We start from the raw sequence: 115136 nt of genomic DNA, 5'->3' as shown, positions 1-115136 counted from the left end.
TGGTTGGATAGAAAGTCTCACCAGGACACCCATTCACCAGGACTGCCATCGAAGATGTAGAAATGCAGTTGAAGATCATTTTTTTGCCAAAGATCAGAGTAACCCAGCTGTCTCATTATGTCTAAGATAAATTTTCACTATATTCTATCAAAGGCTTTTGACATGTCTAATTTGAGGCCAAAGTAGAGTGGATGATTTCTTGCCCAATGATGATATTATCAGATATTTGTCTGCCCGGGACATATGCCGCTTGGAACGGGGTGATGATGTTGTTTAGAGTGAGTTTGAACCTGTCAGCTAGAATTTTGGTGATAATTTTGTAAGTTATATTTAACAAACTGATGGGGTGGTAGTCCGCCGGCGTTTGAGGGGTTGTGGTTTTCGGAATAAGACAAATGTGTGTATGATTGTTTTCATTTGGAAGTGTTGCATTAGTGAAGAAACTTTGGACTAAAATATAAATGTCTTTATTTACAGTGTCCCAGTTGGATTGGAAGAAAAAAGGAGGGAATCCATCCGGACCCGGGGCCGCCTCTTTCTTTAAACATTGAATGGCTCTGTCGATCTCCCCTCTTTCCGGAATGATAGTAAGCGCCATGTTTTGAGTGTTAGTAATAGTGGGCTGGAAGAGATTTAATATTGTCAAGTTCGAAGTAGGGTTGGTGGTAGTACTAATGTTAAGTAAACGCGCAGAGAAGGTTTTTTGTATATCCGCTAGGTTTTCCTGCCACTCTTAATTATTATCTTTAATCGCCAGGATTCTATTCGTTCTGCTTCTTTGAATTGGCTGCAAATGGAAGTATTTAGTATTTCTGTCACCCAGTGAGATAAAGTTATTGCGCGATTTTTCCTTCCATAGCCCTTCTTGGAGTTTATATAAGTGCTCGAGTTGAGAATGCAGTCTATTATTCTCTTCATTACTTTGACTTTTGTGTATGGCCATAGTAATCTTACTAATATTATTCTCAATGTTGCCGAATACTGTTTTGTTCCAATGGGTAAGATGTTTACTGAGGTTTTTCAGATTGTTCTGGATTTGTTGATTGGGTGGGTCGTGATAATTATTATTCCACTTTCCTTCAATGAAATCATGGCACTCAGGGTGTGACATCCAGGTGCGGATGAACCTAAATGGTTTGGGTTGAGGTTGGTTATGGTCATAAGCCGAGTGAAGGATACGTAAGTGATCCGAACTCACAGAGTCTAAGTGATTGATACAAGAGCTAGCATAGTTTTGGAGCCAGGGTTGGTTAGCTAGAGCTCTATCCAATCTCTTTTGGATGAGATTACCGCCAAATTGTTTGTTGCTCCGAGTGTAAGGGTTACCCTGGTACCCCATGTCAACGAGCTCTAACTGATATTTTCAATTATTCTCACATTTTGCAAATCATTCACCATATGACTTTTTATTGGTCCTTACACCTTTCTCTAATTTCCAACAACTGTTTAGCTAGTTAGTTATGCATCTAAACCGAAAATTCGAAATTCACAGTCGATTCGTAGTGCAGGTAAAACCCATCACTTATTACCTTGTATTAAAAGGTATAAACAAAATAAAAGTAGGAATGACTTTCATGCCTCGCCGTAAGGTTTTTTTTATGACCTTTAGGGCCCATAGTGATAATAATCGGGCTGATACAATTCATGATAAGGTTCCGTACTTATGTATGATATGCCCATGGCATAATGACTGTTGGATCCATGTCAAAAAGTAAAAAAAAATAAATCCTACTAAATTTTGGAAACATTTCGTAAGAAAAATAAAAGAAGTAGATCTTAATAATAATAATAAAAAAAAAAATAGATCCTAATTGAGTAGTACGACGATAATCGTTACAAAAAACAAAACATTTAGAAACACGCAACCCGAGATAAATAAGCAAAATAGAAAAACAAAAGAGTAGATGAAGGACTCTAGAAATTGAATAAACAGTTCGGTTTGGCATTTTGGCTTGAAGAAAGGCCTTGGGATTTCATGATTTAGATATTTAAAAAAGCATTTTTGTTTCATAAGGCAAACAAATTGTTGGGCCCACCACTCATTTAAAGATCATCAAATTTGGTGACCCTTTTTACTTAACATTTGTTAAATGGGACTCTTACAATTTTCTTAGAGAGTTGAACTTCTTTTATATTTCTTAAAGAAATTAATGTTTTGGTGGCCCCTAAAAGTCGATTGCCCGAAGCGACGCTTTGTTCGTTTTGACCCAGACCACCCCTGGTGAAGGTATTGGAACCGAAGACGCTTTATGCCTCCACTAAAGTAGAATCCATTGAGCTACCACTCCTTTAGTGGTAGGATATTATATGTACATAATGTATGCGCATAAACTTTTTTGGTAGTACTTAGTAATACTATTTAAGAGAAATGGAAGAACCAGAGGGAACGGTCGCTCCCCTTCGCCCCCTCTCTCAACTCGTCCCTGCTTCCGATTGATATCACAAACTAAGTTTTTTTTTTTTTTTTGTTGAAAGATAATATATATTAGATAGGAATACGAGTTCTATTACAATACAACTTACAAAGAAAATAAGGTACTTGTTTCCAAACCTTCGATCTGTTTTTCTTTCTTGCCCATTTTGCCAATTTGTCCGCTGCTTGATTGAATTTCCTGCTTGTATGAGAGAATTTAACTATTTCCAATCTCCTTTTTATTTCTTGGATTCTTTTGATATGTATTAGGGATTGCCATTGAATATTATTCTTTCCTTTCTGAAGATATTTTATAATATTAATGTTGTCACTTTCGATAATGATTTTTTTGTATTCATGAGATTCTGCCCATTGTATTCCTTTGAGGATCGCAATTGCCTCACCTTCCTCTGCGTTTCTGCTTCTTGAGGTGTATGATGCCGCTTCGACCAATTTAGATTCATTGTCATGGACGATAAGACTGATACCTGTGATACTTTGTGTGTCTATAAAAGATGCATCAACATTGATCTTTAAAAAGGACGTTTCAGGGGGGATCCATTTTCCTTGTTCCGTTTTGGTTTTTGTTTCATTCACCATTTGAATTTGTGGGAAAGTCGTAATGATGGTAATAATTGTGTCTAGCGTGTTGATTTCGTGTTGAAAGCAATGGTCACATCTAATTTTCCATATGTTCCACATAATGGTAGCGTAATGAATGTTGTGAATTGTGTAAGCCTTTTGGTCATTTATTTCCCAGGAGAAAATCCAATCTCGAACAGATATAATATTTTCAGAAATTATGTTAAAATAGAACCAAATATTTTTTGCCAGAGGGCAGTGAAGGATAGCATGTTCTATGGATTCTATCTCATTACAATTCGGGCAGATTCTGTTGTTATCAATATATTTTCCTATCCTATCCCTAACTGGGAGTGCTTTAGTACAAATTTTCCATAAAAACATTTTTACCCTAGGAACAACCGGTAGGGACCAAAGGAAGTTCCAATTAGGGGATTGGGGTTGGGGTGTATTCATACTGATACATAGGTGTTGGTACATGGATTTGACACTAAATTTTCCTGATTTGGTAAGCGTCCATTTCCTTTGATCTTCACTCTCTATAGAGATCGGGATCGCTAGAATAAGATTTTTAGTCTCGTTATCGAATTCATTGTTAAGAATGTTTTCGTTCCAGTTACCTTGGTCAATGAGCTGAGATACCTTAGTTAGGTTAGAATTCTGGTTATAGGGAATGGATGGGAGCGTGGGAATCCAATTATCGGTCCAAATATTTATACTTTTTCCGTTGTGTACTTCCCACATCGTATAATTTCCTATTATATTGAGGTATTTATTAATATTCTTCCAAATCCATGAATGATAGGATTTCGCCGGGCCTGGGTTATCTGTATTATCAAAGTACTTGGCTTTCAAAAGCTGAACCCACATGGCCTCCGGCTCAGATTTAATTCTCCAAGCTAATTTACTCAACATAGCTTGGTTATCTAGCTCTGGGGAGTGGATTCCAAGACCACCCAGGTATTTTGGAAGACATATCGAAGACCAAGATTTGGTACATATGCCTTTGGACTTACCCCACCAGAACGACTTTTGCAAAGTCGTAATGCTCTTGCATATGCCCTTGGGAAGAGCGAAGCATTGCATTTGGTATCGGGGTACGGCCGCCGCTATAGTCGAGATGACTATAGTGCGACCCGCTTGAGAGAGAAAACTGTGATTCCATTTGTCTAATTTTATTTTTATTTTATTAAGAATATCATTAAAAATTTGCTTTTTATTAGCACCAATGAATAATTGTGTTCCTAGATATTTCTCCGACGTGGAGGCGTATTTTACTTTAAGTGAACGCATAATCATACGTTTGAATTTAGGATGAGAATTTTTAGAGTAAAAAATGTTAGATTTTGCGTAGTTGATCACTTCTAAATGCGTAATTTTCTAGCACTAAGTGCATAAAAGTCGTATTTGGATTGTTTTCCCTCTTTCCTGCGGAACTAGTTTGTGTTGTTGGATCTTTGTTATTTATGATGTTTTTCAACAACAAAAAAAAATGGACAAAAACAAAAGTCATGCATTACAAGTGCCAAGTGATATCACTTAGTAAGTGATAAGTGTTATATCGTTGATTTTCATCACTTTTAAGTGCACAAGTTTTTTTCTAGTAATTTGTCTATTTTAACTTTGAAGTATTTAAATGTTACTATTTCATACTATTAAGGTCACAATTTTAGTTAAAAAAGAACTACGGTTTATGATATCTTGTTTCGCAAATAAAAATCCAAAAAATTAAGAATTATGAGAGTGAAAATGATTATGTTGCATCATGGAGTTTAGGTGGTTCCATGATTAGTGAAGGAGGAGAGATGGGAAGAATCTAGGAGAAGGATTTTGGTGAAGGACGAGTGATGAAGAGAAGAGTCTTTGCTACAGTCATAAAGAAATTTCGTACTTATCATTTATTTAAGGTTTTGTTTTTAGTTACAAATTGTATTGGTCATTGTTACATTAGGTGAAGGATACGAATGTTTTTTTAATACTTATAAAATAAGTGAGAAAAAGAAGCACCAACTAATCATTAATTTCACTTCGTACGTTATTATCACTCTACCAACCGCCCTTGGTTGGAGTGTCAAGAGGTAGTATAGTCTTCCACTTTAGAGGTCCAGATACGAACCAAAAAAAAGTGATTATCACTCTACCTTGAATTTTTGTAGCAATAGCAACTCATCAGTGCTAGATTATCAATCCTCTAGTTTTTTTAGTCAATTGGGTCAAAACAAATTGACCACATTTTTTTGTAAAACAGCTAAACCTTCTGTGATCGGCCATGTTTTTTGAGTGTCCCCCTTGGCCATCACCTTGTCAACACACAAAAGCTCTACTCATTTGGTTGCTTGTAGGGCTCTGCTCCTTTTGCTTCATCTGTTGACCAGCAATTGGTAGAGTGGTGCCTGGTTACAACGAAAACTCAATCAACCATCTTTAGTTTAAAGAACATTTGCAGTAAAATGCAATGAATCCAATACCAAAGGATGATTAGTAATTTATGAGTAGCTAACAAAACGGCCTTCCACTTCGGAACAACTAAGCAACTAACTCTTCTGGCAGACTGTAGCTCCAACCCACTTAAGAAATATGACCGGGGATCTGGTGCCATAACATGTGTGTGGCTTCACACATTTCTTGTTAACCATTTGGTGATAACTCTTCGAATTCGTGAGAGCTTGTGGACTTGAGCAACATTAAAGTCAATCTTACAAGTTATAGGTATTTTCACTTTTTCATGTCAAAATCTCGTATAGGTTAGTTTGAGTCTTGGACAGATGTCCTTCCATTTGGACCATCATTCTTGGTTTACAGTTGAGTAATCAAAATCAACAAGACAATAACCCATGAAAAATTGCGTGCTGTATTTCAGCTTTTCACAAGAACGTAAAACAATCAAACAGAACGCAGGACGAATAACAAATATTTGAATCTTTCACTTGTGTGAGCACATAAGCGTATGCATACATCTATGCAAGATAGGAGGAACGGGGGTTTACCACATTTTACAATTACTTTACATTATCTTACTTGATTCATGCACTCGTGGAATGCCCTAGTTCGTTCAAGTTTCCCTGCAAACCCGTCTCTTTCATATGTCTTAGGAGAATCACCAATGACCAACCCTGTGAAGTGGCAATTTCTTTGCTCGTCCCAAACACAGGACACACTATTCGATTAGGCACATCTCTTTTTATGTTGGATGACCCATCTTCTTTTAATGGAATTGAAATGGACACATTCGTATGTAACACAGGAATTAACTCAAGTCTGCTACGACACTATTCTGACATTAGTTTAAGATTCCAACCCAAAAGACTAGCTATTAGGTGAAGTAGTTCAAACTTCAAACCCATATAAAGACACATAGTGTTCTGTGTTCCTGCCTTATCCAAATGGAATTATATACACAGAATCACAACTATGTGACACGAAAGAGTACCTTGTTAAGTTGTTATCAACCTATGACTGCATGCCCTCGGCTCTTCGAAGGAGTTAAGGATCAAATCACAGCCTTTTTGTATCAAACACTACAAATGTGGATTGATAACCGTAAACAAAAAAAAAATCAGAAGTTTAGAGTAGATGAACTTACAGTTACTTCCATTATTGAGCACTACACTTTTATATACAGTAGCTGTTTTGAAAGATGAAAATTTGATAAGAACCAGACAACTAGTTCACAATTCTCTTCCAGTGTCGTAGTATTTGCATGGGTATGTACCACGTAGAAATACGTAGTAACGTAATAGCATGTATAAGGACTATGTTTTGGGCATATTAATCTGAAATAGGAATAATACTAGTAGATAAAAGAGATCGTGGAAGAACAATAAGGGTGTACCTTATTTGATAGAAACAAGCGTTGATACTAAACGGTCAAAAAAACGGGCACCAAATTGGGGTGAATACGTCAATTCTCCTTCCTTTGTTCAACCAATAGCTAATATACATATTAAAATAGCATTACATGTTTTTTTATTCTACAGAATGATACTACTCAACCATGAAAAATACCTGATAATATGCTTCCTTCACGCACCATGTTAATTGCAATTTCAGACGCACCATGTTAATTGCAATTTCAGATGCAGAGCTGCTTGCAATACCTGTTCCTGCATTCTTATTTTCTCCTAAATGGCTGATTACGATACAAGTTCAAAGAGATGAATACACCCATTTTCATAGATGAAGAAGCTCTATCCAAAATAAAATATATTGCCATTCCCATGAACTAGGCCTGTATTAGACAAGAAAAAAAACTCACGACAACCCATGAAATGTGGTGCCTTTTTAATGAATCAGATGGAGATTGGTTCAAATAAACAGAAAGACATATATGGTACCACTACAAAGATTTCATTAGGATTTTCTGTACCTTTTTCAGTAAGGTTCTAGAATTGGATACACAACTACACAACACTATGAATGATTTAAATGATACTCTACCTATATACTACAGTCTATAATAGTTTAAGCACCAAAAAACAACTAACAAGAGGAAAAAATTCAGTTCTGGAGGAGTCAAAAATCTAGGATATCTCTACCAGAACCATTTAAGCACCTATTAAAACAAATGAAACAAGAAAAGAGGAAACAATCATATAGAATGACACAAATATGTAGATGAACACATAAATAAACTTTCATTCATTAAGCATATGATAAAAATATTACTATAGTGATACAGTGCGTCTATATAGAACTTCATCATCACTCTCATCTTCCTCATCGGACAAAATCTCACTCCCTGGTAATTCCAACTTCCCGCCCATGCAAAATGAAGGTCCTGCACTTTCTGTCTCGATATAATCAGCCTGCAACCTCTCTTCAAATCTCTGGTCACTACAGTTGAGGAACCAAGCCAAACTACAGTTGATACCCTTATTTGATAATCTCTGATATCTAGGTTTGATCCTTGATTCCAAGCTATATGTGAAATATTCAGGGAAATCAATAATCTCTTGTAATGGCCGCTTCATTTCGCTCTTGAAGAAATAAAATCCATTCTTCATTAGCTCAACTCGAAGGGCAACTAACTGAGGGCACTTGATAACCATTTTAGCTACATCTTCTGGAGCGATACCCCTCCCTCGGAGGAAATCAATGGGTTTCAAAATCACACTTTGATTAAGACTAACTATCTGAGGCATCCTCTCAATTACACGAGCAAACCCTTCTGGGTCGATCTTAAGCTTCAAGTTAAAGAAGTATTGCTGTGAGGACAATTTAGCCTTCAAAGGTAGCCCGAGGATTTGTGGGTACTGAGCAATAACCGATGCGAGCTCTTCCCTCCTAATCCCAAAACTAACCAAACAATCCACATTTGGTTTGATAGTCTCTTCTAAATCATACCCAAGAATATAAGCCCGTTTCTCGAACATTCGAGCCAAGATCTTCTTTGGAAGTCCCAAAGCAACCAAGTAATCGACAATCGGCTTAATTGTGGTTCCAACTCTCATTCCTAAAAAGTAAGGGTATTGAGTAACCATCGGTCCAATATCTCTAGGACCAACTCCAATACTGACCAAATAAGCAACAGAAGTACTCATTGTACCTTCAAGCTTAAACCCTAAAATCTCAGGGTACTTCATCAATACATACCCAATATCCTGTTTCTCAACATCAAGACCTCTAAGAAATCTCACCACAGGAACAAGCTCAACAACAACACTGGCATGAAGAACTTGAGGGTAATTCTTCAGAAACTCTCCAAGTTTCGATCTTTGAATTCCAATCTTCTCTAAATAACCCAAAACAGGAATTATATTCTTCCTAACACTACAACCTAACATCAATGGATACTCATTAATATCATCAATAGTTAACCCTATTTTTTGCAGAAATTCAACCCTTTCTTTCATTACATCGATTGTTGATGGCAACTCAAGATGTTCTAATTCATCTGGTATAATTCCTAAACCTTTCAAATAATCACAAATTATAACACGAGAAACAAGTTTCTCTTTTCGGCCTTGAACAACACCCCAAGTTACAGATGGCATCTCATACTCAGGAAATTTACTACTGGACTGTGTCGAAAACAAACGACTTAAAACCCTAAAACTCAAAATATAATTAGACCTTGTAGGTGGTAAAGCCCGAGGGTTTTCTAGGGTTTTAAAAGAGTCAATATGTTCTGATATTGAAGCATGATTAGTAACAGATATACTTGGATATAGATTTCGAAGGTGGAGAAGTGTATTAGGGTTTTTTCTGAAGATTAAAGTCATTATAGCAAAAACCCTTACCCGATATGGAGATCTTGAAGGGAAAGATTAATGGTTGGACATGAAAATGAAGCGCTAAGAAACTATGCGACCGTCAATGGAGAAACGGCGACATGGCAGTACGTAACATAGAGAGAGAGAGACTGAGAGAATAGAAAACAGGACTACTAAAAAATTTAAGACTAGGAAATGGTTACTGCATTTGAGTTACCAATTTTTTTTTTTTTTTTTTTTTTGAGTAAAGTTACCAATTTTAATTAATAAGAAAGAACACCTTAAGTTTGGGTTACTGGTTGGACACCCACTGTAGGTATCATACGTGTCAAGTTTGATTTCCATGAAAGTGAAAATACTAAAAAAAAAAAAACACAACTCTAATACAATAAATCGAAATTCTAATATTTACAACTCCCTACTATTTATTTTATAAACCTTCAACGGTGGTATTTTATAGTAACTTTGACTTTGACAAGTCAGCTTGCCAAAATTTTGTGTCAACATCTCTTTTCAGCTGGCCAAAATTTTGTGGGGTTTGCATGAAACACGAGCACAGGAGTACACCGTGCTTTTTAAGTTTAACAAATTGCACGATTTCAAGGGTTCTAAAATCCTAGATACCGAGCTAGGACTTTCTCCATAATCTAGATGTTTATTGTTTTTTTTTTGAATTGCCAATGTGTCTAGAACCCTTGACCTCTAGAGTAGAAGCTTAAATCTCTTACTACTCCTAAGATGTTAATTGTTATTCAACAAAAATCGAAATATGTTGATAAAGAAAAAATCTAGCATATTTTTTCGATAAAAATCATTTCTCTTTTTGAAGTTTTAGGTTTGAATAAAAATTCAGCTCGATTTCAGGATTTTAATTGTTATTCAATAGAAATCGAAATATGTCGATGAAGAAAAATCTAACAAATTAAAATTTTATGTTTGAATAAAAGATCAGCTAATTTCAAGGGTTCTAAAATCCTAGGAAGTGAACTCAAGTCTTTCCCTATAAACTAAGATTTTTATAGTGTTTCAACAGAAATCGAAGTATGTTGATGAAGAAAAAATCTAGGAGGAAGAGGAGAAGGAGAAGGAAGAGGAGAAGGAGAAGGATGAGGAGGAAATTCCAAGATTGCACCAAACACTTAAATTTGAATTTTAACTTGATAAATTAATTTTCTTTCCCACGTAGAAGAAAACGCTTTTCAGATCTACAAATTTTCCACGTAAAAAACGGACTCTAAACTCAAAATCAACTTTCCACCCTTTTCACTATTGATATACAGCAATAATCACAAGTTTTTTTTTAAAACAGTGAATGACATTAAATAACTAGAGTACTTTTACACTATCGATTACAATATTTATTAACTAGAAAATACGGGACATTCTTCCAAGTCTTGGATCGATCTTTCTTTCGAGCTCATTTGGCTAGCTTATCTGCTAGAGAGTTTAGATGTCTCTTGATGTGGCTGAATTTCACGCTTCCGAGCGTGTTACTGATGTCTTTGAGTTTTTTGATGTGTACCATTGATTGCACTGGATTTGATGCCTTGGGTTGTTTAGGTGTTGAATGACATTGATGTTATCACTTTCTATAATTATTGTATTATGATGATGAACCTCTGCCTATTCAATGCTATGAAGGATTGCCAATGCCTCACTTTCTTCACTGGTTCGTGCCCTAACTGTAGTAACTTTAGCTGCCCTAAAATTCGACTTTGCGTTGTGTACGATAAGACTTATACTAATGTTAGTGTCAATGGAAGTATAAGATGCATCTACATTAATTTTCACATAAGGATAAGCTGGAGGGAGCCATTTTTCTATGGGTTATTTCCCAAATGGCCCCCAACTTTGTGACCAGCTTCCTACCTGCTGGCCCCCTACTTTAGCAATGATTCCCGTATGGCTCCCTTTTTCCGTTATCTTTAACATTCCGTTACTCTCTCTCCTCCATCTCTTTTGCTCTCTCTACCACATCATCTGTTACGCCACCTCATCATCTTCTCCGGTGAAGGTCGCCGACCGGCCAAATTTCCGGTCGGCGACCTTCAAACTTTTTTTTTTTCTCTCTCTCTCTCTAAATTTTTTTTTTTTTTAAAATTCTCTCCTCTCTCTAAACGCTCCGGCGAAGGGTTTCCCTTCGCCGGAGTTCGATCTGTTCAAGAACAGACCGTGAAGGTTTGTTCTTGAAAAGATCGAGTTTGTTCAAGAACAGACGGATCTGTTCTTGGTCTGTTCTTGAACAGATCGAACTCCGGCAAAGGGAACCCTTCGCCGGAGTGTTGAGAAAGAGAAAAAAAAGAGAGTTTTTAAAAAAAACAAAAAAATTTAGAGAGAGAGATAGGAGAGAGAATTTTTTTTTCTTTTTTAATGTTTGAAGGTCGCCGACAGAAAATTGGCCGGCCTGCGATCTTCACCGGAGAAGATGATGTGGCAGAGAGAGAAAAAGAGATGGAGGAGAGAGAGTAACGGAAAGTTAAAGATAACTGAAAAAGGGGGCCATATGGGTATTTTTGCTAATCTAGGGGGCCAGGCGGGAAGCTGGTCACAAAGTTGGGGGCCATTTGGGAAGTAACCCTTTTTCTATTCCAGTTTGTTTTGCTATTTTTCCTGTTTTGTTAATTTTTGGAAATGCCATGATCATGTTAATGATGGATTCTGTATTGTTGATAGTGTGTTGGAAACAGTGATCACATCGAGATTTCCATATGTGCCATAATATAGTGACAAAATGTATATCATTCGCTGTGGAACTAACTTGAGTGTGGTCCTGCCACGATAAAATCCAGTTAGACAACGATGTAATATTAGAAGATATTATGTTAAAGTGAAACCATATATTTTTGGCTAGAGGGCAATGAAGTAACGCATGCTTTATTTCTATACAGTTCGGACAATAAATGTTGTGATCTATAAATTTTTCGATTCTATTCCTTACTGATAGAGCTTTCGTGCAAATTTTCCAAATGAAGAGTTGGGTACGGGGAACCGTCGGTATGAACCATATAAAGTTCCAGTTAATGGGTGAAGGCGTTTGAGGATGATTAATACTATTGAGATGTCTATACATAGATTTAACAGAGAAGTTACCTGATTCAGTGAGAGTCCATTTCATTTGATCCACTCCATCAGAATGGATAGGGATGGCTTTGATTCGATTCCGAGTTGGGCTGTCAAAGGTAACATCGAGAATATTATCGTCCCATTGTTTATTCGAAATGAGCTGAGACATATGAGTAAGATTAGATTGGTTGTTGTTCAAGATCTGGTCGGTTATTCCCGGAATCCAGTTATCTGACCATATATTGATTTTCTCTCCTGATTGGACCTCCCAGGTGGTCAAATTATTAATTTGATCTAACTGTTTTCGGAGTACCTTCCAGTTTCATGAGTGATGATTTTTCGTTTGTCCAGGCGAGTGTGAATTAGGGTAGTATTTAGCTTTCAGGAACTGCACCCAGATGGCTTGAGGGTTAGTTTTGAGCCGCCAAGCCAGCTTACTGAGGAGAGTTATGTTATCCGTATGAGGGTTATGGATACCCAGACCGCCTAAACTTTTTGGCTGGCAGATATACGACCAAGCTTTGGTGCATATACCTTTTGACTTTCCCCACTAGAATGACTTTTGTAAAGTCGCTATGCGTTTGCTTATGCCTTTGGGTATGGCAAAACATTGCATCTGGTATCGGGGAACGGCCGCAGCGACTGTTGAGACAAAAACCGTGCGACCTGCTTGAGAGAGAAAAAAGTGGTTCCCCTTAGTGAGCTTAGACTTAATTTGCTCGAGAATAACGTTGAAGATCTTAGTTTTCTGAGCACCCATGAAAAGTTGCGCTCCAAGGTATTTTTCAGAGGTAGAAGCATATTTAACCTTAAGGCTGCGCATAATGAGTCGCTTAAATTTCGGGTGAGAGTTTTTAGAGTAGAAGATGTTAGATTTCGAGTAGTTTATAGTTCGTTCTGACGCCGAGCAAAAGAGATTGAGGATATTTTTAAGATTGTGAATATTATCAATGGTATTCTTACCAAAGATGATACAATCGTCGGCAAATAGGAGATGTGAAATGGTGAGGTTATGATTGTTGGTGGAAAGCCCAGAAATTTGTCATTATTAAGATTAGAGTTTAGGAGTCGACTGAGGCCCTCCATAGCCAGAGTAAAGAGGAAAGGCGAGAGGGGATTTCCTTGCCTAATTCCTCGAGTGGGGAAGAACTTGGGGCCAGGTTACCATTGATAAGAACTGACATAGATGACGTGGACAAACAGTTGGTTATCATATTCAGCCAGGATCAGAGAATCCTATCTTCCTCATGATGTCAATGAGAAAGGACCATTCGATTCGGTCGAAAGCTTTGGACATGTCTAATTTAAGTCCAAAGCATCTAGCCGGTCCTTTCATGTGTTTATATGAGTGGATGAGTTCTTGACCTATAATGATGTCGTTCGAGATTTGTCGACCTGGAATATACGCTGCTTGGAATGGAGAAATGATCGGGTTTAGATGAAGTTTCAGACGCTCAGCCATGATCTTCATAATGATTTTGTAAGTGGTATTAAGAAGACTGATAAGACGATAGTCAGCTGGAGTTTGGGGTATCGGGGTTTTGGGGATTAAGCAGATATGAGTATGGTTGGTATCTGGAGGGAGAGTGGCAGAAAGAAAGAAGTTCTGGACAAGCTTATAGATATCTAGGCTGACTGTATCCCAGTTAGATTGAAAGAAAAAGGGCGGGAACCCATCGGGGCCAGGGGCAACATCTTTCTTGAGCCAATGGATAGATATCTCAATTTCGTCCCTGTCCGACATGGAAGTGAGACTTGCATTCTGATCAGGAGAAATGACAGGCTGAAAAAGATTAAGAACATTCGGGTCTGAGATGGGATTGGAGGTGGTATTAATCTCATGAAGGTGGGATGTGAAGATCTCCTGAATCTCCCGCATTTCTTCCTACCATTCTCCATTTTTGTCCTTAATCGCAAGAATCTGGTTGTTTAGGTTACGATGAATGGCTTGAGAGTGGAAGTATTAGGTATTCTTGTCGCCAAGCAAAATGAAATTATTGCGCGATTTTTCCTTCCACTAACCTTCTTGATATCTATACAGTTCTTCTAATCTAGTGCTAAGAAGAAGAATGTTACTTTTGTTTTCACTGTTCTGGAGTGCAGAGATAGTTTCCAAGATCTGATTATCAATGTTACCAAAGACATTCTTATTCCATTTTGAAAGGTGTCTGCTGAGCGAACGAAGGTTAGCCTGGATGTTATTGATCGTAGGAGAGTTTCCGTTACTAGCCCATTTAGTTGCAATATAGTCATGACATTCTGGATGGGACATCCAAGTGCGGATAAATTTAAAGGGTTTGGGCTGAGTATGATCAAGATTATGAGTATTAAGGTAGATCGGGTTATGATCAGAGCCCACCGCCTCCAAATGAGTGAGACAAGAATAGGGGAAGTGATTAAGCCAATATTCATTAGCAAGAGCCCTATCAAGCCATTCTTGAATCAGATTACCAGAGAATTGACGATTACTCCATGTAAAGGGGTTCCCCTTGAAACCTAAATCAACAAGGCCAAGTTGTTGAATATGGTTATTGATCTCTGGAAGGGTGGAGGTAGAGGAGCTCGCACCCCTTCTTCTCTTTCGGGACTGAAATGTTATTGAGATCTCCTACGACTATCGAAAGGGAGTTGGAATTAGGGCTATGATTTTTGAGGATCTTCCAAGGGTGCAGCTTATTTTTATGATAAGGGCATTCGCCCGTGATGTAAGTATAATGGTTGTGATTGGAATACGCCACCCTAGCGTGAATAAGGTTCAGGTCGGAATAAATGATAGAGAGATTAATATGATGCTTCTAATACATAACCAACCCTCCTGCTTTCCGGTTAGGTTCAAACGTAATGACTAGCATATTGCTTTCTTATCGGAATCTGTTTAGCTATGTTAAAAGATCTGTTTTTAGTCTCAGCCAGGAAGACAACGTCCGGGTTTCTCTTATTGATGAGATGCATGAGGTGCTTCTTAGAAAGGTATGAGGAGGTACCTCTGATATTCCAACTCAGAATGGAAATCCCAGGGGTAGGGCCAGTGGTCAACATGGCCCCTGGAAGAGCGAAACAAACGACCACTAAAAAGATAGCACAGAGTTCTGAAGGCACCACCCTAGAAGAGAGGGTACGGGCCAGCGCCAAGTCTAAAAAAACACCAGAAAGAAACCCAAGAATACTGGAGGCACCACCCTGACCCAAAAGAAAGAGGTCAGACTCAACCCAACAAATCTAAGGGCACTTCCTATCTCCAATTCTCTGATAAGCGTTTCAGCTATTAGCCCCCTTAAAAGAGAAGACTGAAGGCACCTCTAACAGAGAAGAATAATGGTCAATAGGAAAATTAACCAGTCACCACGAAAATGAGCAAAAAAGATCCACAAAAAAGCAATTACTAGAGTATATTCTAAAGCAATCAACAACTAAATCCTAAGGCTTATAACTAATACATCTTGATAGTCTATCACTGAAACAGAGCTTCTATTGCTAATAATATGCTTCCATACATACACCAAAAAAAACCTATTACAAGTAGAAGATAAACAGCAAATATGAAGACCAGGAAATAGATAGACTACTTATACTTGAAAGCCACCAAAATAAACTATAAAATAACTTACTCTGTATAAGAGTTAACTCGACTGAACATGCAGTAAAGCTAAGACTAACAAACTATAACAAAATCAACAACGAAACACGATAACAACATAAGCTAATCGACTTTTTCAGGCTGATCTAGACCCCCATCTTCCCTAGCATCAGAGGAATTGCTTGGGGACACAAGAAGGGAGTCAGCAAATTTGTGCATCCTCTTCTCATCAGGACTAGCAATGGATTCAGGAAGAGGGATTAACCAATCTATATGGGTGGGTGACAGATGATCAAAAGACTAAGATTGGAAGCCATCACACCATGCCACAGATTTACCACGAGATGACGAACTACTCCCTGTCACTAAATCTTTCTGCTTCTTGAGAGGGGAGGGAGAGACGTACCCAGCTTCTATCTTAACTTCTTTCAATGTTTCACAGTCTTTCCTTTTACCTTTCTGATTGAAGATTAAATGAGGAGGAATGCTCCTACTCGGGGCTGGAGAGGACTGTACCACAGAGAAGGATCAGGGGGGTTAAGATTTGAGTTGATCTCCATAGGAATAGCCTCTTTGGAAGATTGAGCTTTAACACAAGGTACTGAGAAATGCTCAACGATACGACATACATGACAAATAGCTTTTGGAAACTTCAAATAACTAAACTTGACCGGTCTACCACAATCAGTGAATAAGGAATTGAGAGTGGCCAACAGTGGGGTTCGAACATCGTACATGAACTGAATTCTTATATAGGAATTTGTAACCATGCTGAAGTTCCTCGGCTAGATTTGCATGATGTACCCTGCAAGAGAAAATGATATCTAGATCATACCTATTTTGAATGGACGAAGGAAGACCTACAAAACTGCACCACATTGGCTCATACATCAGTTCTGGGATGTCCTCATGAATGGGTAGATCAACTTCATGCATGGCTATCATCATTCCTCTAATAATCCAGGGTTTACCTTGATTGATCTCATTGAACACTATTAGATTTCTAGGCTTAATGAGAAAGTGATTAAGATCATAAGGAGCTGATACAATGTTACACTCTCTAAAGAACCTAGATTGAGCAAATAGATGTTTTCTGATGAAGGCTATACCCAAGTCATAAGAGCAGCATAATCTGGCAACAAAACCCGAATCGATCTCTTGGAGCTCCTTATTCTCGGATGGTTTAGGGTAAGAAATAGTCAGGGTACCATAGTCAGAAAGATTAAGCTGAATCGCCATCTGATTAATGAGGGAGTCGATCTCTTGATTAGACGAAAAGGTCGACATTAACAGAGTAGATGGAAGAAAAGGAAAGGAGGAGTGATTCTCCAATAACACCATCCAACATATAAAGGAAGGGAGGAGAAGGGTTGCCATCATGATTACGCCTCGAAAGAATCACATGCAGAAAAGATGTGCACGCCTAGCAAGACATCAAGATTGAGGAGGAACCTCCTAGAGATGATGAAACGAGGCAAAACACGTTAACCACTTGTACAAAACTCGGATTACAGCAGTCCTGAAAGTCCAAGCGTAAAGCAAGAGAGAGTCGACGGCGCGTGCTAGGGTTAGATGGGAAGATCAGCCTTTAAAGTCGGGATTAGCTATTACACTTGTTCATGAAAGAGAATATTAAGTAAGTAGTAATTATTAGTAGTCTAAAAGTTAGTGGAAACTTCCCTGATTTCAAGAGTCGCTCCTTCCCTACGTTCTGCCTCTCCAAAATCTGCACTTGTTTGTTGTCCTTGTTTGTCTTGAGCAGATGTCGATAGGTATGATTGTAGCCTTCTTGAGTGATTGATGATCTAATTTGGACTATTACGCAGTTAGTGGAGTGAATATTATTAGTATCGATTGTTGCATGTGTGGATTGGGTAGTAGAAGAAGTGGATTTAGAGGTGTTTGCAGGCAGTTTAGGGTTTCGTTTTGGGAAAAAAAAGGAGATAGAGACGATCGCCTGATGACGTCAGGATAGCCTCTCTCTCTCCTCAAAAATCCGCAATAATCACAAGTTTGATGTCAAAATGTTCATATTTTTATCTAGGATGACTAATTCAGGCTGACTTTAGGTCTCCATAAGTCCAGAGTCCATAATACATAAAATGACAATGACCTAACAACTCATACTCAAGCGAGGTAGGTACAAAGACTCGAGATAAATGAACACCACCCTGGTCTATATCTCTCAATTCGAAGGCGTATCAGCTGCAATATCGTCCAATAACAAAGATGTCACTTTGGATTTTAAAATAAGACAATAAGCTGTTAGTAAATCTTACATACACATCTCTCTTTTGCTTGTTTTCTCCTCTTACTATTCGGCAACTCGTATTAAGAACACAACAATATGCCGAATCTGCAGTTACAGAAAACACATTCGACACCTCCCTGGTGGCTGGTGCTCCTCCGGTCCTCCCACATGGCATCTGCCCTCATCTTTGCTTGCTTATCTTTACCTCAGAACCTGGATGACGACTATGCTTTGCACTTTCCTTCCTCTTCTCACCCCCCAACAAGAAGCTTCAATTTCGAACATGTCCAAACTTATTAATATTTACACCAGTCACCAAGCAAACCACGATTCCCAGCACTGTAACTGATGATACAAATAATTCTATTTGCACAAATATTCGTATCCACATATCGGATACACAAAAAAGAAAGATCGGAAAATCAAGTCATAAGAAAAAAATATGGCGGAAACGATGTATGAATAGTTTCAGACGGTGTATGAATAGTTCCCTTCTTTTACGAGAGGAAGATATAAACTTATCTTGGGCCAGATAATTCAACGGCATGAAGGTTATCAGTAGAATCGAGAATCCATTCAGGGTTATGGTGAGGAGCAAGTTCGACTTCTTGCCTAACTACTTCCTCTTTCTGCCATTCTTCCCATCTCTCGGCTAATCCATCTCCTTCCAGCATTCTTACCACCTCGGACATCTTTGGCCTCTCCATTGGAGAGCCTTGAGTGCAGAGAAGAGCAACCTGGATAAGTTGCTCTACTTCCGCATCTATGTAGTTGTTCTGTAAATCAGGATCTACTAACATTTCCAGTTTCTTCTCTTTCAGCAGTCCTTTCACCTGAACAATAAATAATTCATGTAAATTCAATAAAACCAGAAAATATAGTTTTTACTTTTAAAAAGTGATTCATCACGAAAAAAAACTAATACAAAATTTTATTGAAGAATTGGAAAAATAAATTTAAGAGAAAGTAGCTTCATACCCAGTCAAGCAACATGACATCATCATCGTTGGCAAGACGAGCAAGATCGAATGCTCTCTGCCCAGTGATGAGCTCTAAAAGCATTATTCCATAACCAAAAACATCAGTTTTTTCTGAAGACTTGCCAGTGGAAAGATATTCAGGAGCTATATGCCCTATTGTTCCACGTACAGCAGTTGTCACGTGGGTATCTTTGTAATCCATAAGTTTTGCCAATCCAAAGTCCCCAACAACTGCCTCGAATTCCTCGTCCAACAAGACATTTGCAGCTTTTACATCACGATGTATAATCCTTGGATCACAATGATCGTGCAAGTAAGAAAGCCCTCGTGCAGATCCTAATGCAATTCTTTTCCTTGTTGGCCAATTAAGTGGCTGGTCTGATGCTGGTCTTTCTACAAGAATGCAACAGATCTTGTAAAGATAAGGGGTAATAATATAAACAAGTGGGTAAGATCTTGAAAATTAATTTACTATATACAGTCTATAGTAAATTAATTTAATATGGTATAGAACTAGGCTCAAGCAAAATAGACGTGTGCCAACATCACCCAAACAAAATAGACGTGTTAGACTCAAAGAAGAACGAAATTTAGGATGCGTATGAGAGAAGTTCCACATAGACAAAGGGGTGTTTCATAACAGAATATAACATCAACGGCTTCTACGTGTTAAGTTTGTGGCCATCCAACTCAAAACCAAATTGGAAATGAGTGGAGAGGACCTTGACCTTATATTCTTGGTTACTAGAATCCCATTCTCCCATGTGGGACTATTCTCACACGCCCCCTCACGTGTAGGGTTATTTGACCCTAACACGTGTATTTCTTCGGGCGGCGTGGAGCACGTGTGGCTTTTTACCTATCACGTGTGGGCCTAGCTCTGATACCATGTTAAGTTTGTGGCCATCCAACTCAAAACCAATTGGCAATGAGTGGAGAGGACCTTGACCTTATATTCTTGGTTACTAGAATCCCATTCTCCCATGTGGGACTATTCTCACACTACGCACCCATTCTGAATCGGCTCTGAATTGTATACTTGTGTACCCACAAACTTAATATGTCTATCTTACATGGACTGGACGGAGATTCTCAAGATGTCCAGCTAGACACTGTCCAACAGTCGGTTTTATCGAATACTTGTAACGTTGGAAGAGAAATCATCTGAACAGACGAAAGGTTAGTAGCAAAATACCTCTCAAACATGAAGCGACACTGCCATTAGCCATGTAAGGATAAACGAGTAAACGCTCAGTTGGTGTCATGCAAAAACCACGTAAACGTAGAAGATTGCGGTGAACAGCCATACTGATCATCTCTACCTCTGTCTGAAACTGCAGCTCTCCTCCTGGTGTACGCTCTTCTTTTAGCCGCTTTACTGCAACCAGTGTACCATCTGCCAGACGTCCCTTGTACACCTTACCAAACCCACCTCTACCCAGAATGTTTTTATTGCTAAAACTGTCAGTTGCAACTTGCAGCTCTCTCAAAGAAAACCTTTTGAGCTGTCCAAGGTGAACTTCTGGATCCTCTTCGGCTGGAGAAAGAGAGAGAGATTGGAGTTATGATGAATCCACACTACAAGTCCGGAATACAATAGTTTGGATCTAAAACTAACCAGGTACGTCAAAGAAATGATCCTGCGGTTTCCTCCGGCGCCACCATGCAAACCCAATTGCAGGGGCAGCGAACAGTAAAGCAGCACCTGCAGCCACTCCTCCAGCAATTGCTCCAGTGCTTGAGGCACTACTTCCTGCCACTCATATGATCTTAAGTACTTTTGAGACATTTTGGGTTTTTTAAACATGTAAATCAAAATGCTACTACCCGTAGAGTCTAACTATAGTTTGAGTCTGAAGTTGATGTAGCATTTTCCTGACCACATACTTCTATAAGGTAATTTTTTTTTTTAAAACCTCAATGATTTGAAAATACAGATTATGCCATCAATTCATCGATTAAGAATATGAGTGAAACACTGAGTGTCTTCTTTTGGGAAAAAGACTCCAAGTAATTGTACACTCCCCAACATAAAGTCATTTTTTATTCCATTAAAAAACAAGGAAGCAATTTATGTGACCTACACGGAGCATAGAAGAACCACGTGTAAATATAAATTGTAAGTATGCTTGCAAATTACGAAATCACGCTAAACAAAAGTTACAGAATCTAATAGATCTGCGAGACTTGTCCTTTGGGCCAAAGGTTAGGTAAATCATAGGGCTTTAAGAGAATTCATGTTGGGGACCTGAAGTTCCACGCAACAAGTTCAAAAGACCCTCTGTGATTATGTGATATGTGTTCAGGGGAATGGCGTGTAAACAAGTTAAGGTAACAGCAGACACGAACTTCGAAATAGATACATATTAGTAACATACAGATGACAAATTTACCTGGAGATGAAACTGGTGGTGGTGGGACAAATGGAGGAGGAGGTGAAAATGGAGGAGACCCTGGGCAAGGTCTTCCAGTAACAGGCCCACAAAGATCTAAGTTATTAGCAAAACTGCAAGGATTAACAGTTAGTAAGACATTTATCGGAGCCCTGAAAAACCAAAACAATGATCATTCACATAAATTGACGATATACCTGATGGGGGTGAAAAGGGAGAACGAACCAGTGTCTGGAACTGTTCCTGATAGACGGTTGTTAGATAAATCCCTGCATGCATCACCAAATATGTTAATGGCATGATGGGCACGAGCTCATGAAATAATAAAATTTAGAAAAATTATAACTTCAGCTTGAAGAGAAAGGATACAATTTTGATACTTACAGAACTTGGAGAGCTGAAACATTGGTTAAGGAAATAGGAATGTTACCCGTCAAGCTGTTGTTGTTAAGCCGGCTATCCTTCCATATACATCCCAAGACATTGTTAAATTCTGATAGGTCGTTAACAACTATTGAAGCACATATTACTTGGAGGACTTGTAAAATGAGCAAATTCTAAATCCCAACCCAACCACAGCAAAAGTTTTACGAATATAAATATCAATAAACTGATTCCTGATTTCAAGTGGGGTAAAATCAAACTATCTCAAAATTGCATGACCCACCTTTCTATGCCGGCTAAAGATCTACAGTCAGTATTGTGTTCATATTTTTAAGAAAAGCATGGTGTGCTTCAGGGAAAAAAATTATTTACTACCCGTTAACACTTGAAGTACAAAACTGTTAATGAATTAGACTCGAAGGGTTATATAGACCTTATAATTCGGAGATATTACTTAGTCCTGCAATCTGGAAAACCTTGTGAAAATTTTGGTAAAACTAAATATATGGTGTACATGTATCATTTCACCTTTAGAGAAAGAATATGCACTTACAAAATAGTAAAGAGAAATGGTGCTAAAAACGCCTAGGCGCCTAGCATCGGAAGCAGACCGAGCAAGTAAAATATAGTATGGACACAAAGGAAAGAGTTTCAATATCTAAGTGGTTGAGGTACGGGAAAAAATTTATGTCTTCTTAAACCTCACTTGGTCCTAAGTTTACTTTAGAGTTCATGACCTTTCTAATTCTCAAATTTGATGCATTTTCTAGATAACTCCTGCAATCACCATTTATGATTGCCACACAAGTAGGCAGAAAATAATATTTTGACTCCTGCTTCCAGCAGAAACGTCGACCAATATCATATCATTTTAATATCATATCTGAAATGACAATATGTTTCTCACCAGCTGCCAAGAGGGGAACGTTTCAAACATGCAACGAATTCAATTGAAAAAAATCAGGCACTTGAACAAAACTTAGATGCATGGCATCAGGATGTAGGAAAAATATTCTTACAGGAAACGCAGCTTTGACAGCTTGCCCAGTGAGTCTGGAATGCCACCACTGAAATGGTTTAAGTAAAGATCCAAGCTCACTAAACTTGTCAGGTTCCCCAGTTCACTAGGAATTGGCCCAGTTATATTATTGCTGTAAAGCTCTCTGACATAAAATAATAAGTTTCAGTTAATTGCCTAATCGAGAGTCGAGAGGGATAGCTTCAGCATTACAAAAACCTCTAAGAAGCCGAAGAACAGTACTTGCCTCAACCATAAGCTCACTAACTTTGAAAAGTTTTTGCATTTAACTTTTAAAAGTTAAAGAGCGGTTATGACGGAAAGTTCATAAGCTGTTGAATATACATTCTTAACATTTTTTTTTCAAAACGAAAAACATTATCATGCCGAACTTCATCGAGTTCTTTTCTGTTATTGACAATGTGACATAGACGTCTTAGTAAAAGAAACTAGAATTGGATCATTGCCACATTAGGAAGCAGAATCATTTAGAAAAACAATGTAAAATAAGAAGCGAAGTGTAAAGAAAACAAACAAAAAGAAACATTGACCAGAAAACTCTCTTATACTCTAAGCTAGTTAAGCAATCTTATTTTCTTATAAAACATAACTTACAAGTATTCCAAATTTTTTAGCTGGCCAAGCTGAGTAACCAATTGACCAGACAAGTCTGCATTTCCAAGATCACTGAAATAAGAGAAACACAAGTACCATCATTTAAATTAATTTATAACAGACTCACAGTAAAATAACCTTGGTAAGTTTAAACATAAGTGAACATCTAAATGGGAAATTAAGAAAGCAAATCACTTACACTCTAATTACACTATTATCATTATTGCAAGTAACATGAAACCAAGTGCATGGGTTGACAAGGGTGGGATCCCAACTCTGAAGAACATTGTTAGGATCAAGTAAATTTGTCTTTAGATTATGCAAAGCATCACCTGTGAAAAGAGGAACATAACAAGAATTAGGTTGTCAGTTTGAAAAATTCAACATTGTTAATAATATCTATGATCAAATAATGCCCAAAATGTATCAATTTCTCGTTTCATTCTGAACTAGTGTCAAACAAATGACAGTAGTTTGACTTTAGAAAGTTAACAACTCATTTCTGAAGTCAAACAACTGTCAAGTAATTAGATTTCGTAATCTTTTGGGTGAAATGACCAAAATATTTCTATTTCTACTAAAGTTTAACCAATACCGAAATTCGATTATTTTCTCTTAACAATGCATGATCAAGGAATTAAATTCACACTATATAGGTCGAAATGACCAAAATATTTCCATTTCCATACTACCTAAATTGGAACCAAAATTTCATTCCTTGACAACTTTAATATAAACTAACTAGCAAACCCCTATACTATTTTAAGGAATATTTGCAAGTTTATAATCATCTAAACACAAAACTGATCAGATGTCAATTTTACCCAATTTGGAACCGTTTTTAAGACCCACAGAATCAGAGACCAAATTTAATAAACATAAATGATCATAAACCACTTATAAATATCTTGATTTCTTCAATTAAACCTAACAAATATGCAGAAACAAAAGTTAAAGGTACTATAAATGTTGAAAAATGAGAGAAATTGAGTTACAAACCTTCCATATTTGCATAAATTGTTGTTAATGGATGAAAAACCAAGATCAACCAAATTAGAAACGAAGATGCAATTTCTCGCTCCATGACTCTCATAATTTCTTGGTCTGACCAAACAATCTACCTACTAACTCAAAGCCTCAACTACTTCATAAATATCTATCTCAGATCCGTTAAGTTTTACCAAAAAGAACAGTTCTAATGAACTCTTAATAACCTAAACCCTAACTTTCAACCGTTTAATTCAATATAAACTCTACAAAATCTCCACCGTCTTTCTCGAAAGAACTTTCGATCGAATCACAATCCAAAGCTGATCTAATCAGGAAATAATACTATTTTCACAGAAACTAATTGTTAATATTATTTTGCTTAAATAGATTCTCTTTCACCTGCTTAACTCTGCAAATCTTTACTTTCTCTCTCTAAAACTCTGCTTTAGTTTCTCTCTCTCTATCTCTTCTTCTTTAACTTGGGAAAAAGGGTTTCGATTATCTTTTTGTTGTCTTTCAGGGTTGAGGCTGGCGTTCAGTGTTTACAGCTGACCGAAATGTAGACTGCCCGTTGCCCGAACTCCAGTCAAAGGCTCATATCTCTCTCTCTCTCTCTCTCTCTCTCTCTCTACTCGTGGAAAAGGACTTAACACAGAACCCCGTTTCAGTCAAAGAAACTCTGTGGGGCCCACTGTTGCCACGTTCGATACGTTCAAATAATAGTACCAGAATTGAATATTCTGATACAATTAAAACGTTATTTTCGCTTTGCACCAAAACGATATATTGTCTTTTTTTTTTTTTGTTGAAAAGTATATTGCCTTTGTTGCCTTTTCAATCCACCATCCACCTTGGAGTCAACACTTCATTTAGAGTCAACACTTCTACTTCAAGTGGTTCATAATGTTGACATAAACTCCAAAATTCTAGAGATCTTAAGTTCGGTCTTTAGAAGAAGTCAAGTTTATGGTTTATTGAACTTGAGTTATTAAATATATAATAAATAATAATAATAATAAGTTTGTCGGCCTATAGGCTCTATGTCGTCGGGTTTTAAGTCTCTTTAATTATTGGTTTTAATTTAGGCGGTTATAGTGCTTATCACATCTTGATGCTGTATCAAAGCCTTGAAATGACTAACGTAGATAGTAGTCGGTTTCTCAAAAAAAAAAACCCATGTAGCTTGGCTAGAGGTAGTAATTGATCGGGTCGGACCGAACTTGGACATTAACTTCATCGGTCAGTCTCGATCGGGCTTCCAAAATCAATGTCCGCCTAATTACTTAGTTGGTCCAGTCAATATTAACATTTCTCGCCTGTGACCGTCTGACCGGTCAAAACTCTCAGATATCGGGTGAATTGGTTTCAGACCAAAATTAACAATAAAATAATACTTAAAAGTCCATTTTTTTGTTAAATTTCATTAATTAGGAACTTAAAATAAAAATTACCTTTAATTCTTGACTCAAGAAAGAGACTCACGACGAAATTGGATTGGTCTAGTCACAAGTTTCAGATAAGAAATCAAGAGGATCAAAATTAGTAAAACTATCTTTAAATTGACTTTGTCACCAATCTTTGAGGCAAACAACGCACTCCAACATTTCAGGGGTAAGACTACTCATATAATCACCAAGAATTCTCTTCCCTAGGGAAAAAGCTGTTTCAGAGGCAACTATAGAAACAAATACCGTTAAAACATCACGAGCAATTTGAGACAAAACAAGATAGCGTTTTTCGTTCTCCTTCCACCATCCAAAAACATTAAACGACTCAATTTCATCTGCAATAGGCTCAAGCTCCGAGTTAAAGCGAGTTATCTCCTTCGATGCGGAAGCATAAGATCTCTTCGAGTCTGACTAATTCTTTTCCATAAGGCACCCCCGCTGGAGAAGGATCCTAAAGAATCGGAAGTAGCATACCTAAAGACCCAACCAGGTCAGTTGCAGTCGAAGAAGAAGACGAGGTTAATGCAGCAGCATTAATAACTTACAAAAAATAGCCCTTACTTAAGATATTAGAGGCCTGAATAGAAGAACACTGAAAAACAACATTTAGAACATATTTCTCCCCTTCGTCGACCTACAAAAAGAGAAGAAGAAGAAAAAGTAGTCTCTGACAGCAGGCGATCATCGACAACCTAACGAAAATTAATTCTGTTAGGTCACACATGCATTGCCTCTTAACCCACATTGCTTTTAACCAAACTAGAAATTGCCTTGATCAAGAATGCCTTTAACAACTTTGGGCAGTGTCTATAAAATCACCCCGTTTTTTAATGGCTAAATTTTTTAAGTTCGATGAGTTGGCACTTGGGGCACTTAAGATGACACTCTAAATTTAGAGTGTTTTCTTGAGATTTTCTAAAATAACTATCTCACACCATTATTAAGTATTTAATAGAGTGTTCAATTGGAGATGATCTTTCAGTAAAAACTCTAAAAATTCTATATAGCACTTTAAATTTTAGAGTTTAAGTACCCATTTAGATGCTCTTACCAATTGGGTTGTGGGTGGTTCTAAATTGCGTAAATGTTCTTCAAATTTTTTTAATTTCCCAACTAAGCTCAAAAAGGGACTGCATTAGCTTAAATTTCGTAACCAACTTATGTTGATGACAGAACAAAATTGATCCTACCAATTTTCATTTTATTGAATCAATCAACCTGGTTCGAGTCGCTAATAAACTCATTCAAAGTTAACTAAGACTAAAATCAAACGGTTCATCTAATAGAAGTTTTCTTTTCTTTACTAAAATGCAATAGAATTTCCGTAATGTAAAAACTCATTAATTTGTAGTATAAAACGGTTCAATAATGTCTGCAGCTACAGTCTTGTGACCACTGATTATAAATCATGACCATCAGTATATGGACAACCAAATTTCTTACGTGGATAATCAATTAAATAGGTGTAGGTAAATTTATTTCTCGACAACCAAATCCAAGGATACAAAACTACAGGAATGTTATTTAGGGCGACGTGATAAAGCGACTCCAAAAGTGATCAAATGGCGAGGTGACACGTGGTTGCAACAGCTTTGCTTTTTAATTTTCGGTCAAGTCCAAGTTTAATCCTTGAAAACCCCATGTCTATAGATAGGTCCCTCCTTTATTTGTAATCTGGACCGTTGATTGGGGCAACGGTCCAGATTACCAATCAACGGTCCAGATTACAAACGTGATTACCTAATTAAATGGAGCTGACGTCTTCTACTTCTTTCTCTCTTTGGAAGTTTCCCCTATTTTCTCTCTAAATCACTCACCATGAACCGAATCAAATTGTTTCCCCCTCTTCATCAATTTAAGGTGTGAAATATTCCCCCTCTTTAACAAGTCAAGGTGGATTGCTCTTCCTTGTCGGAAAAGAAACATCGAATTTCTTGTGATGTGAAATTTAGTGGTTTTCCATTAACAAACATGATGATCAAACTATCGTTTGTATTTTAAGTATGATTTAGTTTGTTTCTAGGTCTTGGAATTATTGTTACATTTTTACTCAATGTACTGTTTTGATTCTGATATTCTTATACTAGGTTCACATTTAGTTGGTTGATAAACTCTATTATCATTTGGTAAGTTTCATCCATGAGTTCTTCATGATGAGCAACTGCATTAAATGACTTAAGCCCTATAGAGGTGGAAACCGTGTATCTTCTGCTTCTCGTATTTGCAGGTTATGTGTTCTTCGGATGCATATATCAAGCAGACTTGCTCTCTTGACTCTGTTCCAGTTAATACCCGACTCTACATGTTATAGTTGAAAACCATTATATTTGGGGCTAAGTCATTGTGTAACTTTCTATATAGGCTATGTTAAGATATTGAGTCAATTCACCATTTTCGTTTCAGTTACCCATATAGAGCAACTGCATTAAATGACTTAACCGCGTTTCAGTTATTCAATCATAATCTTGTGTTGAAATGGATGTGTTTAGGGTTCTTCTTATTTTTGTTATGCTTGTAAATTCGAGAAAACTCTGAGACGTTTTAAATTACTAAATTATGTACGTTCAGTGAGGTCTTCGTTGTTTTCTTGATGAATCATGTTGAAAACATTTATTTGCAAGGCTTGATTCTCCTTTTATTTTGTTTTCATGGGATTATGTTAGCGGAGCGGTTGTTTCACGTCGTAATCTCTAAATTTAAGGAGTTATATATGTATTCCATGGTCACCTTTTCAATTCTGTGTTAATTTTGAATTTTAAAATCATTTTGATTCACGGATCTCAAGGAAAATAGATAATTAGCTTGTTAGAGGCAGATTAAATGGTTGTTCGTCTAGCATTAATGTTTTTCAAGTTCAGTCTATTATATTATGGCTTGATATGTGGCTTAGGTTGTGTTTTTCTTATATGTCTTACCTAAGACAAAATAGACATAAAAGATGAAGTTAGAGAACAGGTAAGAATCTTCACTCTTTCACTCTGAAAAAAATGGGGTTGATTATCAGTTTAACACTTTTCGTCTTCTTAAGGTTTCATGAATTTTTTCTTTGTCCGGATGAGCTTGTGTGTTCTCCGTTTAGAAGAGCTAAATAGACGTTGAGCTCTATGAAGATCTATTCTCAGGTTACAAACAAATTAATGGTGGAAATTCAGATCCTAATGTACTTAGAAGATTGTGAGTTGCATAAATTATTGCAGAAGTTCTCTTTGAATACTTGAATGTGAATTGATTATGTGAATGAATTGTGAATTGTTTATACGAAATTAATGAAATTTGAATTCTTGCTTATACATGTGAATTTTGAATGGATTATATGAATGAATTGTGAATCGTTTATATAGATTGTTTGTATGAATTGTAAACAAGATGGATGGTCTGAATCAAAAGACCCTCTAATAGTCATGGTACAGTAAATGAATAACAATTCCAAAATATAACTCATGAGAAGCAATTTGATAACTAAAACATGTTAAATTAAATCCTCTCAATCCAAAAACAAAAGCAAACATAAGACTTAATAATCTTTATGAACCTATGCACCATTTGATGAAGGTCAAACCTCTCTGAAACAAAACTTGATAAACTAAAATGAACTTTTACTTCAAACAAAATACGGTTGACAAAGCTTGAAGAAGTTATTCCTGTCACCAAAACAAACAAACAGACAAACAAACACGATTTAGTGGAAAACAAACATTTTCATTAAGAGCCCAAAATTCAAATTTTCATCTCATCAAATACTACAAAAGTATGTAAAGACAAAGTATTTACCTTTATACTATAATAGTCATATTCTCCATTGTATGTTCCTAGAGGGTCGTTTATTTGGGGACGATGTACACCCATTAATAAGTCCATATTTGACTGCAAACAATACGGTAAAGATCAATACATATATTATACTTTCTAAACGAACAAGTATAAGGAGTAATAAATTATCATATCTTGTCGAGGTGCCAAGATCATGTTTTCTTGTGTAACAGTATTACCGAGTCGACTCTCTTGTGTAGTTGGGAAATCATAAACCGAATCCGGAACCATATTAAGAATCGGATCAGGAACTGGATCATGGACTGGATCACGAATCATACTACAAGTCGGATTAGATGTTGGCATTTTAGAAGCAGTGCACTAACAAAGAAAATAACGAATTAGTTAACATACAAACTAATAAAAAAGTCAAGAAAACGACGAAGTAGTGGACGTACACGTTTCTTAGACTTGTAGCTTTTCTTCTTGAATTTATTCTCTCGAGGACGTCCCTTTGACTTGTACGATACTGGATCAAGAATATCTTGTCGGGCATTTTCTGCACAATCGACGGTATAACCAGAACCACTGCTTAGTTTATTTTAGAACTCTGTTATTGGCTTAAACTTCAAGATATAATCTTCAAGCTGCTCGGTAATTCTTTCATTTTCAGATGCAAAAGATTTCTATTCCGTTGAAGGATTGACACAATTTTTCGAATTTTTTTCTACCGGTGTTTTATCCCATCCATCGTTGTTCACATTAATCTTTGAGTATGATCTCGTAACATCTTTCCTCCATCTCTTATGAATGTACTTACTTGGGATGACAGTAATTTTGTTCTTACATAATACTGTTATCGCATGTCGACATAAAATCCCCTTAAATTCAAACAATAAACGATTGCACTGAACTTCACATTCTTGAACATCTAAAACAACTTTATAGGAATAAGTTTTTGAGCCTTTACCAAGTTCTTTCTCCTCTGAAATAGTACATTCGTATACATTTCCATACTCTCTACAATCCACCGTATCACAAGCCATTTTTTCCTTTTATTTCTTCTTGAAAATCTCTAAAAAAATTTAGTGTGTATTTATCCCTCATTTGCTTTTCTATTTGAAATGGACTTACACATGGCATTTCTAAACTATAGCACCGAAAATCTTCCTTTGCCTCTTTTTCAACTTTATCTCTTAACGCTGTATTGTATTGTTCAGCAATCAAAAAATGCATTTACACTTTCACTACGTTGAGTACTAGACATTCCTGCCCAAAAACGATTTTTCACAAAAATTGGTATCCATCGTCTTCTCTCCTGGTACATATGGATCAACCATCTATTTTCTTCCAAGTTATACTTTTGTATAGTAAGCATCCACTTCTGCTCAAATTCTTCTGTGCTAAGTGTTTCGTGAACAAGTTGAGTAAGAGTGATACTTATTTCATCGAACTTTTTGTAAGTTTTTAGTTTCTCGGGTATTTTCTTCATTACATGCCATAGACACCATCGATGTCTTGTATTGGCAAAAACGTCCTGAATAGCAATCAGCATGGCTGAATCTTAGTCCGTTATAATTCCAGCTGGAGCTTTTTCGTCCATACATGTGAGCCATGTCCTAAACAACCATGAAAAAGATTCTGCATCTTCATTAGACAACAACCCACAACCAAATAGAAGGGACTGGCCATGATGGTTCACTCTAACGAATGGGGCAAAAGGAAGATGGTACTTTTCGTTAAATAAGTCGTGTCAAATGTCACGACATCTCCAAATTCCTTATAGGCCTCTCAACTTCCTGTTTGCCCAAAAATATTACGTAAACGAGACTTATGATCTACTTACATCCAAAAAACGAAACCATTGTTCTTTCTTTGCATAACCATAAAATATTGTTGAATTGCAACATCTCCCTCCCCAAGACGTATCATTCTCTTCTTTTCGACGTAATTTCTTGCATCTCTTTCGGTAAATGTGACTTTCTCATGTCCATCAGCTGCCACCACTTGCTGCTTAAAGCTACGACTCGTCTTAGTTCTTGCCAAATCACATATTTCAAGTTGTCTGGCTGCATATGGGTTAATCTTCCTATTGCATCGATAATGACGAACTTTTCCTGGACTAAGGATATGGTTATGCTCAAGATTCACAACAATGATTTTTTAGTTTCCATTATCTTGTAACTTAGCATTGATTCTTGCTTTGCAACCACTTTTACTACTTGGTTGAGGATTATTTGATGTCGTTGTATTGTTCCCCCCTTAGCACATGCTATTACAACATATTTTAAGATTCCTTGTAATCTTCTCTGAGATGTTTTTTTGACTGGATGTCCCGCTTTTTTGGCGTAACAAAGACAATAGTTGTACAATTGTTCAAGACTATTAAACTCCATTCTGGATCTAGGCACTTCTACTTCTGTTTCCGATCCAATATTGTATTTATCATCATTAGATTCATTGTAACACTCAAAATCGCCACTTTCTGAACTTTCTGAAGACATTTCTCCACAGAAGAAATTACCAAAAAGTAAAAGAAATATAATATTACAAAGAGATAAATTGAAGTAATAACTGATCGCAAATGCAGGTGAGTGCACTTTAAATGGATAACAAACAACAAAATAAAGATTGACTCAATGAAACTAAAACTAAATATTTACCTAATTACTTAAACAAAATATCGACAATCCAACCATTAGCTAGGTTTTATTAGTAATATAAAAAACCCTAATTTCTTACCTCAAAAAATCTTCACAAAATAGAGTTTATTTTGACTTTGAAAGTGGATGAATATTTGACTCACCAACAATCTAAAGATTCAAAAACCTTCGGGAACCTCTCATATATGGGTGAAAATAATATTCAAAACCTAAATTTGATCCCTAGGTTCGTCTTTCGAGAGAAAGAAAAAAAGAACAGTGAGATTCAACCTAGAATTCGTGGGAGGGTTTTGAGAAGGGCATTTCTATAGGGGAGGTACTATTAGTACGTGTGTTGGGCACGTAGAGAACTTTCCTTGATAGAAAAAACGTCAGCTCCATTTAATTAGAGTAATCATGTTTGTAATCTGGACCGTTGCCCCAATCAACGATCCACATTACAAATAAAAAAGGGACCTATCTATAAACACAGGGTTTTCAAGGATTGAACTTGGACTTGACCGAAAATCAGAAAGCGAAGCTGTTGCAACCACGTGTCACCTCGCCATTTGATCGCTTTTGGAGTCGCTTTATCACGTCGTCCTAAATAGCATTCCTGACAAAACTAAATATTCATTTTTTTTCTTTTTCATCTTCGTCACCGTCTTCACTGATGATGATCCATTTTAAACAGGGAACTTCTAGTTTGGCAAACTCACGTACAACTATGATATTCGTATTCCTCAATCTTCATCACCTCCCCTTTATTTTCATTACCACCAATACATCATCTCCTTTCTTTTCTTTTTTTCCTTTTTGAAGAGAAATTAAAGTTTTTCCTTTTCCAGTTAGGGCTACCCTTAGAAAGTTCTTTCCCGTTGTCTATGACTGCAAATAAGCGGGGATAGTGCATAATCCAGAAACAAGAAAAACCTAATAGAGCAGGGAACACTACTGTAAAGGAAATAGTTTTAGAGACATGGAGATAGGGCTAAAATTATGGAAAACTAATTCATAGTAGATTATAGTTCATACTGTTTTTTTCATTCACATACCGGATTACCAGCTACAAAATAAGTTGTCATATATAGATTTCACTTATTAGGGTTTGAAAGAAAATGAAAAAGATCGGTAGTTAAGAAAATGAAGAAGTGATGATGAAGATCGAAGAGAATGAATGTAGTGTTTGTTGTCGGAATAAATGGTGTTTGTCGGAGTAGGTAATTGTCACCATTGAAGATGTTGATGAAAATGAATAAACAAAACAAAAAACTTGTTTTAGATCCTTCGATTTGGTTACCACAAATTAATTTATTTACACCCAATTCGTTTGTCTACCTAAGAAATTTGATTGTATGTATATTGACAGCTTAAATCATAACAAATTCTATGGAGATAAATAATCATAAATATACAACTATGTTGTGTCCATAAATAGATCTGATTTACAAGCTTTAAGAAAAATTTATATATAGTGACAATCATTATGGGATATTTTGTTTAGCTTTAACTATAGTTATAAATTTTTGAGCTGATACCAGACGGAATAAATGAAAATAAATTAACTTCATCCTCTTACGACTTCATAACCAATTTATGTTCGGCTTGGAAGCTTTATATGGATAGTTAGATGATTAGTCTATGCTCGTTAGATTCTTTTTATATACTCGTCAGTGAAGGACCTAAGAATTGGTGCTTGTGGGGTCATATTTTCCTAGTTGCAAATACAAATTTAAATCATTGGAAATTATTCATAACACCAAAATTAGCTAAAGGGGTTTTTTTTGTAGTAAAGATAAACAAACTTAAAGGAGTTTGAACCCAATAAAACCTAATTACAATCTAGGACATTGATAAACTATGCAAGGTTTTATAATATCATTTTGCCATCCCTTCATCTAACCAAACAGAATAAAAAGTGCCTAACATTCTGACCCACAAGGCCCAAGACAAAAACAATGTCCAATTGGGACCTCTAAATCTAATGCAAGCCATCACAAGATTAAAAAAACCAGTTAGACAACAACCAATTATTGCGTCCAAATCCTATCCGAACTACCCCCTGATAGTCCTTAGCTAAGAGCAGGAGTAGCTCCTCTGGCAGCTGATGCAACTCCAGAATCACCAAAGTATCCCCCACCCTATGTGTAGAAAGTCAGTCAACAACTCTGTTTTTCTCCCTATTCACATGTGTGATAGAAATTCCTAAAAGCGCTTCATCAATTCCCTAATTTTGCTCACTTCTCTAGCAGACCTCCATGGTGGCTTGGGATCTACTAGCTGCAACAAACTCCAAGCTAATTTAGAATCAGTGGCAACCTTAACTTTCAATAAAGACATGTTTATTGCAATCTTCAGTCCGTGCCTGATCCCCTGTAGCACATGGAGCACTTCCGATATAGGTTTAACACCCCCATAAGCAGTGATAATAACCTGCCCATCTGCATCATGAAGCACACGACCAAATCCGACGACAAACTCTGAGAAAGAGCCATCAGATTTGATTAACACAACCCCGTTTTGAGGTGCTTCCCACTTACATTCAATCACCTCCTGCTAAGAAAAAAATCATCTCAGGATTCCAATTTGTTGCAATCTTCCTCCCCCTAGTAGTATCATCAGCCTTCTTCTTGAAGCATGACACTTTGATTTGGACTCTTGTCACAACTCTTCTAACAATCCCATATTTTCCAAGCATTTCACCAGCGTGGATCCTCTTATTCCCCTCTATTCATAAATGATGGATAACTCCATAGAAAGCCATCTAACCGATAGTTTCCACCAAATCAGCTCATTTATTTGTGGAGATGATACATTCGCTCTACTCATCCCAAGTCACTAAAGATAGCTCATGTGTAGGTTTATGATGTCTACTAGTGTTCTAAGTGGAATCTCAGACATCTCATGTCTAACACTAGTACTTCCAGGATCATCATGCATAAGCTAATAATTAACTAACAGTTAGAGATTGCCTTAATCGCTATTTTTTTCCTCGAACCTTTCCAATTGAATGCAAATACCAAGAGCGCCACGTGTTGCTCCTCTACTCAAGACACCCAAATGATCGATTTGATCTCTCACCTTGTAGCTAGCTAGAACTCAAATGGTGGTTTGATATGAAGAACACCTTCTTCTTTATTGACTAATTAGATAGCTTGAGAATTAGTTCACTTTCTCTTTTCTACTTGATGTTATAGAGTCAGAAAGCTTCTTAAGAAATTCCACACCTTATTCAAATCCCTTAGAGACATTATATAAAACTCTAAGTTAGAGTCTCACCCTAATTTGGTTTCCAAAAAAGTCTTTTTGAATAAGATTAAGGAAATAGTCGAAAATAGAAACTATTTTCTCATTCCCTTATTATTGGCCGACATATCAAGCCTATGTAGGGCATATCAGGCCGGCCCCTATAGGGCCACACGTCCAAGCTTGGTCGTGCCCTTTTGCGTCCCAAATCACCTCCTTTGGTGCCCGACCCAAATACCTTTCTTTTGGGCCTTTTGTGTTATCTTTGCCTAAACTTCTTTTAGGTCTATGAGACATGTTTATGGGATTCTCCCATGATTATATGTCTCATTGCCACTAGTCATATCATCCGATCAAATAGACATTCTTATGTGTAACCCGATGTAGGATCTGGTCGAAGTTAGCAGCGAATTACTTCGTAATTTGACGATCGTAGTTGGTTTCTAGCTAAACACTACGACCCCTAAATCGTCCGGACTTGATGATCTTCTACATCAATTGTCCTATCTGACAAATTGTTCGTATTGCATCTTTGGTCGAAAGACATCTCCTTCAGACTCCCACTTGTACTTATAACAAGTGCAATGCTCGATTCCTGTGTCAATTTGTATCCCATCTGATATGTCACGTCATTCAGACTTTTTTGATCATGAGTACAACTAGCAAAGACAAATGATTAACTTTTAATCCATTTGAGCGCGACCATGCATTTTCCGTTGCTACTCATCAAGCGGCCTTGAGACACGTTTTTCTAATATAATTAGGACGACACAATCCATTCTTGTACTCCCACTCAGCTTCACGCCTATCATGTCTTTCCATGTATCCGTTTTTATAACCTCTTTTTACGGTGCGGCGTTTGGCGGAACCAAAGTCGGAGATTCCTTACATAAGATGAGCGGAGCACTTATGTTTTGAGGAATCTGAGAAGCGTTTGACGTTCATCATGAATGATGCACTTCTCATTTGAGGATTATCCAGTGTATATTCCTAATAGTCCACCCACGTAGTCGATTCGAATACTCCTATTCCTATTGCCTATGAAACATCGCTATCTCGTCGACCTCACGTGCTAGTTTTCCTGAATCATTGTTGTCCATGTAATGACCTGGACTAGGGAGATGATAATTTAAATATTCCAAGTTCACTTAATAGGATTTCAATCATCAGATCAAGTATCTGATAAACCTATTTGGAATGTTATTATCCGTGGATTGTCGTTTAAAAACTAAACCAAATTTAGACGGTTGTGAAATAACTAATTTATTTTCGATAACGAGAGTTTGTAAATTTAAGCCTCTTCCGTAAAACCCATTTTACATACTCAATTTACTAGTCAAGGGTATTCCCTTAATTACCTTATTCCTTGGATATTTAGTATGATTCTCATACTTTTGTCTTAGGTGACAGTTTAGTTGACTACGTATGTAGTCCGATTAAACCTTGTTTATTATCAACTAATCGAAGGTCGATTCCTTTGATTTTCCGTTGATGGTTTTTAGTAACCCTTTACTAGACTTAAGGCTTTCATTCTTTCGTCTATAGAGTCTGCAACAGTTTCCGGCTAGAAATACTTTCTGCCTACTTTCCTTCCATGTCTGGAAGTTTGCATTGCCATGTTCAACTTTCTCCACTTTAACTCATCCAATTAATTTTACAAGCCTTTTAGTTAGTTGTGGTTTCAGATTGTCTTATCTGAGTTCAAATGTTAAAATCTCTCAATACTTCAATATTCCGGATGTCTTCCGCAAATGCTAAATCATGTCTCACATGACCGATTTTATGCCTATAGCATAGCAATCTTCCTTATGTGTGCTTGCTCATCAGGATCCCTTGGCTCTGAGTCTTGCCGAGCTATTCGCCATGAGTTTGGGTCGAATATCTCTTCTGGAGTCTTTCGTATTCGGACTATTAAGAATCCCAAGTTTTCTTATCCTAATCCTATCATCACTTGGTCTATACTTATAGCCAATTGATGCCCAAAACATTTCATCCTTTGTGGTACTTCCCTAATTGATTCCAACATCCCCATGTTGTTCTCAATTCTGGTGTGTTTACTGCACACCAGACCGGAAAAGCGTTTCTCCCACTAACCTTCTTGAAATCTTGATATTCAAGATTTTCTTCATTCTCTACGAACCAAACGTCTTTGATATCCTCTTTTGACTCGAAAATTCTAACTCTTGCTTGCTTCATCCCTTGATGAATCTTCCGAAGTATGCTTGTTTACTAATCACTAAAGTCGGCGACCGTTACGGTTTGTTGACTTCCTTGTGTTAGTTATGGATTTAAACATAGACAGATACGAAATCTCGTTCATAGTCTCTTGGTATGAATCCACGATCTTAATCTTTCTTGTCTAGTTTTTCGGAAACTTCAAAGTTTCCATCCTTCTCAGTTTTCTTCCGTGAAAACTAATTTCCGTCCAATGGTTTCGCTCCATTGACCAATTATCAAGTTCCTATGCTTGATGAGAAAAGATTTCATAGTTTATTGACTCCTAGCCAATAGAGGAGTTGGTTTCCGTCTCTGCGCAGGTCTATATTCTTTATCTTTTATTAGTAAGATTTCAATCATCTAATCTTGTAGATAAACTTCAAAGACCTTTAGGGGTTAAGAACAACAATTCAGAATACTCTCAACTCCTTGAGATATTCCTTTTGAGTAACTTTCAACTACTTGATAGTTCTCTGACAAATCTCTATTCATCTTGCGAGGTAGGTGTTTAGACTTTTTCCTCCCACTGTTATATAACAATTTTGTTGCACTTGGTCGAAGCATTCGACTTTTCCTCTCACTTATCCTACGAATCTACTTATTCCTCTCGAAACTAATTCTTTGGAGGATACCATAATGAGCAACAAACACTTTATTCTCTTGATAGGTTGTGTGAAGCCCAAATTTCTTCTAAAGAAATTGCGTCATATTTGTTAATTTATGTCTTGTAATCCTCTTACATGGTCTTTTAGCTTTTAGACGGATTTCGGTTATGTATGGGTAGCTGTGTCTAGACATAGTGTTTATTGGAGGACAGAGCTTGATTCGTTTTCTTCAATTTTATCCTTTTGGACACTCCAACTTGGATAGGTTAGAAGCGACAATCAACTTTTGTTTTTGACTCAAGACCTTTTGTCTTGTCAATTCGATTCTTCGTTTTTTAAGCTTTCTTGGTTATGTCGGAAACTCTTTCCTCATCCCTTTGTCATTGGGATGATCCCGTTGTATGAGTCACATCCTTTATGTGTCTCTTTTACAGGTATAACCAAGTTTAGAATCTTTTCGGTATATGTTGTTAATTTAGGACTTTTAAGACATCTCAATTAAGAACTAAACTATTTTATTGATTCTCCGTAAAAGTTAGTACAGAGATGGGTCTAACTAGAAAAACAAATTAACCTAGAAAAGTGCCTAAAGAAGATTCTGATCCCTTTCAGCATCCTTAGCAGTCTTGGCTTTTGCTCTCTCTTGGATCTCTTCTCCTTTAGCCAAATACTTAGTTCTCAGCTGCTCATGTACATTCACAATGATAGGGAATTAGGTATCTCATACCAATTTTGGGAATTTTCAGTATTTGATAAATTAATCGTCAATACCTGTATATTTTGCATGAAAAGTAATTATATATTTTGCATGAAAAGTAATTATATTCTCACAGAATTTTATTGATTCTAACAGCTTATTTACGTTTTATAATTTTCCGACTTACCCAGAAAATCATTTACGTCTCGTAATTTTGAATTAGTGTGTTTATTTTGTAGTCAACAACACCCTCAAATTTCTTGTTGCACTTATTTGATTTTTCATAGATTGTGGAAATGTTACTAACATTTTTTAAACTCGTACAAAAAATAACATATTTTACAAGCATACCAACATACTCTCAAAATGACTCTATCGACTGTAGAACTGGGCAGATTTTCCGTGAAGATTTATATTTCGATTCTTTTACGTTTTTTATTTTATTATTTAATGAATTACAAACACTTGTTTGAGCACTTATATAGTTTTTACAAATTCACAAACGAGATTGTGGTTGTATTTTATTTTGCACATGGGTGAACTTGTGGTCGAATCCAACTATTAGCACTTTTCACACGAGATGTTAGCCAAATATTTAACAATACAAGCACAAAGGAAGAGAGTTGAATTAGGGTGGTCGTTACTAGATGAATTGAAGGATAAATGAAAAAAAAACCTTTAAGTTATTAGTTCTTGTAATGGATTATGTTGTAGTTGATTATGTTGTAATGTGTTTCTTAATTTTAGTTACTATAAGGTTTATACAAATATCGTGAAATACGTTAAAAGTATTGAGAGTTAATGGAAAATGCTAGAAGATATCACATAAATGTTAAAAATACAAAAAATGATTTCGACAATATTTTTTATTATCTTTGAGTATATCCATATAATGTTTGGCCTACATGGGTAAAGATAGGATCACATGACTCTTTCTTAGTTATTCCTCATTTCATATAAGAGGCTGTACAATTTTGTTCGCTAACATCTATTTCATGATCGGGTCACATGTGCATTTACATAATAAATAAACATTGAATGGTATGAAAGCATCAATGTAAAAGAATAAAAATGTACTTCCAAAAAAAAAAGAATAAAAACGTAAAACTTTGTAGGAAATCCATATACTTCTATTATAGTTAACTCCAACTTATTTATATTTTGAAAAAATATGATAGATTTTTTAGAGTTTAGAAGACGTTGGTAGAGTTGCCAAAATTTATGCAAAAATCAAAGAAATGCTACAAGAAAATTTATGATTCTTTTTCTTAACATCGCATACTATGCTGTTAGAATCAGTAAAATGCTAGAAATTATTGAGAATTGTTTTAATCTAATTTAAGCAGCTCAAAAAATATGTTATATATAAGTATGCTGTTGAAATCAATTAAATGCTAATAGTTAAATAATCAAACTTTTGTTCACCTACTGTAACTAAGTCATAGCAAATGTCACGCATATAATGCTAATAAAATCAATAAAATGCTAGAAAAATATTGAAAATGTCAACAAAATACATATCAATTTACATACATATTTTAATGAAAACAAGATTGTAGTGATTGAAAATTCAACTTCTTTTTTACCAAACAAGTAAGAAAACATGTTATATTTAAATCTGTTGTTAGAATTGAGAAAATGCTACAAGAAGATCCCATATATATTAAGATGAAGGGCGCTGATTCATTGAGCTCGAGCTCCTCACCTTATATCTTCACAAGATTATGTCAAATCTCAGGGTGCCTCTAAATTGGAGAATGTCAACATTAAAGCAATGCAAATGAGCCCTTAAATCCCTTCAAATTACAAAATTGCCATGAATTTTAGTTGCCTTATCACGTCAAATCTCATGCTGCCTCCAAGTGGAGAATGTCAACATTAAAGCAATGGGCCATTAAAGCCCTTCAAATTACAAAATTGTCATGGATTTTAGTTGCCTTCCATCCACAGTGGAAGAACTTGCAAAATTATGAAAGCCCTGGAAGTCCCAGGTTCGAACCCCAGAGAAGGTGAAATCTTTGGTTTATTTGAATTGGGATTATTAGGGTATAAATAATGTAGTTGGGCTTTAGGCCATTGTTTAGTTGGGCTATAGGCCCGGTTCTGTTAGAGTTCGGGTTGGCGGTTATCGAGCTTATCACATCTTTGATGTATCAATGCTAAATGTAACGACATATGTTGATCGTAGTCGACTTCCAAAAAAAAGAATTCCTTTAACTATCAAAATTGTGATGGACTTTAATGATTGATTTCAATCTCCTACATATTCTCCAATTATGAAATTAAAAGTAACACCCTACAAAAAATTGAAATTTATAATGGCTAAAATTCATATTAGAGTTTTCCGTCTAACGTTGTTTAAGCCCAACTTAGCCACATGAGCTTCCTCTCAATCTGTTTCCAATGTTTTTCTTCTTTGCAAACCTTGAATTGATGTTCATTTCTCAAGAACTTTTATGTAAATGAAGACGAAGATAAAGGAGAAAAAGAAGAAGAAGAAGAAGAAGAAAAAGAAGATGAGGAAGAGAAAGAAGAAAGAGAAAGAAGAAAGAGAAAGATGGAGTTGAAGAAGGAAGGAACAAGATGAATAAGAGAGAAAAAGAACAATCGGTAAAGGTCGTCGACCGCTGACCGGAGATGACCTAACGACGATTGACACCGTTAGGTCAAACATTGGTAAAGGCATTGCCTCTTAAACACACATTACCTTTAACCAAACTAGGCATTGTCTCTAACAACTTTGGGCATTGCCTACAAAATCTTCTAAAAAAATTAAAACTTGTAATGGCAAAAATTTGTATTAGGCCTTTTCGTCTAAACGTCGCCTAGGCCCAACCTACTTGCACATATGCCACTTGGCCCTACCCCACTCGCCTACCGATTGGACAATCTCCAACGAGAAATTCGACCCACTAAAGGTCTAATGGTTTCGAAGTTCATATAAAACAAGCATCTAAACGAACACTTATCGCCTAGATGGTCGTTTACATGGGCTCCGAAGTCATTAAATCTTTATGGGTCGGATTTATCGTTAGAGATTGTCCAGTCGGTAGGTAGTGAGCTAGGACAAAGTAGGGGTGGGATTTTGGCCTAGAAACTTGGAACCCACCCACGACCGTCCGAGTCTGAAAGGGTCCGTGACCGCGCAATGCCTGAGCTGGTTACTACTCGACGCCCGATGCCCGATCTGGTCACTACCCGACCACCCGAAACAGCTTCAGTGGACGGACGCGGGCATAGGTTGTTAGCCAGTGATCTGTCGAGTCCGACTGCTTATGTTACTCGTTCGTCCAAACCAGTTCGTACCCGTTCGTCCAACCAATTCGTACCCGCCCGCCGAACCTAATTCAAGTAATTATAAGCCTTTAGATCTTTACGCTTGATCTTTCATTCTTTCATCAACGGTCAATGGTTTCTTTAGATCTTTGTTATAGTGTTGCTTTCTCAAGGGCTTCCCTATTTTTCTTTGAATGTAAGTAACCCAAGACTCTCTATCTAAATATGGTTTGTTATTTTGAATCGATTTAGAAGTTTAATGGTTCCATTTATGTTGTTATTTTTGTTTTTATCTTGAGGGTGTTCTAACTAATTTTATATTTTTGATTCACTTTGTAGGTGAAACATTCAACATACACCAATTTCTTCAATTTTCTTTTTAGTTACTATTGTTAATTGTAAAGTAGAAGTTCTGAACTTGTATTTAGCTACTAACAATTCACAACTTCGAATAAAATTTCTTCAATTTTGCATAGTGACCGGTGCCCGACCAATTGATAATCGTTTTGTTCGGCCTCTAAAACGATCAGAGACGGGCATTTTATCAGAGAAAATTCGAAATGCTCGTCTGTTTTGTCTGGATGTTCGAACGGACACTTAGGACTTGAGTCTGCTCCGCCCAGACTGGCCGAGTTATTGTTTGTTTTCCGACTGTCAGGTCTGATTCCCACCCCTAGGTCCAAGTGGCATTTGTGCAAAGTAGGTTGGGATTACGCGACGTTTAGACGGAGAGGTCTGACACAAATTTTGGCCACTACAAGTTTTAATTTTCTTTTTATAGGGGGTTAGTTTTAATTTCATAATTGAAGAAACTGCAGGAGATTGAAATGACGAATTAAAATCCATGGCATTTTTGTAAACTAAAAGAATTGAATGGCTCATTTCCATAAATTTAATTTCCAAGTTTTGCAACCGAGGCTGCAAGGCAACTAAATTCCATGGCAATTTTGTAACTTAAAGGGATTTGAGGGCTTATTTGCATTGCTTTAGAGTTCACATTCCTCAATTTGGAGGCACATTGAGATTTGACGTGATCTTGTGAAGATCTACGATGAGGAGCTCGAGCTCATACCACCCATATAATAAAATCAATAAAATGCTAGAAAAATATTAAAAATGTCAGTAGAATACATATCAATTTACATACATATGTTTAATGAAAACAAGATTGTAATGATTGGTTCAAGTCCCCACTATTAATTGCCTTGTTCAATGCAAAAAAAGATTGTAGTGATTGAAAGTTCAACTTCTTTTGTTATCAAACAAGTGAGAAAACGTGTTATATTTAAGTCTATTGTTAGAATTGAGAAAATGCTACAAGAATATTCCATATATATTAAGATGAAAATACCTCTATGATGAATTTTGGCAATAATTTTGGAAATTAAATTTGGGAGGTTTTATAGGCAATGCCCAAACTTGTTAAACGCAAGCTTGCTAAAGGCAATTCTTAAAATGGTTAAAGGTAATCTATGTAAATGAGGCAATGCCTCAACTAATGTTTGACCTAACAGCACAATTTATGTTTGACCTAACAGCACAACCATAACAAAAAGAATATATTCTTCTTCTTTCTCATTCCTTCTTCTTCTTTCACCTCCGGCAAAGGATCAAACAGTCGCCGACCGGTGATCTCCGCTCGAGATCTAGAGAGAGTAGGAGAGAGCAGAGATAGAAGTAGAGAGAGAAGAAAAAGAAAGAAGAAGAAGAAAGTGAAAGAAAAAGTCGTCGACTGAAGATCATCGGTCGACGACTGTTTGCCGGAAGAAGAAGAAGATAATAAAAGGTGGGCGATACACACCCTTAAAATTGGACATTACGTTTAACTATAGTTGGTCAACTTGTTTTGACCAAGCCATAGGTGAAAAGTATATTGCCTTTAACAAGTTTGGGCATTGCCTATAAATTTTCCCATTAAATTTTGACAATAAATTTTGGCCATAAATTTTCTATCTTATAATTTATAGAAACAATATTTTTATTAACTCAACCCTAATAAACATTTGGTTTATTTATAGTTTAAAATATATTTATAGAAGGACAATATTGAGAGAAAATGAATTGCTAAAGGCTTGGAACTCCCAAAACAATACACTTTTGGACTTATTTTACATTTCATGTATTATTTTGGTCTTATAGTCTTTATTGATTTAGGAGCGGATATATGTTAATCACCCCTTATAATTAGACCTTAGACTCAAAAATTCAATAATATAGTAGTAAACATTAATAATCTTTAAATCTGTTGATAAAGAGAAAAGAAACCTTAATTTAGAAGTATCAAATTTCAAAATATTATAATCTTATGATTAATATAGATGGAACAGGGTGATAGCTAAAAATGATACAAAACCTAAACTTTTTTTCATCTTCACCCAATGAACATTTAAACGAGGAAGTAAATTACAAAACTCAGGCATAAGACAAATTTTGAATTAAGTTTCGACCTTTTTCATGTTATGGATTTGGAGATTTGGGAATAACAGCTAGGAAACGAAATAAGGGAAATTTTGAAAACTCACCATTTTTATTATATACAATAATACAAGAGTTATTTTCTTTTCGGCCCCCTACTTTGTGACCATCTTTCTTTTTGGTCCTTTATTTTTCAGAAATTCAAATTCGACCTCGCTTTTTAATGTAAATGTCATAATTGCCCTTCCTACAAATATATTTTCAAAATAAATTAATTAGAAAATATCTCTCTCCACCCACTTGCACCTCACCTCACATCTCCTTCGATTCACCTCTCTCTCCACCTCAAATCTCTCTCCACCTCACTCTCTACCTCACCTCTTCTTCTCCAATGAAGGTCGCTGACCTTTCTGGCCGCAACCTTCAAACATAAAAATAAATAAATTATTCTCTCTTCTTCTTTTATCTTTCTCTCTCTTCTTCATTCTTTCTCTCATTTCCTCTCTCCTTACTCTCTCTCTCTAAAGCTCCGGCGAAGGGAGAAGCTTCCCTTTGCCAGAGCCCCTGGCTTCCAGACGAAACTAGGTCTGGTTTCGTCTGGAGAAACCAGACCAGACCAGATCTGGTCCAGACGAGACATGTCTGGAAACTAGGGGCTTCGACGAAGGGGCTCCTCCCCTTCGCCGGAGTGTTTAGAGAGAGGGAGAGGAGAGGAATACTTTTCTTTTTTATATTTGAAGGTCGCTGACCGGAAAAATGTTCGACCGGCGACCTTCGTCGGAGAAGAGAGAGGTGGGGTGGGGAGAGAGAGAGGTGAGGTGGAGAGAGATATAGGTGAGGTGGAGAGAGATGTTTTCTAATTAATTTTATTAATTTCCGGCCGGCGACCTTCGTCGGAGAAGAAAGAGGTGAGGTGGAGAGAGATGTGAGGTGGAGAGAGAGGTGAGCTGGAAGTGAGGTGGAGAGAGATGTTTTCTAATTAATTTTATTTTAAAAATATATTTATAAGAAGGTATAACATTTACATTAAAAAAAATGTGACTAAATTTGAATTTATGAAAAATAAGAAGTCAAAAAAGAAGCTGATCACAAAATATGAGGTAAAAAAAACTCTATATACAATCACGTCTAACATAGTATGTTCTTAAGATGAGAATGTGACGAGAATAAATATGTGTGTATAAAATAATGAATGAAAGTGAGTTGAAAGAGGGCCTGGGTCTAAAATAAAAGTAAATGGCAGTGGAATTTTGTGAATAGGTAGATTACTTTAAGGGCAACCCACTTTGGGCCGTGAGGCCACGTGCCCCCTAGAGATCCTTTGTAGGTCTTGCCCTGATATCAGTACCAATATTAGAATACCATACAATATTGTAAACTCTAATATAATGTTCACAAAAAAAAAGAATTGACATATAGTTGGTTCAATTTAAGACTTATATTTTTTTTTAGATGTAGACTGGAGTACCATTTATTTAGTCATTACAAGACATTGATACATCATCAAGTTGTGATAAGCACGATAACAGACTAAGTGAGAAATCAATAATTAAAGAGGTTTAAATCCCAACCACATACAGCCTAAAAAGCCCGACAAAATTATTATTGTTATTATTTATACTTATAATAACCCAAATTCAATAACCAGGAATTCTTTTTCTTCTGGCATTGAACCTCGAATTTTCAAGATTTTGGATATTACGTCAACACTTCACATTTTTTTTTTGAGATACACCTAATTCAATTTCAACTTAATGTGATTCAATAGTATTATTTTAAGCGTTTTAAAATGAAAAAACAGCATCTTCAAGTGTCAAAAGGGTTGGTTTAGTTGATTATTCAAATGCATGACACCAGACTTATATACTTGTGGGGCAGTTATGTCAAAAAGAAAAATAGCAACTTAAGTGTCAAAAGGGCTTCTTCATCAAAAAAAAAAAAAAGTGTCAAAAGGGCTGGTTTAGTTTGATTATTCAAATGCATGACACCAGATTTCATAGTCTTGTGGGGCAGTTATATCAATTTTGAATTAACTATGTGGTTTTAAAGTCAAACTTCTAATCTTTATTGTAGCTTGGAAACAAAATCAATAATAACAGAACGGCTTTCCTAGAAAATGCAATAGAAGAGGGTTTTTTTTGGTGAACTTCAATAAAAGAGGGTTAGATGTATATATTAAATGTTGTTTTGGGTGGGTTCAATTTGAGTTTTCATTCTAATTAGTCTGACTATATATCGAATTGTCAATTGTCACTCTATCACTTTAGTCAAATGGAAACAGAGGTTTTAGTTGTATACTTGTACCAGAATAAGGCATTTCTCTAATTATTATAGAAATGGATAGTATTACTGTCTAACAGTGAATGTTCATTGGGACAAAACAGAGATAAACGTAAAGTGGATTAAGTCGTGACAATAATAAATTATATTTCTTTAAGAAATTTACACCTTTCTAATAACACCAACAATTGGGTGTATGTCTCACATGATTCAACAAATTTCTTTGAGGGTTGTGATGGTACTTCACAGTTATAAAAGCGAGCAAATCTTCGTAAGCAATATGATCTCTTTGATTTCTTGTAACTTGACTTTATTGACTCCTGACTTGATTTGCATATAACTCCTAACGGGTTTCAAGAGTACTCCTGACTTCAATTTTGTCTTCTACGCACAATGTGTTGCTCCAGACTCCCAATTTATAGATTCGATGGAACGCCTTTGATTCTAGATTCTAGACATACAAGAATTCACTCGATGATGTGACCTAGACCAAGGAATGAAACTTCCCGAAATTTCACCGAAATTTCGCGAAACGTTTCCTAAAATGAGATTAGGTGCACGAAATAACACTTACAACTATTTCCTGCATAGTTTCCACCGACATGATCGAAATTTCCACCGAAGTTGTTGGAAATATCGAAATTTCCACCGACATGATGGAAATTTCGACTGACATAGTAGAAATCTAGCAAAAAAAAAAAAACGGAGAAACTAATACTAGAAATATATCCATTTTTTCGTCTTTTTCATCTTCATTTCTCTTAGATCTCTCTTGATTTTTATGTTATGTTTTATATGGTTTTTAAATCTATTTGAATGATTTACGCCTTGACTTAACAGCCTATATTGATTTTATCTTAGTAACACCTCTAATATAACTGTATAATTGACGATACCTTCTCAAACTAACATAGTTTCTTAACTATTATCAGTAAGAATGTTATCTTTTGGGTGTTATAGCCAAAAAATTATTCAATTTACCCCCGGAAGTAACTGTGGAATCGTTAATACTCCCTCAAACTAATAGATAATGTTAAACATCATTTTTATGCTTCATTATGGTTTAATAATCTTGTTATACATAATTGCATCATATTTCTATCATTTCTGTAGATTTGTAAGATTTCCACACTGACCGAAACATTTCTACGAAACGTTTCCACTTTTGGACCGACCGAAATTTTCACCGAAACCGAAATTTCATTCCTTGACCTAGACATACTAGAATGCTTTCAATTTCATGCTCTTGATTTTATTTTCTTAAATAAGGCTTATATCCATACACACATGGAATGCTTAATGGATTCAGAAGAGAAAGAGAGACTGAACGAAATACTTTTGACATTCCCACAGAAGTACTATTCTAGACACACTAGAATGCTCCTGAATTTGTCCATAGAGCTAATATTTTTGACACACCAAGAATATAAAACTCTTACTGTTGAATCCACAGGAGAAAACATAACGAATTTTAATCATTTGGGTCTTATTTATAATTTTTGAATAGGTGGATGCAAAGGAACAAATTGACTATACGGGCATTGGGATTCAAATTAATGTATAATGCGTCTCTACCATTAGTCCGGGTGAAATTTCACAGAATGAACTCTGTTCATTGAATCTGGCCAATAACCCAAAGGAATTCCAAATAAGAAGATAGGTTTTGGCCCTTAGAGCATCTCCAATGCAAAACTCAAAAAAATACTCTAATTGGCTTATGTGTTGAGTCTCAATTAAGATTCTCTTTCCTATGTGGCTAACTTGAGTGTCTCTAATTCAAGTCCTTCTCCAATGCAATACTCTAAAAAACTCTAATAGAGACACATGTCACACATACATTTAATAGAAAAAAGTGGTTGAGAAAGAAAGACTTTTTATTGGTCCAAAAATTAAACGGAAAATAGCTATTTAGGTTGAGAAAATTATTATAATAACTAAAAAAGCCATCATCTTATTCTATTAACTAAAAGTTGTTATAATATTATGGGTAATGATACATAAGGTTTAAAATAATATGGAAAATTATCAATCAGGTCATTTTCTATCTTTTTCCTTCCCAAAATACCCCTACACATCAAAATCCCCTTTCTTTCTTAAAAAAACTGAGATTTTTTTTCTTATCTTTTAGGGTTTTGCATTTTATTCTTCTTCGATGTTTCTTGTTTGATTACTCTTCTTCGAATCTTCTCCACGAAGACGGTGGTGATAGTAGTATTACTGATCATATACACTTGACTCTAAACGTAGTAAAGGTGATCTCGTCGCCATCATCAATCTCAAAATTTCTCATTCTCTCTCTCTCTAAAACTACATCTTCTGAGATTCACTTTTGATAAGTGTAATTTTTTGTAGATTGGAAGTATAATTTGTTTTTAATTCAGGTGTTCATATTCAATCCCAAAGGTTCTCATTCTCTCTCTATAAAACTACATATACTGAGATATCAAAGGTCGTGGTAGATTAGGTGCACTTGAGGAAGGGAAAGAAAATCTATGGATTCAACTCGAAGTTAGGGTTTCAAATTGATCTCTATGTTCAAAGTATTATGGTTAGTTTATATTCAAAATGCAATGGTATCCTTTCTGCTAGAAAAGTTTTTGATAGAATGGAAGATGAGGGATTAGTTTCTTGGATTTCTTTTATTGATGAGTATGTGAAATGTGGGAAAATTGAACATGCCCAGAAACTGTTTGATGAATTGTCTGATAAGGATTCTTTTTCTTGGATTTTGTTGTTTGTGGTTCAGTAGGGAACTTTTTTGCTGATGCCATGATTGTACTTACCCAAGCTGGATTAAATTCAACTCCAACTCTTACCCATCTTGCTCCTCTGAGTATACTTGTTGATGTTGTTGATATGGGAGTTATGGGTGTTCTTATGGTTGCATATACTATGATTTTTATGTAAACAAAACCAGTTTTAGAAGCTTTTGGATGTCTATCTTTTGTGTTCTATGGTTTGGGTGCTGCAGTTTATGCATATGAAGGGATTGGAATGGTTTTATCCTTAGAATCAGAGACAAGAGATAAAGAGAAATTTTGGGAGAAATTTAAGTATTTTAATGGGTTTTATATTTTTGATCTATGCAAGTTTTGGACCTTTGAGTTACTTTACTTTTGGACAAGAAACAAAAGTTATGATACACTCATGGTAGTATTTTCTATATTAACATTATAAAACACACCAAGAACTTTCATCATTCTCTAATCCCGAAAAATATAAGTTTATACCACCGCGATTTTTTTTAACATCTTGAATCATGTTAACAATATTAGTTTGGGGAAGATAAGATTTTGAGTTTGTAATATTACAAATGTATGGGAAATGTAAGTTTATTCAAGGTGGACAGAAGGTGTTTGATGAATTTCCTATTAGAAAAGGTGTTCGATGTAAGTTTACATTATGCAATCAGATTGTTGCAAACAGGTTTGTAGAACAGATTGTTGCAAACACGTTTGCATAACAGATTGTTGAAAACACGTTTGTATAACAGATTTTGCAAACACGTTTGCATAACAGATTTTTGCAAACACGTTTGCATAACAGATTTTTGCAAACACGTGTGCATAACAGATTTTTGCAAGCACGTTTGCGTAACAGATTTTTGCAAACACGTTTGCATAAAAACGTAGAGGAAAAAAACGTCGTTTTTTCTGGGTTTTTTTTTTTTGAAAGAAAGTATTAAAAGTGGATCTTGTTAGAAAGCTAATGAAAAATCATTTCTAAATATATATTTTTTATAGAAATCCGACATGTCAAACAAAAGTTATATCGATTTAAAGTTTAAAGAAAAATAAAAGAATTTAGTTACACAAAGTGACAAAAAAGGGTATTATAGTATTTGCACACTTTTTGACCTGAATAATAATTTTCAAATGTTTTGTGCTTTTCTACTCATTTTCAATATTATTTTGACCTTTCTAGTAATTACCTCAAAATTAAATTTGATGACTAGGACACTTAAGACTCTCAAAAGAGATCTCAAAAATAGAGTTTCTAGTTGAGACATCTTAAAACTTAATACTTCCACATCATCTTAAGATCTCAATTGAGTTTTGCATTGGAGAGGTTTTTTCTCAAAAAAAACTCTAAAGTCCTAGGTGGCACTTAAGATTTTAAGATTGAGTCTTGCATTGGAGATGCTCTTAGATGGAGTTGTCCCAAGAGATGCTTAACCCGAGGTTAAAAACAACCTTTAGGATAATTTCGTTTAGCTCTGATATGAGCTGTGGGATCTAGGCGTCCGGTTATTCCAAAACGACCCTCACTCTAACTTTTCCATCTAGTCCTTATAGATGATCTTGTGCGTTCCTACCGTGTGACGAGAGCGCCTCACTTCTAGATAGTCAATTAAGGCGATTGGGACGTTTTAAAAGGTTGCTCAAAGCGCGCTCATCGCACATAGTGCTACCATTCGATTGCAGCTCTAGAGACGAGTGGAACGTCCATTCAGGGCTAGCCCAATCATTTGGGAAGCCTCAAACGAAGTTAAAAATTGAAGTCCTATATAACTCATGTTACAAAAATAAATTTTTTAGTAGTTTTAATGGAGGATTTGAATTCTGATCTCTTCCACAAAAATAAAAAATGAGACCTTCATCAAAACTTTCGCCTAGTTCATCAAAACTTCAACTAAGCATATCTCATTCATTTGATATGTGATTGGAGTAATTCTTGGCTCTAAATTGCAGAGTTTGAGGAGACGAACACAATGACACATCTATAATATTAACGAGTTGAACCAATCTAAAATCAACTCCGACTTCAACAATTTTTTGTTCTAATACATGGACTTTAGCTATAGGAACCAGAACTATAAGGCTAAGAAGTGGCATAGCCGCATAGGAGATGATGTCCCATAGTTCGTGCAGGGGCAACGCAAAATCAATTTAGGGGGATGATAAAGCGGGGGTGCTCTAATATTAAGGACAATGGTTCACAAAAGTTAGAACAATTGTAAAGAAAAGACTAATATTTTGGTCGCCATCCTTTTTTTTTTGCTTGAAATATAAAGTATTTGTTTTTTTTGTTAAAAGCTACATATATATACTGAACTTGAGGGGCCCTATATGTGTAATTTTGGTGTAAAAATAATTATAATGGACGAACTTCCCATTCATTGGTGTAAAAATAATTAAAATAAATCAGTCTAGTCCAAGCATTTCACATTTGCTTTTTGCGGACGACCTGATTATCTTTGGGAAAGCGACTAATCAAAATTTAGAATCTATTTTACACTTTATGAATGTCTATGAAGAATTTTCAGGACAGAAGGTAAACTTCGATAAGTCTTCTTTATACTTCAGTAGAGGAGTCACGGAAGTCATCAAATCATCCTTTGTATCTCGTCTGCATGCTCCAATTATGTCGGATCAAGCAAAGTATCTGGGAGCACTCATCCTCAAGCCCGGAAATAGAATCCAAAGCCACCAATGGTTAGTGGACAAATTTAATAAAAGTTTATCAGGTTGGAAACAAAAATACATCTCCCAAACAGGTAGAACCGTGCTCATAAAATCAATTTTGGCATCTTTTTGCACCTATCCTTTTAGTTTTCAACTTATTCCCAAACATGTTATAAACCAATTTGAAATTGCAGAGAAAAGCTTTTGGTGGGGCCATTCCATTGATCATAGTAAGATGCACTTTGTTAATTGGGATATTATTAGCTCTCCTAAACATTTAGGTGGTTTAGGTATTAGGAAACTTCAAGTTGTTAATGAGGCCTTAATGGCAAAGATGACTTGGAGATTGTTAACCAATTCAAATGCTGTTTGGGTCAAACTTTTAAAATCAAAATATTTAAAAAATGATGATTTCTGGAATACTGACAGACCCTCTTCTATTTCTCCTTTTTGGCATTCTATTCTGAAAACCAAGAATATCATGAGACATAACATATTTTGGCAAGTAGGTGATGGTTCGAGCATTAAAATCACAACAGACCCTTGGATCCCATCTCTAATGAATAAAATACCGATGATAATAAATGATTTACCTGATAATATCTTTTGGGTTTCAGATCTGATCATTCATGAAAACAAAAGTTGGAATACTAATATTCTTTATAGATATTTTGATAACCTTAGTGTGCAGGCCATTTTGGACATAAGCATACCACAGACTCATCGAAAAGATACTTTGATTTGGTGCAAAACAGATAATGGAAAATTCAGCACGAAGTCATATTATACGGAAATTAGAAATCACCCAATATTAAGTCAGGAGGCATATGAATTTCCTTGGAAGAAATTCTGGAAGATAAAAGGTATGATACCACAAATTCAGCAGTTCATCTGGAAATTAATCCATAACGGAATAGCCACTCTAAGTAATATTAGTAGAAGATTACCATAGAATTACCTCAGAACTGCTTAATGTGCAACATGATGGAACCAGAGACAGTCATACATCTGTTTGGAACTTGCCCTCTTTTTAAGCAATTGTTAAATCTCACAGAGGAGTTAGATCTGCAAAATTTAGGAGATGATTTAGTTATAAATCTAAAGAATCTACTACATCATAAAGATCAAGAGAGAACTTGGTTCACATTTACTCATCTTTTATGGGAATGGTGGAAGATGAGGAATGATTTGCATTTCAACCACAGACAAGCAGATCTCCATCGATGCTGGTGGTCAACAAAGGAATCTCTAAGGTTAGTTCTTCCTCCCTTAACTTCTGATTTATCTACCACTAACTCTGTAACAGATAACTGGATTCATCCTCAAGTCGGACAAATTAAGATCAATTGTGATGGTTCATACAAAGAGAATAAGGCTTCAGCAGCAGCAGTGGCTAGAGATTCGTCGGGTAACATCCTAGGGACAAAGATGAAGGTATTCCCACCGAGATCGCCGTTACACAACGAATACTTAGGGTTTTGCCTGGGTACCGACCTAGTTGAAGAATTGGGAGTGGAAGAATATATACTTGAGGGTGATTGTAGGGTTTTGGTGGAACTTTTATTAACCGTTGATATGCTTGCTCCCTGGAGATTGACGGTGGAGATTGACTCTTTGCGAGAAAGATTGTCCATAGGACACGTGACTATACTCTACACTCCACGTAATTGCAATAAGCTGGCTCACTTTCTGGCGAATGAAGCTCTAGTCCCTGGATTTTCCGATTAGTTGGTTTAGTCCTCCATTGTTAACTCATAGTTTACGTTTATTTTCTTGTCTCCTTTGTAAACTATGTTATTTTATTGGAGTTTAATTTTCCCTCAAAAAAAAGTAGTAGAGAGTGGCAAGGGTCCTTAACAAAAAAAAAAAAAAGAGTGGCAAGGGATTTATTTGCACTATTTACATCGTAGTCTGATAGTTGACCAGAGATCGATACATAAATAAATACTATTAGGCTCTTCCATTGAGACGTACATTCGTTAAATTCGTAGAAAAAGTGAATCAAATTCAAATTTAATTTGAAATCTTAGTGTAATTGAGATAAATCTAGACACCAATGGTGGCAATGGTGATGTAAGAAGTATTTGGTTCATGATTTGTAGGGATTTGTGCAAAACATAAACAAAATCATAATAATTATGAGTAAAACATGGAAGCTAAGATATGCAAATTAATCAACCATTATAGGAACATGAACTCACTAATTTTTATTACTTTAGTTTCATAGTGGACTATGTTTCTCACCTGCTCTACTATAACTCTCACTAAACAATATTTCAATATCTAAAATGTAATTTCCTTATCAATAATTCACATTAATTTAAACCCCTTGCATAATTTAAGTTACTTATTAATTATCGACAAATTTATTACACCTTTCAACAAAAAAAAGAAACAAATTTATTACACCCTTTAAAAAAAAAAAACAAGTTTATTACACAATAAACCTAAAAGGTTATATTTATTTTCTAGGACATGTTTGGCCTACAAAAAAAGAATGCGACTACGGGTATCACATCTCCGAATAATGCTTAGTATGTAAAAATGCAACAAGAGTCACATTTCCAACAAATGGAGATTTTCTCCTGAGGGAAATTCATTAACTAAATAATCTGCAGATAAAATAATTCATTACCACCCTAATCTTGATTAAATTAAATAATAAATAATACAGGAAGTGTTTATGATTTGTAAAAATCACATTATTGCATGATTATTATTCTACATAATCACTTTTTTTTTCATGCCCACCAAACATGGTATCAGATAATTGACCACTACCATATTCTGTCTCTAGATGATTAGGTGTATATATAAAAATATATATGTATTGCTATACTTAAGGTAGTATATACTAAACACTGAGTTAAGTCTAGTAATAAACAAGCTTTTTATATCCATAAAAATGAAGAGTTTTCCTGATCAACAATTGCTTGAAGTGAAACAGAGAAGACGATCCAGACAATCAAGTAAGTACCTTGGAGTTCGAAGACGGCCATGGGGGCGGTACGCTGCCGAGATCAGAAACCCATTTACGAAAGAAAGACACTGGTTAGGAACATTTGATACTGAAGAAGAAGCTGCTTTTGCTTATGATTTTTCAGCCATTTCTATTAGTGGTATTGGTCTAGCTCGAACTAATTTTTACTACCCATTTTTGGTTCCACCACCATCATTGGCTCCTCCACCACTACCACCACCTCCTTCTGATCCTAATACTCCACCCGCATCGGAACCATCCTCGCCGGAATTGGAAGAGAGTACTGACAGTCAAGAATACTACATGGGTTTGGGGTTGGGTGAAGTTGATAATGAACAAGATGATGAGTCAATGACTATAGCTGCTATTTTAGATAGTTTTGTTTCATGAAATCATGTTGATTTTTAAGTGAAATCTAGAAGAGGTTTGAGTTTTGCAGTTTTGGACTCATTGTTTTGATTTTGGTCATTAAGATACTCTTGAATAGGATTAGTTTAATTTCGAAGAATGATAGGTGTTGTTGATCTTGTTAAACTTCTTCCCTATCTAAAATCTAAATTAATTAGAATTATAAGATGATTTCTGCACAAGCAGTGGTTTTCTCTCATCTTTACATGCTAAAGTCAGTTGGTGTAGTTAGTGGCATTTCACTATGTTGGGTCCTTTAGGCCTAATCTGTGAACTCAGAACAGTCTAAATATCTTCGAACTACCCCAAATCGTGGGCCTTAGACTGTTCAATCCGAAGCCAAGGGAGTGCTAAGAGACGGGCCGCGGGGAAACAAGGTCTTGTTTCGACAGTGCGCATTCTAACGGTAATAATAGGATACAGTACTGTACCTTGTTATTTCCTATAATTTGGAAAATCTCATCGTTCGCCCTGAAGATAGACCTACATATTTTTTTTTTGTTATAACCGGTAACCATTAGATTTATATATCTCAAAGATAATTAAATAAGTTGGAACTTGGAACGATAAAGAGATACAATAACAACCCACAGTTTCTTTCCTTACTAAGCATTTTTTTTGTTTTTCGAAAGTGATCAGCTCATTTATATGTTCTCTTTCAGTTATAATGGTAATGTCATTAACCAACTGCCGTACTTAGTGTTCTTGAGACCTTAGATGAGCCACAAAAACTTTCAGAAAAATAACAAGCCTTTCAGTTGGGTTGTTACTTCTGGCTATGAAAGTTTCAGAACATTATTGATGTTTAACTTAGGTTGTTCCTTAGATTAAAACCCTGGTTAAACAGTCAAAGAGTACCATTGTACACTCAAGCTCCAACAAAGGAAATCATTCTTCTCTCTATTGGACTTGTACTTGATTTCGGTTTTAAAAAGTATTTGAAGACTGAAGCTAAAATATTTAAACTGTGTCGAAGTAAGGACCCACGGCATATCCATCTGGAGCAAAGAAAGAGCACTATCTAATCAAATTCAATTTAAAACTTGGTTAAGATTGATCTCTACATAGTCCTAATCCATCATGAACAGTCCCAATACAAACATATAAATGCCGGGCATCTTATAACAAATAATTTGCATGTTCCTCGGTAGAGAAATACAAACACACAACAGAAAACCATGTACGCAGAAAGATAGATTTTAGACGATAGTGCAAAAATGGAACATTTTCTTTTTCAAATCCGACCAAACCTAAGTGAGCTTCCTCCATAGGGAGCCTTTTGAATGTTGAAGAAATTTAACCTTTGGGAACACAAAACCTGCCTTTGGTGGATGCCCATCAATAAACGAATTCTCATATATTTCTTTGCACTCTTGTACTACCTGTTCACAAAAATTGTACATGTATAAAACCACAAATACCTATTCTTCGAAGTTGTTTATAAGTTAATTCTTGAATAGACAAACTGTGATTATGTTATCGGATAGGACTTTAACAAAAAAATAAAAATTCACGTTAAACTCATAATATCGAGTTGATTGCTCACAGTCTACCAATATTGAGTCCAATTAAAGCGTTTCTAGAGGCCCTTAAGTAGTAATAGTTCGGTGTGAATTTTTTTCATCAAAGAACGTACCCTACTTCTGCTTTGTGGCCTTCAGATCCACAACCGTAACAACACAAACTTAAAAGAAATTGTATTTTTTTGGATCTGAGGATCCCACAAGCAGCTTTTCGGATATTAGGAACTGATGAGCAACTAATGTTATTTCTCTAGCGATTTTAAGCCACCTGCCTAATATAATTAATGGCTGGACTGATAAGGAAAAAGATGCCCACGAACTCCCTAGTTGACAACATCTATCATCCTGAAGTGTAATATTCGAGATTTGTTTTATTATGTGCCAATCTCGAAAATTCAAAAGGTAAGGAATAGGTGGTCAACTAGGCGTTGTGGAGGACTTGTTAATCAAGCTTCAGTCTACAAACATATAGTCGAGTGGCCGTATTTTATTGTGGGATTGAATCTAAATTACATGAACTTTAACTTAATGACATCAAATACCTCTTTAGCATCTTTTCTTGGTATACCCTCACGCAAAGCTACAAGCTTCTCCACGACCTCAGGCTGCACATGCACAAAGCAGAAAACATTGAAACGAGAGTGATAGATAAAAGATGTACATTAAAATTAAACTGGGGCCATCCAATATATCGTGATTGCACTAATCCCATTGTTTACCAAGTTTACAATGTTAATAGGAAAAAGGGTTTTAATAACATACTCAGGTAAATTTATAAACCAGTTGGTACAATTATACTTACAGGACAGTCAGGATGATGTTCAAGAATATTTGTATAAATGAGAGTGAAGGTGTCCAGGCTTTCAGCTGAAGCAAGTTCCCTTAGATCACAAAGAATCTGCACCCTGTTTTCCACTTTCTGTTGCAAATAAAAAAACAGAAAGGATCAAGGAATTTTTTTAATAATAAAAGAAGAATCCGGTTTTTGCAATATAAATAGAAACTGTAGATTTTAAAATCATTCAACTAGCCCTCAATCTGATCCATCTCATACAGGAGAAGCTAGATTAGAGTCTAGAATTTATTGCTTTTGGGATCGTTCATGGACTCAAACCACTCAGAAAATGCAAATTGACAGAGTAATTAAATGTATAGGGTAAACTTCAAGCTGAGAGATTTTAAAACTCTATTTCTTTGATTATGTGTGTGAACTTACTGGTACATTGATATACTCCCTAAAGAAATCCATGAGAACCTCTTCGTCAAGCCTCATTCTTTCAATTGTTTCTTCTTTGATGTAATTTTTCTGCTCAATTTTCATCAAACAGAAACGGTTCAGAAATAAAAATTCCAAAAGAAATATTAATGACGTATATGTCTAAATGAGTACCTGTGTAAGGAGATGGTCAACATAAACAACGATGGTCTCTTCTAGACAAGCTTCGACGAACCTCCTGAATGATCTCTCTTCAATGTACCTGAAAGGGGAAATAAATGAAAACCCAAAGCTTCTGAACTGCCATAGAAAAGGTGAATCAAGAAAAGAATAACCTGCAAATTTTTAAGCTTATTTTGAAAGAGAACTCTGCATACAATTTAAAGGCCATTGAAGCAACAACAGAAGGCCATCGAATTGACAAAAGTTTAAAGACAGGTCCTTTTTCTACTGAGGTGGAAACCTATGATCTTTTGGTCCTCTCAATTATGCATTCTGGTCATAACTTGCACAATTCAACTTCACTACATGCATTTATTAAGCTTAGGGATGGAAGATAATTAACACAAACAATTAAAATTTTTTTGGCGATAACCAGACGAAAGACTTACATTTTCACATCTGAAAAATAATCACCAAATGTTGCAACTAGGTACTCAGTAACCAAGCCTTCACACCACTCTGAAATTTACGGAAAACAAAACTCCATTCAAAATCTAAGGAAACTAGACTTCAATTCACACGTAACTGCGATACAGAAAAGCAAAAATATGTATAGCACATCTTTATGCTGATTGGTAAACATATATATGAATTAAATTACCTTTCTGGTAAAGCTTGGCGAGTAATTCCAGCACACCTGGATCTTCAAAGATAACACGAACAGTTTGGCGTACAGCTTCCTGCCACCAGAATAAACATGTTCAGAATATGTGAACGAGAATATCCGGTAATACTTTCAAAAAAGCATAACCCCATGACTATTAGTTAATACTTCAACATAACACATACAATTCATCAAGGTAATAATTTTCGGTTACTCAAACACAACTTCCATAAACTTAAACGCTCAACAATCTTTTAGCAATTTAAGAGACTGAAAGGAACCCTTTACAGACCTTGGCAACCTCAAGAAAGCCTTTGCAAGTATCCTCAAAGTTCACCTGCAGCAAAACCAAGAAAAAACGCAAGTACATGAGCTCAAGAATTGCACTTGAAATATATGAAGCTTCTGTTGGACTGATTCCATACACGTATAAACCATAAAAGTGTGAACAATATAGAGAGGTTTTAATTCCAACAAAATTGCAGTTTGTAGCAGCAGAGAGAATATCATGTCGTGATCAGTTATCCTGCTGCTAAATATGCTATAGCTCATCTACTTGTGTAGTATTTCTGAGCTATGCATAATAAATGTCAAACCTGGTGAAGTCCAATGCATTTGTGATTTGTATCCTTCTTTTCGCTTCTTGTCTGGTCTACACTTATGTGAAACAGAATCTGCATGTGCAAGGCACTTAGTCCCACGTTGCTTAGAAGTCAGAAAGACCTTCCAGATTTGGTTTATAAGGTAACACCACATCTTACTGATCGGCTAGGCCTTTCGGGTGGGTTTGGTGCCTAGATTGGTAATATGGAGAACCAGGAGAAGCCTGGGGTATTCTAGGGCTTGCCTATGCCGCGGAAAACTTTGTACCACATGGAAGTAGGCCAGTAAGATTGGGTAAAGCCTATATCAAGGGCGAAATGATTGGTACTGAGACGGGTGCTACATCAGTACTTGATTTGGAGCGTACATGGATGGGCCCTGCAATATTGCACCGTCATCATTGGGCGGGGACTCCTAGTTGCTCTAAACTTCTATGCTTATTACTTCAATTACTTACTTCCTTAGCGAAAATAATGATCGTGACTTGGAAGGTGCCTAAGAGCCAAAGGCCAGTACACCAATCCTGGCCTCCCTAAACTTCTATAGATGCTTGACCGGCCATTGCCGAACATCTCCATTGGTTTTATTGTAATTTACTTGTTATTTTCTCCATAAGATTATATAAATCCACGTCAGTCTCTGAGACTTTACATCATTAGGACTGAGTCCAAATATCTGGATGCTATACCAAAGCTAACTCCTAGGCTATGGCTAACACATTACAGAACTCCATAAACTAGTATTACTAGTGGGACATAAAGATGAGTTGTGATAACACTTTTAATCTGAAGGCACAGTTCAACAGAGAAACAAGGAAAAGTAAACTGGGTCCAATATGGAGTGACTTTAGCGTTATGCCCCTCAATAGTATTGTTCCTCAATAATATTAGTTCGTATCACCCACAAAATCAGCCTTCACTCATTTAACCAAACTGCCAGTACTCACTTAAGGGGGCACAATGTCCTTCAAAGGTCATAAACCTCAATCACAACAGTGTTGACAGTAGAAACACATTGAGTGTTTTTTCAGCAATTAAAACCCACCGAATGTTGATGGACCTTGTCTATAGATGATAGTGATGCATTCCACGCAATTGATAACTATTCTACAAAATAATTTATATTTTTCCGCAACTGGTCTACATATGAAAATTCTCCGCAAACGAAAAAAGAGAAACAACATAACCAATTTAATTTTTAAAACAATTAAGCCAAAGGGAACAAGGAAGAAGCAGCTAAAAGTCCTTGCCACACACATAAGTAGTTTAATTCATCAATCGGATCTACATGCAAGTACTCAACATACATAAGGAGATATCATGAACATACACCAGTAACTAAACTTCAGAAAATTTGGAAGAATAATATTGATTAGGGAAAAACCTGGTCAGCATAATTATGTGGAAGAGCTTCAATGGTGCTGCTACTGAGCTCCATTGCAAGATCATAGCAACGGAGATTGTTATTGATCTGTCATGACATTATCAGACATATATGAAAATTATCTGCTAGTACAAAAGCATGTATATGCTACAAGTTCATTATCAACCGACCATTGCACATAAAGGCTCCAAACCGATGTCAGAAGCTGGTTCTTCAAGCCTTTGCCTTTCAGCTGTTTGAAAATCGATCATCACCTGAAATAAGGAGAAGTGGAAAAAAAAATGAGTTCATTAAAAACGTTCACGAACAATGACGCAAAAATAAGTCTACATCTGGTCATTGCGTTTCTGATGAACTAGATTAGATGTGTACACGAAGCAGTGGAAGTATAACTTTTTTTGTCGAAATGAGGAACTTCTTTCGAATTCCAGTGCAGCAACATATACACAGAAAATCAGAGAAGTGGAAGTCAGATGTGGTTGGTCACGGCCGAGACGGCCGAGAATCTCGGGTCTCGTCTCGGTCTCGGCCCCCTCTCGAGACGAGACTCGGCCGAGACCCCGAGTTAGGGTTTGGCTGAGTTTCTCGGATATCTCGGCCGAGGCAACACGAGACCTAGGCAGCAATTTCTAATTATTTGAAACTTTTATTTTTGGAAACTCTTAAACCTAATTGTGTACTACTATTTATTATCTTCGTAAATCTTAACTACTTATTATATTCCCAATGAATCTAATATAAATAGCAATAATACTATATAGAATTTTTAGGTTTTATGCATTATAGAAACTTTGAAAATTCTTGCTGTCTCGGCCGAGAATAAATTTAGTACATATTACTTAGTAGTAGTCCATTAGCTAATAGCTACACTTGCTGTCTCGGCCGAGAATCTAACAATAAATTTAGTACATATTACTTAGTAATAGGCCATTAGCTAATAGCTACACTTGCTGTCTCGGCCGAGAATCTCGGTCCGTCTCGGTCTAGGCCTTCGGCCGGACCGAGACCGAGACCGGTACCAACTATATAGGGAAGTCTCCAAATCAAATTCAAGCACCATCAACTTTTTCTGCCTATTAAGACTCCCGGAATTTATTTTGAGGTATACCCATCCTCTACGGTAAGTTTATGTCAAACTATTTCACCGAATCTCATCGGGGTGCAACAAACTATCATGGTAGTACCCAATTTTTAGCAAAAGTCTTGCTTTTGTGATGAGTACCCCATAGGGGATAAGAGATTATACAGAGACTAGAAAGTTCCTAATAGAAAATAATCAAATTTTCACGACGACCAAGCATCAGTTACCTGAATAGTAGCTAAAGCAATTCGATATAGCATGAGATCTGTGCTATTATCACGGACAATCTGCACTTGCTCCCCAAGGATCCTAAATAAGTCCACAGCAGCTGGGGTATAAAGCTTTCCATCTTCAGTTTTCTTTGGAGGTTGGACCTTGTCAGCCTCCAGGATATTTGTGTACCATTTCTATAATAGAAAAGTTAAAATGAAAAAATAACATGAGAACCACTTCTCAGTTTACCAGTGGCTGCACGAGAAAATCATGAATAGTAATATTACCCTAGTTGTAGCTTGCATTCGTTCAACATATGAGTTCATTAGGGGATCCATGGAACCACTCTCGGAACAAACTTGAGCTAAAGAATCGTCAACACCGAGTGCTATCAAATTCTCTTGGAATTCAACTACCCAGCCAGTAACCTACTTATAGTAGAGCAAGAAATACAAACATAAATAAGGAGAAAGAGAAAACAGAGAAAAGAGAGACGAACAACTGAATATTTCATTGATATGATATTTTTAAACTTAAAATAAGTAACTGCAATCAACATTTAAGCTACAAAATCAGTTAGCAAGTAAGAAAATAATGTGGTTTGCCAGAACTACTGATCAAGAGCTAAAACTTGAGCTGGTGCTAAGGTATACTGTACGAGGGGCTTATATGAAGCAGAAACAAGGATTATACTTTAGATTGGTTCAAGGAGAGGACGTAGCATAGGCATTAGAGAATTTTGCAGCTAAGGATTGGACAAGTAAAGCAAAGAAGTAGCTCTAGGATATAAACCTTAATATATGAACATTATTGCTAACTTCCTCACCATTACTATGAAGTTGTATCAATTCAACAATTTGGCTTTGGCAACACGAATTGTTCATTTATATTTTACAGGTTTAATACAAGACTAAAAGTCTACCACAAGATTGTCAACAACCATTGGCTGGAGCGATTACCAAGTTGGTTTCCACCCTCTAGGTTTCAGGTTCGAGTCCCGGATTTATACCCTTTAAAGCATGCTGACCATTCAAAAAATAGTCTACCAGAAAACTACCAGTCTACTACCATATTTTCCTCTTACAACACTGCAGTAATAGCAATTGGCATTTTATTGAATACCGTCCATGTCCCAATGCAAATATATTCCATTGTTTTTGATACTACATTAAGTACATCTTACATTACATTAACGGGCTTGGATACATCATAAGGATGGAATATGCTCATAAGTCATAACTGCCACGGATCAACATGTTAATATATTTGCCTTGGCTAAAGGCTAGTTTCTACCTCAAGGGCCATTAAACTACTATTACAGATACAATCTACTACATAAAACTTTATTTACTGCCTGTAAAATAAATGGGATAATTCTTGGACCAAAGGGCCATGTGCAACTATATAGCATTAAACCTCTTGGTTCTCTTACAATCATCCCATTAAATATTAATTCTTGTTTTATCTTTTGATTTTGACCCAAAGTCGCAAACACCATCGCTTCCCACAAGAAGAAAAGAAACACTTTAGTTCATTTCAGCGTCTGTTTTTCCCCTTCTTGTGGTCTGTTGTGGACTATAACACCTACCAGATGCGATAATGTGGGGTAAGTCATTCTAGATTCCAGTATCATACATAGTTTCTTGAGTAGCGAAATAAATAAAATGACGATTCTTCACATGCAATTTATAAACAAATATCATGCATCACAATGAAGATCAAATAGTGATTTCTGACACCATTGAAGGCCGTCAGACGTTTGTCTGTAGTAATTCCCAGTTCCCATCAACCCAGCATAGAAGTAAAGAATAATGTGGAATGCGTTGGAAGACTCTAGAACCTAATAGTCCTCCTTGTATATGGACAAGTAACACGAAGTCAAAGTAACTTTATAGAATGCATTTTTTTTTAATTCTACATGATTGGGAAAAAATTCTGGTCATGTGCAGATTAAAGGAATTTTCCTTATATATTAAAAGCTCATGCCTCCTCCAATTTGATCCAAGGAATGAAATTTCGGTTTCAGTGGGCACGGGAAATAGAAATATTTCGGTCATTTCGGCCTAAATAATTCGAAATAAAATACTTGATTAGGCATTGTTAAGAGAAAGTAATGAAATCTCGGTAACCAAGGCATGTAAACGGAAATGGAAATATTACTGTCATTTTGGCCGCAATATTTTGAAATTTAATTCCTTGATTGGTCAGATTATATTTCTAGTTTTAAATGTGTTCTAGCTTGTTTCCTATTAGTACTATTCAACTCTATCACTAGCTAAATCAGGGCGACCCCTATCTACATGCGAGTCATGGACCTCTGCGAAGCACCAATGCTATTTTAGATTGGAACCTCCAAAATTATATCAACTAAGACAACAGACCATGATTTTTATCGATTCACAAAATAATGATAAACATATGAAGTATTTCTTAATCATAAGCTACATGTTTCAAATAAAAAAACATCTTTGTTTGAAGAAAGCTTAACATTGAGTGAAATACCTTTAGTATTTCAATGTTTGTTAGCTCATTTGCCCTGTCACTGAGCAGCCTTAGCATTTGAATAAATCTCTCGGTGTAAAGATTAACCATTAGTTGGAAAATTTCATATCTGCAATGTGCAAAAGATGGATCAAAACACAGATAAACAGTGAAGACTCAATGATGTATATCTCACTGAGTAACCATGACAACAAGTCATATGCATAGCACTTCGTAACGAATACCCTCCTCCATAACAGAGACTTGGCCGAGAATTCCAAATTTTGAAAATTAATTATTTTTTTTGAAAATTAATTATCTTTATAAAGGATTTAAACATTGAGTTCTAAAGCTTATGATGTACTAGTCTTTATTTCTTCTTTTACTTTATCTAAAAAAGCCTAAAGGTATCAATAATAAGAAACCACTAACTTCAGACGAACCTTGGAGGGAAACAAGGAGCAACATAGTCATAAGTATCTCCAAGCTCTTCTCCAATCTATATTCCATGTCAACACTTTGAGTTAGAGTTGTGAATAAATACACGGAGAAACTTATATTGATAACCTTTAAAAGACGTTTAAAATCATCAGGTTTTTGCTGTGTGTGGTGGTGACAAGCAAGGAAACATAGATTGCAAAATGCAATGTCATTGCACAATGTACAACAACTAGAAGTAATAACACAGAAAAAGAGTTCTGATCATTAAATAGGAACAAAAAACATGTGGTGTAGAAGGAAAAAATGAAAGAGAAAAATTGTAACCATACCGTCCGAGCTTCCTCTAAAGCAGCTTTTAGATCCTCAAAAACAAACTGCATGCAGAAAGTTAAATCAAGGAAATAGGACATTTACAATGGAAATCTAGCTGATTTTCTTGTTGGAACGTTTCCTTTTGAATGGAATGAATTCAAAGTTTCAAACAATTGGGTAATAAGAGGTGGCAAGTTGCTATTGGAGATATACCTCAGTCAACAGCTTGTTAAACCGTTCTTCAACTGTTTTCCTTATTTGCTCATAGCATTTATCCTTGTAACCTTTTCCCTGAGCCTTTAACTTTTGTTGGGTTAGGTTTCTTGAAGAAGCAACTGCATTTGTAGTCTTTCTGCAGATTACAATGTACACAGCAGGATTATGTTAAACAACAAAAGTACTTGGAGGATATAAAAAAGTGCAACAAATGAAGGGTATATCACCATTTTAACCATTATACAAGGACCTAAGATGGTTAAAAGATACATCATCAGGCCAATTCCATTGAGAGATTAATATAACTACAAACAAATTACTTGGCATTTCTGCGAGGATTTGCAACAGTTGCCATGGCATCAGCTCCTTCAGCCTCTGCTGCTTCTTCAGCAAGCTGTTGATCAAGGATTTCTTGCATTTCAACTACCCTGACAAAAGAATGGAGAGGGGGAGAAGCATCAAACTGAAGCTATAGAAAATTCAAATGCCTGCCACATACTCGTTACTAAACCCAATCAATGGTTCGACCCAATACTAATTACTAAATGACATCAAAGTATCAAACTATATCTCATTAACATCTGATGATTAAAATGTTCAAATAAGGACTCACCTTTAGCTAATCATGCTATCTTAATTTGAGTAAGTTCGAGAAAGGATGACGTAACCTAAACTCTAGGTTTCAGATTTCTGATCCATCCTCCAGACACATTTTTCTTTTACTTAAAAGGTAATTATACTGAAAAGTAGGACAAACAAAATCATAGGTTGAAAATGATTATGCTTTACATTTGCACTTCTGATGAAATTTACCAAGAACGTGATCCTATTATTTAAATTTGAAGGAAGCACAACTTTGGAAGAATTCGTTACTTCTTAGTTCGCAATTCCAATATGTGAGGCTCATGTAGTTGGACTCTCAAATCGGCTAGGATTTGGGGTTGGTTGAGTTAATCTCTGATAGAGTTCACAAGTGAGTTAGTGAGGTAGTTCCTCACTAATCGTTAATTTGAGCCTTTCATAGACACCAAGATATGTCCTAACCCCTAAATAGGTGAAACAAAATGCTTCAAATAATGGCTAGCAAAGACATCCATCAATACTTCTGCTATACCTCCTATTCTACATGTTTTTAACCACATAATTCATTCTTAACAAGTATCTTCCGTGCAAGAAGGTTCCCGTATTCCCACCAAATACCCAATAAGAGTAATAGTCCCCTCCCAAGTCCCAAGAACTTCAACATTAATCTTTGGTCTTTCTTTGTTGCTTCCCATCTTTGTTCTTTCAACATCCAGGCAAAAGACCTCCTGCAAACCCACTTGCGTGCAAACTTCTTCACTTCTCAATTAAGGCAGTATTCCAAATTTTGTTGGACGTGATAAACTTTAGACTCACAAGTCACACCAATTCTAAGATTTGAATTAGAAGAATGTAGTATCGTGTTATAAAGTTATCAAATGCATGAATTTAAAATACAGGAAAAATAGGTAAAGAAGAAAAATTCAACTTTTATTCATATCATGGAGACATGGACCACATTAATAGTAAAAAACAGTTAAAAACATACCTAATGGCACGCACCAATGTCTGCGGGCTACAAAATGAGCAAAATGTACATATAAATAATCATCCAACAGAAGTACACAACAAACAAGACAAAAATGTCAAACTGAACTTCCTCCTCCTATGCAATAAATTATTTTCATGCACAAAGAGAATATTTATAGGCTGTTATTTGTTTTTCAAGAAGTCACTAATTTGTTTTCAATTACAAAAATTAATTTTTAGAAGGTGAATGGCAGTCACTAATCATCGTTATAAGTTTTTAGAATATACAAAATTACTAATTGGAATATGCTCAAGATAAAGATTTATTATTGGCACAACACATGTTATGGAGTGATTACTTATTCTGGATTTCTGGTGTGAATGAAGACTTCAAAATACTTATTCTGTGTGATGTCAATAATATCTGGAAAATTTTATGCTCAGTGCTAGTAATTTTCTTTACTTTAGCTACCCAAGAAGGTGTTCGCCACTTCAGTTTTATTTACTTCCTTATTTTCTCCCATTAGTTCCAGGTATTTTATCCCATTTGCAATCTCCTAATTTTCTTAATTTAGTTGCTGAAATCGAACTTGGTCTAGACCTTTACGTGTATTTCAACAACCCAGACTGACAAAGGGGATAGGCCTTTTAAAGTATGATTGACTCCTACTTTGTAATTACTAATTACCACTTAGTATTGATACAATTTTCTCGTCCTTGTCCAAAAAAAGTACGATTAATTCCTAGATTGTGTTTTAAGGATTTATACCTATTACTACGTGCGATGTCTCAAGATGCTAAGCCGTAGTCCAAGGAATCGATTCCACGAGGACATGACATTAGAGAGTATGCACAACTATTGGGCTAGAAGGTCAGTGTCTGAATCTTAATAATTGAAGGTTCAAACTCCCGTTGTGACAATTATTTGGCAGCGACACTATTGCAGGACTTTAATATGCTTAAACTACTTATTTTATTTCTTGGTGTCTTGGACTCTTGGTGATGCTCTACATATTTACATATAATGATTAACAATGTTTTTTTGCTTTTATTTATTTTTTGAATTTTACATTATTTGATCTGTGATATGCTTACCCCACAACCACTTACACCATTCCGCATAACAGAAAGTATGGAGGGAGCAATGCTCAAGTCACCTTAGGAGCTACTATGCAAATTGGGTACTTGATTAAATATCAAGCATGCCAAAAATGTGAATTGAATATCTCGAGGCCAGTGCCACCTTGAAACAAATAAACAAAATGCTTGATAGTGAATATGTCATCAATGAAAAGAATACCTTTCTTTCGCAAGCTTATAATAGTTGCCGACGTGGGCCCACAATGTCTTTTCGAATGTCTCCCAAGACCGATCTACATCTTCAAAATACTCTCTAAAATGGGCAAGAATAAGAGGCGAGTCGATTAAAACTATTCAATATGACATTGGACAACCTTTGCTTGCCAGACTATACACCGTTGAAAAGAAACAACTAAAGATTGTGTATTGTGTACTTAAGAGCATGGTTAATTCTTTTACAAGATCAAGATATACAACCTACTCTAGAATGGGACTACGTTTTTCGGACCAAAGAACCAAAGTATTAAATTTCTGCTTCCTATAGATTTCGATCTTGCTAGAAACCGAAATATTTCGTGGAGATATTTCGTTAGAGTGGAAATACTTACAAACTCACATAAGTTCAGCAAATAATATGCATGAGATCAAACATTATCTAATTCTTCATATCTTTGTGAGGTTGATCTACTTGAGGAATATAGCATCCTCCTAACTGTAAAATCATACTCTAGACCATTTCTTGTGTGTATAATGCAAAAACTAGGGGTGTTACTTTAGATTGAGGCTAATCAGTATCAGCAATATGAAGAAACACATAAGAGATTCTGCTCTCAAGAGTTATTAGCTGGTTAGGACTTAGGAGTAACACCTAAAAGAATGAAACATTTTTACTTATTTATAATAGATGAAGTAAATCAGTCACTGATATACTACTGAGTAGTGAGCAGTCACAACAAAAATAAATCATTTATTGATTCAGTAATCAAACAGAAAGCAATTAAAAGGATATAATCTTGCTGTAAAACATGGATAGAGTATCAAAACATTAAGTTCCTAAAGGTGCAAGTATTCTTACAAGCTAAAAGGCATGTGTATCTGGCTCTCTAGATTTGTTTTAGATTTTGATTATTCTCCAATTCTTTACCTAGAGCTACTAAGGTGCATAGGTCTTACATGTAGTCAGCTCTAATTTCCCTTTTCTTCAAAAATTTCTGGTCGAACTAACTTTGTATTACTATTAACTTTCTTGCTATTTTTTTCCAAGTTTTGGTCAAAACATATTGTTCATCGAGTTAGATAGTGCCTTCAGTTCCATGAAAATAGGTGAGTTCTGCTACTTCCCATTGTTTGATTGCAATTTTATTTCCATGCACATCTGGGCCTATTAACTAAACCGGACAGAAAGTTTCGCTTTGTAGGACTTTAACGGAATACACGGATCTGATTCCTAGAAATGAACACACCTCCGTGGAACACGTTTCTAACAACCAAAATATTTTAGTTATGTGGGTCATTTCAGTGTAAACAAGCGGGAAACTACAATTACCACTTCAATTTAGAAACTCAATGAACATTTTTGTTTTAACTATAAGAAGTCAATGATACAAGAAATGACCATAGATTATTTCGACTAGCTGGGCCTGGGCATGGGTCCGCAAAATGAAAAACAATATGACACGGCTAACTACAGCGAGTTATAACTTTTAGAAACATTTGACCTCACATTCACAGACCCATTCACATATTAGATAGACTAGCACCAGGCTTAAGAATGGTCTTATTGGTGCTCACATGGGATTGCGGAGTCACTGAATGGATTGAGCAATGGAAACATGAAGTTGTGCCTAATAAATGGATTGAGCAATGGAAACATGTTGATATTACAAGGTTATCTACACATGTCTGGTCAAAACACGAAGGAGAAGCAAATAATAGATAGACTAGCACCAGGCTTAAGAATGGTCTTATTGGTGCTCACATGGGATTGCAGAGACACTGAATGGATTGAGCAATGGAAACATGAAGTTATGCCTAATAAATGGATTGAGCAATGGAAACATGTCGATATTACAAGGTTATCTACACATGTCTGGTCAAAACACGAAGGAGAAGCAAATAATAGATACTGTATATTTCTATTCTTTCAGAGAGCTTCAAAATGGATAAAAGAGTGGCCTAGTTTCATTTCTGACAATAAAATGAACTCTTTTAAGTACATGAGAGAAATGTCAAGGTCACAAAATTTACTGGGCAGTGTAAATTCTGTATCAAAAAATATCTAACCTCAACGTATATTAATGATACAAGTGAAAGTAATAGCATTCTGACCTCAGTCTTCCCACCTCTTCCTTATGAGATGATGCAGCTGCTAGTGCGAACCTCCTCTTTCCATCAAGTGCTGTTAACCTCTACCTCAATATAAGTGAATAAAACAAAAATGTTACATGTACCTAGTGTTTAACGTTTCAGGAAAAAAAAACTTTCATAAGATAAGTTAACGAGGAAGTTCAGGTTCTTTATGGACACCTCGTATGTATTGATAAGTTCTTTATCATCACTCAGAGAGTCTCTTGCTTCAGCTGCTTCAACGGAAATGGACATCATACCTTCGACATCCTACGCAAAACAGGAAGTTTAGCTAAACTAGTAACCAACATCCAAGACTAAAATAATACCCATAACTTAAGATATCCTGTAATTACTCATCATATAACAAATACATGTAACTAAGATTGTTCATTTCAGCAAAACCTGCAAAGATATAGGAAGAGCGGAAAAGGAAAGAAAATAAATATAGAAATAGGAACTAAATATAAGTAGTTCACTATTCAAACCTTTAGAGTTGTGTTAAGGTTGTTCCTCGCGTTACTCAAAAGCTTTATCTGATCATGATTCTCGATTAATGTTTGACATTCTTGACATAGCCTGATACATAAGAGTGTCAGATAAACATATACAATAACACCCACAAAGATAGGTAAAGTTCAGTCACATCAAATCTAGTAACTAGATGCATAAAAGATACAAGAAACAAACAGAAATTGATCTAGGTTATGCTGGTACCCGAGGTCACAAAAACAGTCATAGGCCTTGAGGCGAAATGGTGGGTTTCTGCTTCAAAACCGAAACATTGAAGGAAGCAGGTGAGACTTGCAAGTTTCACATGTGAGGCGCACATCTTACATGGTAGGCCTTAGTGTGTACGAGGAATACACTTCTTACTCTGGGAAAAAACTGATTTTCTTTTTTATATTTTGGTCTAAGATATAACTTGTAAGAACTTTTACTTTAAACTCATACAGAAATATCAAAATAGAGCAAATTTTGGTTTTTAGTTTTAACAAAAGTGACAGACCAGCAAGCCTATAGTGGAAACATCTCACGAATGATACAAGTAAGAAAAATAATAGAATACCCTAGATTAATGATTTGTAAAACTTCAGGAAGAAGCTTGAGGCGTATAAATTTACTAATGACATCAAGATATCATGGAATACTTTGATTTAGCTTTTTGGTGTTAGCGTGTTATTTTATATTACTTGGAGTTACAACATGTACAACATTGATTTCTTAAAACACTTAAAACTAAATGTGATGTACATTATTGTAATAAGTAGCAAATTATGTCATGTTTTCTTTCTTATGTGTGCGTTGTGTGGTTTCTTCTTGCAAAAATGTACGCCCTTTATCGGCTTAAGGTGACACCTTTATTTTTCAAATCAAACCACCTTGAAGCAGAAAACCATATTTATAAACAGTGAATGTCTCTATTATCCAAAAGCAAGAAAGACAAGCATCATTCTGAAACTTTAAAAATTAAGAAACAAAACATATATAACCCATACTTGTACTAAACCACATAACAAGACATACTTTTCAATGCCAATAAAGTTCTCACGGAGATTGTTTATAGTCTTCTGAGATAAGGAAAGTGCTTCTAGCCCAGAACGTGCCTGTTCGACCTGTATAAAAGAAACAGTCCGCTTAGAGATGAATAGAAAAGTTCGATTGAATTGGCCCTATAACTTGAAAACCTCGATTCACAATCTGAAATTTGAAAAAATAACACCCAAAAAATAAAATAATAATAATAAAGGCGCTGCTATGGGTATTCGGGAAAATGGCTCTTAGCAAGCTGATTTTGGTTTGACTGGGGTCAATTTCATTTGACCCGCACTCTCTCGGCACCCGGATTTGACAGTGGGTTTTCTTCAACCCATCTCCTCTTTCAGTTCTCTCTCTCTCCAACTTCTATCTTTCTCGCTCTAGCTTCTCTGTTCTTGAGGATTTCAAGGACTGCTGTGATCCGAGAACCATCAAGATCTTTCGGACCATCCTCACCGAAAGTTCTTGAGGATTGTCGGATCAACCCCAACAATTCTGTTCGGACTAGGGTTGATACGAAACTTTCGGTTGGGACAATCCTGGAGTTATGAGGATTCTCGAATCAAACCAGTCCGAACAAAAACGGTGGGGTTGTCGTTCTTGTTCTTGGATTATTTTTCGTATTCATTCTTGAGTTTTTAGTATCAATTTATAAGGTTTTAATGGTATCGATTCTTGTGTTTTAAATCTCAAAAGTTGGAGTTTTGAGGAAGAAGAAAAAGAAAAAAATGGAGGAGTCCGAGTAGTTGTAAATCAAGGTGAGGGGTCAGTACTTGGCCTATATGTCTTGGACAAGACAGTCCGAGACATATATAATCATTCGGACTAGATAGTCCGTTTCATATCACAAGCAGCCGAACTGGTCTAGTCAGAATAATTAAGATTTTAGGGTGAGCAAACTCACTAAAAACGAAGAACAACAGGGGTCTTACTAAAAATTGTAAGAAAAAGAAGAGAAATGGAGGAGGAAGAAGATGACGGGCGCTAAGAAGAAGATGAACTGGTTGGGCGCGATTTTATTCAAAAGGGTAACAACCGATCTCATGGTGTTACCCTTCACATTAGGTCAACGGGCACTTGTTCTCCAACCGCGTGCTTGCAGAGAAAGTCTAAAATGCCGCCTGCTAATAGACCCGCCCGCATAGATCCATTAGGTCAGATGTCAATAGCAGCGCCCTAATAATAATACTAGATTCTATCGACACTAGAAGCTGTATTTTAACATGCAAGAAATCTGTACCTGCTCTGCAACCATCGTACTAAGTTGTGCATCATTAGCCTAACAACGTGGAAAAGAAGCAACATTCAGTACACAAAATTAGGATACCTACAACTTTCAATTAGCAGAAGTCAACATATTATACTATTATGATCCAACTGAAAGATCATTTCATCACCTACTGCATATATGGTGGGCATGTGTAATCTGCATACATACTAGCATGCAACAAATAATAGTGGGGGGCTTGGCGCTGGCGGTGCATGCCAGAGAACAAATATGGTTTGTGAATCTGAATGATAACAAAGTATAAGAAACATCATGACAATAACAGCCTAGATTTTCACATATTATCAGGGTCCTCTCATGCGCACCAATTGACACATGCATGGTAAACCATCAAACCTTATCTTCTTGAAATGCTTGCCCACAAATATCACATATTATCAGGGTCCTCTCAGCCTAGATTTGTCAGCAACTGTATTCATATTGTTATTAGGATCACATCAAATTGGTATTGACTTGTCAATTCTGACCGAGGAAATAATATGCTTTAAAATCATAACCCCTCGCTCTTGTATCGTCTGTGCCACAAAGAGATTGATCGAACACCGAACTGGTGGCCTATACCTATCAAAGTTATGGACCTAATATGCCATCCTACCCCATCTGAAGTTGTAACTTATTTCAAGGTAAGCATTCAAACCATCTACGCTATTCTCATCGACCCTCCGTTACTAATGCCCCTTCTTCGCCTTCGTATCTTCATGAACTTAGAAAAATTTGTTTCATGCGAAGTTATTCTTATTTTTCGAGGGGACTTGAGAGTACCCATTTTCTCCCACACCGAAAACGCTAACTCTTCTTTATAGTTGTTAACAAATCTTATTCCATAAAATGCAAACTAGTTCCTTTAAATGTGATGAAAACCTAAGTGACTCAGATGTTCCAACTCTTTCCAGAGTTCAGACTAGAACTGTGAACAAGGAAAATTAGAGCAATGTTTGATTTGCATGCCAAAGTTTAACTTTTCTTTCCCAAGATGTGTAGTTTTTAGGTAAAAAACACAATTCAGAAAGAGCGAAATTTGAGATACCTGTTGTCTAGTAATGTAATCTGACTTGATCGAAGAAATTGATGCTAAAAGTTCGGGAAGAGGCAATAATTTAGCAACTTCTCGGACAGCAGCTTCTTTAGCTTCAATTCCAAGATCCTCAACCATCATCTTGAACAACTTTTATAGAACAATCTCACTATCAACCTAGTCCCAATTGACGACCTAATCAATATCCTTCCAAAATTACAAGATCATTTTTTACAAAAACGTGGAATCCTGACAATTTATAGATGTTTATAAATCATAAATCAAGTAGATCAGGAAAAAAAACCTAGAAATCTAGAAATGAGGTGTAGATGAATAATGTTTATGATTAAATTGGATAATGAAATAAGACATACCTCTTCTTTAGATTGGTCGCCACGAATTCTAGGGTTCACTCTTAAATTGATATTGAATGTCTGTATTTGGGTTTGTTTCGTTATTTTCTCTCTCTTGAATCGAAGAACATAAGACATGACCAGAAGATCCGGGTCGTTCGGGTCGGGTTGAAACGATCCGGGTCGGTTCTACGTATGGGTTTAAAATGTAATTGGGGGGTGGAGAAAAGGATTTCGGTAGGTTACCTAGTTAGGGTTTTTTACTTTGGGGTTTTGGAAGTCGAAGGAAGAGGGAGACTGGGACAGAGGTTACCACTCAACTTACTTGTTAGGGTTTTCATTTTGGGGATTATTTGCTCATCAAGTAGTAAAGGTACTACCTTTATCGCATCTCTTACGATATTCTGGTTTTGAATTTCTTTTTATACAATCATCTATTCATATTAGGTTCTTGGTGAATATTGATTGATTGAATTATTAATTTTATAATTGTATTTGATTGTTGAATTGAATCTGTGATAATGCATGATTGATTCTTACGATATTTTGATTCATTAATTTGTCTAAGGTATGAAGTCAAAAGCTGATAATTTAACTTAAAAGAACACCATTATTGATGCTTTATATTGGTTGAGTAGTACTTTATATACAGAGTTAATCTTGAGTGTGGCATTTTGGTTATGTTTGTAGGTATTTGAAATAATCAAACTTATCCTCTGAAGTTCTTAATGTTTATATTAGAGGCCCATAATAAACCCAATATGGTTCAAAACTTCTGTTAATCGATTATAAAATCAAAGCCGATATGCTGTAATTAGTAAAGAAAAGGGAGCTATATATGGATGAGTACGAGTATGATACGTCTAGGCGTTTTTTCCTTGACTCAAATCCAGATGTTTCTCTTCCATATGGATGAGTACGAGTATGATACGTCTAGGCGTACGTGTATGATACGTCTAGGCGATATGCGAAGAAAAACTTACTTTTGACAACGTATGAAACGTGAAAGACATGCTTAAGTTTAAAATATAAAACATGAAGAGATTACTTAAAATTTCTAGCTAACTAAGTACTCCACTTGTAGTTAGCTAATAACAAATTAAACACTCTTAAATTTCAGAACGAAAAGCTAAAATCAGTGGTAGAAGAGACAAGTAAGAGACATCGCAGATCATTAATATTATCGGTTGAAGAACAAGTGGTAACAAGACTAGACAAAAAACAAAGAGAACTCGACAAGGCCACTAAACAGAATACAAAATAGGAGGAGAAAATAAAGTAGATGACCCCACATAATCAGATGTGATTTAACCTTTCCAAAAACAAGGAGGCAATAGTATCCAGTTAAAATCCACGCCACTGCATCTCCATTTATCTTATTCTTCTTCTTCATCAGAGCTAATATTATTGATTTCCTTAATACTAATAATATGTTTCCTAATTTTTGGATTTTGACAATGTTTCAGAACTATGAGTTCATCATCATCATTATCCTCATCAAATAGAAATTTCCTATCTTCTGATTTTTTTTTCACTTCCCTTTGATTTATTTAAACTAGGTTCTTCAGAAACCCCTTTGCCTTTCTTAATCTCTTCATGGTATCTAGAATTGGAAAACTACTAGGGTATATCCCGTGCCCTAGGGCACGGACGATACTTGTATCAATCAAATGTTACGAAATTTATTGTTATATTTTATTGAGAGATTTTTATTAGTTATTATTTTTTTGTAATACTTTTTTGTTTCTTTTCTCTTAAATTAGTTATTATTTTATTGAGAGAGAGAGATTTTAATTTCTTTTTTTAACCCTTGAAATTTATTTTGTCTCTTTTTTTCTTAAATTAGTTATTTTATTTCTAAGAAGGAAAGGATTATTGTTTTTTAAATAGGTAACTTTGTTTCTACGAAGGACTATAAGGAAAGGATTATTGTTTTTTAAATAGGTAACTTTAATTCTATGAAGGACTATATTTTAAATTTTGAGAAGGGCTTCTAGACAATATGCATAATTAAATAAGGATGTTTGTCCCAGTCATCGTTTTCCCTTCTGTTTTATATAATAAATGTTTATGTGCAAATACAAAATCGCACGATTTAAAATTTCAGAGTACTACACATATATTTTTTTTGTGACAGAGCTGATCTTCTTCGTGAGAGAATGGTCATGAAATAATAGGTTTTCTTGTATCTGGTAGTTCCTTTTTTAGTTAGAGAAGTAAATTAATTTTATCTCTATATTTTCAAAAAAAAATTTATCTCTATGCATACACATGAATATCTGATGTAAATTGAGTGCAAGGGTCATAAACCTTCCCCATGATGAAACCGTTGATGAAGCCGACACCCATACTTTTGTTTCAGATTAGGATATCCTGATGGGTCTATATTATGATTTTTATTTTATATATTAGATTAGTTTATGTTATGACTTGTATTTCTACTTATTAGCATTACTTTTTCATTTAGATTAGATTTGGGTTTCTATTTAGGAATTTGTTATTTTCTGATAAAGAGGGAGCAATCCTCGTAGTAAGGTAGCTTAGAGTTGATATTTTGTTTGCATAAAAGAGTATAGTTTAATTAAGAACTATTATCAAATCATTCTTGTTGTCTTAATCTTGATCATTGGTGAAACAACTGTAAAAGCTCCCGCCTGTAAAATTGTAGCAATTCATATGTATAAATCTTACATCAGACTTCTATTTTCATTTTTGCAGAGCATTTACACCATATTTTTTCGATTTATAGTTAAACTTAATCCTAAGGAGAAGATGCATTGGCTCGATCGAAATCCATGACAAGAAAAGCCTTATACTTCTTTGCTCGAATGCGAACAGTAAAATCATTTCAGAGAAGCGAAAAGTTCTGTGATCCATGGACCTGCAACACATTCATCCACCAGCTTAGTACCTCGAACTGCTGTGATCTATCAATAAAAATCCTGTTTGATTTGATCTCAAGAGGGTATCTTCCTCATCTTTCATCTTGCAATTCAATTATTAGATTTTTCTGTAAAGTTGGAAACATGGAAACGGCTAAAAATTTCTTGGAGACAATGCCAAGAATACGTTGTCAACCTGACATCATTACTTATAACACTCTAATCGACGGGTATTGCCAGGTTGGGGATTTAGTAGAAGCTTCGATGCTAATGAATTCGATTTTCATTGAGAAGTATAAGCCCGACGTTATCACTTTTAACAGTTTGATTAATGGGTTTTGTAAGCACAAAATGGAAAAGGAAGCTTTTATGTATTTGGGGTTTATGTGGAAGTATTACCAGCCGACTGTGGTTACTTATGGTACGTTTATCAATATGTTTAGTAAATCGGGAAATTTGGAAATGAGTTACTCATTTTTCAAAGACATGAATAATGTTGGTATATCTCCTAATTTGATTATATTTACTACCTTAATTGATGGTCATTGCAAGGATGGGAACATGGAACTTGCGTTTGAATTGTACAATAAAATGTTGGAATTGAAACTTTTCCCAAATGTGATCACTTATAACACACTGATTGATGGGTTTTGTAAGCAGGGAATGTTGGGAAGAGCAGAATGTTTGTTTTCGAATATGTTACAAAATGGAGTTAAACCCAATTTGGCCGTCTACACTTCAATGATATATGGTCAATTTAAGAAAGGGAATATTGATTCAGCAATTAAATATCTAAACCAACTGGAATTCCAAGGGATAAAGCTTGATGTCGCTGCTTATGGTGCAGTAGTTTGGGGCTTATGCAACATAGGGCAATTGGACAAAGCAACAAAGATTCGGGAAGAGATGGAAAAGAGAGGATTGGGTGCAGATAAGATGATTTTAACAACACTTATAGATGGTCATTTTAAAGTGCGCGATCTGAAAGCAGCTTTGGGGGTATATGAGGAAATGCTGGCTAAAGGGTTTGATCTTGATGTTGTAACAATTTCATCTCTAATTGATGGCCTCTGCAGAAATGGGCTCGTAGAGGAAGCAAAAAAGTATTTCTGCACAGAAAAAGCAAATGAAATAACATATACTGCACTCATAGATGGGCTATGCAAGGAAGGGCTTTTGTGTGAAGCTGAGATGGTTTTTAAGGAGATGATGGGGAAAGGTTTTATTCCTGACAAGTATCCATACACTTCACGGATTATTGGGCTCTGCAAGCAAGGAAATTTAGTCGAAGCATTTAGGCTTAAAAATGCAATGGTTCAGGAGGGTATCGATCCTGATTTATTCACTTTTAGCTCCCTCATCTGGGGTCTAGTTAATAAAGGGCTTATGATTGAAGCAAGACAGGTTTTGGATGATATGTTGAAAAGAGGCATTGAACCAGACCGAGCAGTGTATGATATACTTATAAGAGGTTATGAAAATCAGAAAAATGCATCAGAGATCTCTGTGTTGCATGACGAAATCAGAAAGAAAGGCCTTCTTTCAGTAAGAAATAATCTAAATGTGCACAAATGAGCTTTTATACCTGGCAAAGTTTTGTATGTTCAGGTGCAACTTTGACACTACACTGATAGATCGAGATATTAAGTGCTAGTAAAATCTGCAGTGTCGGGTAAAGAACCCCACTTCTAAGGAGAGAAATACGTTGTATATGGTCAGAGAGAAGTTATGGTGCCAAATAACCTTCCATGATTCACAATCTGTTCAGGACTGGCATCGTCAAAAAGGATTGTCTCGTCATACCATTCCGTTGTTTACCTCGTTTATTATACAAAGAGCAGCCAAGAGTTATTGAAGTACCTCAAACTAGTGTTGTTATTGCTTAACCCTTGAGGTTAGAACTTAGTACATACAACTCCATTTGGTCTGGCTCTTACTTTATCCGACTTTTATCTTATTCTTGTCATATACACTACCTGTGAGGGGTCAGAATATGAGGGATGAGTTTTCGGAAGGGGCTCCTTGTCACAATATGTCAGCCCTTGGTTCATTCAGATGATGGCCCGACAGGCAGGGTGCAAGCATACTCTTTTGAGTAGATCTCGTTACTGTCTAATGGTCTATAATTGGTTTCGTTACAGGATGCCTGAACAGCTTACTAATATGTGTTGAAAAACAGTGGTGTCCTGTTCGTACTGTCACTTTCGTCTAAAATTTTAAGGTACTGTATGGGAGTTTGCTTGTTTTGGTAGATTATGCCCATGAAAAATCAGCTTTCTAATATGACATGACGGTTTTGAATTTGCAGTGATAGTAACTCAATTGGTGCACTAAAGATCAATGTTGTTGAGGGAAGTTAACCTTTTTATGGTAATGCAACTATACAAGTAACTGTAACCCTTACTTTTAGTATCCATTCAATGTCAATTAGCCCATTTACCGATTTCAGTTATATTCCACGAAAACTCAACTTTGAAACTCTATTTTTAAGAAGCCATTCTATTTCAGGTCTTCGAGTACTAGACGACCTCTCTCCATTTTGTAGTCTATTTGAAATATTGGGTTAGTTTGGAAAGTGTTTTGCTGGCTCTAAGTTTCATGTTTGGATGGATTCCCTTGTTTGTTGATGGAAGCTTGTTTGCAGCTTACAGGGAACTGCAGCGTACAGGGAAACTATATAGGCTGCGGCTTCACGAATATACCTTTGGTTGCGGGGAATCTGACGATTTCGATCGAAGAAAAATGTGGGAGAGCTTTTCTCTTAGTGGGGGTTATTCGTTAAGACCTTTTAACAGATCTTCAAAGTTTTTAAGACTTTTGAAGTTTGGCGTTATTGGTGTCGGCCTTTTTTTAAGAGCTTCGAAGTTTTGTGTTATTGGTTCATACCTTTATTTAAGAACTTTAAAGTTTCGTGTTATTGGTTTAGATCATTTTTTAAGAATTTTAAAAGAACGCGTTATTCATTTTTTATGAAAAATTAAGAACTTTTAATCAAAGATCTGGCCCAAGGACTTTTCGAGACAAATTTACTCATAAATTAGTCAAATTCAAAGATCCACCTAAACAGGTGGATCTTTGAATTCCTACTTTGGATGTACCTAAAAATGTTTTTTTTTCTTATCTCTTTAATGTTGTTGATTTCTCCTTATCTCAAATCTCTCTCCCCCCCCCCCCCCCCCCCCCGAACTCCTAATATAATTTGTTTGTCTCCATAGCATCCACCTCTTATAAAATAAAATATTTTTTCATATAAGCAATTGATTTTTTTTTTACTTTTAATTCTTTTTACGCGAGTCGAAGACGTCTATGTGTTTATAGCCAATAATATGGGAACGTCCTGAACGTTCATTCTAAAATCAAGTTTAGCTCTTAAAATAATAATATAACGTTCATTGTAATATCAAACATTAGTTTGGACGGCTAAGATTTGAAATAATATAATTTGATTTTAATAAAAAAAAATCTCCTGATTTTCAAAGTTTTTAATAAAAAGGTTTCCGAACTTAATGATTAAAAACTTTAATGTCCCGGACTTTTAAAAGTTTCAAACTTTAAAGTTTTTGAACCTTTAAAGTTTTGGACATTTATGTGCCAGAACACTTAGAAGTTATGAGATCTCCGGAAGTCCGGAACAAAAAAAATCTAGTAAAAATGTCTAAACGAATAACAGGCCCTTAGAGTCCAAAAATTTAAAGCCTTGTTTTAACCCCTCTTCTTCCACACCACCTCCATGTTTCTCTCTATCCTCACCTTCTTCAATAACTTCATCTTTCTAAAGGAAAACTAAAAAAATTCTCAATTTTTTCTCCAAATCTCTCATTTGTTTAAACTTTTGGCAGGAGTGGACCAGGGGTGGCCCTGGGCCAAAGCGAACAAAGCGTCGCTTCGGGCCACCAGCTTTTAGGGGCCACCGAGACATTAAGATCTGTAAGAAATATATAAGAAGTCCAACTCTCTAACACAACTATAAGGGCCCCATTTAAAAAAATGTTAAGTAAAAAGGGTCACCAAATTTGATGATCTTTAAATAGATGGTGGGCCCAACAGTTTGTTTGATTTATGTGAAAGTAGAGTAGAAAGTGTTGATTCAAAAACTGGTGGAGACAAGTTATGATTACGAGAAGCTTAACCTATTTAAAAAATGTTAAGTAAAAAGGGCCACCAAGACATTAGGTTTCAAGCTCCACAATTACGAGAAGCTTTAGAAGAATTGGCGGAGACAAGTGATGATTCAAAAGCAATTTATGATACCAAAAATATATTAAAACAAGACTTTGAAAATTTTGATCTCCTTTTGAGCATGGTTATTTGGCATAATATATTGTTTGCGGTAAACTCTGTTAGCAAAACACTTCAAGCTGAAGATATGGATATTGATGTTGCATTAGAGAAATTGAATAGACTCATTCGTTATCTTGAAGATTACAGAGAAGTGAGATTTGAAGAAGGCGTGGTTGAAGCTAAAGAGATTGCAATTAAAATGGGAGTTGAAACAACATTTTGGGGAAAACGTATTATTCAGGAAAGAAACAGTTTGACGAGAATACGTGTGAAGATCCATCAATGTCACTTGAAGAAGCATTTAGAGTTAATTATTACATATACATATTAGACCATACTCTTTCTTCATTTAAGAGCATATTCGAGCAAACTAGAAATACAAAGAAATATTTAGTTTTTTGTTTGAGTTAAAAAAGTTAAACTCCCAAGATGATGGTGATTTGAGATATTCATGTGTTCGCCTTGAAACCTTTTTCAAGCATAATGAGTCATATGAAATAGACGGACTAGACTTATTTTCTGAACTGAAAATGTTGAAGCGTCTTTTACCAAATGAGATCAAAAGACCAACTGAAGTACTAGATTTTTTGAAAGATATGAAAGGTTGTTAACCGAACACATGAGATTCTTATAGAATTATGTAAACGATACCAGTTATTGTTGCCTCTGCAGAAAAAAGTTTTTCTAAGTTGAAGTTGATTAAGTCTTATATTCGATCTACTATGTCAGAAGAAAGGTTAAACGGGTTAGCTATAATATCTATTCAGAAGGATATAGCTGACAGTCTTGATTATTCGACAATTATTAGTGACTTTGCATCGAAAAATTTAAGAAGAACAAAATTTCAGTGATTGTAATTATCAAAAAAATTATTTTGTTATATAAATATGATGAAAATATTTTGCGGTACTTATCGTTTTCATGTAAATATATTTATACGTTTTACAATTTGGTAGAGAGGGCCACATTTTCAGACCTCGCTTCGGGCCACCGAAAAGTCAGGGCCGCCCCTGGAGTGGACACACCTTTTAGGAGTGGTGGTGGTGAAGAGGGGTTAACTCTAAAAACAAGCCATTCAACTTTTTGGACTCAAAAAACAGAAGATTCCCCCCTCCCCCTTTTCCACCCAAACGCCACCTACTGGTTTCAAGAGGTTGAATTATCATATTTAGTGCTACAATTTGGATGAGGAGTGGTTTTATAATTCTAATCTAGTCTTATGGTAGGTGGCTAACCCTTAAAATGTGTTTTTGTCCTCCAACCTTGGTAGTTCATATCGGAAATTAAAGTAGACTTTGTGGACTTACGGTAAGCAATACAATTGACATGACAGGGATAATATTCAGAGAAAAAAGAAAATACAGAAAGAGCCCTACTATTATATCAGTTAACATATGGGTTATTTCCCAAATGGCCCCCAACTTTGTGACCAGCTTCCTGCCGCTCCCAACTTTAGCAATAATTCTTGTATGGCCCCTTTTTTCGTTAACTTTAACATTCCGTTACTCTCCCTCCTCCATCTCATCTTCTCTCTCTGCCACATCATTTGAGCACGCCACATCATCGTCTTCACCGGCAGGGTCGCCGACCGGTCAAATTTCTGTCCGGCGACCTTCAAATTTTTTTTTCTCTCTAGAATTTTTTTTCCTTTTAGAGAAAGATAGAAGAGAGAGAGAGAAAAAGTTTGAAGGTCGCCGGCGACCCTGCCGGTGAAGACGATGATGTGGCGTGCTCAAATGATGTGGCAGAGAGAGAAAATGAGATGGAGGAGAGAGAGTAACGGAATGTTAAAGATAACGGAAAGAGGGGCCATACGGGAATTATTGCTAAAGTAGGGAGCCAGACAGGAAGCTGGTCACAAAGTTGGAGGCCATTTGGAAAATAACCCTTAACATATTCATGATAGCTAAAGTTAGATCGATGACTATTTTTCTATGTCGTAATTTGCACTACATGGTTTCGATATGAAGAAAATACTTACCACTTACTCTACGATACATAAGATAGTAAACCTATCATCTCTCTCTAAACCCACAATTTCTCTATTTCTCTCTCTCTAAAACCACACGATCCATCATCTCTCGTTCTAATTAAAGGTAATTGACCTCTCTAAATCCACGATTTCTCTAAAATTTGTGATGGTACTTAGAATTATATGGACTTTTTATTTTGGTCTTCTTGATCTATTTGCCTATTCATTCATCTTTGTTCGTCATTTTTGGTCTACTTGATCTTTGGCTTTGAGTTATTGTTTTCATTATTCTCACCGTTACAACTTTGACTATTACGTTTTTGATAAAAGTCTTAAGAGAATAAGCCTTTGCAAGGAGTTTGGAAGAAGCTTACAATATATCTAAAGGAGTTTTAAAACAAAAATGAATGTGAACCCAGATGCAGTGCTTTGCAAACAGCTTGCAGAGCCTTCTAATGAGTTCGCAGTGCCTTGCAAACAATTTGCAGTATCTTGCAAACTGCTTGCAGTACGTTGCACACACTTTGCAGTTCTTTGCAACTCAGTTTCAGTGTCTTGCAAAGAGCTTAGATGGTTGGAGACGCCATGTAGAATGTTGGTTGATTAATGTAAGAGTTTTTTTTATGTTTTGATGTTAATGCTTTGCCACTATAAAGAATTTGATTCAAACTGTTCGTAAACATCTTTTATAAGACACTACAAGGTGTTTGCAAATGTTGGTTTCCCCAAGAAATGTTTTTTGCAAGACAACAATTAAAATTGTTCAACTTTGACGTGCGAAATGTTGATATACCCAATAAATCGTCCGAAGACAAAGAAGGATTTTCAATGGTTATCAACTTAATGTCTTGTCTTGTCTTTTCTTTGCGGTGTCGATTGTGATTTATAAGCATGTCAGCTTATTTCGAATGATACAAAGGGCGATGATATTGAAGAAATATGGTTCAACCATTTGGGATGACAACTTAGAGGAATGATGGTTGTTGATGTAATTTCAGATGCTAAATACTGTTAATCTAAATCGAAAAAAGATGTTTGAATTTGTTTCTTGGATGTGAATATTTTGATGAATGAATAAATGTGTTTGTAAATATTTTGTTGAATGGTTATGATATGGAAGGTGATTTATGATAATTGCATTTAGATCAATGTTTGTCTTCTTTTGTTTTCATGTTTGTCTATACTTTGGATTTTGAATAGATTGTAAACACCTTGCGGTGTCTTGCAAATACCTTACAGTGCCTTGCAAACACCTTATAGAGTCTTGTAATGATCTTGTAGTGTCGTGCAAACACCTTGCAGAGTCTTGTAATGACTTTGCAGTGCCATGCAAACACCTTGTTGTACCTTGCAGAAGGTCTGCTGATTATTTTTTGAGTTGATTTTAAATGGTTGCAAAAACAATTACATAATGCTTAAATGTTTCTTTTAATATTTTTGAATAGATTCTAAATTTTAAACACTTAAATTTCAAATAAATTGTCCTATTGAAATATATCTATCTAACTACCGAACATCATGTTACAAATATATATTGAATTTTGCATTTGAGAGAGCTTGAAAGGAAATTTTTTTAAAATCTTATGTGGCACTTAGAATTTTTAAGATCGAGTGTTGCATTGGAGATGTCCTACGTTTGATAGTAAGTACGAATTCAATATTTATTTTCCTTCAATCCAAAGGAATCTTTAATGAAATGATACTTTTGTGGACTATTTTTTTCGATGAAGTAAATTATTGGTGTTTTAGTATGTGTCCAATCACATAGTTACAATAATTTTTGTTCCCTTGCATATATATAATATATCTACATCTTGGATTATAATATTGACTAGAATCGACACTTTATAGTAAATTATTGATGTTTTCGTATGTAACTAATCACATTGTTACACTAATTTTCTTCCTGTATATATAATATCCTTACATTGGATTATAATATTTGCTGGTCTTGATTACAGTACACATGTACTACTAAACCAAAAGGGCAAATGCAGTACCACCATGCTACATGCTGGTTTCATTTCGATTTTACAAGTTGATGAGTAACTTGCATCTTCCATAAGTAAGTTGCACCTGCAAGTGTATCACGTTCGATGACTTGTATGCCTATTATACCTTTACCAATTGGTTGTCTAAAAGTGACTTTAGGTTATTACTCGGGTAATAAGACTCAACGAATTAAACATTGGACTTCTCTATATAAATTATAATTCAAGGGATCAGGGCTGGCCCAAGTCGGTTGGTGGCTTAAAGCGGAACTCAAAATGGGGCCTCCGCGATAAAAATAATATGTGTAACAACGTAATAACATAATCTTATGTTGATCCAATAACAACTAAAAATTTGAAAAAAAAATTATTACTGATTCAGTAACAATTGTTGTCTTTGTTGCATCAAAATATTATACGAGTAGATTCACTACGAAAATGAGTTCTCTTTTGGACAGCACAATACCGTAGCAAAGTCATCCAAAATAGAGGTGTAGGAAAATTTTCACGGGAATTTAAACAACAACGAGGAAGAAAGAAAAAGAGATTTGGATGATGATGACCTAAAAGAGAGAAGAAATTTGAGTGTTGGTGTGTGAGCCCATTATTTGTTTGGATTATATGAAGTTGAACCTTTTTATGATTACAAACACCTGGGCCGTCCTTTAGTTGGGATAAAAGAAACTAGAATGGCTATGTACAACTGTAATTAGGCCTTCTTTTAAGTTGGTTACGTTGGGGCCCAAAACAGCCGCTTTGGGCCTGGGCCGCCCCTGCAAGAGATAAAATTTACAAAAAACTCAGAAACCTCTCCGATACTAAAGTCTATAAAGTGGTTTTACAGTTAAATAATTTAATTCAAAGTTTGAGTTTAGATGTTGAATCTTACATGATTGATCAGGGAGAACATGTTATCTTTATACAGAGTCGGACAACCGACTGTGATGATCGACTGAGATGATGCGGTGGCGAAACAACGACTTAGGTGGAACCAAATTGTAAAAATAATAAGTTTCTTTATTTGCGTATCTTTCAGATTTGATAGATCTTCTTGGTGATTTTGTGATTATATATAGAAAGTTGGCTTTCGGGTGTGTTTTAACGTTTTACCTTACTAATTTGTTGACTTCTTTGCCCTAGACCTTAGATCAGGTCAGAAATTAGTTTGGACAAACATTGACTCGGGTTGATCTAGTTGGTTTTAAAGTCAGAGCATGACTTCAAGCGCCTAAGAGACTCGTGCGTACGTTCCAGTTCCGGCCTTAGGTGACACAACCCTTTTGTATTCATCTCATTAGTGACTTGAATACTAGTTGACCCGTTCATTTTTTGATCTTTCCTTGACTTTTTGACTCGGTCAAAGATGATAAAAATCTGGACCATCACTAGCATGATAAAGTAAATTGTTGGAATCATACTAAGGCTTAGACTTCCAAGTTCAAACACTATTAACAATATTAGATGAAAATCATTGGTAGTTATTCCATGCAACCATTTAACTTTTTTTTCCTGTAGTTTGTGCAATGAAAAAAAATAATTTTTATAGACGAAAAAGTATTTGTCATACGTCTCAAAAGTTTTGAGGGGAGTTTCTCTTTCGTTGTCCAAATGAGTTCATCTGATCCGAAATGTTCCTCCCAAATATCACGAAATATATAGAAGTTGATACGAAAGTACTGTTATGATTTACAAGTTCAAATTAAAACTCTCTAGTCTGAATGCCGGAGACGTGTCTTGTAACAATTAAACTACTGCGATTAGTTTAAAGGTACTGATAGTCTTAATGGGCATGTTGAAGTTACAGTTTACAATGTTATATTTAATCTTTTTGGAACTTCTGGAAAATAACTAATCAAAATTTATTATCACAAAAATACCTCATTAGGATTGAAATAGTCCTATAGAACTCTAAAGGAATCTTTCTCCTTATAATATAACTTATATTAATGTGAAGATTGAAGAATGACTTGCAATTGTCAATTAGGTGGTAGTACAATGTACGACGTCTAGGTCTCTGAGAATTTTTTTAACAATAAAGAATGTCCAAGAAGAGTGTGACATACATCTACTTATTTTCCTCTTTACTATTTACAACCCAACGAAAATGCTTGTTGACCCGACTTCTAAAATCGAGTACAACCCTAATGGTGAAGTGGCCGGCTCTTATTAGTCAGCCTATATAGAGAGTGGAATGATATGATCAATTCGAGTCGATCACATCTTACTCAGACGGAAGACACTTTTGTACATAGAAATATTTTCTTTGGGAAACCAAAACCTTCCACATAGCAGGTTTATTGTGTAAGACTTGGCAAACATTTTCTTGTACTCCTCTTTGTCCAATCGTGAAAGAAAAAACAGCAGCTCCTAAAGCAACTGACACGTGTTAATTATGGGTCCCACTGGCTTATGTCATCCTCATTTTGTTTATAACTTGCGTCCAATTGTCTCCAAAACCTTCACTCACTTTCTCTTTCAAGTTCAAAATATGGCTTTAGAGGCTCAAGCGATCTTCTGTGGTGGGTTTCGGAGGTGGAAGAAATTTCCGATCCCGAAGATTGGATCTCCATCGATTCCCGAGAACACGAAGATTTTACTACTCCGACAACCTCGAGATATTATTAGCCTCAAATCCAACGGTTCAGATGGATTCAGAAAGCCATATAGAATGATTCTTGATGATAATTATGTCAATGACGAGAATAACGAGGCGAAAGATGTGACAGATTCTTGTGGTTTATTGCCTGAATATGTTGAGAATTCAAGGAAGAGCCAAGAAAAGGAAATCATCTTTGGCCGTCTAGCAATGGTAATTTCATCACTCAAACTGCCAATAGAATCTTGTTTATAGAATAAGGCTGATGCTCTGTTTAGTCTCTCTTTTTCTCTCTTGTTCATTTTAGATTCTTCTTCACCATCATCATGGGCTACCACTGCCAATGTCCACCATAGACCACTTTTTTCTAGAATTTCGACATAAGGAGTTCGCCTGAGTGGATGGCGGATTGTGTGGTCGTTGCCTCGGTGGTGAAGTCAGGGCCGACCCCAATGGAGTGGCTGAGATTTTGGAAACTAGTACGAGATTTTAATCGATAAGCCGTTGTTAAAAGAAACTTAGTTAAATTTCGGTTTGGATAGATAGGCATGGAAATGGAAATATTTCTATCATTTGACTGAAATATTTCAAAATTTAATTCTTTGATTTGAACTCGAAAATTCTAATGCGCCCAAAGCAACTCCGTGCCAACTGGACAATAACATCCCCAATTTCTTATTGTTATACGCTTACAGATGCATGACAACACGAGTAGTTTCTAAGTGTTACTAAAAAGGGACCCTCTGAGGTAGGGGTGAGCAACGGTCGGCCGGACCGACCAGACCGAATGGTTTTTAGGCCGAACCGAATAGTATTCGGCTCGGTTCGGCTGAAAAAACCGATCAACTGATCGCAGTTTGGTTTGGTTTCGGCTTGGGATTATGAAAACCGCCCAAACCGAACCGACCGAACTACATATATTTATTATACATACATATATATATATTGTATGAAATAATACTATAAATAAGTATTTAAAAAAGGATTGAAGATCCAAAAAAGATTGGCACATTTTTGTGGAAAAATACACTTCTTTTCAAGTTTTATAAACTTGTCTAACCTTTGTGTATGAAATTTATCTTTTTAAATTAGTTATGTGTCTATGACGGTTACAAGACAATTGCACTTATATATATGGTTGTTGAAAGATTTTAGTTATTTTGTGTCGAATACGTTATCTCTTAACGTTTTGATTGGAATTACATTGTTAAACATGATCATTTTCATTCATTTCATTTTTCTCACGTTTTATTTGGTTTATTGAGTTCGGCCGGCCCGACCAACCGATTTCAATCGAACCAAACCGAACCGGGCCGAACGAAGTCGGCTGAAGATTTGTTTGCCTCGGCTTCGACCGACGATTTAGCCAAACCGCCATTGATTAGTTCGGTTTCGGCCGGATCATAAATGGCCAGCAACCGACCGCTGCTCACCCCTACTCTGAGGTGAGGAGTTTCGGTGGGGTCCGGTGCGGTCGCACTTGTGGTACTCTATACGTCACTAAACGAGAACTTTGTTAAGGATGAAATCACGACTAGAGATATAGAGATTGGGCACAAAGTTGTCCGCAACTCTTGGCTTCAGTGATCACGACCTTGATTTTTGCCCTCTAGATCTCGGATTCAAGGCGTTACAGATTCATTCTCTTGAAATATGCTGACCAATAAAACAAATGATTGAGCTTGAAGTCTAACCCAACTGTACTTATACGCCTAGAGCAACTTAGTGACCCTCGAGATAATACGAATTAGGTAAATAAATATCAATCATTATAGTAGCAATACAAGTATCAAGGAGACATAATTTTCTTGAAATGGTTCACCTGGTTTTTATTAGTGAATCGAGAACCTCACTGTTTGAGTTAATACCCGTGTTCAGAGTTGTGGACAACAATACGTATCATAACCTTATCAAAGACGAATTCAAGTAGAGATTACCTCTTTTAAATCTTGCAATTCTGGTACTAGTATTTTTTTTTTCATGTTGATGAATTTTATTGTTTGTGTATAGGTAGTGCTTGCTGCGACTATAACAGTGGAAATAGCAACAGGAACCACATTATTTGAAAAAATAGATTTCGACGACGTTACAAACTTAGAAGAGGTTTGTTTAGCTGCCATAACATTCTCGGCACTTTTTACTTATTCACCCACTGCTAGAAATAGAGCCGGAACTATCCTAAACTTAACTATTAATACCTTCATGGAGTTATTTATCGACAATTTGATCCAACTATTTCTTGAAGATGAGCTCAGTGACGAGTTTGATGATCTATAAGCATTTGTAATTGTCTTAGTCTGTAATCTGTAAGAGAATGTTTCTTTTTTGTATATATGGATTTGAAAGACAAAAAGGGTATAACATGTATAATAATCGTAATGACCACAGGGTCCACGACATTACTAAATATATAAATATGAAATTGATGTAATTTTGAAGTTTAGAAAAGATAAATTAAAAAAGTATGGCAAAAGAGAGATTTAGAAAATCACTAAAATAGAATGCTCAACAAAGAGATTGCAAAATAGTTCTAATTTCTTTCCCTTTCTTCTTTCTCCCTTTTTTTTTTTTGATACATTTGGATGAAAAGTATAGCACCCATATTTAGGGAAAATGGCTGTTTAGGGTGTAAAAATTATCATAATAATAAAAAAAGCCTAGATTTTTTTCTATTTGGTAGAAATTACCAAAATTTTATGTGTAATACTAGGTAAAGCTTGAAATAATATTAATAATTATCAATAAGGTCACTTTCTTTTATTTTCATTCCCAAAATAACCCCACCTTCTAAAATCGTCCTCTCTCTAAAAAAACATCTGAAATTTTTAGGTTTCTTCTTCTGCGATTCTTCTCCAGTTCTTCTTCTTAAATGCTTCTTGTTCTTCGACTTCGTCTTCTTCTTGATTCAACAAAACTTAAGTTCAGGTTCGTGTCTGATGTTGGTGATACAAACCCTAGAAAAACGAAACCCAAATTTGTTGACGATGGATCAGATAGATAAGATCAACTCGGATTTCTCTCTCTCTTGGAGAATTTACTGGTAAGATCGATCGATTGCTGATGTTAACTTTATGCAAGAAGGTTCAATTTGGTAAATTCAAATCTTATGTTAATAATACAACTGGGGAAGAGTATAAATTGCCGCCTACAACTATTGTTGCCACTTCGCATTATTAAAACTGGATTTCATCAAAACGCTCCTGTTGGAAGTGGTTTGATCAATTGTATTCTAAGTGTGGTATGGTATTTAAGATGCATGGAAAGTGTTCGAAGAAATTCCAAAATCAGATGTGGTTCTTTGGAACACTATGATATCAGGTAGAATTTGAACTTTTCTTTAACTATGTTGATATAGTAGCTTCTCCATCAATTTTGAGTTCGAATTTTCTATACCATTCTTAGTAAAGAACAAAACAACCATAGATGTTAGATGAGAGATTTGAAGATGGAAGACAGAAAATCTATTTCAATTTTTTCATAATCTGCTAAGTGCTAACGAAGAAATAAGTCGGACAATGTGTTGGTCTTCAAGTCGGATATTTGCATTTGAGTGTCACGCCAATTTTTGTGAGCAAGTATCACTTTCTTATATTTGCATTTGAGTATCACGTTGATTTCTGTGAGCAAGTATCACTTTGAAGAGGTTGGTTCTCGAATATTGGCGAAAGTTGTGACCGTCGCGCCAATCTTTGAAGCTGAAAAAGACTGTTATAGTTCTTTAGGGTTGGTATGCAGGTTGTGATCATTTGATGAGGGAACTTGTGACCTTCCTTATGGCCATTGCCTGGTTGCAGAGATTTCTAACAACCGAAAAAAGGTGATCTGAAAGGATTCAATTGAGAAAGCATCAAACAAGTTTAGAGTGAAAGCCTTCGTCAAGCTTGTTAACTACAACCACATCATGCCCACCTTAATGTTGATCTCGAGGACTTTCTATGTATTTCAGTGAACTATTCTAATGGAGCTCTTCTACTACGAAGACGTAACGGTATGCCTATCTTGTTTTTGTTGAGAGAGATAAGAATTTTGTTCTTTGCTCTATTTGTTTTAGCCATATTTTATGCACAATGGTTTCAGTCTAATAGTCTATAGTGGGTTATCTTTGATAAAGGGGCGCTACTTTTTACAACAGTTGGCAATGAATCAACATTTCAGCCAAACCCTAACTACCAAACAGAACATTTATCATACTTCAAATTTGTGGGACGAGTGGTACGTTTCTTTCTTGTGAAATGTTGCAATCACCTAGAGTTTCATTTAGAGTCTTAATAACATTGATGCCACAGTGTGAACCTTTGATTTTAACTCATTCTTGTTCTTTTTGTAGATTGGGAAGACACTGTTTGATGGGCAGCTCCTCGACGTTCACTTCACTATTTTATAAACACATTTTAGGGGTCAAAGTAACCTACCATGACATTGAGCCTATGGATCCTGATTACTTCAAATATTTGAAGTGGATGCTTGAGGTAGTTTACCTTCCCCATGTTTGTTTCCTTCGGCATACTTTGCTTCACTTCCTATTTATTTCAAGTAGCCGCAACCAACTGTTTTCTTGCTTTTGTAGAATGATATTAGCGATATACTAGACCTGACTTTCATGGAAGCTGATGAGGAAAAGTTGATATTGTATGAGAGGGCAGAGGTGATTACGGAATATCAAAGAGCTTATATAGTTTTATGTGCGTGATAATTTGTGCTCGAAATTTATATCTGGTAATGTTATGCAGGTGACTGATTCCTGGTGGTCGAAATATTCGAGTTACTAAGGAGAATAAACATCAATATGTGAACCTTGTTGCTGAGCATCGGCTAACAACTGCTATCCGTCCTCAAATTACTGCATTTTTAAAAGGTTTTAACGAGTTGATTACTCAGGATCTGATATCAATATTCAACGATAAAGAACTATAAGTATTAATTAGTGGGCTTTTACACATCGATCTTGAGTTCCCTTTCTCAGTTTACTGCATTTCTAGATATCATTTCTTTATGTCATAATTACTTGAGACATTTTTCTCTTGCACTGTTCTACTTTGCTTGCAATGGATGACATGAGAGCAAATCTGGATATAGTGCGGGTTCCCCTGTGATCCAATGGTTCTGGGACGTTGCTCAAAGTTTTAGCAAGGAAGAATAAATCATGTTTGCAATCTATATTTTGCAAACACAATTTGTAGTTTACATTATGCAAACACGTTTGCACAACAGATTTTTGCAAACACGTTTGCACAACAGATTTTTTTTGCAAACACAATTTGTAGTTTACATTATGCAAACACGTTTGCACAACAGATTGTTGCAAACACGTTTGCACAACAGATTGTTGCAAACACGTTTGCACAACAGATTTTTGCAAACACGTTTGCACAACAGATTTTTGCAAACACTTTTGCACAACAGATTGTTGCAAACACGTTTGCACAACAGAATGTTGCAAATACGTTTGCAGAAAAACGTAAAGGAAAAAAACACCGTTTTTTTCTGGGTTTTTTTTTTTGAAAAAAAATATTGAAAGTGGATCTTGTTAGAAAGCTAATGAAAAATCATTTCTAAATATATAATTTTTATAGAAATCCGTCATCTCTAACAAAAGTTATATCGATTTAAAGTTTAAAGAAAAATAAAAGAATTTAGTTACACAAAATGACAAAAAGGGGTAGTTTAGTATTTGCACATTTTTTGACCTGAATAATAATTTTCAAATGTTTTGTGCTTTTCTACTCATTTTCAATATTATTTTGACCTTTTTAGAAATTACCTCCCATATTTATAGTGGAGAGCTCATATGGCGTCTACTTGAAGTTTTGCGAGGTAAATCATGTGGGACAAAACTTTTTTTTTGTTGTTGAAAATGTGGGACAAAAATTGGTCAGAGGAAAACAAGTACAACGCACCACAGTCCATTGTGATTTATGCATAAACTTTTTCTTCGTAACATGTTCCCCCTTGAAGAGAACCATTCCCCTGAAGGTATCATATCCTACACTCATATATATCACTGAATGTCTGAATCATAAGATTATTTATACGTCGCGTTCCGATCCCATAAACTAATTTATTGAAATTTGTAGTAGGGTGAAACTTAATGAATAAGTTAGCCCAACTCTCACATGATGTATCTTATCAATCTCATCACTCTTTGGGTTGATGTGAACAAAACAATTTCGGTAAGTTATACTTGGTTTATGTCATCTTCGATAATCCTTCTCTCGTCTAGGTGACACACCCTGAGTTATCTTCATAGATGAGTAGCTGACTATGTAACTGAGGTAAGGTGACATGAACCTCTTATGTGCCAACAATTGTATTAATTTAAGAAGATTGTGTAACTCTCTGTACAACTATACGGGCGGGCGAAACATGGATCTTTATCCTTTCAAAGTGTCCAGAGCACATAGTACACTGATTAGTTTGTGGTCATCCAACTCAAAATCAATTGGCATGGACGCATGGTTAGCCTAACACGTGTTTTTTTTCGAATGACGTGGAGCACTACGTGTGACTTTTAAACCTATTGTGTGTGGACATAGCTCTGAAATCATGTTAAGTTTGTGATCATCCAATTGAAAACCAATTGGCTATGAGTGGAAAGGACCTAGACATTATATTCTTGGATGCAAGATAGTCCTTCTCCTATGTGGGATTATTCTCACATACTAAAAAATTTTAGTCACTCAATTACATTATAATAAAACTGAAAAATTAAACATTTGACTAAATATATTTGAAACAAACTACCTTAAATATTTTTATTTATACTTTTAATAACACATAATTGATGAATTATGATTATCATTTCCACCGAGTATCAATTTTGTGTACTCCGGATTTTCGGAGCCATTGCAGTAATGTTAGTTCCAAGTGAACAACTTATTGAAGAATCAATAATGTCCATCATTGCATTTTTTCCATAGATGCTCAATCAGAGCATCTCGTAGTTCAAAATGAACTTTTTTTTATCTTTAATATAGTTGTGTCTGGATAATTAGTTGTGTCTAGATAAGAACCCTTCGAAATGTTCTGTTTCATTTGCAACAATATCTATAGTTGTAATTTGAGAGAAAAATGTTGGGTACTGTATGATCGCCATATTCATCCTCTAAAACCATGTTATGCATTATAATGAGAGCAAACATTATATCATGAAGGACATTATTGTCCCAAAAACGCGGTGGATCCTTAATAATTCCGAATCAAGATTGGAGAACTCCAAATGCACGTTCAACATCTTTTCGACATGCTTCTTGCATCATTGCAGAATGTTGTTTCTTGAAACCTTGAGGCCGAGAGATAGTTTGAACAAGAGTCGACCATTTCGGATATGTAACATCAACCAGATAATATCATATATTATATTCTTTTCCCATGATATTATATTTTACTGGGAGAGTTTTACCTTCTGTTAAATTTGCAAATAAATTAGAAGACTGAAGCACACTAATGTCATTGTTAGAACCCCATAGTCCAAAGTAAGAGGCAACTGCCTCTAAAATTATAGTTGGGTGTCCACTATGTCTAGTGTATTGTCCTACCCAAGTCGTAAGAAAATTTTTCCAAACCCTGTGTATGCAATCAAGACTCTCCAACATTTTAGGAAAACCTCTTTCTTCTCCTTTTTGCAGGAACCTTGCAATATCATTAGCATTAAGAGTTCTCACGTATTCAGTACCAAAACTTTTGACTATTGCACGACAAAATCTTTCTAAAGATTCTATAGTACCTGATTCACTAATTCTTACATAATAATCTGTTGTATCTGTTGCACTATGCTAACATCTGCACTGGAGATCATCTAAGTTTGTTTGCTGCATCTCTAGATTGAACAAAATACTTATTATGCGCTTCGACCGACTGGTAATCCGTTGGAAGATATTCTTCCCCAATCTATAACGTCTACGGAACATAAAATCATTGAATGATGGAGTTTCTAGAAATAGTCGTTCTAGATTTGCTTGTGCCTTTTTTCTCTTTCACGATAAATCGTTATATGTCCAGGAACTGAACCCTTATGATACAGTTCATCATCGTCATCTAATAAATGATGTATTATCGGGTTGTCATTAATGAGCAAAAATGCGGCCACACTTTGATGGTTTTCTAATTCTTCAAGTTCTGAATGATAGCGATGGTAACTTGATGAGCATGGGTAAGACTTCATTCGTTTACTAAAAATAAGGTGTTGAAGAAGTATGTGATAGTTATGATGAATTTTAAAGATATAAAATTACAACCTTCAAGAAAAATGTCTTCCAATGTCTTACAGTTTGACAGATTCTTTACCCAGTTACAAAATTTATTTCAATCCACCACATAAAATTACAGTCTTCAAGAAAAATGTCTCCCGATGTCTAACAGTTTGACAGATTCCTTACCCACTTATAAACTTTATTTCAATCCACCACATAAATTAAATTATAGTCTTCAGTAAAAATGTCTCTCGATGGCTTACAGTTTGACAGATTCCTTACCCACTTACACACTTTATTTCAATCTACAACATAAAATTATAGTCTTCATGAAAAACTCTCCCGATGTCTTATAGTCTCACAGTTTTCTTACCTAATTACACACTTTATTTCAATCCACCACATAAAATTACAATTTTCATAAGGTCTATAAATACATGTCTTCAAACTCTTTATAATGTATTACAAAACTTCTACCTTTGCATATCTATACTCAGAAGACGACAAAAAACAACTTATCTTGCATACAAGCTTTCTCAACTCTTGATGATATAATCTTATGCACAACATATCTTAGGACATCTCAGGATCCAAAATTTATAAGATCGTATTTGTACAAAACATAATGAACATATGCAAACATTTGGTGGTATATGCAGAACAGATAGGTCTCTAGAGAGTCATTAGAGTATGACCGCAACTGTTGTTTTAAAATTTCGAGGATGTGTCCAACAAATTAAGAATCGAAATCAGTGTGGTACCAATGAGCTAGACACTGTAATTATATACATATATATATATATATATATATATATATTTATTACAAAAAACAAAAAAAAAAATATACTTAATACATTTAATTTGACTTTTTTTCAACCTTGTAGCTTGCAAGTGCGAGAACTTTGTGTGCAGAAGAAGTAGATGGAAGAAAAGGGATCTTGTTCTATGCCCTATACTAAAAGATTGTGAAAAATTTGCGGCGTCGACCAGTCAAAAAATAATAAATTTAATGGATCCATTTGATGAGACGTAGTTAGGTACCCCTTCATCTGGTTCTCCTTGATTAGCATTCTCTATCAATTTGGATGCAGATGATAATAAAACTACACTAGATTCCTCTAGTCAGCCAAATGGAAGAAAGAAAGCGAAGACGAGGAAGATGTTAGACACTGCTAGATTTCACAATCGGGGTGATGAAGCGCTTCAGATAAAACAGACAAATAACAAGAATTAAGAAGAACGTTCAGAAAGATGAAAATATTGAAAATGACCATCACCTTGAGATAGCGAAACTTATTAATGAATGAAAAAAAATCGATAAAGAACGCAAAGAGATGCAGTATAACGATATGAATATGGACGTCAATTCTGTGAGGGGGTGAAATCGCGGGACAAGAAGTCAAGTGGACTGGGCCGTTGACCGGAAGTCAGACCTTCACCTGTTATATTTGTACGGGCAACGACGACGTCTTTGGGCTTAACCTATGATAAGTGACAAAACACACGAGACAGTAAGATCCCTGGGACACCGGGATGGTGCCGGCCTGAGAGGGATCCGACGGTCAAGTTAGTAAACTTGACAAATATTGAATACGAATAATAAAACAGAGTTTGAGCTATCGAGTTAAATATGTTATCTGAGCAAGACGATCGTTGGGAGAAAATGTGATACAACCGAGTGTATGCCTGCCTAATTCTCTGGTCGTCGAGTGAGATAAAGTGCTTGCACGCTTTGGTCATTAGGAGTGAGAAAGGTCAGTCGTCCTCCTTGATAAAATAGTTGCCAGGAGAGAGAAAGATCAGTCGCTCTTCCTTGATCAGGTGGTCGTTTGGATGATCGAAGTGAGAGAGAAAGATCCTCGTCTTTCTTGATAAGGTGGTCGCCAAGAGAGAGATATCATTCGTCTTCCTAGGTCATCTGGATAAAGAAAGATCACTCGTCTTTTTTGACATGTGGTCGTCTAGATGATCAATGTGAGAGAGAAAGTAAGTTGTCAGTTGATTGCGGGTGAAATTGGATGTCGGGTGTTGTTATCCATAATTGGATGTCAATGTTAATCTAGTAACCGATGTGTTTGCCAATTACCAGATGATCTGCATCATCTTCTTTTTGGTCATTTTATAATGTTGGTGATCGACTGTCACCTGGCGGTGAGCTGTCGTCTTCAATGTGATAGCGCACGGAGCTGTCGTCTTCAATGTGATAGCGCACGGAGCTGTCACCATTAACACGGATATTGTAACCCCTCAACGGGTGTATTCGGCATATTGAATGATTGTGACGTCCCCCCAACGGGTACACGGAGGAGGTCTGCTGAGGAGGAGAAGGCGGACCTCTTTATCCAGTGCTGGATGCACTTCCATATTTTGGTGTTGCTTCGGGGTACCCGAAGATAAATGGGTCGGACCTATTAGCCATTAATTCATGGGCTTGGTCACCGCGTGAGCCCATTAATCGTGGATTTCTAAGGGCGCTCCTGCTGACGTGTTTTGGCACATTAAGTTTGTCCTCCACTCTCTGAGTTGACGGAGTGCAGAAACTTAGAGAGTAGTTTGAAGTCGTATATGCCGATTCGTAGTTCGATTTCCCTGTATTTGTAGCACACCCCGTGTCTCGTGGGGATTTGTCCCCGAGAGGTGTCGCGTGTATCAAGTCAATTTGGATTGCTCTGGAGAAGGCATATCAGAGTGATCTGATTGAATAAAATTTTCAAGTGTCCTAGATTCTGAATTACCGATTGACGGTCAACTACTTGACGTAGATGACCAATTATTGGGTCGCATCGGAAAGTATTTTAATTTTAATAAGCTTGCAGTGAAATATTAAAATAATAATCTCAAATAACAGAAATTAGTTTCTTGAAATAGAAGCGCCTCGAAAAACTTCTCGTGAAAATATTTTGATCATCGAGTTAGAAAAGACAGAAAAATATATCGTTCCGGGAATTCAGGAAGGATCAGAAAAACTAGAGTGCGTTGGTGACGATTGACCGAAGTCAGTGCATGTTGACCTTGGGTCAATAGCGCGTTGACTTGGGTCAGCGCTTGTTGACCAGGGCCACCAACACGCTGATTGGGTCACCGCGTGTTGACCCAAGGCCAACAACACGCTGATTGGGTCAGCCCGCTTTGACCCGGGGAGAACAACTCAATGACTGGGTCAACGCCTGTTGACCGGGGTTGATGGGTCATGAAAATGTCCCATTTGAGTCTTTTAACTTAGGCGAGTTAGTCCATTTCGAGTCTTTGTTATAATAAAATGATTTGTTTGATTGATTAGGTGTATTTTATGGAGTTAAGAGCGAAGAACGGATAAAAACGGGCGATAGGTACACAAAGGGCAGCTTGGTCATTTGGAATTAAGGGCTTTCTGGGAATGTTCTCAATATCAGTATATGGGTGAAAAGTATTGTCCAATACGAACCCGTAGGCTAAAACGGAAGTCAAATCGGAGTCCAGATGGGTGAATTAGCCAAGGTCAAAGTCAAATGCGGATTGACCAAGTCTATATTCGGGATACACTCGGGTAAATTCGACCACGCGTGGGACGAGTGTAGGAGACGTGGCACAATCTAGGAACGGGATAAATGTAAATTACGTGCAGACGCGAAACACCGAATCAAATCACGGGTATCAAATTCGATATAAGATGCATCAATTCTCTGTGCTCCCAAGCTACGTGTCGTCCAGATCTCCGCGCATTCCTTCATCCAACTATTGGGTTATGGTGTCTCCTAGTGTTACTAACGAAATCTCAGACATTAGTTCCGCTCTAATGTGGAAAACTAGTATTTCCCAGGATCTCATGCATAAGCTAATAATAAACTAAGAGATAGAGATTACCTTAATCACTAAATTTCCCCTCGAACCGTTCCAATCGAATGTGAATACCAAAAGCTCCAATAGTTGTTCCTCTACTCAATACACCCAAATGATCAACTTGATCTCCCACCTTGTTGCTAGTTGGAACACCAATGGTGGTTTGATTGAAGAACTACTTCTTCTTTATGACTAGATAGATAGTTGGAAGTCTTCTCTCTTTCTCACTCTACTTGATGTTGTAGAGTAAAAAAGCTCTTTGAGAAAGTTCCACACCTTATTCAAACTCTGAGAGACATTATATAGAACCATAAGTTAGAGTCCAACCCTAATTAGGTTTCTAAAAAGTCCTTTTTGAATAAGATTAAAGAAATACTCAAAAATAGAAACTAGTTTCCATTTCTTGGTATCCCTAGCATGGCCGACCATATGAAGCCCTTCTTAGGCAGATCTGGCCAGCCCTATAAGGGCAACCCGGTCTGCCTAGGCCGGTCTCTTAATGGGCCCTAAAACTCCACTTTTATGCCCCAACCCAAATATCCTCTTTTGGGTCTTTTGTATTATCTTTGCCCAAACTTCTTTTAGACCTACGAGACATGTTCATGGGACTCTCTCATGATTATATGTCCCATCCCTCTAGTCATATCATCCGATCAAATAGACATTCTTTTGTGTAACCCGATGTAGGATTCGGTCGAAGTTAGCCGCGAATTGCTTAGTAATTCGACGATCGTAGTTGGTTTCTAGCTAAACACTACGACCCCTAAATCGTCCGGACTTGATGATCTTCTTCATCAATTGTCCTATCTGGAAAATTGCTCGCATTACAACTTTGGTCGAAGCCCATCTTCTTCAGACTCCCACGTGTACTTAGAACATGTGCAATGCTCGATTCCCGTGTCAATTTGTATCCCATCTGATACGTCACATTTTTCAGACTTTCTTGATCCCGAGTACAACTGTCAAAGACAAACCATTAACTCTTAGTCCATTTAAGCACGGCCACACATTTTCAGTTGCTACTCATCAAACGACTTTGAGACACTTTTTCCTAATATAATTAGGATGACAAAATCCATTCTTATACTCCCACTCAGCTTCATGTTTATCATGTCTTTTTCCAGTATCCACTTTTATAACCTCCTTTTACGGCGCGGCGTTTGGCGGAACCAAAGTCGGACATTCCTTACATAAGATGAGCGGAACAATCATGTTTTGAGCAATCTCTCCAATCTTGCAATGAGAAGCGTTTGACGTTCATCAGGATTTATGTACTTCTCATTTGTGGGTTATCCAGTGTATATTCCTAATAGTACACCCACGTGGTCGAGTCGAATACTCTTATTCCTATTGCCCATGAAACAGCGGTATCTCGTCGACCTCACTTGCTAGTCTTCCTGAGTCATTGTTGTCCGTGCAATGACCTGGACCAGGGAGATGAAATATTCCAAGTTCACTTAATAGGTTTTCATTCATCAGATCACGTATCTGACAAACCTATTTGGAATATTTTATTATCCATGGACTGTCGTTTAAATACTAAACCAAATTTAGACGATTGTGAAATAACTAATTTATTTCTGATAAAGAGAGTTTGTAAATTTGAGCCTCTTCTGTAAAACCCTTCTAACCTACTCAATTTACTAGAAAAGGTTATTCTTAAAATATACCTTATGCCTTAGACTTATGTATGATTCTCATACTTTGTCTTAGGTGTCAGTTTAGTTTACTACGGATGTAGTCAGATTAAACTTTGCCTCCTATCGAAATTCGCTTTCTTCGATTTTCTTTTGATAGTTTCTAGTAACCCTTTACTAAAATTAAGGCTTCTGTTCTTTCGTTTGTAGAGTCTGCAACAGTTCTTGGCTCGAAACACTTTCAGCCTACTTTCCTTCCAAGTCTGGAAGTTTGCATTGTCATGTTTCAACTTTCTTTTCCCCTTTGAACTAACTCATCCTAGTAATTTTACAAGCCTTTAGGATGTTAGTTGTGGTTCGGATTGTCTTATCTGATTTCGGATGTTAACGTCTCTTAATGCAGTAATATTCGAGATGTCTTGGGCAAATGCTAAATCATGTCCCACATGACCGATCTTATGCCTATAGCATAACCATCTTCCTCATTCGTGCTTGCTCGTCAGGGTTTCCCAGACTCTAAGTCTTGCCGACCTATGCGCTATGAGATTTGGGTTGAATATCTCTTTTAGAATCTTTCGCATTTGGACTTTTAAAATCTCAAGTTTCTTATCTTAGTCCTATCATTTTTTGATCTATAATTGTAGACCTTTGATGCCCAATAGCATTTCTTCCTTTGTGGTCCTTCATCAACTGATTCCAACATCCCGTTGTTCTCAATTCTGGTTTGTACTCTACACACCGGACCTGGAAACACGTTACTCCCACTAACCTTCTTAAAATCCTTATATTCAAGATTTTCTTCATTCTTTCAGGAATCAAACGTCTTTGATTTCCTCTTTGAATCGAAGATTCTAACTCCTGCCTGCTTCTCTCCCTTGATGGATCTCCGAAGCATGCATTTTTTCTAGCTACTAAAGTTGGTGACCATTTTTAGTTTTTGACTTCCTTGTGTTAGCATGGACTCAAACTTAGACTGATGTAAGATCTCGTTCATTGTCTCACGGTATGAATCCACGATCTTAACCTTCTTTGTCTAGTTTTGCGAAACTCCAATGTTTCCATCCTTCTCAGTTTTCTTCTTTGAAAACTAATTTCCGTCCAATGATTTCGCTCCATTGACCAAATTATCAAGTTCTTAACTTCATGAGATATGGATTCCATGATCTATTTGCTCCACACCAGTTTTAAAGTTGGCTTCCGTCTCTCCGCATGTCTATGCTCTTATCTTTTATCAGTAAGATTTCAATCTTCTGATCTTGTTAGATAAGCTTTAACGACCTTCAGGGCTTATGAGAAACATAATACTCTCAACACTTGAGATATCGCTTTTGAGTAACTTTCAACTACTTGATAGTTCTCTGACGAATTTCTATTCATCTTGCGTGGTAGGTACTTAGATCCCTTCTATTTTACCATTAGAAACCGCGACTAACTGTTCTCAACAGTTTTTTTACTCTTGGTCGAATCATTCGACTTGTCCTCCCACTTATCCTTCATAACTAATTATTTTTTTCAGAATTAATTATTAGGAGGATACCATCATGAGCAACAAACACTTTGTTCTCTGATTGGTTGTGAAAAACCCAAATTTCTTCTAAAGAAATTGCGTCAAACTTTCTAATTTATGCCCTGTAATCCTTGTACATGGCCCTTAGCTTTTAGACGGATTTTGGTTATGTGTGGGAAGCTATGTCTAGACATAGTGTTTTTCGGAAGACAAGGCTTGATTCGTATCCTTCAATTTTATCTTTTTGGATGCTCCAATTGGATATGTTAGAAGTGTAGCGACAATCAACCTCTGTTTTGACTCAAGACTTTCTTTCTTGTCAATCGATTCTCTGCTTCTTAAGCATTTTTTGTTGTGTTGGACACTCTGTCCTCGTCTCTTTAACATTGGGATGATCCTGTTTTATGAGTCACATTTCGATGTGTCTCTTTTACAGGTATAACCAAGTTTAGAATCTTTCGGTATTAATTGTTAATTTAGCAATTTTAAGACATCTCAATATAGAAATAAACTCCTTCATTGATTCTCTATAATACTTAGTACAAAGATGATGTCTAACTAGAAAAACAAATTAATCTAGACTAGTGCCTAAAGAAGACTCCGATCCCTTTCAACAACTTAGCAGTCTAGGCTTCTGCTCCCTTTTGGATCTTGTCTCCTTTCGCCAAATACTCAGTTCCCAGCTGCTCCTGTACATTCACAATGATAGGGCATTACGGTATCTCATAACAAATTGGGAATTTTACAGTATTTGATAAATTAACTGTCAATACCTGAAGTGGAAACTACTGTTCCGTTCTTCTTGTCCTCCAAAAACTTAGGGCAGTTTCTCTTCCAACGGCCCTTGCCATCATAATAGAAACATTTGGTATCAGAAGGTGGACCTTTGTCTTTAGGTTTGGAAGTTCGTTAGCCTTTTCCTTTGGAAGCAGGTTTCTTTTTCTGTTTTCCACCTTTCTTGAACCCTTTATCATTTTGAACCATAAGAACATCTTTCTTATGTTCCACTATGGCTACATCTTGTTCGGCTATCTGAAGCATCGTATGGAGTTCCTCTAGTGTCTTGTCCCATCCATTATTGTTGTAGTTCATCTTGAACTGATTGAAACCACTATGGAGGGAGTGAAGGATAGTCTCCGTACCCACTTGTTGGCTATAAGGAAAACCCAGCTTAGCTAGCTTGCCAATGAGCCTGATCATTTGACGAACATGAGGCCCCAGTGGTTTTCCTTTCTCGAGTCGCATATCCAGAAACGTCCTGGAGGTTTTAAACCTCTCCAATCTCGACTGCTTTTGGAACATTTCCCTAAGCTGTCGAATCATGGAATACGCATCCATGTCTATGAACTGCTCTTGAAAAGTGGGTTCCATGGTTGCCAACATCAGGCATGTTACTGGTTCTGCAATCTTCTGAACATTCTTTTCATGCTCCTTCTCTTTAGGAGTCAAAGCAGCATCCAATTTTGGAATTGGAATTTCTAGCACATTCTTCTTGTCTTTCATCCTGAGAACTATTTCCAGGTTCCTCTCCCATTCAAGAAAGTTGTTCTCATTTAGCTTTTCCTTGTCGAGAAGTGAGCGAAAGTTGAAGTTATCTTTCGTCATTTTTAAACTACATGAAAGAATTGCAAAGTTTTAAACTCGTTATCATTTTCCGAAAAATTCAGTTTTCCCACATTATTCAATATAAACTCATCTCTGATTGAATAACGTGATTCCAAGATCCCATTTCTTCGAAGTTAAGCAGACTAGGGCCATGCTCTTAACCCCGTCGTCTTGGGTGAGCGAACTACTTCACTTATCATACTCTTATGACTCTTGGTTGATAGATTTCATTAATGAATGCCTAATCTATCCTTTTGGTTTGAGTATCCAAAACTCTTTTGCTGATCTCGTTGATAAAAACCAATTAGACATGTAAACCTCTTCCGTAGGTCTACCCGCATTGTCCCAAAGGTAGAGATGGCACCCTGGTGAGGCAGATCCACAATCACGAACAAGAGATCAACGAGTTTCTTAATTTGGGTAAGCATTTTTCTCAAAATTACTTTTAGACACTTTTACGTTTTGTCTGGTATACGTTATAGTGAACTAGTTAGCCTAACTAACATCCACGACATAAAACGTAAATAAATAAGTAGATGCGCGCGAGAAAATAAATCAAGCAGATATGGATCCTCGTATGGTCTCTAGTCCAGAAGATCTAATCTCCTTTGGTTTCTCCTTGTTTTGCCTTTTGGTTCGCGTAGATCGCCATCTTTGAACCTCTATTGATTTCTCCAACTCGATTTTGGATCACATCCTTGAGCTTCTTCAATGGACTCATAGACCCTAGAATCTAATTACAAGACTCTAACGTTTCGCAAATTGTATAAACTTGAAATTGATATTACAACTTGCACCTATCCGTACTTAAAACAAAAATGCAAGAAAATAACTTTATGTGTCCTAACTAGTTCATGCATTCACATCACACGCATTCATATAATATTCAAGGCTAACAATTATATATGCATGATTATCTGGGAGATACTTTTGTCGACATCTCTATGTCACATTACGGACCTTAAGTCTATATTCAAAGAATCCGACTAATGGTGCGTCCCGGTTTTATCTTTTATGATTTCCAAAATCAAGTTTAAAAATAACTCCGTTTGAGCCTTCGAGGGCCCGAGTCAATTTCAGAAAAATTTGGTTTGACTCTTAACGATTTCTAAAATCAATTTTAAGAAAAACCCGTTTCGGACCTTCGGGTGGTCCGAGACAATTTCGGTAAATTTTGGCTGGAACCGGGAGAAAAATTATACTTTTCGTCGAAAAACTCCCTCTCGGGTAAAGACCTGTCAAATTTCGGCCCATGTACGTAGGTCCAACTCGTAATGGCACGGGACAATACTTGGTCAAGGCCCAAGACCCTAAGGTCAAGGCCCAACAAGGTGGTCCGGGCCAAAAGAAGCCTAGGTGGTGCATAGGTCCGACCCAAGCACGGTTCGGCTCAAGGCCGAGAGCTTGGGATGTGTCTAGCGCGGTCTGCCCGAGACCAGATGCGTCTGGGCCCTAGGGCGTGTCCCAGACGCGCCCTTGACCCGAGAAGCTTCCGTCTCGGTCTACTGACTGAGACAGACAGACATGTCCAGCACGCGTCATGGCCAACACCTTATGGGAACTTCTAAATACTGAAACTCCAAGTTTTTTTTCTTTTGCTTCCAAAGCTGCTGTCCCAACTTGTTTAGAAACTTCTAAAACACCAAATTTGATTATCAAACAATTTCTAAAATCAATGAAAATCAACCATTTTGAAAACGCTTTTCAATACCGAAATCAATCAAAATCGAATCTTTTGAAAATCTTTTCAATCATCAACTTTGAAAATCAATTTGAATAACTTAAAATCACAATCAAACTAAACAAACTGAAGCATAAAACACTTTTAGACATAACTATCTATCTAATCAATCGTGGATTAGTCCAAAACTTAGCAAAAATTAACTATTTTCAAGAGGCTCTGACGCCACTGTTGGGTTATGGTGTCTCCTAGTGTTACTAACGGAATCTCAGATTAGTTCTACTCTAATGTCTAACACTAGTATTTCCCAAGATCTCATTCATAAGCTAATAATTAACGAAGAGTTAGAGGCCAAAAGCCCAATTGTTGCTCCTCTACTCAAGACGCCCCAATGATCAACTTGATCTCCCACCTTGTTGCTAGCTAGAACATCAATGGTTGTTTGATTGAAGAACTACTTCTTCTTTATAACTAGATAGATAGTTGGGTGTTTTCTCTCTTCCTTTCTCTACTTTATGTTGTATGGTAAGAAAGGTCCTTGAGAAAGTTGCGCACCCAGTTAGAGTCCAACCCTAATTAGGTTTCTAAAAAGTCCCTTTTGGATAAGATTAAGAAAATACTTAAAAATAGAAAGGGCTATTTCCCTAATGGCCCCCTACTTTGTGACCAGCTTCCCGCCTGGCCCCCTACTTTACAAGAAATACCCATATGGCCCCCTTCCGTTATAACACCGTTACTCTCTCTCTTCCATTTCTTTTCTCTCTCCTCCAGCATGTTTTCTCTCTCTGCCACCTCGTTAAAACCAGCCACATCATCGTCTTCACCGGCAGGGTCGCCGGCCGGCGACCTTCAAACTTTTTTTTTTTTCTCACTCTCTCTTCTCTCTCTCTCTAAAAAAAAAAAATTTTTTTTTTTGAAAATCTCTCACCTCTCTCTCTCTCTAAACTCCGGCGAAGGAAAACTTCGCCGGAGTTAGGTATGTTCATCACGAACAGACTAGATCAGGGTCTGTTCATCACGAACAGACCTGGGTCTGTTCATCACGGACAGACCCAGATCTGGGTCTGTTCATCACGAACAGACCCTGATCTGGTCTGTTCGTGATGAACAGACCTAACTCCGGCGAAGTTTTCCTCCGCCGGAGTTTAGAGAGAGAGAGGTGAGAGATTTTCAAAAAAGAAAAAATTTTTTTTTTTTTGAGAGAGAGAGAGGAGAGATGAAATAAAAAAATAATTTTTTTTTTTTAGGTTTGAAGGTCGCCGGCCGGAAAATTGGTCGGCCGGCGACCTTCCCGGAGAAGATGATGAGTTGGCTGGTTTTAACGAGGTGGCAGAGAGAGAAAACATGTTGGAGGAGAGAGAAAAGAAATGGAAGAGAGAGAGTAACGGTGTTATAACGGAAGGGGGCCATATGGGTATTTCTTGTAAAGTAGGGGGCCAGGCGGGAAGCTGGTCACAAAGTAGGGGGCCATTAGGGAAATAACCCAAATAGAAACTAGTTTTTATTTCTTGGTACACATAGCATGGCCGACCATATGAAGTCCTTCTTGGGCTGATCTGGTCGGCTCTATAGGGGCACCCGGCCTGCCAAGGGCAGCCCATTAATGGGCCTTAAAACTCTACTTTTATGCCCCGGCCCAAATACCCTCTTTTGGGCCTAGGGCTGGGAAAACGGTCTAAAAATATGAAACCCGGCCCTAACCGCCCGATCGGGAGACCGAAGACCACCTAGCTCGGGCGTACCCGGCCTGTAATTTCGGGCGGACGTGGGCGGTACTCGGGTAGGAGGTCTTACCCGAGTACCGGCCCATTCCGCCTGCCCGAAATACAACTGAGACCCGCCCGCCCGATATGCCAGACCCGTTAGTTACCCGACTCCCGACCGCTCGGTCACCCGCGTAGGGTTTTATGATCCAACGGTTATGAGTAAATAATTTTGGCCTTTAAAGTCCTTATTGAAAAGTAAGGATCTTAATGAGTTTTTGGATAAGAATGTAGTGAGGGAAGGAAGGATTGATGAGTTAAGAGGTGTGACTGAATTGGCAAGGAAATATTTGCTCTTGAGAGGTGATGAAAGACCAACTATAAAGGAAGTGGCTCCAGAACTTGTTTTAATTGGTTGGCTTGGAAAAGGAAACAAAAAAATTAGAGAAGATGAGAATAGTGGATGGACACAAATTTCTTGGACGAGTTAAGATGAGAGGTCTGGGACTAAATAGATGAGAATTTGAGAGAAGATGAAAGGTGTGGGACTAAATAGATGAATGGAGACAAAGAAAGTGATCTTCAATTCTTGTTTTGTGATGGATCGTGTTTTAGTCCCACACCTTTGGGACAAAAGAAAAACTACTTGGGAAAGGGTTATTTATATCCATCTTCCCAAATATCCAAAGTGTCTATCTCACTCTCCTCACACCAAGGGGATTAGGTATGAGAGTATGGAGACTGATTTAAATGTTTTAATTACTCAATATTTTTAAAAAAATGAAACTATTCCAAAAATTTTAAAGATTGAGCTATTGGGCCCGTGGCCGCCAAAACCCGATCGGGCTGGCGGGCACTAACGGGCCGTAGACACTAGAGAAGGGCAATTTGTCCGCGACGATATGCCCGATGATTGTTAGCGGGCTTCATATACTAGAGCCCGTTCTGCCCGAATCAAGAGAAAAAGTTCACGCGGGCGTCCGAGCCCGACCGATTCCCACCCATATTTGAGCCTTTTGTACTATTTTAGCCTAAACTTCTTTTAGGCCTACGAGACATGTTTATGAGACTCTCCCATGATTATACTTCTCATCCCTTTAGTCATATCATCCGATCAAATAGACATTCTTTTGTGTAACCAGATGTAGGATCCGTTCAAAGTTAGCCGCGAATTACTTAGTAATTCGACGATCGTAGTTGATTTCTAGCTAAACACCACGACCCCTAAATCGTTCAGACTTGATGATCTTCTTTATGAATTGTCCTATCTAACAAATTGCTCGCATTGTATCTTTGGTCGAAGGAAATCTCCTTCACCAACGCCACCAGTCGTTGCCGCAATTTTTCTCGCATAGCCACGAAGCACTAATGCACTTTAACTTCTATAGTCCCTGTTGGGTTATGGTGGTGTCTACTAATGTCGTATAAGCGGAATCTCAGACATCTTATGTCTTCACATTAGTATTGCTCCCATGATCATCATGCATAAACTAGCAATTAAACTAATGGAGATAGTAGATTACCTTAATCGCTATTTCCCTCGAACTAGTAGAATAGATTAAAGAAGACCAAGAGCTCCAATCGTCGCTCCTCTACTTAGGACACCGAACGGTGTATTTAATATCCCTTCTTGAAAGCTTGCTAGAACTCCAATGGTGGTTTGATAATAAGAAGACCTTCTTCTTGCTTGACGAGAAGATAGCTTGGGAATTAGCTCACTTTCTCCTCTCTACTTGATGTGGTAGAGTAAGAAAGCGTAGAGAGAAATTCCACACCTTATTCTCTCCCATAAGAGTGTTTGTATAGAACCCTAATGAGAATAAACCTCCTTAAAGGTTTCCTAAAAGACCCTTTAGAATAAGATTTAAGGAAATTGTCGAAAATAGCAACTAGTTGATATTTTCTCAATTCCTTAAGGAGGTGACGTCCAAACCCAGCAAAAATTGACATATTTAATGTTCATAACATAAGGAAACATCCCTCCAAAAATAAGCCCAATCCGAGCCCTAAAACTGCCCGAATCGGTTTAGGCTCAAAACTCTTATTTCGGGCCTTTTTGCTATCTTTTGCCCAAATTCTATTTAGGCCTGTGAGATATGTTTATGGGACATTCCCAATGTTATATCACACTCCCACTAGTCATATCATCTGATTAAATACCCATTCTTATGTGTAACCCGATGTAGGATCCGATCGAAGTTCGCCGCGAATTACTTCGTAATTCGACGATCGTAGTTGGTTCCTAGCATAAACTCTACGACCCCTAAATCAATCGGACTTGATGATCTTCTTCACCAATTGTCTTAGCCGACAAATTACTCGCATTGCAATCTTGGTCGAAGGACATCTCCTTCAACTCCTTCACTCCCGCGCACTACGAACTCTCCAAATCCGTGCTTTCATGATCTAACGGCTGATGCTCGTTGCTGCACCATGATCCGTTCCGCCGCAACCTACTAAACCCTTCACATTTCCTCCCTTTATTTCTGGCCACTAGATGTTTTAGGGTTTTCTACTCTTAACCCATTGAAATTATAATTATATCCCTCCTTTTTGTCCCACTCAATTTTCAGCATATAACTAATTGACAAGTGGCCATCTTTTAACCACAACTCCCACCAGAAATTCCCGATTTACCCTTTTGGTCCCCACTTGATTCCTTAGCCAACATGTGTATGTTTCTTGAGTGGAAAGTAACCAAAACTTCCCATTTTACCCTTTTCAACCTTATCATCTAAAACCCTAGTCAACAACCAATATAAATAACTCTTTTCTTCTCATTGTTGAGGAGACTTAAAATCCCTCTCAACTTCTCTTATCCATATCTTTTCTCTAACCCATCTTCTTAGCCTCTCTCTCTCCCCCCTCCCTCTTGTAGTAGTAAAACCCTAAAATCATCTTCTTCTACCGTCTTAGCCACCTTCATATCTTCTTCTCAAGATCAGACCTGAATTCCAACGGGTCAACCCGGCTTAACGCAACAGGACCCCTGAATCCTTGACGATCCACTACACTCCTCTAACTGGGAGGTCGGTTAGAGGAAACCAACCCTGTTACGTCCTCGGCATGGCCAGATCAGCTCTGGGCCCTCCAGAGGAATGAGGGAGGTCCGACAGGTTCGCTCGATACCTTACGCCAGAACTGGCAGGCAGAAGCGCACTGACTTGCCGACTGAATCCCGAAATATCTTTAGAGATCCTAGTCAGTTACATGTCTGGAAGTGTTTAAGCAAGTTTGGACTCCACTCGTCTAAGGGAGGAAACTTCTCCTAGAAGATCTATTACATCGGCAGGATAACCATGAAATATCCTTGAAGTTAAGAACTTTCACATATCCTGAATCCGAGAAAAACACAAAGGAAAACTTTCCCTCAAACGGAAAAGACCGCCGCCTCTTAAGACTATAAAAGGCCCCACACATCATCTTCAAAAGGACATCCGGGAATCACCCTTCTTCTCCCATCAATCGAAATCTTGGATCTGGAGAAGACTTCCCACGAGAAACACTAGAGGAAACACTCAGAGTTCCCATAACTCGCCCCCTAAAAGGATCAATCAATATTCATTCTAATACTGCAAAGAGCACCCTGACTGTCTTGAGCACCCTGCAAAGAGCACCCTTTGTAGGTTTTCCCCCCTTTTGGGAATCAAGAAACATGAGCTTGGAGATAGCTGGAATCGGAGCTAAAAGACAGGAGACCTAGGTTGGAGCACGGAACCAGAAGCAAGGAACCAGAAGCGAGGAGCATGAGCAGGAGCGAGGAGCAAGAGCAACGCAACAGAGAACCAGAGCTGCAAGCGGGACTACTCAGGGGAATCTCACATCTCATAATAGAATATACCATCATAACGGAGGCTGTCATGCATCAACTCCTTTTTTCATGCTGATATAACGGAAGGCTATTTTTTGACATCAGCAGTATCCAGGATAGATGAAAGTTCCTAAGCTTTAAGGGTCTTTCGTAGATAACCTGCCGATGTGATAGATCTTTGGGGAGAAGTTTCCTCCCTTGGACGCGTGAAGTCCAAGCTAGCTTAAACACTTAGAGATCTGTAACCGACTGAGATCTCTGTAGAGATTCTGAGATTAAGTCGGTAGCTTGTTGGCTCGCTTTGCCTTCCCAGTTATGGGCGTAAGGCATCGACCGAAACTACGTGGACCTTCCTCATTCCTTTAGAAACTCCAGGGCTGATTCGTTCATGCCAAGGGCGTTACAGGGTTGCTTTTCTCTTGCTGACCTCCCAGTTAGGGGAGTACGTCACGGATCGTCGAGGGTTCAGCTGACATGTTACCATAAGCCGGGTTGACCCGATGGACTTCAGGTCTGATCTTGACTCTTCAGACGTTAGTCAACGTCTGGACATTTTATGCATTATCATGAGTCCTGCCACTTCTTAGTCGAAAGTAATGAGACTGAGGAGAAGAACTATCCTGTGTTTTTAAACATTGAAGACCTTAGAGACAGAGGGTTTACCTAGACCAGAGTTGTTTTGAGAAGCTTGGTCTTTCCGGAGCTGCACATTCCCGAGATGATTTGTACCGAGCCGTTCGAGGTGCTTTGTAAATTCTTCTTTCTAATCAGTACTGATAAGGTCTTCTTTACTTGGCTATTTTTTGCCAGAGTTGATCTCAAAAGATATTTGTTTTATCTGAGACGAGATACACGTCTCTCTTCTTGCGTGACACGTTTCGGGCTTTACTAGAGCGAATCAATTTTCTTTCCATGCGTGATTCTGTGACGTCATAGATTTGATCTTCTGATCGCGCATTTTCGGCGATAATCCTTTGGACAATTGCGCACGGTAGCTCTATTGCCATGCGTGAACACGTGGCGTTTTGCATGTGGAGAAACCAGCCTGTCTCCTGGAGCGCTGCTCACGCCTCCTTCGAATTGACCGTTTCAAGCCGCGAGTTTCTCCTAGTCATTATGACTTTGCGTGTTCCCGAGATGCGTTTATTCTTCCGTCTTAATGATTTCCGTTCGTTGGGGAGATCCCTTTGTGACTATAGATAGACTCTTCTAGTTCTTGATTTCTCATCAACATTTCACCCTTATATTCTTCTCTTGTTTTACTGAACTTTCTAATCTCTGTTTTCGACTACTGAATTTCCAGATGAGGCCCTTACCGAATTTATGCTTGTTGTCCTCTTTGGCGATTTTTCCGATGATGGAGATAGTTAAGGGTAACTTTACCGATAATGGTCGTGGTAACCCTACGTGCCGTATTGGGAAATTCCACAGAGGTGTGTGGTTACCAGTGTCGCCTCCAACTGGGATGCAAAGAAGGTGACAGTGGTGGAAAGAGGGTTATTTCTTCCGTGGTTGTTTTCTTGCTTTGGCAGTCCTTTGGAAGGTGGCTCTGGATGGCCTCTCAGCTTTTTTTTTGACCGAATTACGCGACTGTTCTTCTAGCCTTTCGCGTTTTTTGGTTTTTTTCTTGCCTTGTCTCTTCTTTTTGTTGGTTTTATATCCACCTTCTTCTCTCTTTTGAAATTTCTTCTGTAATAGATCTAAATGGTTACACTCTTCTTGATATATTTTGGCTGTAATTTTTTTTGTAATAGGTCATGCTTTGAGAATTAAATAAAATCACCTTTATTCATTTTACTTGTTTGTCTCTCTTTTGTTTGCTTCTGTATAAAAGGATCATGTGAGATCTATGCTGCTTCGTCATCGTGTCTTTAAAGTTTAGGTTTCTTAGTTCTGCCTGGTCTCGGACTTTGTCAATCAAGTCTAGGTGCTCTAACAGCCGTTGCTCATTAGTTTCGGGATCAAAATGTTTAACCCTTAGGCTTGGTTTGCCTATCTCGACGGGTAATACAACGTCCACGCCGTATACCATCCGGAAAGGTGTCTCCCCCGTTGCTCTCCGTTGCGTGATGCGATAGGTCCACAACACGTGAGGGAGCTCGTCTACCCAGTTGCGGTTCTCGTGACACTTGGTCTTAATATACTTTA

At 36.6% G+C, this 115136-nt stretch overlaps 7 protein-coding genes across 33 annotated transcripts; 4 read left to right on the top strand and 3 right to left on the bottom strand.

Annotated features, from left to right (window-relative positions):
- Positions 1-7606: 7606 nt before the first annotated feature.
- Positions 7607-9377, bottom strand: LOC147567017 (Mitochondrial transcription termination factor family protein). The gene has a single exon (XM_086653642.1). It carries the CDS (start codon positions 9214-9216, stop codon positions 7660-7662), a length of 1557 nt encoding a protein of 518 aa, XP_086509768.1. The 5' UTR covers positions 9217-9377; the 3' UTR covers positions 7607-7659.
- An 8691-nt stretch (positions 9378-18068) lies between these two features.
- On the bottom strand, positions 18069-25122 carry LOC147567016 (somatic embryogenesis receptor kinase 2-like). Its single transcript, XM_086653606.1, has 11 exons — positions 24488-25122; positions 23688-23820; positions 23489-23560; positions 22875-23018; positions 21856-21927; positions 21669-21740; positions 21472-21584; positions 20697-20831; positions 20274-20615; positions 19077-19471; positions 18069-18931 (listed from the first exon to the last, which is right to left on the bottom strand). Exons 1-11 carry the CDS (start codon positions 24579-24581, stop codon positions 18617-18619), a joined length of 1887 nt encoding a protein of 628 aa, XP_086509732.1. The 5' UTR covers positions 24582-25122; the 3' UTR covers positions 18069-18616.
- Positions 25123-53635: 28513 nt separating this feature from the next.
- On the top strand, positions 53636-54187 carry LOC147567015 (uncharacterized). Its single transcript, XM_086656452.1, has one exon. The coding sequence runs from the start codon at positions 53636-53638 to the stop codon at positions 54185-54187; it is 552 nt and encodes a 183-aa protein (XP_086512578.1).
- A 1177-nt stretch (positions 54188-55364) lies between these two features.
- LOC147567014 (uncharacterized) lies at positions 55365-55829 on the top strand. Its single transcript, XM_086656441.1, has one exon. The coding sequence runs from the start codon at positions 55365-55367 to the stop codon at positions 55827-55829; it is 465 nt and encodes a 154-aa protein (XP_086512567.1).
- A 1036-nt stretch (positions 55830-56865) lies between these two features.
- Positions 56866-75669, bottom strand: SEC6. 4 transcript variants are annotated; one of them, XM_086653615.1, is made up of 26 exons: positions 75336-75669; positions 74974-75138; positions 73899-73937; positions 72647-72735; positions 71608-71698; positions 71300-71389; positions 71102-71181; positions 68994-69086; positions 67713-67739; positions 66463-66570; positions 66140-66278; positions 65944-65988; positions 65617-65672; positions 65195-65303; positions 62980-63120; positions 62707-62886; positions 61569-61652; positions 61399-61485; positions 59705-59749; positions 59410-59488; positions 59198-59267; positions 58761-58848; positions 58587-58676; positions 58173-58289; positions 57913-57975; positions 56866-57229 (listed from the first exon to the last, which is right to left on the bottom strand). In XM_086653615.1, the coding sequence occupies exons 2-26, from the start codon at positions 75100-75102 to the stop codon at positions 57098-57100; spliced, it is 2271 nt and encodes a 756-aa protein (XP_086509741.1). In that variant the 5' UTR covers positions 75103-75138; positions 75336-75669; the 3' UTR covers positions 56866-57097. The 4 variants fall into 4 exon arrangements, with proteins under 4 accessions (XP_086509741.1, XP_086509742.1, XP_086509739.1 ...); XM_086653616.1 differs by having other exon boundaries at positions 74974-75168; positions 75336-75665; XM_086653613.1 differs by having other exon boundaries at positions 74974-75156; positions 75336-75665.
- On the top strand, positions 75556-82008 carry LOC147567012 (Tetratricopeptide repeat (TPR)-like superfamily protein). 24 transcript variants are annotated; one of them, XM_086653633.1, is made up of 8 exons: positions 75556-75687; positions 78033-78279; positions 78437-80090; positions 80338-80417; positions 80505-80566; positions 80705-80758; positions 80841-80960; positions 81875-82008. In XM_086653633.1, exon 3 carries the CDS (start codon positions 78461-78463, stop codon positions 79769-79771), a length of 1311 nt encoding a protein of 436 aa, XP_086509759.1. In that variant the 5' UTR covers positions 75556-75687; positions 78033-78279; positions 78437-78460; the 3' UTR covers positions 79772-80090; positions 80338-80417; positions 80505-80566; positions 80705-80758; positions 80841-80960; positions 81875-82008. The 24 variants fall into 24 exon arrangements, with proteins under 24 accessions (XP_086509759.1, XP_086509764.1, XP_086509762.1 ...); XM_086653641.1 differs by lacking the exon at positions 80705-80758 and having other exon boundaries at positions 75624-75687; positions 78437-78617; positions 78857-80090; XM_086653638.1 differs by lacking the exon at positions 80705-80758 and having other exon boundaries at positions 78437-78617; positions 78857-80417.
- Positions 82009-88907: 6899 nt separating this feature from the next.
- Positions 88908-91533, top strand: LOC147567011 (stress enhanced protein 2, chloroplastic-like). The gene is made up of 2 exons (XM_086653605.1): positions 88908-89249; positions 91047-91533. The coding sequence occupies exons 1-2, from the start codon at positions 88929-88931 to the stop codon at positions 91311-91313; spliced, it is 588 nt and encodes a 195-aa protein (XP_086509731.1). The 5' UTR covers positions 88908-88928; the 3' UTR covers positions 91314-91533.
- The last annotated feature ends 23603 nt before the right edge of the window (positions 91534-115136 follow it).

Source organism: Eschscholzia californica, unplaced genomic scaffold, assembly GCF_041429995.1.
Source record: "Eschscholzia californica isolate CP2 unplaced genomic scaffold, dmEscCali1.0.p SCAF_1, whole genome shotgun sequence".
NCBI lineage: Eukaryota > Viridiplantae > Streptophyta > Magnoliopsida > Ranunculales > Papaveraceae > Eschscholzia > Eschscholzia californica.
This window is presented reverse-complemented; position numbering and strand designations above follow the sequence as displayed.

What these genes read in the sequence shown, in the direction of transcription:
- LOC147567011 (XM_086653605.1), top strand. Translation starts at nt 88,929, where the DNA reads ATGGCTTTAGAGGCTCAAGCGATCTTCTGTGGTGGGTTTCGGAGGTGG. An exon ending in TCTTTGGCCGTCTAGCAATG is followed by an intron (nt 89,250 to 91,046) that starts GTAATTTCATCA and finishes GTTTGTGTATAG; the next exon opens with GTAGTGCTTGCTGCGACTAT.
- LOC147567016 (XM_086653606.1), bottom strand. Translation starts at nt 24,581, where the DNA reads ATGAGAGTCATGGAGCGAGAAATTGCATCTTCGTTTCTAATTTGGTTG. An exon ending in TCCCTTTTCACCCCCATCAG is followed by an intron (nt 21,585 to 21,668) that starts GTATATCGTCAA and finishes TAATCCTTGCAG; the next exon opens with TTTTGCTAATAACTTAGATC. An exon ending in TCATTTCTTTGACGTACCTG is followed by an intron (nt 20,616 to 20,696) that starts GTTAGTTTTAGA and finishes CTCTTTCTCCAG; the next exon opens with CCGAAGAGGATCCAGAAGTT.
- LOC147567015 (XM_086656452.1), top strand. Translation starts at nt 53,636, where the DNA reads ATGAGGAATGATTTGCATTTCAACCACAGACAAGCAGATCTCCATCGA.
- LOC147567017 (XM_086653642.1), bottom strand. Translation starts at nt 9,216, where the DNA reads ATGACTTTAATCTTCAGAAAAAACCCTAATACACTTCTCCACCTTCGA.
- LOC147567012 (XM_086653621.1), top strand. Translation starts at nt 78,110, where the DNA reads ATGACAAGAAAAGCCTTATACTTCTTTGCTCGAATGCGAACAGTAAAA.
- SEC6 (XM_086653615.1), bottom strand. Translation starts at nt 75,102, where the DNA reads ATGATGGTTGAGGATCTTGGAATTGAAGCTAAAGAAGCTGCTGTCCGA. An exon ending in ATTACATTACTAGACAACAG is followed by an intron (nt 73,938 to 74,973) that starts GTATCTCAAATT and finishes CCACGTTGTTAG; the next exon opens with GCTAATGATGCACAACTTAG. An exon ending in TGGAGCCTTTATGTGCAATG is followed by an intron (nt 61,486 to 61,568) that starts GTCGGTTGATAA and finishes ATGTCATGACAG; the next exon opens with ATCAATAACAATCTCCGTTG.
- LOC147567014 (XM_086656441.1), top strand. Translation starts at nt 55,365, where the DNA reads ATGAAGAGTTTTCCTGATCAACAATTGCTTGAAGTGAAACAGAGAAGA.